The sequence below is a fragment of the Phyllobates terribilis genome, unplaced genomic scaffold (assembly GCF_046119375.1).
Source record: "Phyllobates terribilis strain yellow unplaced genomic scaffold, ASM4611937v1 Scaffold_15__1_contigs__length_34870131, whole genome shotgun sequence".
Taxonomy (NCBI): domain Eukaryota; kingdom Metazoa; phylum Chordata; class Amphibia; order Anura; family Dendrobatidae; genus Phyllobates; species Phyllobates terribilis.
Window position 1 is genome coordinate 25,012,894 of NW_027362775.1, and position 144,179 is coordinate 25,157,072.

Genomic DNA, 144,179 nt, shown 5'->3' on the forward strand with positions numbered 1-144,179 from the left:
CCACCACTCTTCCAAGGGGCATTGATATTGTCTGTTTAGTCCACTGCGCACTCCACCCCTCTCCAAGGGGCATTAAAACTGCCTTGGTAAGCTACTGTGACCTCCACATGTCTTCGAAGGGGCATTGATATTGTCTTTTTATTCCACTGTAACCTCCACCAATCTTTCAAGGGGCATTGATATTGTTTTTTAACTCCACTGCAACCTCCACCACTCTACCTGGGGGCATTAAAACCATCTTGATAAGTTACTGTGACCACCACGTCTCTTCCTAGAGGCGTTAAAAGCGTCTGGTTATTCCACTCTGAACTCCACAGCTCTTCTAAGGGGCATTATTATTGTCTTTATATTCCTCTGTAGCCTCCACCACTCTTCCAAGGGGCATTGATATTGTCTTTTTATTCCACTGCGACCTTCACCACTCTTCCATGGGGCATTAAATCCGTCTTGTTAAGCTACTGTGACCTCCACGTCTCTTCCAAGTGGCATTAAAACCGTCAATTTAAACCACTCTGAACTCCACAGCTCTTGCAATTTAAAGGGTCATTGATATTGTCTTTTTATTACACTGTAACCTCCACCACTCTTCCAAGGGGCATTGATATTGTCTTTTTTTTCCACTGCGACCTCCACCTCTCTTCTAAGGGGCATTAAAACCATCTTGTTAAGCTACTGTGACCTCCAAGTCTCTTCCACGAGGCATTGATATTGTCTTTTTATTCCACTGCGACCTTCACATCTCTTCCAAGTGGAATTGATATTGTCTTTTAATTCCACTGCGACCTCCACCACTCTTCTAAGGGGCATTGATATTGTCTTTATAATTCACTGCGACCTCCACCACTCTTCCAAGGGGCATTAAAACAGTTTTGATAAGTTACTGTGACCTCCAAGTCTCTTCAAAGGGGCATTAAAACCGCCTGGTTAAACCACTCTGAACTCCACAGCTCTTCCAAGAGGCATTGATATTGTATTTTTATTCGACTGTAACCTCCACCACTCTTCCAAGGGGCATTAAAACTGTCTTGTTAAGCTACTGTTACCTCCACGTCTCTTCCAAGAGGCATTAAAACCGTCAATTTAAACCACTCTGAACTCCACAGCTCTTGCAAGAGGCATTGATATTGTCTTTTTATTCCACTGTAACCTCCACCACTCTTCCAAGGGGCATTGATTTTGCCTTTTTAATCCACTGCGACCTCCATCACTCTTCCAAGGAGCATTAAAACCGTCTTGTTTAGCTCCTGTGACCTCCACTTCTATTCCACGGTGCCTTAAAACCTTCTGGTTAAACCACTGTGAACTCCACAGCTCTTCCAAGGGGCATTGATATTGTCTTTTTATTCCACTGTAACCTCCACCACTCTTCCAAGGGGCATTTGTATTGTCTTTTTATTTTACTGCGACCTCCACGTCTCTTCCAAGGGGCATTAATATTGTCTTTTTATTCCACTGCGACCTCCACCACTCTTCCAAGGGGCATTGATATTGTCATTTTATTCCACTGTAATCTCCACCAATCTTCCAAGGGGCATTGATATTGTTTTTTTATTCCACTGCGACCTCCACCACTCTTCCAAGGGGCATTAAAACTGTCTTGTTAATCTACTGTGACCTCCAAGTCCCTTCCACGGATCATTGATATTGTCTTTTTATTCCACTGCGACCTCCACCACTCTTCCAAGGGCCATTGATATTGTCTTTTTAATCCACTCCGAACTCCACCACTCTTCCAAGGGGCATTAAAACCGTTTTGTTATGCTACTGTGACGTCGACTTCTCTTCCAAGGGCATTAAAACCATCTGGTTAAACCACTCTGAACGCCACAGCTCTTCCAAGGGGCATTTGTGTTGTCTTTTTATTCCACTCTAACTTCCACCACACTTCCAAGGGGCATTGACAATGTCTTTTTATTCCACTGCGACTTCCACCTCTCTTCTAAGGGGCATGGATATTGTCTTTTTAATCCACTGCGACCTCCACCACTCATCCAAGGGGCATTAAAACAGTCTTGTTAAGCTACTGTGACGTTGACTTCTCTTCCAAGGGGCATTAAAACCATGTGGTTAAACCACTCTGAACTCCACAGCTCTTCCAAGGGGCATTTGTATTGTCTTTTTATTCCACTCTAACCTCCACCACTCTTCCAAGGGGCATTAAAACCATATTGTTAAGCTACAGTGACCTCCACATCTCTTCCACGGGGCACTGATATTGTCTTTTTATTCCACTGAAACCTTCATCAATCTTCCAAGGGGCATTGATATTGTATTTTTATTCCACTGCGATATCCACCACTCTTCCAAGGGGCATTAAAACAGTCTTCATAATCTACTGTGACCTCCATGTCTCTTCCAAGGGGCATTAAAACCGTCTATTTAAACCACTCTCAACTCCACAGCTCTTGCAAGGGGCTTTGATATTGTTTTTTATTCCACTGTAACCTCCAGCACTCTTCCAAGGGGCATTGATATTGTCTTTTTATTCCACTGCGTCTTCCACCACTCTCCCAAGGGGCATTAAAACTGTCTTGTTAAGCTGCTGTAACCTCCATGTCTATTCCATGGGGCATTGATATTGTCTTTTTATTCCAATGTAACCTCCACCACTCTTCTAAGGGGCATTGATATTGTCTTTTTATTCAACTGAGACTTCCACCACTACTTCAAGGAGCATTGACATTGTCTTTTTAATCCACTTCGACCTCCACCACTCTTCCAAGGGGCATGAAAACAGTCTTGTTAATCTACTGTGAACTCCACGTCTCTTGTAAGGGGCATTAAAACCGTCAATTTAAACCACTCTCATCTCCGCAGCTCTTGCAAAGTGCATTGATATTGTCTTTTTATTCCACTGTAACCTCCAGCACTCTTCCAAGGGGCATAGATATTGTCATTTTATTCCACTGCGACTTCCACCTCTCTTCCAAGGGGCATTAAAACCGTCTTGTTAAGCAACTGTGACTTCCACGTCTCTTTCACGGGGCATTGATATTGTCTTTTTATTCCACTGCGACCTCCACCACTCTTCCAAGGGGCATTGATATTGTCTTTTTTTTCCACTGCGACCTCCACCACTTTTCCAAGAGGCATTGATATTGTCTTTTTAATCCACTACGATCTCCAACACTTTTCCAAGGGGCATTAAAACCGTTTTGTTAAGCTACTGTGACCTCCACGTCACTTCCAAGGGGCATTAAAACCGTCTGGTTTAACTTCTCTGAACTCCACAGCTCTTCCAAGGGTCATTGATATTGTCTTTTTATTCCACTGTCACCTCCACGACTCTTCCAAGGGGCATTGATATTGTCTTTTTATTTTACTGCGACCTCCACCACTCTTCCAAGGGGCATTGATATTGTGTTTTTATTCCACTGCTATTTCAACCTCTCTTCTAACAGGCATTAATATTGTCTTTTTAATCCACTGCGACCTCCACCACTCTTCCAAGGGGCATTAAAACAGTCTTGTTAAGCTACTGTGACCTCCACGTCTCTTCAAAGGGGCATTAAAACCGTCTGGATAAACCAGTCTGAACTCCACAGCTCTTCCGAGGGGCATTGATATTGTCTTTTTATTCCACTGTAGCCTCCACCACTCTTCCAAGGGGCATTGATTTTGTCTTTTTATTCCACTGCGACCTCCATTACTCTTCCAAGGGGCATTGATATTGTCTTTTTAATCCACTGCGACCTCCACCACTCTTCCAAGGGGCATTGATATTGTCTTTTTATTCCACTGTAACCTACACCATTCTTCCAAGGGGTATTGATATTGTCTTTTTAATGCACTGCGACCTCCACCACTCTTCCAAGGGACATTAAAACCATCTGGTTAAACCACTCTGAACTCCATAACTCTTTCATGAGGCATAGATATTATCTTTTTATTTCACTGTAACCTCCACCACTCTTTCAAGGGGTATTGATATTGTCTTTTTATTCCACTGCGACCTCCACCACTCTTCCAAGGGACATTAAAACCGTCTTGTTAAGCTACTGTGACCTCCCCGTGTCTTCCAAGGGGCAATAAAACCATCTTGTTAAACCACTCTGAACTCCACAGCTCTTCCAAGGGGCATTGGTGTTGTCTTTTTATTCCACTCTAACCTCCACTACTCTTCCAAGGGGCATTGACATTGTCTTTCTATTCCACTGCGACCTCCATCATTCTTTCAAGGGGCATTGATATTGTCTTTTTATTCCACTGCAACCTCCACCACTCTTCCAAAGGGCATCGATATTGTCTTTTTAATCCACTGCGACCTCCACCACTTTTCCAAGGGACTTTAAAAATGTCTTTTTAAGCTACTGTGACCTCCACGTCACTTCCAATGGGCATTAAAACCATCTGATTAAACCATTCTGTACTCCACAGCTCTTCCAAGGGGCATTGGTATTGTCTTTTTATTCCACTCTAACCTCCACCACTCTTCCAAGGGGCATTGACATTGTCTTTTTATTCCACTGCGACCTCCACCACTCTTCCAATGGGCATTAAAACTGTCTTGTTAAGCTACTGTGACCTCCACTTCTCTTCCAAGGGGCATTGAAACCGTCAATTTCAGCCACTCTGAACTCCACAGCTCTTGCAAGAGGCATTGATATTGTCTTTTTATTCCATTGTAATCTCCAGCACTCTTCCACAGGGCATTGATATTGTCTTTTTATTCCACTGCGTCTTCCACCACTCTCCCAAGGGGCATTAAAACTGTCTTGTTAAGCTGCTGTAACCTCCATGTCTATTTCACGGGGCATTGATATTGTCTTTTTATTCAAATGTAACCTCCACCACTCTTCTAAGGGGCAGTGATATTGTCTTTTTAAACCACTGCGACCTCCACCACTCTTCCAAGGGGCAATAAAACATTCTTGATAAGCTACTGTGACCTCCACGTCTCTTCTAAGGGGCAATAAAACCGTCTGGTTAAACCATTCTGTACTCCACAGTTCTTCCAAGGAGCATTGATATTGTCTTTTTATTCAACTGTAACCTCCACCACTCTTCCAAGGGGCATTGATATTGACTTTTTATTCCACTGTAACCTCCACCACTCTTCCAAGGGGCATTGATATTGTCTTTTTAATCCACTGCGATCTCCACCACTCTTCCAAGTGGCATTAAAACCATCTTGTTTAGCTACTGTGACCTCCACGTCCCTTCCACGGGGCATTGATATTGTTTTTTAATTCCACTGCGACCTCCACAACTCTTCCAAGGGGCATTGATATTGTCTTTTTAATCCAATGAGACCTCCACCACTTTTCCAAGGGGCATTAAAACCGTCTTGTTAAGCTACTGTGACCCCCAATTCTCTTCCAAGGGGCAATAAAACCGTCTGGTTAAACCAATCTTAACTCCACAGCTCTTCCAAGGGGCATTGGTATTGTCTTTTTCTTCCACTCTAACCTCCACCACTCTTCCAAAGGGCATTGACATTGTTTTTTATTCCACTGCGACCTACACCACGCTTCCAAGAGGCATTAAACTGTCTTGTTAAGCTACAGTGACCTCCACATCTCTTCCACTGGGCATTGATATTGTCTTTTTATTCCACTGTAACCTCCACCACTCTTCCAAGGGGCATTGATATTGTCTTTTTATTCCACTGTGACCTCCACCACTCTTCCAAGGGGCATTAATATTGTCTTTTTAATCCAGTGCGACCGCCACCACTCTTCCTTGTGGCATAAAACCGTCATTTTAAGCTACTGTGACCTCCACGTCTCTTCCAAGGGGCATTAAAACCGTATTGTTAAACCACTCTGAACTCCACAGATCTTCAAAGGGGCATTGTCTTTTTATTTAATTGGATCCTCCACCACTCTTCCAATGGGCATTGATATTGTCTTTTTATTCCACTGTAACCTCCACCATTCTTCCAAGGAACATAGATATTGTCTTTTTATTCCACTGTAACCTCCACCACTCTTCCAAGGGGCATTGATATTGTCTTTAAATTCCACTGTAACCACCACCACTCTTCCAAGGGGCATTGATATTGTCTTTTTAATCCACTGTGACCTCTACCACTCCTAAAAGGGGCTTTAAAACTGTCTTGATAAGCTACTGTGACCTCCACGTCTCTTCCAAGGGGCATTAAAACCGTCTGGTTAAACCATTCTGTACACCACAGTACTTCCAAGGAGCATTGATATTGTCTTTTTATTCGACTGTAACCTCCACCACTCTTCCAAGGGGCATTGATATTAACTTTTTATTCCACTGCGACCTCCACCACTCTTCCAAGGGACATTGATATTGTCTTTTTAATCCACTGCTACCTCCACCACTCTTCCAAGGGGCATTAAAACGGTCTTGTTAAGCTACTGTGACGTCGAAGTCTCTTCCAAGGGGCATTAAAACCATCTGGTTAAACCACTCTGAACTCCACAGCTCTTCCAAGGGGCATTTGTATTGTCTTGTAATTTCACTCTAACCTCCACCACTCTTCCAAGGGGCATCGACATTGTGTTTTTATTCCACTGCGACCTCCACCACTCTTCCAAGGGGCATTGATATTGTCTTTTTAGTCCACTGCGCACTCAACCCCTCTCCAAGGGGCATTAAAACCGTCTTGTTAAGCTACTGTGACCTCCACGTGTCTTCGAAGGGGCATTGATATTGTCTTTTTATACCACTGTAACCTCCACCAATCTTCCAAGGGGCATTGATATTGTTTTTTAACTCCACTGCGACCTCCAGCACTCTACCAGGGGGCAATAAAACCGTCTTGATAAGTTACTGTGACCACCACGTCTCTTCCAAGAGGCGTTAAAACCATCTGGTTATTCCACTCTGAACTCCACAGCTCTTCTAAGGGGCATTATTATTGTCTTTTTATTCCACGGTAACCTCCACCACTCTTCCAAGGGGCATTGATATTGTCTTTTTATTCCACTGCGACCTTCACCAGTCCTCCAAGGGGCAATAAAACCATCTTGTTAAGCTACTGTGACCTCCACGTCTCTTCCACGGGGCATTGGAATTGTCTTTTAATTCCACTGTAACATCCACCACTCGTCCAAGGGGCATTGATATTGACTTTTTATTCCACTGCAACCTACACTACTATTCCAAGGGGCACTGATATTGTCTTTTTAATCCACTGTGACCTCCACCACTCTTCGAAGGAGCATTAAAACCGTCTTGCTAAACTACTGTGACCTCAACGTCTTTTCCACGGGCCATTGATATTGTCTTTTTATTCCACTGAAACCTCCACCACTCATCCAAGGGGCATTGATATTGTCTTTTTATTCCAATGTAGCCTCCACCACTCTTCCGAGGGGCATTGATATTGTCTTTTTATTCCAATGTAATGTCCAGCACTCTTCCAAGGGGCATTGATATTGTCTTTTTATTCCACAGCGACCTCCACCACTCTTCCATGGGACATTAAAACCATCTTGTTAAGCTACTATGACCTCCATGTCTCTTCCACAGGGCATTGATATTGTCTTTTAATTCCAATGTAACCTCCAACACTCTTCCAAGGGGCATTGATATTGTCTTTTTATTCAGCTGAGACTTCCACCACTACTTCAAGGAGCATTGACATTGTCTTTTTAATCCACTTCGACCTCCACCACTCTTCCAAGGGGCATTAAAACAGTCTTTTTAATCTACTGTGAACTCCACATCTCTTCCAAGGGGCATTAAAACCGTCAATTTAAACCACTCTCACCTCCGCAGCTCTTGCAAAGTGCATTGATATTGTCTTTTTATTCCACTGCGACTTCCACCTCTCTTCCAAGGGGCATTAAAACCGTCTTGTTAATCTACTGTGACCTCCACGTCTCTTCCAAGGGGCATTAAAACCGTCAATTTAAACCACTCTCAACTCCACAGCTCTTGCAACGGTCATTGATATTTTCTTTTTATTTCACTGTAACCTCCACCACTCTTCCAATGGGCATTGATATTGTCTTTTTATTTAACTGCGACCTCCACCACTCTTCCAAGGGGCATTGATATTGTCTTTTTATTCCACTGCGACCTCCACCACTCTTCAAATGGGCATTTAAACCGTCTTGTTAAGCTACTGTGACCTCCATGTCTCTTCCACGAGGCATTCATATTGTCTTTTTATTCCACTGCGACATCCACATCTCTTCCAAGTGGAATTTATATTGTCTTTTTATTCCACTGCGACCTCCACCACTCTTCTAAGGGGCATTGATATTGTCTTTTTAATTCACTGCGACCTCCACCACTCTTCCAAGGGGCATTAAAACAGTTTTGATAAGCTACTGTGACCTCCACGTCTCTTCCAAGGGGCATTAAAACCGTCTGGTTAAACAACTCTGAACTCAACAGCTCTTCCAAGAGGCATTGATATTGTCTTTTTATTCCACTCTAACCTCCACCAATCTTCCAAGGGGCATTGATATTGTCTGTTTAGTCCACTGCGCACTCCACCCCTCTTCCAAGGGGCATTGATTTTGTCTTTTTATTCCATTGCGACCTCCACCACTCTTCCAAGGGGCAATGATATAGTCTTTTTAATCCACTGCGACCTACACTACTCTTCCAAGGGGCATTAAAACGGTCTTGTTAAGCTACTCTGACGTCGAAGTCTCTTCCAAGGGGCATTAAAACCATCTGGTTAAACCACTCTGAACTCCACAGCTCTTCCAAGGGGCATTGACATTGTCTTGTAATTTCACTCTAACCTCCACCACTCTTCCAAGGGGCATTGATATTGTCTGTTTAGTCCACTGCGCACTCCACCCCTCTCCAAGGGGCATTAAAACCGTCTTGTTAAGCTACTGTGACCTCCACATATCTTCGAAGGGGCATTGATATTGTCTTTTTATTCCACTGTAACCTCCACCAATCTTCCAAGGAGCATTGATATTGTTTTTTAACTCCACTGCGACCTCCACCACTCTACCTGGGGGCAGTAAAACCATCTTGATAAGTTACTGTGACCACCACATCTCTTCCTAGAGGCGTTAAAACCATCTGGTTATTCCACTCTGAACTCCACAGCTCTTCTAAGGGGCATTATTATTGTCTTTATATTCCTCTGTAACCTCCACCACTCTTCCAAGGGGCATTGATATTGTCTTTTTATTCCACTGCGACCTTCACCACTCTTCCATGGGGCATTAAATCCGTCTTGTTAAGCTACTGTGACCTCCACGTCTCTTCCAAGTGGAATTAAAACCGTCAATTTAAACCACTCTGAACTCCACAGCTCTTGCAAGAGGCATTGATATTGTTTTTTTATTCCACTGTAACCTCCACCACTCTTCCAAGGGGCACTGATTTTGTCTTTTTAATCCACTGCGACATCCATCTCTCTTCCAAGAGGCATTAAAACCGTCTTGTTTAGCTACTGTGACCTCCACGTCTATTCCACGGTGCCATAAAACCTTCTGGTTAAACGACTATGAACTCCACAGCTCTTCCAAGGGCATTGATATTGTCTTTTTATTCCACTGTAACCTCCACCACTATTCCAAGGGGCATTGTTATTGTCTTTTTATTTTACTGCGACCTACACCACTCTTCCAAGGGGCATTAATATTGTCTTTTTATTCCACTGCGACCTCCACCACTCTTCAAATGGGCATTTAAACCGTCTTGTTAAGCTACTGTGACCTCCATGTCTCTTCCACAGGGCATTGATATTGTCATTTTACTCCACTGAGACCTCAACCACTACTTCAAGGAGCATTGACATTGTCTTTTTAATCCACTTCAACCTCCACCACTCTTCCAAGGGGCATTAAAACAGTCTTGTTTATCTACTGTGACCTCCACGTCTCTTCCAAGGGGCATTAAAACCATCTGGTTAAACCACTCTGAACTCCACAGCTCTTCCAAGGGGCATTTGTATTGTCTTGTAATTTCACTCTGACGTCCACCACTCTTCCAAGGGGCATTGACATTGTCTATTTATTCCACTGCGACCTCCACCACTCTTCCAAGGGGCATTGATATTGTCTGTTTAGTCCACTGCGCACTCCACCCCTCTCCAAGGGGCATTAAAACCATCTTGTTAAGCTACTGTGACCTCCACGTGTCTTCGAAGGGGCATTGATATTGTTTTTTTATTCCACTGTAACCTCCACCAATCTTGCAAGTGGCATTGATATTGTTTTTTAACTCCACTGCGACCTCCACCACTCTACCAGGGGGCAATAAAACCGTCTTGATAAGTTACTGTGACCACCACGTCTCTTCCAAGAGGCGATAAAACTGTCTGGTTATTCCACTCTGAACTCCACAGCTCTTCTAAGGGGCATTATTATTGTCTTTTTATTCCACTGTAAGCTCCACCACTCTTCCAAGGGACATTGATATTGTCTTTTTATTCCACTGCGACCTTCACCAGTCCTCCAAGGGGCAATAAAACCATCTTATTAAGCTACTGTGACCTCCACGTCTCTTCAACGGGGCATTGGAATTGTCTTTTAATTCCACTGTAGCATCCACCACTCGTCCAAGGGGCATTGATATTGTCTTTTTATTCCACAGCAACCTACACTACTATTCCAAGGGGCATTGATATTGTCTTTTTAATCCACTGTGACCTCCACCACTCTTCCAAGGGGCATTAAAACCTTCTGGTTAAACCACTGTGAACTCCACAGCTCTTCCAAGGGGCATTGATATTGTCTTTTTATTCCACTGTAACCTCCACCACTATTCCAAGGGGCATTGTTATTGTCTTTTTATTTTACTGCGACCTCCACCACTCTTCCAAGAGGCATTAATATTGTCTTTTTATTCCACTGCGACCTCCACCACTCTTCAAATGGGCATTTAAACCGTCTTGTTAAGCTACTGTGACCTCCATGTCTCTTCCACAGGGCATTGATATTGTCTTTTCATTCCACTGGAACCTCCAACACTCTTCCAAGGTGCATTGATATTGACTTTTTACTCCACTGAGACCTCAACCACTACTTCAAGGAGCATTGACATTGTCTTTTTAATCCACTTCGACCTCCACCACTCTTCCAAGGGGCATTAAAACAGTCTTGTTTATCTACTGTGACCTCCACGTCTCTTCCAAGGGGCATTAAAACCGTCAATTTAAAACACTCTCAACTCCACAGCTCTTGCAAGGGTCATTGATATTGTCTTTTTATTACACTGTAACCTCCACCACTCTTCCAAGGGGCATTGATATTGTCTTTTTTTTCCACTGCGACCTCCACCTCTCTTCCAAGGGGCATTAAAACCATCTTGTTAAGCTACTGTGACCTCCAAGTCTCTTCCACGAGGCATTGATATTGTCTTTTTATTCCTCTGTGACCTCCACATCTCATCCAAGTGGAATTGATATTGTCTTTTAATTCCACTGCGACCTCCTCCACTCTTCTAAGGGGCATTGATATTGTCTTTTTAATTCACTGCGACCTCCACCACTCTTCCAAGGGGCATTAAAACAGTTTTGATAAGATACTGTGACCTCCACGTCTCTTCCAAGGGGCATTAAAACCGTCTGGTTAAACCACTCTGAACTCCACAGCTCTTCCAAGAGGCATTGATATTGTATTTTTATTCGACTGTAACCTCCACCACTCTTCCAAGGGGCATTAAAACTGTCTTGTTAAGCTACTGTTACCTCCACGTCTCTTCCAAGAGGCATTAAAACCGTCAATTTAAACCACTCTGAACTCCACAGCTCTTGCAAGAGGCATTGATATTGTCTTTTTATTTCACTGTAACCTCCACCACTCTTCCAAGGGGCATTGATTTTGCCTTTTTAATCCACTGCGACCTCCATCACTCTTCCAAGGAGCATTAAAACCGTCTTGTTTAGCTCCTGTGACCTCCACGTCTATTCCACAGTGCCTTAAAACCTTCTGGTTAAACCACTGTGAACTCCACAGCTCTTCCAAGGGGCATTGATATTGTCTTTTTATTCCACTGTAACCTCCACCACTCTTCCAAGGAGCATTGATATTGTCTTTTTATTTTACTGCGACCTCCACCACTCTTCCAAGGGGCATTAATATTGTCTTTTTATTCCACTGCGACCTCCAGGACTCTTGCAAGGGGCATTGATATTGTCTTTTTATTCCACTGTAACCTCCACCACTCTTCCAAGGGGCATTGATACTGTCTTTTTATTCCACTTAGACTTCAACCACTCTTCCACAAGGCATTGATATTGTCTTTTTATTCCACTGTGACCTCCACGTCTCTTCCAAGGGGAATTAATACCGTCAATTTAATCCACTCTGAACTCTACAGCTCTTCCAAGGAGCATTGGTATTGTCTTTTTATTCCACTCTAACCTCCACCACTCTTCCAACGGGGCATTGACATTGTCTTTTTATTCCACTGCGACCTCCACCACTCTTTCAAGCGGCATTTAGACCATCCTGTTAAGCTACAGTGACCTCCACAACTCTTCCACAGGGCAATGATATTGTCTTTTATTCCACTGTAACCTCCACCACTCTTCCGAGGGGCATTGATATTGTATTTTTATTCCACTGCGACCTCCACCACTCTTCCAAATTACATTGATATTGCCTTTTTAATCCTCTGCGACCTCCACCACTCTTTCAAGGGCATTAAAACAGTCTTGTTAAGCTACTGTGACCTCCACGTCTCTTCCAAGGGGCATTAAAACCGTCTGGTTAAACCACTCTGAACTCCACAGCTCTTCCAAGGGGCATTGATATTGTCTTTTTTTTCCACTGTAACCTCCCAAACTCTTCCAAGGGGAATTGATTTTATCTTTTTATTCCACTGCGACCTTAACCACTCTTCCAGTGGGCATTGATATTGTCTTTTTAATCCACTGCGACCTCCACCACTCTTCCAAGGGGCATTAAAACTGTCTTTTTAAGCTACTGTCACGTCCATGTCTATTCCACGGGGCATTGATATTGTCTTTTTATTCCACTCTAACCTCCACCACTCTTCCAAGGGGCATTGATATTGTCTTTTTATTCCACTGCAACTTCAACCTCTCTTCTAATGGGCATTGATATTGTCTTTTTAATCCACTGTGACCTCCACCACTCTTCCAAGCAGCATTAAAACAGTCTTGTTAAGCTACTGTGACCTCCACGTCTCTTAAAAGGTGCATTAAAACCGTCTGGTTAAACCATTCTGAACTTCACAGCTGTTCCGAGGGGCATTGATAATGTATTTTTCTTCCACTGTAACCTCCACCACTCTTCCAAGGGGCATTGATTTTGTCTTTTTATTCCACTGCGACCTCCACCACTTTTCCAAGGGGCAATGATATTGTCTTTTTAATCCACTGCGACCTCCACCACTCTTCCAAGGGGCATTAAAACGGTCTTGGTAATCTACTGTGACGTCGAAGTCTCTTCCAAGGGGCATTAAAACCATCTGGTTAAACGACTCTGAAATCCACAGCTCTTCCAAGGGGCATTTGTATTGTCTTGTAATTTCACTCTAACCTCCACCACTCTTCCAAGGGGCATTGACATTGTCTTTTTATTCCACTGCGACCTCCACCACTCTTCCAAGGGCATTAAAACAGTCTTGATAAGCTACTGTGACCTCCACTTCTCTTCCAAGGGGCATTAATACCGTCTGGTTAATCCACTCTGAACTCCACAGCTCTTCCAAGGGGCATAGATATTGTCTTTTTTTTCTACTGTAACCTCCCAAACTCTTCCAAGGGGCAATGATTTTATCTTTGTATTCCACTGCGACCTTAACCACTCTTCCAATGGGCATTGATATTGTCTTTTTAATCCACTGCGACCTCCACCACTCTTCCAAAGGGCATTAAAACCGTCTTGTTAAGCTACTGTCACGTCCATGTCTATTCCACGGGGCATTGATATTGTCTTTTTATTCCACTCTAACCTCCACCACTCTTCCAAGGGGCATTGATATTGTCTTTTTATTCCACTGCAACTACAACCTCTCTTCTAATAGGCATTGATATTGTCTTTTTAATCCACTGCGACCTCCACCACTCTTCCAAGCAGCATTAAAACCGTCTGGTTAAACCATTCTGAACTCCACAGCTGTTCCGAGGGGCATTGATAATGTCTTTTTATTCCACTGTAACCTCCACCACTCTTCCAAGGGGCATTGATTTTGTCTTTTTATTCCACTGCGACCTCCACCACTTTTCCAAGGGGCAATGATATTGTCTTTTAAATGCACTGCGACCTCCACCACTCTTCCAAGGGGCATTAAAACGGTCTTGTTAAGCTACTGTGACGTCGAAGTCTCTTCCAAAGGGCATTAAAACCATCTGGTTAAACCACTCTGAACTCCACAGCTCTTCCAAGGGGCATTTGTATTGTCTTGTAATTTCACTCTAACCTCCACCACTCTTCCAAGGGGCATTGACATTGTCTTTTTATTCCACTGCGACCTCCACCACAATTCCAAGGGGCATTGATATTGTCTATTTAGTCCACTGCACACTCCACCCCTCTCCAAGGGGCATTAAAACCATCTTGTTAAGCTACTGTGACCTCCACGTGTCTTCGAAGGGGCATTGATATTGTTTTTTAATTCCACTGTAACCTCCACCAATCTTCCAAGGGGCATTGATATTGTTTTTTACTCCTCTGCGACCTCCATCACTCTACCAGGGGGCAATAAAGCCGTCTTGATAAGTTACTGAGACCACCACGTCTCTTCCAAGAGGTGTTAAAACCGTCTGGTTATTCCACTCTGAACTCCAAAGCTCTTCTAAGGGGCATTATTATTGTCTTTTTATTCCACTGTAACCTCCACCACTCTTCCAAGGGACATTGAAATTGTCTTTTTATTCCACTGCAACCGTCACCAGTCCTCCAAGGGGCAATAAAACCATCTTGTTAAGCTACTGTGACCTCCACGTCTCTTCCACGGGGCATTGGAATTGTCTTTTAATTCCACTGTAACATCCACCACTCGTACAAGGGGCATTGATATTGTCTTTTTATTCCACTGCAACCTACACTACTATTCCAAGGGGCATTGATATTGTCTTTTTAATCCACTGTGACCTCCACCACTCTTTCGAGGGGCATTAAAACCGTCTTGCTAAACTACTGTGACCTCAATGTCTCTTCCACGGGCCATTGATATTGTCTTTTTATTCCACTGAAACCTCCACCACTCTTCCAAAGGGCATTGATATTGTCTTTCTATTCCAATCTAGCCTCCACCACTCTTCCAAGGGGCATTGATATTGTCTTTTTATTACACTGTAATGTCCACAACTCTTCCAAGGGGCACTGATATTGTCGTTTTATTCCACTGCGACCTCCACCACTCTTCGAAGGGGCATTGATATTGTCTTTTTATTCCACTGCGACCTCCACCACTCTTCCATGGGACATTAAAACCATCTTGTTAAGCTACTGTGACCTCCATGTCTCTTCCACAGGGCATTGATATTGTCTTTTAATTCCACTGTAAACTCCACCTCTCTTCCAAGGGGCATTGATTTTGTCTTTTTTTTCCACTGCGACCTCCACCACTCTTCCAAGGGGCATTGATATTGTCTTTTTAATCCACTGCGACCTCCACCACTCTTCCAAAGGGCATTGATATTGTCTCTTTATTTCACTGTAACCTCCACCACTCTTTCAAGGGGCATTGATATTGTCTTTTTATTCCACAGCAACCTCCACCATTCTTCCAAGGGGCATTAAAACCGTCTTGTTAAGCTACTGTGACCTCCACGTCCCTTCCACGGGGCATTGATATTGTCTTTTTATTCCACTGCGACCTCCACCACTCTTCCAATGGCCATTGATATTGTCTTTTAAATACACTGCGACCACCACCACTCTTCCAAGGGGCATTGATATTATCTTTTTAATCCACTGTGACCTCCACGTCTCTTCCAAGGGGCATTAAAACCGTCAATTTAAACAACTCTGAACTCTACAGCTCTTCCAAGGAGCATTGGTATTGTCTTTTTATTCCACTCTAACTTCCACCACTTTTCCAAGGGGCGTTGACATTGTCTTTTTTTTCCACTGCGACCTCCACCACTCTTCCAAGCGGAATTAAGACCTTCTTGTTAAGCTACAGTGACCTCCACAACTCTTCCACGGGGCATTGATATTGTCTTTTATTCCACTGTAACCTCCACCACTCTTCCAAGGGGCATTGATATTGTCTTTTTAATCCACTGCGACCTCCACCACTCTTCCAAAGGGCATTGATATTGTCTTTTTATTCCACTGTAACCTCCACCATTCTTCCAAGGGGTATTGATATTGTCTTTTTAATGCACTGCGACCTCAACCACTCTTCCAAGGAGCATTAAAACCATCTGGTTAAACCACTCTGAAATCCATAGCTCTTTCAAGATGCATTGATATTGTCTTTTTATTTCACTGTAACCTCCACCACTCTTTCAAGGGGCATTGATATTGTCTTTTTATTCCACAGCAACCTCCACCACTCTTCCAAGGGGCATTAAAACCGTCTTGTTAAGCTACTGTGACCTCCACGTCCCTTCCACGGGGCATTGATATTGTCTTTTTATTCCACTGCGACCTCCACCACTCTTCCAAGGGGCATTGATATTGTCTTTTAAATACACTGCGACCACCACCACTCTTCCAAGGGGCATTGATATTGTCTTTTTAATCCACTGTGACCTCCACGTCTCTTCCAAGGGGCATTAAAACCGTCAATTTAAACAACTCTGAACTCTACAGCTCTTCCAAGGAGCATTGGTATTGTCTTTTTATTCCACTCTAATTTCCACCACTCTTCCAAGGGGCGTTGACATTGTCTTTTTTTTTCCACTGCGACCTCCACCACTCTTCCAAGCGGAATTAAGAACATCTTGTTAAGCTACAGTGACCTCCACAACTCTTCCACGGGGCATTGATATTGTCTTTTATTCCACTGTAACCTCCACCACTCTTCCAAGGGGCATTGATATTGTCTTTTTATTCCACTGCGACGTCCACCACTCTTCCAAAGGGCATTGATATTGTCTTTTTAATCCACTGCGACCTCCACCACTCTTCTAAGGGCATTAAAACAGTCTTGTTAAGCTACTGTGACCTCCACTTCTCTTCCAAGGGGCATTAAAACCGTCTGGTAAACCACTCTGAACTCCACATCTCCTCCAAGGGGCATTGATATTGTCTTATTTTTCCAATGTAACTTCCACCGCTCTTCCAAGGGGCATTGATTTTGTCTTTTTATTCCACTGCGACCTTAACCACACTTCCAATGGGCATTGATATTGTCTTTAAAATTCACTGCGACCTTAACCACTCTTCCAATGGGCATTGATATTGTCTTTTTTTTCCACTGTAACCTCCACCACTCTTCCAAGGGGCATTGATATTGTCTTTTTATTCCACTGCGAATTCAACCTCGCTTCTAACAGGCATTAATATTGTCTTTTTAATCCACTGCGACCTCCACCACTCTTCCAAGGGGCATTAAAACCGTCTTGTTAAGCTACTGTGACCTCCACGTCTCTTCCCATGGGCATTAAAACCGTCTGGATAAACCACTCTGAACTCCACAGCTCTTCCGAGGGGCATTGATATTGTCTTTTTATTCCACTGTAACCTCCACCACTCTTCCAAGGGGCATTGATTTTGTCTTTTTATTCCACTGCGACCTCAACCACTCTTCCAAGGGGCATTGATATTGTCTTTTTAATCCACTGTGACCTCCACGTCTCTTCCAAGGGGCATTAAAACCGTCAATTTAAACAACTCTGAACTCTACAGCTCTTCCAAGGAGCATTGGTATTGTCTTTTTATTCCACTCTAACTTCCACCACTCTTCCAAGGGGCATTGACATTGTCTTTTTTTTCCACTGCGACCTCCACCACTCTTCTAAGCGGAATTAAGACCATCTTGTTAAGCTACAGTGACCTCCACAACTCTTCCACGGGGCATTGATATTGTCTTTTATTCCACTGTAACCTCGACCACTCTTCCAAGGGGCATTGATATTGTCTTTTTATTCCACTGTAACTTCCACCACTCTTCCAAGGGGCATTGATTTTGTCTTTTTATTCCACTGCGACCTCCACCACTCTTCCAAGGGGCATTGATATTGTCTTTTTAATCCACTGCGACCTCCACCACTCTTCCAAGGGGCATTGATATTGTCTTTTTATTCCACTGTAACCTCCACCATTCTTCCAAATGGTATTTATAATGTCTTTTTAATGCACTGCGACCTCCACCACTATTCCAAAGAACATTAAAACCATCTGGTTAAACCACTCTGAATTCCATAGCTCTTTCATGAGGCATTGATATTATCTTTTTATTTCACTGTAACCTCCACCACTCTTTCAAGGGGCATTGATATTGTCTTTTTATTCCACTGCGATCTCCACCACTCTTCCAAGGGGCATTAAAACCGTCTTGTTAAGCTACTGTGACCTCCACGTGTCTTCCACGGGGCATTGATATTGTCTTTTTAATCGACTGTGACCTCCACCACTTTTCCAAGGGGCATTAAAACCGTTTTGTTAATCTACTTTGACCTCCACGTCTCTTCCAAGGGGCAATAAAACCATCTGGTTAAACCGCTTTGAACTCCACAGCTCTTCCAAGGGGCATTGGTATTGTCTTTTTATTCCACTCTAACCTCCACCACTCTTCCAAGGGGCATTGATATTGTGTTTTTATTCCACTGCGACCTCCATCATTCTTTCAAGGGGCATTGATATTGTCTTTTTAATGAACTGCGACCTCCACCACTTTTCCAAGGGACATTAAAAATGTCTTTTCAAGCTACTGTGACCTCCTCGTCACTTCCAATGGGCATTAAAACCGTCTGGTTAAACCACTCTGATCCCCACAGCTCTTCCAAGGGGCATTGGTATTGTCTTTTTATTCCACTCTAACCTCCACCACTCTTCCAAGGGGCATTGACATTGTCTTTTTATTCCACTGCGACCTCCACCACTCTTCCAAGAGGCATTAAAACTGTCTTGTTAAGCTACAGTGACCTCCACATCTCTTCCACTGGGCATTGATATTGACTTTAAATTCCATTCTAACCTCCACCACTCATCCAAGGGGCATTGACATTGTCTTTTTATTCCACTGCGACCTCCACCATTCTTCCAAGAGGCATTAAAACTGCCTTGTTAAGCTACTGTAACCTCCACTTCTCTTCCAAGGGGCATTGAAACCGTCAATTTCAACCACTCTGAACTCCACAGCTCTTGCAAGAGGCATTGATATTGTCTTTTTATTCCATTGTAATCTCCAGCACTCTTCCACAGGGCATTGATATTGTCTTTTTATTCCACTGCGTCTTCCACCACTCTCCCAAGGGGCATTAAAACTGTCTTGTTAAGCTGCTGTAACCTCCATGTCTATTTCACCGGGCATTGATATTGTCTTTTTATTCCAATGTAACCTCCACCACTCTTCTAAGGGGCAGTTTTATTGTGTTTTTAAACCACTGCGACCTCCACCACTCTTCCAAGGGACATTAAAACAGTCTTGATAAGCTACTGTGACCTCTACATCTCTTCTAAGGGGCAATAAAACCATCTGGTTAAACCATTCTGTACTCCACAGTTCTTTCAAGGAGCATTGATGTTGTCTTTTTATTCGACTGTAACCTCCACCACTCTTCCAAGGGGAATTGATATTGACTTTTTATTCCACTGCGACCTCCACCACTCTTCCAAGGGGCATTGATATTGTCATTTCAATCCACTGCTACCTCCACCACTCTTCCAAGTGGCATTAAAAACCGTCTTGTTTAGCTACTTTTACCTCCACATCTCTTTCACTGGGCATTGATATTGTCTTTTTATTCCACTGCAACCTCCACCACTCTTCCAAGGGGCATTGATATTGTCTTTTTATTCCACTGTGACATCCCCCACTCTTCCAAGGGGCATTAATATTGTCTTTTTAATCCAGTGCGAGCGCCACCACTCTTCCTTGTGGCATAAAACCATCATTTTAAGCTACTGCAACCTCCACCAATCTTCCAAGGGGCATTGATATTGTCTTTTTATTCCACTGTAACCTCCAACACTCTTCCAAGGGGCATTGATATTGTCTTTCTGTTCAACTGAGACTTCCACCACTCCTTCAAGGAGCATTGACATTGTCTTTTTAATCCACTTCGACCCCCACCACTCTTCCAAGGGGCATTAAAACAGTCTTGTTAATCTACTGTGAACTCCACGTCTCTTCAAAGGGGCATTAAAGCCGTCAATTTAAATCACTCTCAACTCCGCAGCTCTTGCAAGGGCCATTGATATTGTCTTTTTATTCCACTTTAACGTCCAACACTCTTCCAAGCGGCATTGATATTGTCTTTTTATTCCACTGCGACTTCAACCTCTCTTCTAAGGGGCATTGATATTGTCTTTTTAATCCACTGCGACCTCCACCACTCTTCCAAGGGGCATTAAAACAGTCTTGTTCAGCTTCTGTGACCTCCACGTCTCTTCCAAGGGGCATTAAAACTGTCTGGTTAAACCACTCTGAACTCCACAGCTCTTCCGAGGGGCATTGTTATTGTCTTTTTATTCCACTGTGACCTCCACCACTCTTCAAAGGGGCATTCATATTGTCTTTTTATTCCACTGTAACCTCCAGATCTCTTCCAAGGGGCATTGATATTGTCTTTTTATTCCACTGCGACTTCCACCTCTCTTCCAAGGGGCATTAAAACTATCTTGTTAAGCTACTGTGACATCCACGTCTCTTTCACGGGGCATTGATATTGTCTTTTTATTCCACTGTAACCTTCACCACTCTTAGAAGGGGCATTGAGATTGTCTTTTCATTCCACTATGACCTCCACCACTCTTCCAAAAGGCATTGATATTGTCTTTTTAATCCAATGTAACCTCCACCACTTTTCCAAGGGGCATTAAAACCGTTTTGTTAACCTACTGTGAACTCCACGTCACTTCCAAGGGGCTTTAAAACCATCTGGTTTAACTTCTCTGAACTCCACAGCTCTTCCAAGTGGCATTGATATTGTCTTTTTATTCCACTGTCACCTCCACCACTCTTCCAAGGGGCAGTGATATTATCTTTTTATTCCACTGCGACCTCCACTACTCTTCCAAGGGGCATTGATATTGCCTTTTTATTCCACTGTGATCTCCACCACTCTTCCAAGGGACATTTATATTGTCTTTTTAATCAACTGCGACCTCCACCACTCTTCCAAGGGGCATTAAAACCTTGGTGTTAAGCTACTTTGAACACCACGTCAATTCCATGGGGCATTGATATTGTCTTTTTATTCCACTGCGCCCTCCACCACTCTACCAAGGGGCATTGATATTGTCTTTTTAATCCACTGCGACCTCCACCACTCTTCCAAAGGGCATTAAAACCGTCTAGTTAAGCTATTGTGACCTCCACGTCTCTTCCAAGGGGCATTAAAACCATCAAGTTAAACCACTCTGAACTCCACAGCTCTTCCAAGGGGCATTGATATTGTCTTTTTATTCCACTGCGACCTCCACCACTCTTTCAAGTGGCATTGATATTGTCTTTTTAATCAACTGCGACCTCCACCTCTCTTCCAAGGGGCATTAAAACGTCTTGTTAAGCTACTGTGACCTCCACGTCCCTTCCACGGGGCATTGATATTGTCTTTTTATTCCACTGCGACCTCCACCACTCTTCCAAGGGGCATTGATATTGTCTTTTTAATCCACTCTAACCTCCACGTCTCTTCCAAGGGGCATTAAAACCGTCAATTTAAACCACTCTGAACTCTGCTGCTCTTCCAAGGAGCATTGGTGTTGTCTTTTTTTTCCACTCTAACTTCCACCACTCTTCCAAGGGTCATTGACATTGTCTTTTTATTCCACTGCGACCTCAACCACTCTTCCAAGCGGCATTAAGACCATCTTGTTAAGCTACAGTGACCTCCACAACTCTTCCACGGGGTATTGATATTGTCTTTTTATTCCAATGTAACCTCCATCACTCTTCCAAGGGGCATTGATATTGTCTTTTTATTCCACTGCGACCTCCACCACTCTTCCAAAGGGCATTGATATTGTCTTTTTAATCCACTGCGACCTCCACCACTCTTCCAAGGTCATTAAAACAGTCTTGTTAAGCTACTGTGACCTCCACGTCTCTTCGAAGGCGCATTAAAACCGTCTGGTTAAAACACTCTGAACTCCACAGCTCTTCCAAGGGGCATTGATTTTGTCTTTTTATTCCACTGCGACCTTAACCACTCTTCCAATGAGCATTGATATTGTCTTTTTATTCCACTGTAACCTCCACCACTCTTCCAAGGGGCATTGATATTGTCTTTTAATTCCACTGTAACATCCACCACTCGTCCAAGCGGCATTGATATTGTCTTTTTATACCACTGCGACCTACACCACTCTTCCAAGGGGCATTGATATTGTCTTTTTAATCCACTGTGACCTCCACCACTCTTCCAAGGGGCATTAAAACCGTCTTGCTAAACTACTGTGACCTCAAAGTCTCTTCCACGGGCCATTGATATTGTCTTTTTATTCCACTGAAACCTCCACCACTCATCCAAGGGGCATTGATATTGTCTTTTTATTCCAATGTAACCTCCACCACTCTTCCAAGGGGAATTGATATTGTCTTTGTATTCCACTGTAACCTCAACCAATCTTCCAAGGGGCATTGATAGTGTCTTCTTATTCCACTGCGACCTCCACCACTCTTCCAAGGGGCATTAAAACAGTCTGGTTAAACCACTCTGAACTCCACAGCTCTTCCAAGGGGCATTGATTTTGTCTTTTTATTCCACTGCGACCTTAATCACTCTTCCAATGGGCATTGATATTGTTTTTTTAATTCACTGCGACCTTAACCACTCTTCCTCTGGGCATTGATATTGTCTTTTTATTCCACTGTAACCTCCACCACTCTTCCAAGGCGCATTAATATTGTCTTTTAAATCCACTGTAACATCCACCACTCGTCCAAGGGGCATTGATATTGTCTTTTTTTTCCACTGCGACCTACACCACTCTTCCAAGGGGCATTGATATTGTCTTTTTAATCCACTGTGACCTCCACCACTCTTCCAAGGGGCATTAAAACCGTCTTGCTAAACTACTGTGACCTCAAAGTCTCTTCCACGGGCCATTGATATTGTCTTTTTATTCCACTGAAACCTCCACCACTCATCCAAGGGGCATTGATATTGTCTTTTTATTCCAATGTAACCTCCACCACTCTTCCAAGGGGAATTGATATTGTCTTTGTATTCCACTGTAACCTCAACCAATCTTCCAAGGGGCATTGATAGTGTCTTCTTATTCCACTGCGACCTCCACCACTCTTCCAAGGGGCATTAAAACAGTCTGGTTAAACCACTCTGAACTCCACAGCTCTTCCAAGGGGCATTGATTTTGTCTTTTTATTCCACTGCGACCTTAATCACTCTTCCAATGGGCATTGATATTGTTTTTTTAATTCACTGCGACCTTAACCACTCTTCCTCTGGGCATTGATATTGTCTTTTTATTCCACTGTAACCTCCACCACTCTTCCAAGGCGCATTAATATTGTCTTTTAATTCCACTGTAACATCCACCACTCGTCCAAGGGGCATTGATATTGTCTTTTTTTTCCACTGCGACCTACACCACTCTTCCAAGGGGCATTGATATTGTCTTTTTAATCCACTGTGACCTCCACCACTCTTCCAAGGGGCATTAAAACCGTCTTGCTAAACTACTGTGACCTCAAAGTCTCTTCCACGGGCCATTGATATTGTCTTTTTATTCCACTGAAACCTCCACCACTCATCCAAGGGGCATTGATATTTTCTTTTTATTCCAATGTAACCTCCACCACTCTTCCAAGGGGCATTGATATTGTATTTGTATTCCACTGTAACCTCCACCAATCTTCCAAGGGGCATTGATAGTGTCTTCTTATTCCACTGCAACCTCCACCACTCTTCCAATGGTCATTGATAATGTCTTTTTAATCCACTGCTACTTCCACCACTCTTCCAAGGGGCATTAAAACCGTGTTGTTAAGCTACTGTGATCTCCTCGTTAATACCACGGGGCACTGATATTGTCTTTTTATTCCACTGCTAACTCCATCACTCTTCCAAGTGGCATTGATATTGTCTTTTTAATCCACTGCGACCTCCACGTCTCTTCCAAGGGGCATTAAAACCGTCTGGTTAAACCACTCTAAACAACTCAGTTCTTCCAAGGGGCATTGATATTGTCTTTTTATACCACTGTATCCTCCACCTCTCATCAAAGGGGCATTGATATTGTCTTTTTATTCCAATGTAACCTCCACCACTCTTCCAAGGGGCAGTGATATTGTCAATTTATTCCACTGTAATGTCCACCACTCTTCCAAGGGGCACTGATATTGTCTTTTTATTCCACTGCGACCTCCAACACTCCTCCAAGGGGCATTGATATTCTCTTTTTAATCCACTGCCACCTCCACCACTCTTCCAAGGGGCATTAAAACAGTCTTGTTAAGCTACTGTGACCTCCACTCTCTTCCACGAGGCATTGATATTGTCTTTTTATTCCACTGCGACCTCCACCACTCTTCCAAGGGGCATTGATATATTCTTTTTAATCAACTGTGACCTTCACCACTCTTCCAAGGGGCCTTAAAACCGTCTTGTTAAGCTACTGTGATCTCCACGTCTCTTACATGGGGCATTGATATTGTCTTTTTTTTCCACTGTAACCTCCACAACTCTTCTACGGGGCATTGATATTGTCTTTTTAATCCACTGCGACCTCAACCACTCTTCCAAGTAACTTTAAAACCGTCTTTTTAAGCTACTGTGACCTCCAAGTCTCTTCCAAGGGGCATTAAAACCATATGGTTAAACCACTCTGAACTCAACAGATCTTCCAATGGGCATTGATATTGTCTTTTTTTTCCACTGTAACCTCCACCACTCTTCCAAGGGGAATTGATATTGTCTTTTTATTCCACTGCGACCTCCACCACTCTTCCAAGGTATATTGATATAGTGTTTTTAATCAACTGTGACCTTCACCACTCTTCCAAGGGGCATTAAAACAGTCTTGTTAAGCTACTGTGATCTCCATGTCTCTTCCACAGGGCATTGATATTGTCTTTTTATTCCACTGAAACCTCCAATACTCTTCCAAGGGGCATTGATATTGTCTTTTTAATCAACTGAGACTTCCACCACTCCTTCAAGGAGCATTGACATTGTCTTTTTAATCCACTTCGACCTCCACCACTCTTCCAAGGGGCATTAAAACAGTCTTGTTAATCTACTGTGAACTCCACGTCTCTTCCAGGGGGCATTAAAACCATCAATTTAAACCACTCACAACTCCGCAGCTCTTGCAAAGGGCATTGATATTGTCTTTTTATTTAACTGTAACCTCCAGATCTCTTCCAAGGGGCATTGATATTGTCTTTTTATTCCACTGCGACTTCCACCTCTCTTCCAAGGGGCATTAAAACTATCTTGTTAAGCTACTGTGACATCCACGTCTCTTTCACGGGGCATTGATATCGTCTTTTTATTCCACTGCAACCTCCACCACTCTTCCAAGGGGCATTGATATTGTCTTTTCAATCCACTGCGACCTCCACCACTTTTCCAAGGGGCATTAAAAATGTTTTGTTAAGCTACTGTGACCTCCACATCACTTCCAAGGGGCTTTAAAACCATCTGGTTTAACTTCTCTGAACTCCACAGCTCTTCCAAGGGGAATTGATATTGTCTTTTTATTCCACTGTCACCTCTACCATTCTTCCAAGGGGCAGTGATATTATCTTTTATTCCACTGCGACCTCCACTACTCTTCCAAGGGGCATTGATATTGTCCTTTTATTCCACTGTGACCTCCACCACTCTTCCAAGGGGCATTTATATTGTCTTTTTAATCAACTGCGACCTCCAGCACTCTTCCAAGGGGCATTAAAACCTTGGTGTTAAGCTACTTTGAACACCACATCAATTCCATGGGGCATTGATATTGTCTTTTTATTCCACTGCGACCCCCACCACTCTTCCAAGGGGCATTAAAACCGTCTAGTTAAGCTATTGTGACCTCCACGTCTCTTCCAAGGGGCATTAAAACCATCAAATTAAACCACTCTGAGCTCCACAGCTCTTCCAAGGGGCATTGATATTGTCTTTGTATTCCACTGCGACCTCCACCACTCTTTCAAGTGGCAATAAAACCGTCTTGTTAAGCTACTGTGACCTCCACTTCCCTTCCACGGGGCATTGATATTGTCTTTTTATTCCACTGCGACCTCCACCACTCTTCCAAGGGGCATTGATATTGTCTTTTTAATCCACTGTAACCTCCACGTCTCTTCCAAGGGGCATTAAAACCGTCAATTTAAACCACTCTGAACTCTACTGCTCTTCCAAGGAGCATTGGTGTTGTCTTTTTTTTCCACTCTAACTTCCACCACTCTTCCTAGGGTCATTGACATTGTCTTTTTATTCCACTGCGACCTCCACCACTCTTCCAAGCGTCATTAAGACCATCTTGTTAAGCTACAGTGACCTCCACAACTCTTCCATGGGGCATTGATATTGTCTTTTTATTCCAATGTAACCTCCACCACTCTTCCAAGGGGCATTGATATTGTCTTTTTATTCCACTGCGACCTCCACCACTCTTCCAAAGGGCATTGATATTGTCTTTTTAATCCACTGCGACCTCCACCACTCTTCCAAGGTAGTTAAAACAGTCTTGTTATGCTACTGTGACCTCCACGTCTCTTCCAAGGGGCATTAAAACCGTCTGGTTAAACCACTCTGAACTCCACAGCTCTTCCAAAGGGTATTGATTTTGTCTTTTTATTCCACTGCGACCTTAACCACTCTTCCAATGGGCATTGATATTGTTTTTTTAATTCACTGCGACCTTAACCACTCTTTCACTGGGCATTGATATTGTCTTTTTATTCCACTGTAACCTCCACCACACTTCCAAGGGGCATTGATATTGTCTTTTAATTCCACTGTAACATCCACCACTCGTCCAAGGGGCATTGATATTGTCTTTTTATACCACTGCGACCTACACCACTCTTCCAAGGGGCATTGATATTGTCTTTTTAATCCACTGTGACCTCCACCACTCATCCAAGGGGCATTAAAACCGTCTTGCTAAACTTCTGTGACCTCAAAGTCTCTTCCACGGGCCATTGATATTGTCTTTTTATTCCACTGAAACCTCCACCACTCATCCAACGGGCATTGATATTGTCTTTTTATTCCAATGAAACCTCCACCACTCATCCAAGGGGCATTGATATTGTCTTTTTATTCCAATGTAACCTCCACCACTCTTCCAAGGGGAATTGATATTGTCTTTGTATTCCACTGTAACCTCAACCAATCTTCCAAGGCGCATTGATAGTGTCTTCTTATTCCACTGCGACCTCCACCACTCTTCCAAGGGGCATTAAAACAGTCTGGTTAAACCACTCTGAACTCCACAGCTCTTCCAAGGGGCATTGATTTTGTCTTTTTATTCCACTGCGACCTTAATCACTCTTCCAATGGGCATTGATATTGTTTTTTTAATTCACTGCGACCTTAACCACTCTTCCACTGGGCATTGATATTGTCTTTTTATTCCACTGTAACCTCCACCACTCTTCCAAGGGGCATTGATATTGTCTTTTAATTCCACTGTAACATCCACCACTCGTCCAAGGGGCATTGATATTGTCTTTTTTTTCCACTGCGACCTACACCACTCTTCCAAGGGTCATTGAAATTGTCTTTTTAATCCACTGTGACCTCCACCACTCTTCCAAGGGGCATTAAAACCGTCTTGCTAAACTACTGTGACCTCAAAGTCTCTTCCACGGGCCATTGATATTGGCTTTTTATTCCACTGAAACCTCCACCACTCATCCAAGGGGCATTGATATTGTCTCTTTATTCCAAAATAACCTCCACCACTCTTCCAAGGGGCATTGATATTGTCTTTGTATTCCACTGTAAACTCCACCAAACTTCCAAGTGGCATTGATAGTGTCTTCTTATTCCACTGCGACCTCCACCACTCTTCCAATGGTCATTGATAATGTCTTTATAATCCACTGCGACTTCCATCACTCTTCCAAGGGGCATTAAAACCGTGTTGTTAAGCTACTGTGACCTCCTCGTTAATACCACGGGGCACTGATATTGTCTTTTTATTCCACTGCTAACTCCATCACTCTTCCAAGTGGCATTGGTATTGTCTTTTTATTCCACTGCGACCTACACCACTCTTTCAAGGGGCATTGATACTGTCTTTTTAATCTACTGCAGCCTCCAACACTCTTCAAAGGGGACTTAAAACCGTCTTGTTAAGCTACTATGACCTCCAAGTCTCTTCCAAGGGGCATTACAATCGTCTGGTTAAACTGCTCTGAACTCCACAGCTCTTCCAAGGGGCATTGATATTGTCTTTTTATTCCACTGTAACCTCCACAACTCATCCAAGGGTATTGATATTGTGTTTTTATTCCACTGCGACCTCCACCACTCTTCCAAGGGGCATTGATATAGTCTTTTTAATCCACTGCAACCTCCACCACTCTTCCAAAGGGCATTAAAACCATCTAGTTAAACCACTCTGAACTCCACAGCTCTTCCAAAGGGCATTGATATTGTCTTTTTATTCCACTGCGACCTCCACCACTCTTCCAAGGGGCATTAAAACCATCTTGTTAAGCTACTGTGACCTCCACATCTCTTCCACGGATCATTGATATTGTCTTTTTAATCCACTGTAACCTCCACCACTCTTTCAATGGGCATTGATATTGTCTTTTTATTCCACTTCGACCTCCACCATTGTTCCAAGGGGCATTGATACTGTCTTTTTAATCCACTGCGACCTCCACCACTCTTCAAAGGGGCGTTAAAACCAACTTATTAGGCCACTGTGACCTCCACGTCTCTTCCAAGGAGCATTAAAACTTTATGGTTAAACCACAGTGAACTCCACATCTCTTCCAATTGGCATTGATATTGTCTTTTTATTCCACTGTACCCTCCACCACTCTTCTAAGGGGCATTGATATGGTCTTTTTATTCCACTGCGACCTCCCCCACTCTTCCAAGGGGCATGGATATTGTCTTTTTATTCCACTGCGACCTCCACCACTCTTCCAAGGGGCATTAAAACCAACTTGTTAAGCTACTGTAACCTCCACATCTCTTACATGGGGCATTGATAATGTCTTTTTATTCCATTGTAACCTCCACCACTCTTTCAATGGGCATTGATATTGTCTTTTTAATCCACTGTGACCTCCACCGCTCTTCCAAGAGGCATTAAAACCGTCTTTTTAAGCTATTGTGACCTCCACATCTCTTCCACGGGGCATTGATTTTGTCTTTTTATTCCACTGTAACCTCCACCACTCTTCCATGGTGCATTGATATTGTCTTTTTATTCCACTGCGACCTCCACCACTCTTCCAAGGGGCATTGATATTGTGTTTTTAATCCTCTGCGACATCCACCACTCTTCCAAGGGGCATTAAAACCATTTTGTTAAGGTAGTGTGACCTCCAGGTCTCTTCCTAATTGCATTAAAACCGTCAATTTAAACCACTATGAACTCCACAGCTCTTGCAAGGTGCATTGATATTGCCTTTTTATTCCACTGTAACCTCCAGCACTTTTCCAAGGTGCATTGATATTGCCTTTTTATTACACTGCGACTTCCACCTCTCTTCCAAGGCGCATTAAAACCGTCTTGTTAAGCTACTGTGACCTCCACGTCTTTTCCACGGGGTATTGATATTGTCTTTTTATTCCACTGTAACCTCCAACACTCTACCAAGGGGCATTGATATTGTCTTTTTATTCCACTTGGACCTCCACAACTCTTCCAAGGGGCACTGATATTGTCTTTTTAATCCACTGCGACTTCCACCGCTTTTCCAAGGGGCATTAAAACCGTCTTGTTAAGCTACTGTGACCTCTACGTTTCTCTTCCTAGGGGCATTAAAACCGTCAATTTAAACCACTCTAAACTCCACAGCTCTTGCAAGGGGCATTGATATTGTATTTTTATTCCACTGTAACCTCCACCACTCTTCCAAGGGGCATTGATATTGTCTTTTTACTCCACTGCGACCTACATCTCTCTTCCAAGGGGCATTAAAACCTTCTTGTTAAGCTACTGTGACCTCCACTTCTCTTCCAAGGGGAATTAAAACCTTCTGGTTAATCCACTGTGAACTCCACATCTCTACAAATATGCATTGATATTGTCTTTTTCTTCCACTGTAACCTCCACCGCTCTTCCAAGGGGCATTGATATTGTATTTTTATTCCACTGCGACCTCCACCACTCCTCCAAGGGGAATTGAAATTGTCTTTTTATTACACTGCGACCTCCAACACTCTTCCAACGGTCATTGATATTGTCTTTTTATTCCACTGCGACCTCCACGTCTCTTCCAAGGGGCATTAAAACCGTCAATTTAAACCACTCTGAACTCCACAGCTCTTGCAATGGGCATTGATATTGTATTTTTATTCCACTGTAATCTCTAGCACTCTTCCAAGGGGCATTGTTGTTTTTCTTTTTATTCCACTGCGACTTCCACCTCTCTTCCAAGGGGCATTAAAACCGTCCACTTAAGCTACTGTAACCTCCACGTCTCTTTCCCGGGGCATTAAAGCCGTCTGGTTAAATCGCTCTGAACCCCACAGCTCTTCCAAGGGGCATTGATATTGTCTTTTTATTCCACTGTAACCTCCACCACTCTTCCAAGGGGCATTGATATTGTCTTTTTACTCCACTGCGACCTACATCTCTCTTCCAAGGGGCATTAAAACCTTCTTGTTAAGCTACCGTGACCTCCACGTCTCCACATCTCTACCAATATGCATTGATATTGTCTTTTTCTTCCACTGTAATCTCAACCACTCTTCCAAGGGGCATTGATATTGTATTTTTATTCCACTGCGAGCTCCACCACTCTTCCAAGGGGCATTGAAATTGTCTTTTTATTACACTGCGACCTCCAACACTCTTCCAACGGTCATTGATATTGTCTTTTTATTCCACTGTAGCCTCCACCACTCTTCCAAGGGGCATTGATATTGTCTTTTTAATCCACTGAGACCTCCACCACTGTTCCAAAGGGCATTAAAACCGTCTTGTTAAGAGATTGTGTTCTCCACATCTCTTCCAGGGGCATTGATATAGTCTTTTTATTTAATTGTATCCTTCACCACTATTCCAAGGGTCACTGATATTGTGTTTTTTATTCCACTACGACTTCCACCTCTCTTCCACGGGGCATTTAAACCATCTTGTTAAGCTACTGTGACCTCCACGTCTCTTTCACTGGGCATTGATATTGTCATTTTTTTCCACTGTAACCTCCACCACTCTTCCAAGGGGCATTGATATTGTCTTTATATTTCACTGGTACCTCCAATACTTTTCCAAGGGGCATAGATATTGTCTTTTTATTCCATTGTGACCTCCACCACTGTTCCAAGGGACATTTAAAACTGTCTTGTTAAGCAACAGTGCCCTCCAATTGTTTTCCACAGGGCATTGATATTGTCTTTTTATTCCACACCGACCTCCACCACTCTTCTACGGGGCATTGATATTGTCTTTTTATTCCACTGCGACCTCCACCACTCTTCCAAGGGGCATTGATATTGTCTTTTTAATCCACTGCGACCTCCAGCACTCTTCCAAGGGGCAATAAAACCGTCTTGTTACGCTATTGTGACCACCACATCTCTTCCACGGGGCATTGATATTGTCTTTTTATTCCACTGTAGCCTCCACCACTCTTCCACGGGGCATTGATATTGTCTTTTTATTCCACTGCGACCTCCACCACTCTTCCAAGGGGCATTGATATTGTCTTTTTAATCCACTGCGACCTCCAGCACTCTTCCAAGGGGCATTAAAACCATCTTGTTAAGCTATTGTGACCTCCACATCTCTTACACGGGGCATTGATATTGTCTTTTTATTCCACTGTAACCTCCACCACTCTTCTAAGGGTCATTGATATTGTCTTTTTATTCCACTGTGTCCTCCACCACTCTTCCAAGGGGCATTGCTATTGTCTTTTTAATACACTGTGACCTCCACCACTCTTCCAAGGGGCATTAAAACGTCTTGTTAAGCTATTGTGACCTCCACATCTCTTCCACGGGGCATTGATATTGTCTTTTTATTCCACTGTAACCTCCACCACTCTTCCACGGGGCACTGATTTTGTCTTTTTATTCCACTGCGACATCCACCACTCTTCCTCGGGGCATTGATATTGTCTTTTTATTCCACTGCAACCTCCAGCACTCTACCAATCGGCATTGATATTGTCTTTTTAATCCACTGTGACCTCCACCACTCTTCCAAGGGGCATTAAAACCATCTTGTAAAGCTACTGTGACCTCCACGTCTCTTCAATGGGCATTAAAACAATCTGGTTTAAACGCTCTGAACTCCACAGCTCTTCCAAGGGGCATTGATATTGTCTTTTTATTCCACTGCGACCACCACCACTCTTCCAAGGGGCATTAAAACTGTCTTGTTAAGTTACTGTGATCTCCACATCTCTTCCACGGGGCATTGATTTTCTCTTTTTATTCCACTGTAACCTACACCACTCTTCCAAGGGGCATTGATTTTGTCTTTTTATTTCACTGCGACCTCCACCACTCTTCCAAGGGGCATTGATTTTGTCTTTTTAATCCATTACGCCCTCCATTACTCTTCCAAGGGGCATTAAAACTGTCTTCTTAAGCTACTGTGACCTCCACATCTCTTCCAAGGGGCATTGAAACCGTCTGGTTAAACCACTCTGAACTCCACAGATCTTCCAAGGGGCATTGATATTATCTTTTTATTCCACTGAGACCTCCACCACTCTTCCAAGTGGCATTGATATTGTCTTTTTATTCCATTGCGTCTTCCACCACTCTCCCAAGGGGCATTAAAACCGTCTTGTTAAGCTGCTGTAACCTCCATGTATATTCCACGGGTCATTGATATTGTCTTTTTATTCCAATGTAACCTCCACCACTCTTCTAAGGGGCAGTGATATTGTCTTTTTTAAACCACTGCGACCTCCACCACTCTTCCAAGGGGCATTAAAACATCTTGTTAAGCTATTGTGACCTCCACATCTCTTCCACGGGGCATTGATATTGTCTTTTTTTTCCACTGTAACCTCCACCACTCTTCCACGGGGCACTGATTTTGTCTTTTTATTCCACTGCGACCTCCACCACTCTTCCAAGTGGCATTAATATTGTCTTTTTAATCCACTGCGACCTCCATCACTCTACCAAGGGGCATTAAAACCATCTTGTTAAGCTACTGTGACCTCCACGTCTCTTCCAAGGGGCAATAAAACCGTCTGGTTAAACCTCTTTGAAATCCACAGTTCTTCCAAGTGGCATTGACATTGTCTTTTTATTCCAATGTAACCTGCACCACTCTTCCAAGGGGCACTGATATTGTCTTTTTATTCCACTGAGACCTCCACCACTTTTCCAAGGGGCATTGATATTGTCTTTTTAATCCTCTGCGACCTCCACCACTCTACCAAAGGGCATCAAAACTGTCTTGTTAAGCTACTTTGACCTCCACGTCTTTTCCTAGGGGCCTTAAAACTGTCAATTTAAACCACTTCGAACTCCAGAGCTCTTGCAAGGGGCATTGATATTGTCGTTTTATTCCACTGTAACCTCCAGCATTAGTCCAAGGGGCATTGATATTTTCTTTTTATTCCACTATGACTTCCACCTCTCTTCCAAGGGGCATTTAAACCGTCTTGTTAAGCTACTGTGACCTCCACCACTCTTCCAAGGGGCATTAATATTGTCTTTTATTTCCACTGTAACCTTCACCACTCTTCCAAGGGGCATTGATATTGGCTTTTTATTCCACTGGGACCTCCACCACTTTTCCAAGGGGCATTGATATTGTCTTTTTAATCCACTGCAACCTCCACCACTCTTCCAAGGGGCATTAAAACCATGTTGTTAAGCTACTGTGACCTCCACATCAATTCAACAGGGCATTGATATTGTCTATTTATTCCTCTGTGACCTCCACCACTCTTCCAATGGGCATTGATATTGTCTTTTTATTCCACTGCGAACTCCACCACTGTTCCAAGGGACATTAAAACTGTCTTGTTAAGCTACAGTGACCTCCAATTCTCTTCCTCGGGGCATTGATATTGTCTTTTTATTCCACTGCAACCTCCAGCACTCTACCAATCGGCATTGATATTGTCTTTTTAATCCACTGTGACCTCCACCACTCTTCCAAGGGGCATTAAAACCATCTTGTAAAGCTACCGTGACCTCCACGTCTCTTCAATGGGCATTAAAACCATCTGGTTTAAACGGTCTGAACTCCACAGCTCTTCCAAGGGGCATTGATATTGTCTTTTTATTCCACTGCGACCACCACCACTCTTCCAAGGGGCATTAAAACTGTCTTGTTAAGTTACTGTGATCTCCACATCTCTTCCACGGGGCATTGATTTTGTCTTTTTATTCCACTGTAACCTACACCACTCTTCCAAGGGGCATTGATTTTGTCTTTTTATTTCACTGCGACCTCCACCACTCTTCCAAGGGGCATTGATTTTGTCTTTTTAATCCATTGCGCCTCCATTACTCTTCCAAGGGGCATTAAAACTTTCTTGTTAAGCTACAGTGACCTCCAATTCTCTTCCTCGGGGCATTGATATTGTCTTTTTATTCCACTGCAACCTCCAGCACTCTACCAATCGGCATTGATATTGTCTTTTTAATCCACTGTGACCTCCCCCACTCTTCCAAGGGGCATTAAAACCATCTTGTAAAGCTACTGTGACCTCCACGTCTCTTCAATGGGCATTAAAACAATCTGGTTTAAACGCTCTGAACTCCACAGCTCTTCCAAGGGGCATTGATATTGTCTTTTTATTCCACTGCGACCACCACCACTCTTCCAAGGGGCATTAAAACTGTCTTGTTAAGTTACTGTGATCTCCACATCTCTTCCACGGGGCATTGATTTTGTCTTTTTATTCCACTGTAACCTACACCACTCTTCCAAGGGGCATTGATTTTGTCTTTTTATTTCACTGCGACCTCCACCACTCTTCCAAGGGGCATTGATTTTGTCTTTTTAATCCATTACGCCCTCCATTACTCTTCCAAGGGGCATTAAAACTGTCTTCTTAAGCTACTGTGACCTCCACATCTCTTCCAAGGGGCATTGAAACTGTCTGGTTAAACCACTCTGAACTCCACAGATCTTCCAAGGGGCATTGATATTATCTTTTTATTCCACTGAGACCTCCACCACTCTTCCAAGTGGCATTGATATTGTCTTTTTATTCCATTGCGTCTTCCACCACTCTCCCAAGGGGCATTAAAACCGTCTTGTTAAGCTGCTGTAACCTCCATGTATATTCCACGGGGCATTGATATTGTCTTTTTATTCCAATGTAACCTCCACCACTCTTCTAAGGGGCAGTGATATTGTCTTTTTTAAACCACTGCGACCTCCACCACTCTTCCAAGGGGCATTAAAACAGTCTTGATAAGCTACTGTGACCTCTACGTCTCTTCCAAGGGGCAATAAAACCGTCTAGTTAAACCATTCTGTACTCCACAGTTCTTCCAAGGAGCATTGATATTGTCTTTTAATTCGACTGTATCCTCCAATACTCTTCCAAGGGGCATTGATATTGACTTTTTATTTAACTGCGACCTCCACCACTCTTCCAAGGGGCATTGATATTGTCTTTTTAATCCACTGCGACCTCCACCACTCTTCCAAGTGGCATTAAAACCATCTTGTTTAGCTACTGAGACTTCCATGTCCCTTCCTCGGGTCATTGATATTGTATTTTAATTCCTCTGCGACCTCCACAACTCTTCCAAGGGTCATTGATATTGTCTTTTTAATCCACTGCGACCTCCGCCACTTTTCCAAGGGGCATTAAAACCGTCTTGTTAAGCTACTGTGACCTCCACGTCTCTTCCAAGGGGCAATAAAACCGTCTGGTTAAAACACTCTGAACTCCACAGCTCTTCCAAGGGGCATTGGTATTGTCTTTTTATTCCACTGTAACCTCCACCACTCTTTCAAGGGGCAATGACATTGTCTTTTTATTCCACTGTGAACTCCACCATTCTTCCAAGGGGCATTAAAACTGTCTTATTAACCTACAGTGACCTCCACATCTCTTCCACTGGGCATTGATATTGTCTTTTTATTCCAGTGTAACCTCCACAACTCTACCAAGGGGCATTGATATTGTATTTTTATTCCACTACGACCTCCACTACTCTTCCAAGGGGCATTGATATTGTCTTTTTAATCCACTGCGACCTCCACCACTATTCCAAGGGGCATTAAAACCATCTTGTTAAGCTACTGTGACCTCCACGTCTCTTCCACGGGGCATTGATATTGTCTTTTCATTCCACAGTAACCTCCACCTCTCTTCCAAGGGACATTGATATTGTCTTTTCATTCCACAGTAACCTCCACCTCTCTTCCAAGGGGCATTGATATTCTCTTTTTAATCCACTGCGACCTCAACAACTCTTCCATGTAACTTTAAAACTGTCTTTTTAAGCTACTGTGACCTCCACGTCTCTTCCAAGGGGCATAAATACCATATGGTTAAACCACTCTGAACTCAACAAATCTTACAATGGGCATTGATATTGTCTTTTAATTCCACTGTAACCTCCACCACTCTTCCAAGGGGCATTGATATTGTCTTTTTATTCCACTGCGATCTCCACCACTCTTCCATGGTACATTAAAAAGATCTTGTTAAGCTACTGTGACCTCCATGTCTCTTCCACAGGGCATTGATATTCTCTTTTTATTCCACTGTAACCTCCAATACTCTTCCAAGGGGCATTGATATTGTTTTTTTGTTTAACTGAGACTTCCACCACTCCTTCAAGGAGCATTGACATTGTCTTTTTAATCCACTTCGACCTCCACCACTCTTCCAAGGGGAATTAAAACAGTCTTGTTAATCTACTATGAACTCCAAGTCTCTTCCAAGGGGCATTAAAACTGTCAATTTAAACCACTCTCAACTCCGTAGCTCTAGCAAGGGGCATTGATATTGTTTTTTTATTCCACTGTAACCTCCAGCACTCTTCCAAGGGGCATTGATATTGTCTTTTTATTCCACTGCGACTTCCACCTCTCTTCCAAGGAGCATTAAAACCGTCTTGTTTAGCTACTGTGAGATCCAGGTCTCTTCCACAGGGCATTGGTATTTTCTTTTTATTCCACTGTGACCTCCACTACTCTTCCAAGGGGCGTTGATATTGTCTTTTTAATCCAGTGCGACCTCCACCGCTCTTCCATGTGGCATTAAAACCATCTTGTTAAGCTTCTTTGACCTCCACTTCTCTTCCAAGGGGCATTAAAATCGTCAATTTAAACCACTCTGAACTCCACATCTCTTGCAAGGGGCATTGATATTGTCTTTTTATTCCACTGCGACTTCCACAACTCTCCCAAGGGGCATTAAAACCATCTTGTTAAGCTACTGTAACCTCCATGTCTATTCCACGTCGCATTGATATTGTCTTTTTATTCCACTGTAACCTCCACCACTCTTCCAAGGTGCATTGATGTTGTCTTTTTAATCCTCTCCGACCTCCACCACTCTTCCAAGGGGCATTAAAACAGTCTTGATATACTACTGTGTCCTACACGTCTCTTCAAAGGGGCATTAAAACCGTCTGGTTAAACCAATCTTTACTACACAACTCAAACAAGGGGCATTGATATTATCTTTTTATTCGACTATAACCTCCACCACTCTTCCAAGGGGTCATTGATATTGACTATTTACTCCACTGCGACCTCCACCTCTCTTCCAAAGGGCATTGATATTGTCTTTTTAATCCACTGCGACCTCCACCACTCTTCCAAGTGGCATTAAAACCGTCTTCTTTAGCTACTGTGACCTCCACGTCCCTTCCACGGGGCATTAATATTGTATTTATATTCCACTGCGACCTACACCACTCTTCCAAGTGGCATTGATATTGTCATTTTAATCCAATGCAACCTCCCCACTCTTCCAAGGGGCATTAAAACCGTCTTGTTAAGCTACTGTGACCTCCACGTCTCTTTCAAGTGGCAATAAAACCGTCTGGTTAAACCACTCTGAACTCCACAGCTCTTCTAAGGGGCATTGGTATTGTCTTTTTATTCCACTGTAACCGCCACCACTCTTCCAAGGGGCATTGACATTGTCTTTTTATTCCACTGTGACCTCCACCATTCTTCCAAGGGGCATTAAAACTGTCTTGTTAAGCTACAGTGACCTTCACATCTCTTCCAAGGGGCATTGATATTGTCTTTTTATTCCACTGCGACCTCCACCACTCATCCAAGAGGCATTGATGTTGTCTTTTTATTCCACTGCGTCCTCCAACACTCTTCCAAGGGGACTTAAAACCGTCTTGTTAAGTTACTGTGACCTCCAAGTCTCTTCCAAGGGGCATTAAAATCGTCTGGTTAAACCGCTCTGTACTCCACAGCTCTTCCAAGGGGCATTGATATTGTCTTTTTATTCCACTGTTACCTCCACCACTCATCCAAGGGTATTGATATTGTCTTTTTATTCCACTGCGACCTCCACCACTCTTCCAAGGGACATTAAAACCGTCTTGTTAAGCTACTGTGACCTCCACATCTCTTCCAGGGGGCATTGATGTCGTTTTTTTATTCCACTGTAACCTCCACCACTCTTCCAAGGGGCATTGAAATGGTGTTTTTGTTCCAATGCGACCTCCACCACTCTTCCAAGGAACATAGATATTGTCTTTTATTCCACTGCGAATTCCACTACTCGTCCAAGGGTCATTGATATTGTCTTTTTATTCCACTGTAGCCTCCACCATTCTTCCAAGGGGCATTGATATTGTCTTTTTAATCCACTGCGACCTCCATCACTCTTCCAAAGGGCATTAAAACCATCTGGTTAAAGCACTCTGAACTCCACAGCTCTTCCAAAGGGCATTGATATTGTCTTTTTATTCCACTGCGACCTCCACTACTCTTCCAAGGGTCATTAAAACTAACTTGTTAAGCTATTTTGACCTCCACATCTCTTCCACGGGGCATTGATATTGTCTTTTTATTCCACTGTAACCTCCACCATTAGTCCAAGGGGCACTGATATTGTCTTTTTATTCCACTTCGACTTCCACCTCTCTTCCAAGGGGCATTTAAACCGTCTTGTTAAGCTACTGTGACCTCCACGTCTCTTTCACTGGGCATTGATATTGTCATTTTTTTCCACTGTAACCTCCACCACTCTTCCAAGGGGCATTGATATTGTCTTTTTATTCCACTGGTACCTCCACCACTATTCCAGGGGCATAGATATTGTCTTTTTATTCCACTGAGACCTCCACTAATGTTCCAAGGGACATTAAAACTTTCTTGTTAAGCTACATTGACCTCCAATTCATTTCCACGGGGCATGGATATTGTCTTTTTATTCCACTGCGACCTCCTCCAGTGTTCCAAGGAACATTAAAACCATCTTGCTAAGCTATTGTGACCTCCACATCTCTTCCACGGGGCATTGATATTGTCTTTTTATTCCACTGTATCCTCCACCACTCTTCAACTGGGCATTGATATTGTCTTTTTATTCGACTGCGACCTCCACCACTCTTCCAAGGGGCATTGATATTGTCTTTTTAATCCACTGCGACCTCAAGCACTCTTCCAAGGGGCAATAAAACCGGCTTGTTGCGCTATTGTGACCTCCACATCTCTTCCACGGGGCATAGATATTGTCTTTTTATTCCACTGTAACCTCCACCACTCTTCCACGGGGCATTGATATTGTCTTTTTATTCAACTGCGACCTCCACCGCTATTCCAAGGGGCATTGATATTGTCTTTTTAATCCACTGCGACCTCCAGCACTCTTCCAAGGGGCCTTAAAACCGTCTTATTAAGCTATTGTGACCTCCACATCTCTACCACGGGGCATTGATATTGTCTTTTTATTCCACTGTAACCTCCACCACTCTTCTAAGGGTCATTGATATTGTCTTTTTATTCCACTGCGACCTCCACCACTCTTCCAAGGGGCATTGCTATTGTTTTTTTAATACACTGTGACCTCCACAACTCTTCCAAGGGGCATTAAAACCGTCTTGTAAAGCTATTGTCACCTCCACATCTCTTCCACGGGGCATTGATATTGTCATTTTATTCCCCTGTAACCTACACCACTCTTCCATGGGGCATTGATATTGTCGTTTTATTCCACTGCGACCTCCACCACTCTTCCAAGTGGCATTAATATTGGCTTTTTAATCCACTGCAACCTCCATCACTCTACAAAGGGGCATTAAAACCGTCTTGTTAAGCTACAGTGACCTCCACGTCTCTTCCAAGTGGCAATAAAACCGTCTGGTTAAACCTCTTTGAAATCCACAGTTCTTCCAAGTGGCATTGATATTGTCTTTTTATTCCAATGTAACCTGCACCACTCTTCCAAGGGGCACTGATATTGTCTTTTTATTCCACTGAGACCTCCAACAGTTTTCCAAGGGGCATTGATATTGTCTTTTTAATCCTCTGCGACATCCACCACTCTTCCAAAGTGATTCAAAACCATCTTGTTAAGCTACTTTGACCTCCACGTCTCTTCCTAGGGGCATTAAAACGTCAATTTAAACCACTCCGAACTCCACAGCTCTTGCAAGGGGCATTGATATTGTCATTTTATTCCACTGTAACCTCCAGCACTAGTCCAAGGGGCATTGATATTTTCTTTTTATTCCACTACGACTTCCACCTTTCTTCCAAGGGGCATTTAAACCGTCTTGTTAAGCTACTGCGACCTCTACGTCTCTTTCAAGGGCCATTAATATTGTCTTTTATTTCCACTGTAACCTCCACCACTCTTCCAAGGGGCATTGATATTGTCTTTTTATTCCACTGGGACCTCCACCACTTTTCCAAGGGGCGTTGATATTGTCTTTTTAATCCACTGCGACCTCCACCACTCTTCCAAAGGGCATTAAAACCATGTTGTTAAGCTACTGTGACCACCACGTCAATTCCACAGAGCATTGATATTGTCCTTTTATTCCACTGTGACCTCCACCACTCTTCCAACGGGCATTGATATTGTCTTTTTATTCTACTGCGAACTCCACCACTGTTCCAAGGGACATTAAAACTGTCTTGTTAAGCTACAGTGACCTCCAATTCTCTTCCACGGGGCATTGATATTGTCTTTTTATTCCACTGTAACCTCCATCACTCTTCCAAGGGGCATTGATATTGTCTTTTTAATCCTCTGCGACCTCCGCCACTCCTCCAAGGGGCATTGATTTTGTCTTTTTAATCCATTGCGACCTCCATTACTCTCCCTAGGGGCATTAAAACCGTCTTGTTAAGCTACTGTGACCCCCACATCTCTATCAAGTGGCATTAAAACCGTCTTGTAAAGCTACTGTGACCTCCATGTCTCTTCAATGGGCATTAAAACAGTCTGGTTTAACCTCTCTGAGCTCCACAGCTATTCCAAGGGGCATTGATATTGTCTTTTTATTCCACTGCGACCTCCACCACTCTTCCAAGGGTCATTAAAACTGTCTTGTTAAGTTACTGTGATCTCCACATCTCTTCCACGGGGCATTGATATTGTCTTTTTAGTCCACTTTAACCTCCACCACTCTTCCAAGGGGCATTGATTTTGTCTTTTTAATCCATTGCGACCTCCATTACTCTTCCTAGGGGCATTAAAACCGTCTTGTTAAGCTACTGTGACCCCCACATCTCTATCAATGGGGATTGAAACCGTCTGGTCAAAACAATCTGAACTCCACAGATCTTCCAAGGGGCATTGATATTATCTTTTTATTCCACTGAGACCTCCACCACTCTTCCAAGGGGCATTGATATTGTCTTTTTGATTCTCTGCAACCTCCCCCACTCTTCCAAGGGTTATTAAAACCGTCTTGCTAAGCTACTGTGACCTCCAAGTCTTTTCCAAGGGGCATTTATATTGTCTTTTTAATCCACTGTGACCTCCATCACTCTTACAAGGAGCATTAAAACAGTCTTGTTAAGCCACTGTAACCTCCACGTCTCTTCCAAGGGGCATTAAAATCGTATGGTTAAACCACTCTGAACTCCACAGCTCTTCCAAAGGGCATTGATATTGTCTTTTTAACACATTGTGTCCTACACCAATCATGCAAGGGGCATTAAAACCGTCTTGTTAAGCTATTGTGACCTCCACATTTCTTCCACTGTGTATTGATCTTGTCTTTTTATTCCACTGTAACCTCCACCACTAGTCCAAGGGGCATTTATTTTGTCTTTTTATTCCACTACGACTTCCACCTCTCTTGCAAGGGGCATTTAAACCGTCTTGTTAAGCTACTGTGAACTCCACGTCTCTTTCACTCGGCATTGATATTGTCATTTTTTCCCACTGTAACCTCCACCACTCTTCCAAGGGGCATTGATATAGTCTTTTTATTCCTCTGGGACCTCCACCACTTTTCCAAGGGGCATTGATATTGTCTTTTTATTCCACTGCGACCTTCACCACTGTTCCAAGGAACATTTAAACTGTCTTGTTAAGCTACAGTGACCTACAATTCTGTTCCACGGGGCATTGATATTGTCTTTTTATTCCACACCGACCTCCACCATTCTTCAAAGGGGCATTGATATTGTCTTTTTAATCCACTGTGACCTCCACCACTCCTCCAAGAGGCATTAAAACCGTCTTGTTAATCTATTGTGACCTTCACATCTCTTCCACAGGGGCATTGATAAATGTCTTTTTATTCCACTGCGACCTGCACCACTGTTCCAAGGGACATTAAAACTGTCTTGTTAAGCTACAGTGACCTCCAATTCTCTTCCATGGGGCATTGATATTGTCATTTTATTACACACCGACCTCCACCACTCTTCAAAGGGGCATTGATATTGTCTTTTTAATCCACTGTGACCTCCATCACTCTTCTAAGGGGCATTAAAACTGTCTTGATAAGCTATTGTGACCTCAACATCTCTTACACGGGGCATTGATATTGTCGTTTTATTCAACTGTAACCTCCACCACTCCTCCACGGGGCATTGATATTGTCTTTTTATTCCACTGCAACCTCCACCACTCTTCCAATGGGCACTGATATTGTCTTTTTAAGCCACTGCGACCTCCAGCACTGTTCCAAGGGGCATTAAAACCGTCTTATTAAGCTATTGTGATCTCCACATCTCTTCCACTGGGCATTGATATTGTCTTTTTATTCCACTGTAACCTCCACCACTCTTCTAAGGGTCATTGATATTGTCTTTTTATTCCACTGCGATCTCCACCACTCTTCCAAGGGGCATTGATATTGTCTTTTTTATCCACTGTGACCTCCACCACTCCTCCAAGGGGCATTAAAACCGTCTTGTTAAGCTATTGTGACCTCCACATCTGTTCCACGGGGCATTGATATTGTCTTTTTATTCCACTGCGACCTCCACCCCTGTTCCAAGGGACATTAAAACTGTCTTGTTAAGCTACAGTGACCTCCAATTCTCTTCCATGGGGCATTGATATTGTCTTTTTATTCCACACCGAACTCCACCACTCTTCAAAAGGGCATTGATTTTGTCTTTTTAATCCACTGTGACTTCCATCACTCTTCCAAGGGGCATTAAAACCGTCTTTTTATGCTATTGTGACCTTCACATCTCTTCCACGGGGCATTGATAATGTCTTTTTATTCCACTGCTACCTCCACCATTCTTCCAATGGGCACTGATATTGTCTTTTTAAGCCACTGCGACCTCCAGCACTGTTCCAAGGGGCATTAAAACCGTCTTATTAAGCTATTGTGACCTCCACATCTCTTCCACTGGGCGTTGATATTGTCTTTTTATTCCACTGTAACCTCCACCACTCTTCTAAGGGTCATTGATATTGTCTTTTTATTCCACTGCGACCTCCATCACTCTTCCAAGGGGCATTGATATTGTGTTCTTAATCCACTGTGACCTCCACCACTCCTCCAAGGGGCATTAAAACCGTCTTGTTAAGCTATTGTGACCTCCACATCTGTTCCATGGGGCATTGATATTGTCCTTTTATTCCACTGCAACCTCCACCACTGTTCCAAGGGACATTAAAACTGTCTTGTTAAGCTACAGTGACCTCCAATTCTCTTCCATGGGGCATTGATATTGTCTTTTTATTCCACTGTAACCTCCACCACTCTTCTAAAGGTCATTGATATTGTCTTTTTATTCCACTGCGACCTCCACCACTCTTCCAAGGGGCATTGATATTGTGTTCTTAATCCACTGTTACTTCCATCACTCTTCCAAGGGGCATTAAAACCATCTTGTTAAGCTATTGTGACCTTCAGATCTCTTCCACGGGGCATTGATATTGTCTTTTTATTCCACTGCGACCTCCACCACTGTTCCAAGGGACATTAAAACTGTCTTGTTAAGCTACAGTGACCTCCAATTCTCTTCCATGGGGCATTGATATTGTCTTTTTATTCCACTGTAACCTCCACCACTCTTCTAAAGGTCAATGATATTGTCTTTTTATTCCACTGCGACCTCCACCACTCTTCCAAGGGGCATTTCTATTGTTTTTTTAATACACTATGACCTCCACCACTCATGCAACGGTCATTAAAACCGTCTTGTTAAGCTATTGTGACCTGCACATCTCTTCCACGGGGCATTGATATTGTCTTTTTATTCCACTGTAACCTCCACCACTTTTCCATGGGGCATTGATATTGTCTTTTTATTCCACTGCGACCTCCACCACTCTTCCAAGTGGCATTAATATTGTCTTTTTAATCCACTGCGACCTCCATCACTCTACCAAGGGGCATTAAAACCATCTTTTAAGCTATTGTGACCTCCACGTCTCTTCCAAGGGGCAATAAAACCATCTGGTTAAACCTCTTTGAAATCCACAGTACTTCCAAGTGGCATTGATATTGTCTTTTTATTCCAATGTAACCTGCACCACTCTTCCAAGGGGCACTGATATTGTCTTTTTAATCCACTGTGACCTCCAGCACTCTTCCAAGGGGCATTAAAACCGTCTAGTTAAGCTACTGTGACCTCCACATCTCTTCCAAGGGGCATTGAAACCGTCTGGTTAAACCACTCTGAAATCCACAGATCTTCCAAGGGGCATTGATATTATCTTTTTCTTCCACTGAGACCTCCACCACTGTTCCAAGGGGCATTGACATTGTCTTTTTGATTCACTGCGACCTCCCCCACTATTCCAAGGGGCATTAAAACTGTCTTGTTAAGCTACTGTGACATCCACGTCTCTTCAATGGGCATTGAAACTGTCTGGTTTAACCACTCTGAACTCCTCGGCTCTTCCAAGACACATTGATATTGTCTTTTTATTCCACTGTAACCTCCAGCACTCTTCAAAGCGGCATTGATATTGCCTTTTTATTCCACTCCGACTACCACCTCTCTTCCAAGGGGAATTAAAACCGTCTTGCTAAGCTACTGTGACCTCCACTTCTCTTTCAAGGGGCATTGATATTGTCTTTTTATTCCATTGTAACCTCCACCACTCTTCCAAAGGGCATTAATATTGTCTTTTTATTCCACTGCGACCTCCACAACTCTTACAAGGGGCATTAAAACCATCTTATTAAGCTACTGTGACCTCCACCCCTCTTCCAAGGGGCATTGAAACCGTCTGGTTAAACCACTCTGAACTCTACAGATCTTCCAAGGGGCATTGATATTATGTTTTTATTCCACTGAGATTTCCACCACTCTTCCAAGGGGCATTGATATTGTGTTTTTAATCCACTGTAACCTCCACCACTAGTCCAAGGGGCATTGATATTTTTTTTTTATTTCAATACGACTACCACCGCTCTTCCAAGGGGCATTTAAAACGTCTTGTTAAGCTGCTGTGACCTCCACGTCTCTTTCACGGGGCATTGATATTGTCTTCTTTTTCCACTGTAACCTCCACCACTCTTCCAAGTGGCATTGATATAGTCTTTTTATTCCACTACGACTTCCACCTCTCTTCCAAGGGACATTTAAACCGTCTTGTTAAGCTACTGTGACCTCCACGTCTCTTTCACGGGGCATTGATATTGTCTTTTTTTTCCACGGTAACCTCCACCACTCTTCCATGGGGCATTGATATTGTCTTTTTATTCCACTGCGATCTCCATCACTCTTCTAAGGGGCATTGATATTGTCTTTTTAATACACTGTGACCTCCACCACTCTTCCAAGGTGCATTAAAACCATGTTGTTAAGGTACTGTGACCTCCACGTCAATTCCACGGGGCATTGATATTGTCTTTTTATTCCACTGCGACGTCCACCACTCTTCCAACGGGCATTGATATTGTCTTTTTATTCCACTGCGACCTCCACCACTCTTCCAGGGGGCATTGATATTGTCTTTTTAATCCACTGTGACCTCCACCACTCTTCCAAGGGCATTAAAACCGTCTTGTTAAGCTATTGTGACCTCCACATCTCTTCCACGCGGCATTGATATTGTCTTTTTATTCCACACCGTCCTCCACCACTCTTTCAAGGGGCATTGATATTGTCTTTTTAATCCACTGTGAACTTCACCACTCTTCCAAGGGCATTAAAACCGTCTTATCAAGCTATTGTGACCTCCTCATCTCTTCCAAGGGGCATTGATATTGTCTTTTTAATCCACTGCGACCTCCACCACTCTTCCAAAGGGCATTAAAACCGTCTTGTTAAGCTATTGTGACCTCCACATCTCTTCCACGGGGCATTGATGTTGTCTTTTTATTCCAGACTGTCCTCCACCACTCTTTCAAGGGGCATTGATATTGTCTTTTTAATCCACTGTGACCTCCACCACTCTTCCAAGGGCATTAAAAACGAGTTGTTAAGCTATTGTGACCTCCACATCTCTTCCACGGGGCATTGATATTGTCTTTTTATTCCACTGTATCCTCCACCACTCTTCCACGGGGCATTGATATTGTCATTTTATTCCACTGCGACCTCCACCACTCTTCCAAGGGGCATTGATATTGTCTTGTTAATCCACTGCAACCTCCACCACTCTACCAAGGGGCATTAAAACAGTCTTGTTAAGCTACTGTGACCTCCACGTCTCTTCCAAGGGGCAATAAAACCGTCTGGTTAAACCACTCTGAAATCCACAGATCTTCCAAGTGGCATTGATATTGTCTTTTTATTCCAATATAACCTGCAACACTCTTCCTAGGGGCACTGATATTGTGTTTTTATTCCACTGAGACCTCCACCACTCTTCCAAGGGGCATTGATATTGTCTTTTTAATTCTCTGCGACCTCCACCACTGTTCCAAGGGGCATTAAAACCATCTTGTTAAGCTGCTTTGACCTCCACGTCTCTTCCTAGGGGTCATTAAAACCGTCAATTTAAAACACTCTGAACTCCACAGCTCTTGCAAGGGGCATTGATATTGTCTTTTTAATCCACTGTGACCTCCACCACTCTTCCAAGGGGCATTAAAACCATCTTGTTAAGCTACTGTGACCTGCACGTCTCTTCAATGCACATTAACACTGCCTGGTTTAACCTCTGTGAACTCCACAGCTCTGCCAAGGGGCATTGATATTGTCTTTTTATTCCACTGCAACCTTCACCACTCTTCCATGGGGCATTAATACCTTCTTTTTAAGCTACTGTGACCTCCACATCTCTTCCACGGAGCATTGATTTTGGCATTTTATTCCACTGTAACCTCCACCACTCTTCCAAGGGGCATTGATGTTTTCTTTTTAATCCATTGCAACCTCCATTACTCTTCCAAGGGGCATTAAAACCGTCTTGTTATGTTACTGTGACCTCCACATCTCTTCCAATGGGCATTGAAACCGTCTGGTTAAACCGCTCTCAACTCCATAGATCTACCAAGGGGCATTGATATTGTCTTTTTATTCCACTGTAACCTCCACCACTCTTCCACGGGGCATTGATATTGTGTTTTCATTCCACTACGACTCCCACCTCTCTTCCAAGGGGCATTTAAACCGTTTTGTTAAGCTACTGTGACCTCCACGTCTCTTTCACGGGCATTGATATTGTCTTTTTTTTCCACTGTAACCTCCACCACTCTTCCAAGGGGCATTGATTTTGTCTTTTTATTCCACTTGGACGTCCACCACTTTTCCAAGGGGCATTGATATTGTCTTTTAAATCCACTGCGACCTACACCACTCTTCCAAGGGGCATTAAAACCATGTTGCTAAGCTACTGTGACCTCCACGTCAATTCCACGGTGCATTGATATTGTCGTTTTATTCCACTGCGACCTCCACCACTCTTCCAGCGGGCATTGATATTGTCTTTTTATTCCACTGCAAACTCCAACACTGTTCCAAGGGATATTAAAACTGTCTTGTTAAGGTACAGTGACCTCCAATTCTCTTCCACAGGGCATTGATATTGTCTTTTTATTCCACTGCAACCTCCACCACTCTTCCAAGGGGCATTGATATTGTCTTTTTAATCCACTGTGACCTCCACCACTCTTCCAAGGGGCATTAAAACCATCTTGTTAAGCTACTGTGACCTCCACGTCTCTTCTATGGGCATTAAAACTGCCTGGTTTAACCTCTGTGAACTCCACAGCTCTGCCAAGGGGCATTGATATTGTCTTTTTATTCCACTGCAACCTTCACCACTCTTCCATGGGGCATTAATACCTTCTTTTTAAGTTACTGTGACCTCCACATCTCTTCCACGGGGCATTGATATTGTCTTTTTATTCCACACCGTCCTCCACCACTCTTTCAAGGGGCATTGATATTGTCTTTTTAATCCACTGTGAACTCCACCACTCTTCCAAGGGCATTAAAACCGTCTTATCAAGCTATTGTGACCTCCTCATCTCTTCCAAGGGGCATTGATATTGTCTTTTTAATCCACTGCGGCCTCCACCACTCTTCCAAAGGGCATTAAAACCGTCTTGTTAAGCTATTGTGACCTCCACATCTCTTCCACGGGGCATTGATATTGTCTTTTTATTCCAGACCGTCCTCCACCACTCTTTCAAGGGGCATTGATATTGTCTTTTTAATCCACTGTGACCTCCAACACTCTTCCAAGGGCATTAAAACCGAGTTGTTAAGCTATTGTGACCTCCACATCTCTTCCACGGGGCATTGATATTGTCTTTTTATTCCACTGTATCCTCCACCACTCTTCCACGGGGCATTGATATTGTCATTTTATTCCACTGCGACCTCCACCACTCTTCCAAGGGGCATTGATATTGTCTTGTTAATCCACTGCAACCTCCACCACTCTACCAAGGGGCATTAAAACAGTCTTGTTAAGCTACTGTGACCTCCACGTCTCTTCCAAGGGGCAATAAAACCCTCTGGTTAAACCACTCTGAAATCCACAGATCTTCCAAGTGGCATTGATATTGTCTTTTTATTCCAATATAACCTGCAACACTCTTCCTAGGGGCACTGATATTGTGTTTTTATTCCACTGAGACCTCCACCACTCTTCCAAGGGGCATTGATATTGTCTTTTTAATTCTCTGCTACCTCCACCACTGTTCCAAGGGGCATTAAAACCATCTTGTTAAGCTGCTTTGACCTCCACGTCTCTTCCTAGGGGTCATTAAAACCGTCAATTTAAAACACTCTGAACTCCACAGCTCTTGCAAGGGGCATTGATATTGTCTTTTTAATCCACTGTGACCTCCACCACTCTTCCAAGGGGCATTAAAACCATCTTGTTAAGCTACTGTGACCTGCACGTCTCTTCAATGCACATTAACACTGCCTGGTTTAACCTCTGTGAACTCCACAGCTCTGCCAAGGGGCATTGATATTGTCTTTTTATTCCACTGCAACCTTCACCACTCTTCCATGGGGCATTAATACCTTCTTTTTAAGCTACTGTGACCTCCACATCTCTTCCACGGAGCATTGATTTTGGCATTTTATTCCACTGTAACCTCCACCACTCTTCCAAGGGGCATTGATGTTGTCTTTTTAATCCATTGCAACCTCCATTACTCTTCCAAGGGGCATTAAAACCGTCTTGTTATGTTACTGTGACCTCCACATCTCTTCCAATGGGCATTGAAACCATCTGGTTAAACCGCTCTCAACTCCATAGATCTACCAAGGGGCATTGATATTGTCTTTTTATTCCACTGTAACCTCCACCACTCTTCCACGGGGCATTGATATTGTCTTTTCATTCCACTACGACTCCCACCTCTCTTCCAAGGGGCATTTAAACCGTTTTGTTAAGCTACTGTGACCTCCACGTCTCTTTCACGGGCATTGATATTGTCTTTTTTTTCCACTGTAACCTCCACCACTCTTCCAAGGGGCATTGATTTTGTCTTTTTATTCCACTGGGACGTCCACCACTTTTCCAAGGGGCATTGATATTGTCTTTTAAATCCACTGCGACCTACACCACTCTTCCAAGGGGCATTAAAACCATGTTGCTAAGCTACTGTGACCTCCACGTCAATTCCACGGTGCATTGATATTGTCGTTTTATTCCACTGCGACCTCCACCACTCTTCCAGCGGGCATTGATATTGTCTTTTTATTCCACTGCAAACTCCACCACTGTTCCAAGGGACATTAAAACTGTCTTGTTAAGGTACAGTGACCTCCAATTCTCTTCCACAGGGCATTGATATTGTCTTTTTATTCCACTGCAACCTCCACCACTCTTCCAAGGGGCATTGATATTGTCTTTTTAATCCACTGTGACCTCCACCACTCTTCCAAGGGGCATTAAAACCATCTTGTTAAGCTACTGTGACCTCCACGTCTCTTCTATGGGCATTAAAACTGCCTGGTTTAACCTCTGTGAACTCCACAGCTCTGCCAAGGGGCATTGATATTGTCTTTTTATTCCACTGCAACCTTCACCACTCTTCCATGGGGCATTAATACCTTCTTTTTAAGTTACTGTGAACTCCACATCTCTTCCACGGAGCATTGATATTGTCTTTTTATTCCACTTTAACCTCCACCACTCTTCCAAGGGGCATTGATGTTGTCTTTTTATTTCACTGAGACCTCCACCACTCTTCCAAGGGGCATTGATTTTGTCTTTTTAATCCATTGCAACCTCCATTACTCTTCCAAGGGGCATTAAAACCGTCTTGTTAAGTTACTGTGACCTCCACATCTCTTCCAATGGGCATTGAAACCGTCTGGCTAAACCGCTCTCAACTCCATAGATCTTCCAAGCGGCATTGATATTATCTTTTTATTTCACTAAGATTTCCACCACTCTTCCAAGGGGCACTGACTTTGTCTTTTTAATCCACTGCGACCTCCACCACTCTTACAAGGGGCATTAAAATGATCTTCTTAAGCTACTGTGACCTCCACGTCTCTTCCAAGTGGCATTAAAACTGTCAATTTAAACCACTCTTAACTCCACAGCTCTTGCAAGGGGCATAGATATTGTCTTTTTATTCCATTGAGACTTCCACCACTCTTCCAAGGGGCATTGATATTGTCTTTTTATTCTACTTTGACTTCCACCTCTCTTCCAAGGGGAATTAAAACCGTCTTGCTAAGCTAATGTGACCACCACGTCTCTTTCATGGGGCATTGATATTGTCTTTTCATTCCACTGTAAGCTCCACCACTCTTCCAAGGGGCATTGATATTGTGTTTTTATTCCATTGCGACCTCCACCACTTTTCCAAGGGGCATTAAAACCGTCTTGTTAAGCTACTGTGACCTCCACGTCACTTCCAATGGACATTAAAACCGTCTGGTTAAGCCACTCTGAACTCCACAGCCCTTCCAAGGGGCATTGATATTGTCTTTTCATTCGACTGTAACTTTCACCACTCTTCCAAGGGGTATTGATATTGTCATTTTATTCCACTGCGACCTCTACCACTCTTCCATGGGGCATTAAAACCATCTTGTTACGCTACTGTGACCACCATGTCTTTTCCACAGGGCACTGATATTGTCTTTTTATTCCACTGCGACCTCCACCACTCTTCCAAGGGGCATTGATATTGTCTTTTTATTCCACTGCAACCTCCACCTCTTTTCCAAAGGGCATTGATATTGTCTTTTTAATCCACTGCGACCTCCACGTCTCTTCCAAGGGGCATTAAAACCGTCTGGTTGAACCACTCTAAACAACACAGCTCTTGCAAGGTGCATTGATTTTGTCTTTTTATACCACTGTAATCTTCACCACTCTTCCAAGGGGCATTGATATTGTCTTTTTATTCCACTGTGACCTCCACCATGCTTCCAAGGGGCATTAAAACAGTCTTGTTAAGCTACTGTGACCACCATGTCTTTTCCACAGTGCACTGATATTGTCTTTTTATTCCACTGCGACCTCCACCACTCTTCCATGGGGCATTGATATTGTGTTTTTAATCCACTGCGACCTCCACCACTCTTCCAAAGGGCATTAAAACCGTCTTGTTAAGCTATTGTGACCTAGACCTCTTTTCCAAGGGGCATTAAAACCATCTGGTTAAACCACTCTGACCTCCACGTCTCTTCCACCGGGCATTGATATTGTCTTTTTATTCCACTGTGACCTCCACCATGCTTCCAAGGGGCATTAAAACAGTCTTGTTAAGCTACTGTGACCACTATGTCTTTTCCACAGGGCACTGATATTGTCTTTTTATTCCACTGCGACCTCCACCACTCTTCCAAGGGACAATGATATTGTCTTTTTATTGCACTGTGACCTTTACCACTCTTCCAAGGGGCACTGATATTGTCTTTTTAATCCACTGCGACATCCACCACTCTTCCAAGGGGCATTAAAACCATCTTGTTAAGCTAATGTGACCTCCACGTCACTACCAAGGGGCATAAAACCATCTGGTTAAACCACTCTGAACTCCACAGCTCTTTAAAGGGGCATTGTTATTGTATTTTTTTTCCACTGGGACCTCCACAACTCTTCCAAGAGGCATTGATATTGTCATTTTATTCCACTGCAACCTCCACCACTCTTTCAAGGGGCATTGATATTGTCTTTTTAATCCACTGCGACCTCCACCACTCTTCCAGGGGGCATTAAACTGTGTTGTTAAGCTACTGTGACCTCAACGTCTATTCCATGGGGCATTGATATTGTCTTTTTATACCACTGCGACCTCCACCACTCTTCCAAGGGGCATTGATATTCTCTTTTTAATCCACTTCGACCTTCATCACTCTTCCAAGGGGCATTAAAACCGTCTTGTTAAGCTAAATTGACCTCAACTTCTCTTCCAAGGGACATTAAAACCGTCTGGTTAAACCACTCTGAACTCCACAGCTCTTCAAAGGGGCAGTGATATTGTCTTTTTATTCCACTGTAACCTTCACCACTCTTCCAAGGGGCATTGATATTGTCATTTTATCAACTGTAACCTCCACCACTCTTCCAAGGGACATTGATATTGTCTTTTTATTCCACTGCGACCACCACCACTCTACCAAGGGGCATTGATATTGTCTTTTTAATTCACTGCGACCTCCACCACTCTTCCAAGTGCATTACAACCATCTTGTTAAGCTACTGTGACCTCAACATCTCTTCCAAGGTGCATTAAAACCGTCTGATTAAACCACTCTGAACTCCACAGCTTTTCCAAGGGGCATTGATATTGTCTTTTCATTCCAATTAAACCTCCACCACTCTTCCAAGGGGCATTGATATTGTCTTTTTATTCCACTGCGACCTCCACCACTCTTCCAAGGGTCATTAAAGCCGACTTGTTAATCTACTTTGACCTCCACGTCTCTTCCACGGGGCATTGATATTGTCTTTTTATTCCCCTGCGATCTCCACCACTTTTCCAAAGAGCATTGATATTGTCTTTTTAATCCACTGCGACCTCCACCACTCTTCCAACGGGCGTTAAAACCATCTTGTTAAGCTACTGTGACCTCCACGTCTCTTCCACGGGGCAATGATATTGTCTTTTTATTCCACTGCGACCTCCACAAATCTTCCAAGGGGCATTGATATTGACTTTTTATTCCACTGCGACCTCAACCACTCTTCCAAGGGGCATTGATATTGTCTTTCTAATCCACTGAGACCTCCACCACTCTTCCAAGGGGCATTAAAACTGTGTTGATAAGCTACTGTGACCTCAACGTCAATTGCAAGGGGCATTGATATTGTCTTTTTATTCCACTGCGACGTCCACCACTCTTCCAAGGGGCATTGATATTGTCTTTTTAATGCACTTCGACCTCCATCACTCTTCCAAGGGGCATTAAAACCTTCTTGTTAAGCTAATGTTACCTCAATGTCCCTTCCAAGGGGCATTAAAACCGTCTGGTTAAACCACTCTGAGCTCCACAGCTCTTCCAAGGAGCATTGATATAGTCTTTTTATTCCTCTGTAACCTCCACCACTCTTCCAAGGGGCATTGATATTATCTTTTTATTCCACTGTAACCTTCACCGCTCTTCCAAAGGGAATTGATATTGTCTTATTATTCCACTGCGACCTCCACCACTCTTCCTAGGGGCATTGATATTGTCTTTTTAATCCACTGCGACCTCCACCACTCTTCCAAGGGCATTACAACCATCATTTTAAGCTATTGTGACCTCCACGTCTCTTCCAAGTGGCATTAAAACCGTCTGGTTAAACCACTCTGAGCTCCACAGCTCTTCCAAGGAGCATTGATATAGTCTTTTTATTCCTCTATAACCTCCACCACTCTTCCAAGGGGCATTGATATTGTCTTTTTATTCCAGTGCGACCTACACCACTTTTCCAAAGGGCATTGATATTGTCTTTTTAATCCACTGCGACCTCGACGTCTCTACCACGGGGCAATGATATTGTCTTTTTATTCCACTGCTACCTCCACCACTCTTCCAAGGGGCATTGATATTGTCTTTTTTTTCCACTTTAACCTCCCCCACTCTTCCAAGGGGCATTGATATTGTATTTTTAATCCACTGCGACTTTCGCCATTCTTCCAAGGGTCATTAAAACCGTTTTGTTAAGCTACTGTGACCTCCACGTCTCTTCCAAGGGCATTAAAACTGTCTGGTTAAACCATGCTGAACTCCCCAGCTCTTTCAAAGGGCATTGATATTGTCTTTTTATTTCACTGTATCGTCCACCACTCCTCAAACGGGCATTCATATTGTCTTTTTATTCCACTGCGACCTCCACCACTCTTCCAAGGAGCATTAAAACTGTCTTGTTAAGCTACTGTGACCTCCACGTCTCTTCCACGGTGCATTGATAATGTCTTTTTATTCTAATGCGACCTCCACCACTTTTCCAAAGGGCATTGATATTGTCTTTTTAATCCACTGCGACCTCCACCACTCTTCCAACGGGCATTAAAACCGTTTTGTTAAGCTACTGTGACCTCCGTGTATCTTCCACGGGGCAAAGATATAGTCTTTTTATTCCACTGCGACCTCCACCATTCTTCCAAGGAGCATTGATATTGTCTTTTAAATCCACTGTGACCTACACCACTTTTCCAAGTTGCATTAAACCCGTGTTGTTGAGCTACTGTGACCTCCACGTCTCTTCCACGGGGCATTGATATTGTCTTGTTATTCCACTGCGACCTCCACAACTCTTCCAAGGGGCATTGATATTGTCTTTTTAATCCACTGCGACCTCCACCACTCTTCCAAGGGGCATTAAAACCGTCTTGTTAAGCTGCTGTGACCTCCACGTCTTTTCCAAGGGGCATTAAAACCATCTGGTTAAACCACACTGAACTCCACATCTCTTCCATGGGGCATTGAAATAGTCTTTTTGTTCCACTGTAACCTCCACCACTCTTCCAGGGGGCATTGATATTGTCTTTTTATTCCACTGCGAACCCCACCACTTTTCCAAGGGGCATTAAAACCGTTTTGTTAAGCCACTGTGACCTTCACATCTCTTACACGGTGCATTGATATTGTCTTTTTATTCCACTGTAGCTTCCACCACTCTTCCAAGGGGCATAGATTTGTTTTTTTATTCCACTGCGACCTCCACAACTCTTCCAAGGGGCATTGATATTGTCTTTTTAATCCACTGCGACCTCCACCACTCTTCCAAGGGGCATTAAAACCGTCTTGTTAAGCTGCTGTGACCTCCACGTCTTTTCCAAGGGGCATTAAAACCATCTGGTTAAACCACACTGAACTCCACATCTCTTCCATGGGGCATTGAAATAGTCTTTTTGTTCCACTGTAACCTCCACCACTCTTCCAGGGGGCATTGATATTGTCTTTTTATTCCACTGCGAACTCCACCACTTTTCCAAGGGGCATTAAAACCGTTTTGTTAAGCCACTGTGACCTTCACATCTCTTACACGGTGCATTGATATTGTCTTTTTATTCCACTGTAGCTTCCACCACTCTTCCAAGGGGCATAGATTTGTTTTTTTATTCCACTGCGACCTCCACCACTCTTCCAAGGAGCATTGATATTGTATTCTTAATCTACTGCGACCACCACCACTCTTCCAAGGGCCATTAAAACCATCTTGTTAAGGAACGGTGACCTCCATGTCTCTTCCAAGAGACATTAAAACCATCTGGTTAAACCACGCTGAACTCCACAGCTCTACCAAGGAGCATTGATATTGTCTTTTTATTCCACTCTAACCTCCACCACTCTTCCAAGGGGAATGGATATTGTGTTTTTATTCCACTGCGACCTCCACCACTCCTCCAAGGGGCATTGATATTGTCTTTTTATTCCACTGCGACCTACACCACTCTTTCAAAGGGCATTGATATTGTCTTTTTATTCCACTGTAACCTCCACCACTCTTCCAAGAGGCATTGATATTGTCCTTTTAATCCATTGCGACCTTGACCATTCTTACAAGGGGCATAAAAACCATCTGGTTAAACGACTCTGAGCTCCACAGCTCTTCCAAAGGGCATTGATATTGTATTTTCATTCCATTGTAACCTCCACCTCTCTTCCAAGTAGCATTGATATTGTCATTTTATTCCACTGCGTCTTCCACCACTCTCCCAAGGGGCATTAAAACTGTCTTGTTAAGCTGCTGTAACCTCCATGTCTTTTCCAAGAGACATTAAAACCATCTGGTTAAACTACGCTGAACTCCACAGCTCTACCATGGAGCATTGATGTTGTCTTTTTATTCCACTCTAACCTCCACCACTCTTCCAAGGGGCATTGATATTGTCTTTTTATTCCACTGCGACCTCCACCACTCCTCCAAGGGGCATTGATATTGTCTTTTTATTCCACTGCGACCTACACCACTCTTTCAAAGGGCATTGATATTCTATTTTTATTCCACTGTAACCTCCACCACTCTTCCAAGGGGCATTGATATTGTCTTTTTAATCCACTGCGACCTTGGCCATTCTTACAAGGGGCATAAAAACCATCTGGTTAAACCACTCTGAACTCCACAGCTCTTCCAAAGGGCATTGATATTTCATTTTCATTCCATTGTAACCTCCAGCTCTCTTCCAAGTAACATTGATATTGTCATTTTATTCCACTGCATCTTCCACCTCTCTCCCAAGGGGCATTAAAACTGTCTTGTTAAGCTGCTGTAACCTCCATGTCTATTCCACGGGGCATTGATATTGTCTTTTTATTCCAATGTGTAACATACCTGGCGGCTTCCTTGCATAGTGGTCCATCTCCCACTGTGCAAGAGCACACACTTGATCTCCAGTCCAGTCTGCTAGCCTGGCTTCCCTCCATGCTGTCTGCTTGCCTCTGTGTCTGCTGCTTAAGGGCGGCGCCCGATCACTTCCTGTTTCTTGGACCTGCTGCGGGCACACCCCTTGTGCGTCCTCAGCCTATTGCTGTCTGTCTCGTGGTATTTAACCCAGCTGCTCCAATGAATCCCTGCCTGAGCATTGTGTTTCATTCAGTGTGCTCTTTCACTCTGAATGTGCCAGGTCCCTTTCTGTGTTTGCTTGCTTGCCTTTCTTGTAGGCTGTATTTCCAGTCCTGTCTGAACACGCTCCTAGCCTGTTCCTCCCGCCTTCTAGGGGCTGCATACCTAGACCCGCTCCTGTATCTTGCTACTGTGTCTTTTCTTTTCTGAATACTCTTCTGGCCTGTTTCCTGTTTTTCTCTATGTCCGTACCTTTTCTTTTTCTGCAGAGTCTGAACTTGTACCTAACTCCTGCTCGTTGTCACTGTACTTCCGTTTGTGAGTTTGTGGTCCACTCGCTACTTCACTGCAAGTACCCTGTGGGTATCTGGTTCTGCCTTTCCCTTCCTGCCTGTTCCGTGTGTGCAGAGCCCTGTGCCCCCTGCTCTGCCTTGCTCACCGCTCCGGCGGTTCTAGCCTGCTCTGCCTTGCTCACCGCTCCGGCGGTTCTAGCCTGCTCTGCCTTGCTCGCCACTCCGGCGGTTCTAGCCTGCTCTGCCTTGCTCACCGCTCTGGCAGTTCTGTCCTGCTCTGACCCTTTTCTCACTGCTCCGGCAGTCTTGCTCCGCTCTGACCCTTTGCTCACTGCTCCAGCAGTCTTGCTCCGTTCTGACCCTTTGCTCACTGCTCCGGCAGTCTTGCTCCGCTCTGACCCTTTGCTCACTGCTCCGGCAGTCTCGCTCCGCTCTGACCCTTTGCTCACTGCTCCAGCAGTCTCTCTCCACTCTGACCCTTTGCTCACTGCTCCGCTGCTCCGGCAATCTCGCTCCGCTCTGACCCTTTGCTCACTGCTCCGGCCGTCTTGCTCCGCTCTCACCCTTTGCTCACTGCTCCGGCAGTCTTGCTCCGCTCTGACCCTTTGCTCACTGCTCCAGGCAGTCTTGCTCCGCTCTGACCCTTTGCTCACTGCTCCGGCAGTCTCACTCCGCTCTGACCCTTTGCTCACTGCTCCGTCAGTCTCGCTCCGCTCTGACCCGTTGCTCACTTCTCTGGCAGTCTCGCTCCACTCTGACTCCTTTGCTCACTGCCCCGGCAGTCTCACTCTGCTCTGACTCCTTGCTCACTGCTCCGGCAGTCTCGCTCAGCTCTGACCCTTTCTCACTGCTCCAGGCGGCCTTGTCCTGCTCTACTCTTGGTCACCGCTCCAGGCGGCCTTGTCCTGCTCTGCTCTTGCTCACCGCTCCAGGAGGCCTTGTCCTGCTCTACTCTTGCTCACCGCTCCAGGCGGCCTCGTCATGCTCTACTCTCGCTCACCGCTCCAGGCGGCCTCGTCCTGCTCTACTGTCGCTCACCGCTCTAGGCGTTCTCGTCTTGCCCTGCTCTCGCTCACCTCTCTGGGCGGCCTCACTCTGCTGTGTTTGTCCGCCACATCTGTGTTTCTGTTCCTGAGTCCCAGTGTGTACTGGGTCCTATCCCGCCTGTGTTCCAACCTGCTAGTGCCTCCGTGTCTGCACTCTAGCCGTGCTTGCCTGTACCCCCCTGCCTGCATACCCGCCTGCCTGCATACCAGTTGTGCCTGCCTATACCCACCAGTCTGTGTGCCAGCCTAACCTGTCTGTTCCTGTATTCCCCTGTGTGGGTCAACAGCCGTGTCCGGGGTCTGTCCTGGAGTAGCACCAGGTCCCTCTGCTCGGTTGCTCCTTGGTGCACTGGCGTCGTATGAAGTCGTGCGACCCTGGTCGGATCGGGTGAATACCTAGTTACGCCCCTCCAGGCATTCATTCTCCGGCCCGGTCCAGTGGAATCACACGCACACGCCGCTCAGCCCGGGCGTGTGCATTACACAATGTAACCTCCACCACTCTTCTAAGGGGCAGTGATATTGTCTTTTTAAACACTTGCGACCTCCACCACTCTTCCAAGAGGCATTAAAAACATCTTATTAAGCTACTACTGTAACGGGTCTGGGAGTTGGAACCTCTGAGCAACTATACAAAGGGGCAGTCCTTGTAAGGAAGCCGGTGGCTCCCAGGGAAGGCGGGCAGGTAGTCACGGCAAGTGACAGGAACAGTCTCTGGGTAGAAGGGCAGGAAGTCACGGCAAGTGACTGGGACAGTCTCTTGACAGGCGGATGGTCACGGCAAGTGACAGCAGGGTATGAGTCTCTAGACGGGCAGGTGGCCACGGCAAGTGACAGCAGGGAAGAGTCTCTAGATAGGCTAGCAGGCAGGTAGCAGGTGAGCGCTCCCAGGTGAGTGGGCAAGAGTCTCTGGACAGGCAGGTAGTCACGGCAAGTGACGGCAGAGCCTCCAGGTAGGCTAGCAGGCAGGTAGCAGGTGAGCGCTCCCAGGTGAGCGGGCAAGAGTCTCTGGACAGGTAGGTGGTCACGGCAAGTGACGGCAGAGCCTCCAGGTAGGCTAGCAGGCAGGTAGCAGGTGAGCGCTCCCAGGTGAGCGGGCAAGAGTCTCTGCACAGGCAGGCAGGTATCAGGCAGGTATCTAGCAGGTACTTCCTGGTCCGCAAGGCGGACTGATCCCTAGACAGACAGGCAGGTGCTGGTAGGCAGACTGTCGGACCACAGGATAGCAAGCAGGTAAGCAGATATCAGGCAGGTATCAGGCAGGTATCAAGCAGGAATCTGGCAGGTGACTGGCAGGTAACAGGTAACGGGACCTGAGGGCTGAAGCAGAGTTGAAAGGCTTTGCAACAACATTGCTCGGGCACCTCCATTTTGGAGGATGTGCCTTATATATGGTGAGGTCCTCCGGCCATTGGCCGGGGACTCCTTAGGACTGCGCGCGCGGCCCCTTTAAGAGAGGGAGAGAGCGCGCCCGCGCGCCCTAAGCACAGTGGCCGGGAAGCAGCGCGCGCTGCCAGCAGAGCGGGAGGAAGACGCCGGGCACGGAGCGGAGAGGTGAGGGGAACGTCGTCCCTGCCTAGCAGGAGGCAGGGATGCCGGCGCTACAGTACCCCCCCCATAGGCCCCCCCTTTTTTAGGCCAGACAGAAATTTATCAAAGATGAGCGGGGCATGGATGTTCTCCCATGGCTCCCATGTTCTCTTCTCAGGACCAAACCCCTTCAAATCCACTAGAAAAAAGGTCCTTCCTCTTACCCTTTTGGTGGCCAGAATGTTCTCTACCTCAAACTCGTTTTCAGCGGAAACCGGAGCAGGAGGCGTACCTGTAGACTTGGAAAAAGAGTTAAGTATCACGGGTCTGAGTAGAGATACATGGAAGGAGTTAGGAATCCGCAAATTGGCAGGGAGTTTCAATTTATAGGCCACCGAGTTGATTTGTTTGATAACTTCCAGTGGGCCGATGAACCGAGGCTCTAACTTGTAGGAAGGAATCTTGAGCCGGACATATTTGGATGAGAGCCAGACCTTATCTCCAGGACGGAATTGTGGTGGATCCAGACGTCTCTTGTCAGCCTGTTTTTTCATCCGCTCGGTTGACTGAAGAAGTGCGGATCTGGTACTTTCCCAAATGGAGGAAAATTCGTTAACGAGAGATTCCGCAGCCGGATTGTCCACCGAGGCGGAGACGGGAAACGGGATCCGAGGATGCTGACCGAAGACTACAAAAAATGGGGATTTGGAGGAAGATTCGCTCTCGTGATTATTGTAAGAAAATTCGGTAAAAGATCCACCCAGTCGGAATGGTGAGCATTAACAAAGTGCCGGAGGTAACTGGTTAAAATTTGGTTGATCCGTTCTACTTGGCCATTGGACTGTGGGTGATAAGCGGAAGAAAAGTCCAAAGTGACCCCCAGCAGTTTACACATGGCTCGCCAAAACGAGAGGTGAACTGAACCCCTCGGTCGGATACGATGTGGAGAGGAAGACCATGAAGACGGAAGACATGATGGATAAAGTCTTTAGCTAACTCTGTTGCAGACGGGAGACCCGGCAGGGGAATAAAGTGAGCCATTTTGGAAAAGCGGTCAGCGACCACCCATATGACCGTACAACCGGCAGAGACAGGGAGGTCCGTAATAAAGTCCATAGCTATATGCTGCCACGGGGCAGCAGGTACAGGAAGTGGAAGGAGGCGGCCTGCTGGCAGATGTCTCGGAACCTTGTTGCGGGCGCAGGACTCACAGGCTGAAACAAAGTCTATTACGACCTTGTGCAGGGTAGGCCACCAGTAATGCCGGGTAATAAGCTGGAGGGTCTTTTTCTTACCAGCGTGGCCAGCTAGCTTGGACGAGTGTCCCCAGTGTAGAACCTTCTCACGATCAGGAACAGTTACGAACGTCTTACCGGGTGGAAGACGATTTAGATTCACGGGGGCCACTTGCATTACTTTGGCGGGATCGATGATGTGTTTAGGCTCCTCCTCAAGATCAGAGACCAAAAAGGATCGGGATAAGGCATCAGCTTTGATGTTTTTGTCAGCCGGGCGAAAATGAAGAATGAAATTAAAGCGGGCGAAGAACAAGGACCACCGGGCTTGGCGCGGGTTAAGTCTCTGGGCACTCTGGAGGTAAGCCAAGTTCTTGTGGTCCGTGTAAATTATTACCGGGTGAAGAGCCCCCTCTAGCAGGTAATGCCACTCCTCCAGTGCCAGCTTAATGGCCAACAATTCTCGGTCTCCTATAGAATAATTGCGCTCAGAAGAGGAGAAGAGTTTGGAGAAGAAGCCGCAAGTTACCATTCTTCCGGAAGACGACTTTTGGGTAAGTACTGCTCTGGCTCCGGAGGAGGAAGCGTCGACTTCTAGAAATAATTGTTTGTTGCCGTCCGGACGATGCAGCACAGGGGCGGAGGAAAAAGCTCGTTTTAAGGAAAGGAAGGCCTCCTCTGCTTCGGGCGGCCATTCTCTGGGATTAGCGCCCTTACGGGTGAGCGCCGAGATAGGGGCAGTCCGGGAAGAGAAGTGCGGAATGAAGAGGCGGTAGTAGTTGGCGAAGCCCAGGAACCACTGAATAGCCTTCAACCCCTCTGGTCGGGGCCACTTCTGGATGGCAGACAGTTTCTCAGGGTCCATGTGTAGGCCGGTCTGAGAGATTATGTAGCCCAGAAATGGAAGCGAGGTCTGCTCAAAGAGGCACTTCTCATATTTAGCGTAGAGGTGGTTCTGCCTGAGCCTGAGCAGGACCTGACGAACGTCCCTCCGGTGAGTGAGAAGATCTGGAGAGAAGACCAAGATGTCGTCCAGGTGCACCACCACGCAGGAGTAGAGAAGGTCACGGAAGATGTCATTGACCAACTCTTGAGAGACGGCGGGAGCGTTACAGAGACCGAAGGGCATTACAAGATATTCATAGTGGCCGTCCCGGGTGTTGAATGCCGTCTTCCATTCATCCCCCTGATGGATACGGACCAGATTATACGCCCCATGGAGGTCCAGCTTGGTGAAGATTCTAGCCCCCCTCAGACGGTCAAATAATTCAGGAATGAGCGTAAGGGGGTATTTATTCTTCACTGTGATCTGGTTAAGGCCTCTATAGTCTATACAGGGACAGAGTGAGCCGTCCTTCTTTTTGACGAAGAAGAAGCCTGCTCCCGCCGGCGAGGTAGATTTCCGGATAAATCCCCGCGCCAGATTCTCCTCAATATATTCAGACATGGACCGGGTCTCAGCAGCGGACAAAGGGTAAATACGCCCACGGGGAGGAGTAGCTCCGGGCACCAGGTCAATTGGGCAGTCGTATGGTCTATGAGGGGGTAATGTCTCTGCTTCTCTTTTATTAAAGACGTCCGCAAAAGACCAATAGGGAGCCGATAGGCCGGGTAGATTGGCTGGGGTAGGAGAAGGATGAGCAGGATGAACAGGAACTAAACAAGTCTTATGGCAGTCCTGTCCCCAGCAAAGAACTTCTCCGGTCTGCCAATCAAGCACGGGAGCGTGTCTCTGGAGCCAAGGTAGGCCTAGCAAGAGGGCGTGAGAGAGTCCAGGCAGAACATGGAAGCAGATGCTCTCAGAGTGCAGCATGCCCACCTGCAGAGTTATGGATTCGGTGATGAGTTGGATGGGATGTGATAAGAGGCCCCCATCCACGGCGGCGACAGATAAGGGTACAGCCAGAGGTTTGGTGGGAATGCTGTATTTCTCTACCGGGGACTGAGAAATGAGATTTCCGGCAGCTCCAGAGTCAAGTTGAGCCAGTTCAAAATAACGGTTCTCCCCGCAGATGATAGAGACCGACAGCAACAGAGATGGAGAGGGTTTATTTCTGTCTAGGGTGACCTCTCTGAGCGATCCTAGACACAGACGTTTCCCAACTTCTCCGGGCAGGAACGGATCCGGTGCTCCTTACTGCCACAGTAGAAGCAGCTCCCCTCGGCACGGCGTAATTCTTGACGGGTCTTGACCATCTTGGTCTGGTCGACCTGCATAGGCTCGGGTGAGGGCGCCGGAGGAGTAACGGAGGAAGTGACGGATCTCTGGAAGGTAGGGGCAAGGCGTGGAAACCTCCTCTCACGGGTGACCTCTTTGGTGTGCTCCTGGAACCGGATGTCAATCTGGGTGGCAAGTGTAATTAAGTCGTCGAGAGTGGTAGGAATGTCCCGACCGGCGAGTTCATCTTTAATACGGCCGGACAGACCCTCCCAGAAGACGAACATCAGGGCGTCGTTATCCCAGGCAAGCTCCGAAGCAAGGGTACGGAACCGTATGGCATATTGGCCCACGGTGAGACTTCCTTGGCGGAGGCGTAGCAGAGATGAGGCGGATGAGATCCTCCGTCCTGGTTCGTCGAAGACCTTCCGGAAAGCCGAGAGAAAGGCTGGCAGATTGGACACCAGGGGATCTCCTCTCTCCCATAGAGGATTTAGCCAAGCCAGCGCCTCCCCCGTGAGATGGGACATGATGAAGGCTACTTTAGCTCGGTCGGTGGAAAACTGGTGTGCCAACAGTTCGAAGTACAGAGTGCACAGGTTAATGAAGCCCCGTGCCAGACCAGGATCTCCGCCAAAACGAGGCGGGGCTGTGAGGCAGGGACCGGGAAGAGATGCCATGGAATTGACGGCCAGCGGCGCTGCCGGGGTAGGAGTCGTGCGACTGGAAGCCGGTCCCGAAGATGTAGTCAGTGTGTCCAGGCGGGAGTTAACACTACGCAGGTGGCTCAGGATGGACTCCTGTTGGGACCTCTGACGGGACAGTTCATGGCATAGGTCCGAGAGCGAGGGAGCTTGGGTGCCACCGGGTTCCATGGCCCGAGCAAACTGTAACGGGTCTGGGAGGTGGAACCTCTGAGCAACTATACAAAGGGGCAGTCCTTGTAAGGAAGCGGGTGGCTCCCAGGGAAGGTGGGCAGGTAGTCACAGCAAGTGACAGGGACAGTCTCTGGGTAGAAGGGCAGGAAGTCACGGCAAGTGACGGGGACAGCCTCTTGACAGGCGGATGGTCACGGCAAGTGACAGCAGGGTATGAGTCTCTAGACGGGTAGGTGGTCACGGCAAGTGACAGCAGGGAAGAGTCTCTAGATAGGCTAGCAGGCAGGTAGCAGGTGAGCGCTCCCAGGTGAGCAGGCAAGAGTCTCTGGACAAGCAAGTGGTCACGGCAAGTGACGGCAGAGGCTCCAGGTAGGCTAGCAGGCAGGTAGCAGGTGAGCACTCCCAGGTGAGCGGGCAAGAGTCTCTGGACAGGCAGGTGGTCACAGCAAGTGACAGCATAGCCTCCAGGTAGGCTAGCAGGTAGGTAGCAGGTGAGCGTTCCCAGGTGAGCAAGTAAGAATCTCTGGACAGGCAGGCAGGTATCAGGCAGGTATCTAGCAGGTACTTCCTGGTCCGCAGGCGGACTGATCCATAGACAGACTGGCAGGTGCTGGTAGGCAGACTGTCGGACCACAGGATAGCAAGCAGGTAAGCAGATATCAGGCAGGTATCAGGCAGGTATCAAGCAGGAATCTGGCAGGTGACTGGCAGGTAACTGGTAACGGGACCTGATGGCTGAAGCAGAGTTGAAAGGCTTTGCAACAACATTGCTCGGGCACCTCCATTTTGGAGGAGGTGCCTTATATATGGTGAGGTCCTCCGGCCATTGGCCGGGGACTCCTTAGGACGGCGCGCGTGGCCCCTTTAAGAGATGGGGAGCACGCGCGCGCCCTAGGCACAGAGGCCGGGAAGCAGCACGTGCTGCCAGCAGAGCGGGAGGAAGACGCCGGGCACGGAGCGGAGAGGTGAGGGGAACGGCGTCCCTGCCTAGCAGGAGGCAGGGACGCCGACGCAACAACTTTGACCTCCACGTCTCTTCCAAGGGGCATTAAAACCGTCTGGTTAAACCACTCTGAATTCCACAGCTCATCAAAGGGGCATTGATATTGTCTTTTATTCCACTGTAACCTCCACCACTTTTCCTATGGGAATTGATATTGTCTTTTTATTATTATTATTATTATTATTTATTATTATAGCGCCATTTATTCCATGGCGCTTTACATGTGATAGGGATATACATAACAAAAGCATTTACATAATCTTAACAAAACGAGTCAGCGACTGGTACAGGACGAGCGAGGACCCTGCCCGCGAGGGCTCACATTCTAGAAGGGATGGGTGAGGATACATTAGGTGAGGATAGAGCTGGTCGTGCAGCGGTGGTTACTGCAGGTTGTAGGCTTGTCGGAAGAGGTGGGTCTTCAGGTTTCTTTTGAAGGTTTCCACGGTCGGTGAGAGTCTGATGTGTTGGGGTAGAGAGTTCCAGAGTAGGGAGGATGCACGGGAGAAATCTTGTATACGATTGTGGGAGGAGGAGATAAGAGGGGAGTAGAGAAGGAGATCTTGTGAGGATCGGAGGTTGCGTGCAGGTAAGTACCAGGAGACTAGGTCACAGATGTATAGGGGAGACAGGTTGTGGATGGCTTTGTATGCCATGGTTAGAGTTTTGAACTGGATTCTCTGGGCAATGGAGAGCTAGTGAAGAGATTGACAGAGAGGAGAGGCTGGGGAATAGCGGGGGGGCAGGTGAATTAGTTGAGCAGCAGAGTTTAGGATAGATTGGACTGAGAGTGTTGTAAGGGAGGCCACAGAGCAGGAGGTTGCAGTAGTCGAGGTGGGATATGATGAGGGTATGCACTAGAGTCTTTGCTGAGGAATGCACAGATCCAGGAGATGTTTTTGAGTTGGAGTCGGCAGGAAGTGGAAAGGGCTTGGATATGTGGCTTGAAGGAGAGATCGAAGTCCAGGGTTACTCCAAGGCAGCGAGCTTGTGGGACTGGGGAGAGTGAACAGCCATTGACGTTGATGGCTAGGTCAGATGGGGGATGTGAATGAGAGGGTGGAAAGATGATGAACTCTGTTTTATCCATGTTGAGTTTTAGAAATCTGTCAGAGAAGAAGAATGACATGGAGGACAGATATTGTGGGATTTTGGTTAGTAGGGAGGAGATATCGGGTCCAGAGAGGTAGATCTGTGTGTCGTCAGCATAGAGGTGATACTGAAAACCGTGATACTCTATGAGCTGTCCCAGGCCAAAGGTGTAGATGGAGAAGAGCAGAGGTCCTAGAACTGAACCTTCTGAACCTTAGGGCACACAGACAGATAGGGGGCGAGATGAGGAGGTGGTGCGTGAGTGTGAGACGCTGAATGTCCTGTCTGTTAAGTATGAGGAGATCCAAGATAGAGCCAAGTCCGTGCTGCCAAAAGATGAGAGAATCTGGAGTAAGAGGGAATGGTCCACTGTGTCAAAGGCAGATGACAGGTCCAGAAGGAGGAGGATGGAGTAGTGTCGCTTGGATTTGGCATTTAGTAGGTCGTTGGTGACTTTGGTCAGGGCAGTTTCAGTCGAGTGATGCGGTCGCAAGCCAGATTGCAGGCGGTCGAAGAGGGAGCAGGAGGAGAGGTGGGAGGACAGTTCAAGGTGGACATGTTGTTCTAGTAGTTTTGAGGCAAAGGGGAGGAGTGATATGGGGCGGTAGCTAGTCAGAGAGAAAGGGTCAAGGGAGGGCTTTTTGAGGATGGGTGTGATTGTGGCATGTTTGAAACATGAGGGGAAGACACCGGTTGTTAGTGACAGCTTGAAGAGGTGGGTTAGGGTTGGGATGAAGACTGTGGTAAGGTTAGTGATGAGGTGGAATGGGATTGGGTCAAGTTCGCAGGTGGTGAGGTGTGATTTGGAGAGTAAAGAGGAGACTTGACCTTCTGTAATGATGGAGAAGTGGGCTTTGGAGGAGGTGGGTTGAATAGATATGAGGAGGGGTTGTGTGGACTTTAGGCAAAAGTTTTGTCTGATGGTGTCAATCTTCTGTTTGAAGAATGAGGCAAAGTCGTCGGCTGAGATGAGAGAAGAGGGAGGAGGTGCTGGGGGACGAAGGAGAGAGTTGAAAGTGTTAAATAGCTGTTTAGGGTTGTGAGATATGGAGGATATGAGAGATGAGAAGTAGGTTTGTTTTGCTGTAGTGAGTGCGGACTTGAAATTAGTGAGGGATTGCTTGAATGCAATGAAGTGCTCGATGGAGTGAGACCTTTTCCATCTCCGCTCCGCAGCCCTGCAGGCCCGGCGCAGTTCTTTAGTAAGTTTAGTGTGCCAGGGTTGCCTGTTGAATGTGCGAGATGTGGTGTGTGTGAGAGGGGTGATCGAGTCTAGAGCTGCAGCTATTGTGGTGTTATATGAAGCAGCAGCAATGTCTGCATCGTGTAAGGAATTTATGTCTGTAAGAGGGAGGAGGGATTCAGAGAGTCAGTGTAAGTCAAGGTGTTTGAGATTTCTGCGAGGGTATGCAAGTTTGTGGAGTGGGGATTGTTGCCCCGGGGAGGAGAGAGAAGAGAATGCAAGTAGGCTGTGATTAGAGAGAGGGATAGGTGAGTTAGAGAGGTTAGATAGGGAACAGAGGCGGGTGAAGATGAGGTCCAGTGTGTGGCCATCTTTGTGGGTGGGTGTGGAAGACCATTGAGTGAGTCCGAAGGAGGAAGTGAGAGATAGGAACTTAGAGACAGACGAGTGGGAAGTGTTAATGGGGATGTTGAAGTCACCCATTATGATAGTGGGGATGTCAGTGGAGAGGAAGTGAAGCAGCCAGGTGGTGAAGTGGTCTAAGAAGGTGGTGGCTTGCCCTGGGGGTCGGTAAACGACGGCCAGTTGGAGGTTGGAGGGGGAATAGATGCGCACACAGTGCACCTCAAAAGAGGGGAGTGTAACGGAGGGTGGCAGTGGGATTTGGGTGAAAGCGCAGTGTTCTGATAGGAGAAAACCTACGATTCCGCCATGTTTGCCGTTGGGGCGGGGTGTGTGGGAAAGGTGGAATCCGTCATATGAAAGTGCAGCTGGGGAGGCTGTGTCAGAGGGGGTGAGCCAGGTTTCAGTGATGGCGAGGAAGGAAAGTTTGTTTGTAATGAAAAGATCGTGGATGAAAGAAAGTTTGTTGCAGACAGAGCGAGCGTTCCATAGAGCTCCTGTTAGAGCAACTAAGGGAGTGGGGATTGGTTGGATAGGTATGAGGTTAGAAGGGTTGCGACAGTTTGTGGAAGGTCGTGGATAGGAGGAAGAAGTAACTGTGGGGATATGGCGAGGAGGACCCGGATTTTGAGAGATATCTCCAGCAGTGAGGAGGAGCAGAGAAAGTGTTAGCAGGTGGGAGCAAGAGAGAGCATGAGGTGGCTGTCTGTGTTTGGAGATCCAGGATTGAATGTTTAGGAATAATTTGGAGGAGGAGGTGAGATGAATGGGGAGGATGGAGGAAGAGATGAAGAGTTTCTTACTAGGTGTAGGGATTTGAGGGGTTACTAGAAAGTGGAGGACTATAGAGGAAAAAGTGAGAGCTAACAGTAACATAGTTAAAAGAGAGTAAGTGGTCAAAGTGTTGGTTAACTGACTCCTGCCCTGACTAACTGCCTCTGAAATAACTGCCACTTATCTCCGAAGCCACTTTGCACAAGAAGACGCGTGCACACCCCAGCACAAGTGCACCCCTTACAGAGCTTCTAATTATATAGGGCACATTAAACTATCAGGTGAAGGGCATTGTGGGAGCTGCATATGGCTAAATTAGCAGCGGGTCGTCTCACCAGGAGATGGCTGGGTAATCAAGCACAGAGCTAGGACTCTAGTCTCTGCAGTTTAGCACCTCTAAATATCAGATAAGATCTATAGTGGGGAAGGGACAGACATATGTGGGTATTGAATGGAGTGGGACAGATAAAGCAGAGAAGTTATGCAGAGCATGTACCAGTGAGGTGAATCAGCAAAGCAGAGCATTAGATTACAGCAGACACAGCAAGCAGAGAAGTTATGCAGAGCATGTACCAGTGAGGTTATTCCACTGCGACCTCCACCACTCTTCCAAGGGGCATTAAAACCGTCTTGTTAAGCTACTTTGACCTCCACGTCCCTTCCGCGGGGCATTGATATTGTCTTTTTATTCCACTGCGACCTCCACCACTCTTCTAAGGGGCATTGATATTGTCTTTTTAATCCACTGCGACCTCCACCACTCTTCCAAGGGACATTGATATTGTCTTTTTATCCCACTGCGACCTTCACCAGTCTTCCAAGGAACATTGATATTGTCTTTTATTTCCACTGTAATCTCCACCACTCTTCTAAGGAGCATTGATATTTTCTTTTTATTCCACTGCGACCTACACCACTCTTCCAAGGGGCATCGATAATGTCTTTTTAATCCACTGCGACCTCCACCACTCTTCCAACGGGCACTAAAAACGACTTGTTAAGCTACTGTGACCTCCACGTCTCTTCCAAGGGGCATTAAAACCGTCAATTTAAACCACTCTGAACTCCACAGCTCTTGCAAGAGGCATTGATATTGTCTTTTTATTCCACTGTAACCTCCATCACTCTGCCAAGGGGCATTGATTTTGTATTTTTAATCCACTGCGACCTCCATCTCTCTTCCAAGAAGCATTAAAACCGTCTTGTTTAGCTACTGTGACCTCCACGTCTATTCCACGGTGCCTTAAAACCTTCTGGTTAAACCACTGTGAACTCCACAGCTCTTCCAAGGGGCATTGATATTGTCTTTTTATTCAACTGTAACCTCCATTACTCTTCCAAAGTGCATTGATATTGTCTTTTTTATTTTGCTGCGACCTCCACCACACTTCCAAGGGGCATTAATATTGTCTTTTTATTCCACTGCGACCTCCACCACTCTTCCAAGGGTCATTGATATTGTCTTTTTATTCCACAATAACCTCCACCACTCTTCCAAGGGGCATTGATATTGTCTTTTTTTTCCACTGCGACCTCCACCTCTCTTCCAAGGGGCATTAAAACCATCTTGTTAAGCTACTGTGACCTCCAAGTCTCTTCCACGAGGCATTGATATTGTCTTTTTATTCCACTGCGACCTCCACATCTCTTCCAAGGGGAATTGATATTGTCTATTTATTCCACTGCGACCTCCACCCTCTTCTAAGGGGCATTGATATTGTTTTTTTAATCCACTGCGACCTTCACCACTCTACCAAGGGGCATTAAAACAGTCTTGATAAGCTACTGTGACCTCCACGTCTCTTCCAAGGGGCATTAAACCGTCTGGTTAAACCACTCTGTACTCCACAGCTCTTCCAAGAGGCATTGATAATGTCTTTTTTATTCGACTGTAACCTCCACCACTCTACCAAGGGGCATTGATATTTTCTCTATTTTCCACTGTGACCTTCACCACTCTTCCAAGGGGCTTTGATATTGTCTTTTTTTTCCACTGCGACCTCCACCACTCTTCCCATGGGCATTAAAACTGTCTTGTTATGCTACTGTGACCTCCACGTCCCTTCCACGGGGCATAGATATTGTCTTTTTATTCCATTGCTACCTCCATCACTCTTCCAAGGGGCATTAAAACCGTCTTGTTAAGCTACTGTGACCTCCAAATCTCTTCCAAGGGGCACTAATACAGTCTGGTTATACCGCTCTGAGCTCCACAGCTCTTCCAAGGGGCATTGATATTGTCTTTTTATTCCTCTGCGATGTCCACGACTCTTCCAAGGGGCATTAAAACCGTCTTGTTAAGCTACTGTGACCTCCAAGTTTCTTTCACAGGGCATTGATATTGTCTTTTTATTCCACTGTAACCTCCACCACTTTTCCAAGGGGCATTGATATTGTGTTTTTATTCCACTCTAACCTCCACCAATCTTCCATGGGGCATTGATATTGTGTTTTTATTCCACTGCGACCTCCACCACTCTTCTAAGGGGCATTGATATTGTCTTTTAAATCCACAACTATCTCCACCACTCTTCCAAGGGGCATTAAAACAGTCTTGTTAAGCTACTGTGACCTCCTCGTTTCTTCCAAGGGGCATTAAAACCGTCTGGTTAAACACTCTGAATTCCACAGCTCTTACAAGGGGCATTGATATTGTCTTTTTATTCGACTGTAACATCCCCCACTCTTTCAAGCGGCATTGATATTGTCTTTTTATTCCACTGCGACCTCCACCACTCTTCCAAGGGGCATTGATTTTGTCTTTTTAATTAACTGCGACCTCCACCTCTCTTCCAATGGGCATTAAAACCCTCTTGTGAAGCTACTGTGACCTCCACGTCCCTTCCACGGGGCATTGATATTGTCTTTTTATTCCACTGCGACATCCACCACTCTTCCAAGGGGCATTGATATTGTCTTTTTAATCCACTGTGACCTCCACCACTCTTCCAAGGGGCATTGATATTGTCTTTTTAATCCACTGTGACCTCCACGTCTCTTCCAAGGGGCATTAAAACCGTCAATTTAAACTACTCTGAACTCCACAGCTCTTCCAAGGGGCATTGGTATTGTCTTTTTATTCCACTCTAACCTCCACCACTTTACCAAGGGGCAGTGACATTGTCTTTTTATTCCCCTGCAACCTCCATCATTCTTCCAAGGGGCATTGATATTGTCTTTTTATTCCACTGCCACCTCCACCACTCTTCCAAGGGGCATCGATATTGTCTTTTTAATCCACTGCGACCTCCAGCACTCTTCCAAGAGGCATTAAAACAGTCTTGTTTATCTACTGTGACCTCCACCTCTCTTCCAAGGGGCATTAAAACCGTCTGGTTAAACCACTCTGAACTCTACAGCTCTTCCAAGGGCATTGATATTATCTTTTTATTCCACTGTAACCTCCACCATTCTTCCAAGGGGTATTGATGTTGTCTTTTTAATGCACTGCGATCTTCACCACTCTTCCAAGGGGCATTAAAACCATCTGGTTAAACCACTCTGAACTCCATAGCTCTTTCAAGAGGCATTGATATTGTCTTTTTATTTCAAGGTAACCTCCACTACTCTTTCAAGGGGCATTGATATTGTCTTTTTATTCCACTGCGACCTCCACCACTCTTCCAAGGGGCATTAAACCTGTCTTGTTAAGCTACTGTGAACTCCACTTGTCTTCCCCTGGGCATTGATATTGTCTTTTTAATCCACTGTGACCTCCACCACTTTTACAAGGGGCATTAAAACCGTCTTGTTAATCTACTGTGACCTCCACGTCTCTTTGAAGGGGCAATAAAACCATCTGCTTCAACCACTCTGAACTCCACAGCTCTTCCAAGGGGCATTGGTATTGTCTTTTTATTCCACTCTAACCTCCACCACTCTTCCAAGGGGCAGTGACATTGTCTTTTTATTTCACTGCACCCTCCATCATTCTTCCAAGGGGCATTGATATTGTCTTTTTATTCCACTGCCACCTCCACCACTCTTCCAAGGGGCATTGATATTGTCTTTTTAATCCTCTGCGACCTCCACGTCTCTTCCAAGGTGCATTAAAACCGTCAATTTAAACATCTCTGAACTCCACAGCTCTTCCAAATAACACTGGTCTTGTCTTTTTATTCCACTGCCACCTCCACCATTCTTCCAAGGGGTATTGATATTGTCTTTTTAATGCACTGCGATCTCCACCACTCTTCCAAGGGGCATTAAAACCATCTGGTTAAACCACTCTGAACTCCATAGCTCTTTCAAGAGGCATTGATATTGTCTTTTTATTTCGCTGTAACCTCCACCACTCTTTCAAGAGGCATTGATGTTGTCTTTTTATTCCACTGCGACCTCCAACACTCTTCCAAGGGGCATTAAACCTGTCTTGTTAAGCTACTGTGACCTCCACTTGTCTTCCAAGGGGCATTGATATTGTCTTTTTAATCCAATGTGACCTCCACCACTTTTCCAAGGGGCATTAAAATCATGTGGTTAAACCACTCTGAACTCCACAGCTCTTCCAAGGGGCATTGGTATTGTCTTTTTATTCCACTCTAACCTCCACCACTTTACCAAGGGGCAGTGACATTGTCTTTTTATTCCACTGCAACCTCCATCATTCTTCCAAGGGGCATTGATATTGTCTTTTTATTCCACTGCCACTTCCACCACTCTTCCAAGGGGCATCGATATTGTCTTTTTAATCCACTGCGACCTCCAACACTCTTCCAAGAGGCATTAAAACAGTCTTGTTTATCTACTGTGACCTCCACCTCTCTTCCAAGGGGCATTAAAACCGTCTGGTTAAACCTCTCTGAACTCTACAGCTCTTCCAAGGGCATTGATATTATCTTTTTATTCCACTGTAACCTCCACCATTCTTCCAAGGGGTATTGATGTTGTCTTTTTAATGCACTGCGATCTTCACCACTCTTCCAAGGGGCATTAAAACCATCTGGTTAAACCACTCTGAACTCCATAGCTTTTTCAAGAGGCATTGATATTGTCTTTTTATTTCAAGGTAACCTCCACCACTCTTTCAAGGGGCATTGATATTGTCTTTTTATTCCACTGCGACCTCCACCACTCTTCCAAGGGGCATTAAACCTGTCTTGTTAAGCTACTGTGACCTCCACTTGTCTTCCCCTGGGCATTGATATTGTCTTTTTAATCCACTGTGACCTCCACCACTTTTCCAAGGGGCATTAAAACCGTCTTGTTAATCTACTGTGACCTCCACGTCTCTTCCAAGGGGCAACAAAACCATGTGGTTAAACCACTCTGAACTCCACAGCTCTTCCAAGGGGCATTGGTATTGTCTTTTTATTCTACTCTAACCTCCACCACTTTACCAAGGGGCAGTGACATTGTCTTTTTATTCCCCTGCAACCTCCATCATTCTTCCAAGGGGCATTGATATTGTCTTTTTATTCCACTGCCACCTCCACCACTCTTCAAAGGGGCATCGATATTGTCTTTTTAATCCACTGCGACCTCCAGCACTCTTCCAAGAGGCATTAAAACAGTCTTGTTTATCTACTGTGACCTCCACCTCTCTTCCAAGGGGCATTAAAACCGTCTGGTTAAACCACTCTGAACTCTACAGCTCTTCCAAGGGCATTGATATTATCTTTTTATTCCACTGTAACCTCCACCATTCTTCCAAGGGGTATTGATGTTGTCTTTTTAATGCACTGCGATCTTCACCACTCTTCCAAGGGGCATTAAAACCATCTGGTTAAACCACTCTGAACTCCATAGCTCTTTCAAGAGGTATTGATATTGTCTTTTTATTTCAAGGTAACCTCCACCACTCTTTCAAGGGGCATTGATATTGTCTTTTTATTCCACTGCAACCTGCACCACACTTCCAAGGGGCATTAAACCTGTCTTGTTAAGCAACTGTGAACTCCACTTGTCTTCCCCTGGGCATTGATATTGTCTTTTTAATCCACTGTGACCTCCACCACTTTTCCAAGGGGCATTAAAACCGTCTTGTTAATCTACTGTGACCTCCACGTCTCTTTGAAGGGGCAATAAAACCATCTGCTTAAACCACTCTGAAATCCACAGCTCTTCCAAGGGGCATTGGTATTGTCTTTTTATTCCACTCTAACCTCCACCACTCTTCCAAGGGGCAGTGACATTGTCTTTTTATTTCACTGCACCCTCCATCATTCTTCCAAGGGGCATTGATATTGTCTTTTTATTCCACTGTCACCTCCACCACTCTTCCAAGGGTCATTGATATTGTTTTTTAATCCACTGCGACCTCTACCACTTTTCCAAGGGGCATTAAAAATGTCTTTCTAAGCTACTGTGACCTCCACGTCACTTCCAATGGGCATTAAAACCGTCTGGCTAAACCACTCTGAACTCCACATCTCTTCTAAGGTGCATTGGTATTGTTTTTTTGTTCCACTCTAACCTCCACCACTCTTCCAAGGGGCATTAAAACTGTCTTGTTATGCTGCTGTAACCTCCATGTCTATTCCACGGCGCATTGATATTGTCTCTTTATTCCAATGTAACCTCCTCCACTCTTCTAAAGGGCAGTGATATTGTCTTTTTAAACCACTGAGACCTCCACCACTCTTCCAAGAGGAATTAAAAACATCTTATTAAGCTACTATGACCTCCACGTCTCTTCCAATGGTCATTAAAACCATTTGGTTAAACCACTCTGAATTCCACAGCTCATCAAAGGGGCATTGATATTGTCTTTTTATTCCACTGTAACCTTCACCACTTTTTCTATGGGAATTGATATTGTATTTTTATTATTATTATTATTTATTATTATAGCGCCATTTATTCCATGGCGCTTTACATGTGATAGGGATATACATAACATAAGAATTTACATAATCTTAACAAAACGAGTCAGCGACTGGTACAGGAGGAGGGAATACCCTGCCCGCGAGGGCTCACATTCTAGAAGGGATGGGTGAGGATACGTTAGGTGAGGGTAGAGCTGGTCGTGCAGCGGTGGTTACTGCAGGTTGTAGGCTTGTCGGAAGAGGTGGGTCTTCAGGTTTCTTTTGAAGGTTTCCACGGTCGGCGAGAGTCTGATGTGTTGGGGTAGAGAGTTCCAGAGTAGGGGGGATGCACGGGAGAAATCTTGTACACGATTGTGGGAGGAGGAGATAAGAGGGGAGTAGAGAAGGAGATCTTGTGAGGATCGGAGGTTGCGTGCAGGTAAGTACCGGGAGACTAGGTCACAGATGTATGGGGGAGACAGGTTGTGGATGGCTTTGTATGCCATGGTAAGAGTTTTGAACTGGATTCTCTGGGCAATGGGGAGCCAGTGAAGAGATTGACAGAGAGGAGAGGCTGGGGAATAGTGGGGGTACAGGTGAATTAGTCGAGCAGCAGAGTTTAGGATAGATTGGAGAGGCGCAAGAGTGTTGTAAGGGAGGCCACGGAGAAGGAGGTTGCAGTAGTCGAGGCGGGATATGATGAGGGCATGCACTAGTGTTTTTGCAGAGTCTTTGCTGAGGAATGCACGGATCCGGGAGATGTTTTTGAGTTGGAGTCGGCAGGAAGTGGAAAGGGCTTGGATATGTGGCTTGAAGGAGAGATCGGAGTCCAGGGTTACTCCAAGGCAGCGAGATTGTGGGACTGGGGAGAGTGAACAGCCATTGACGTTGATGGCTAGGTCAGATGGGGAATGTGAATGAGAGGGTGGAAAGATGATGAACTCTGTTTTATCCATGTTGAGTTTTCGAAATCTGTCAGAGAAGAAGGATGACATGGCGGACAGACATTGTGGGATTTTGGTTAGTAGGGAGGAGACATCGGGTCCAGAGAGGTAGATCTGTGTGTCGTCAGGATAGAGGTGATACTGAAAACCGTGAGGCTCTATGAGCTGTCCCAGGCCAAAGGTGTAGATGGAGAAGAGCAGAGGTCCTAGAACTGAACCTTGGGGGACACCGACAGATAGGGGGAGAGATGAGGAGGTGGTGGGTGAGTGGAAGACGCTGAATGTCCTGTCTGTTAAGTATGAGGAGATCCAAGATAGAGCCCAGTCCGTGATGCCAAGAGATGAGAGAATCTGGAGTAAGAGGGAATGGTCCACTGTGTCAAAGGCAGATGACAGGTCCAGAAGGAGGAGGATGGAGTAGTGTCGCTTGGATTTGACATTCAGTAGGTCGTTGGTGACTTTGGTCAGGGCAGTTTCAGTCGAGTGATGCGGTCGGAATCCAGATTGCAGGCGGTCGAAGAGGGAGTAGGAGGAGATGTGGGAGGACAGTTCAAGGTGGACATGTTGTTCTAGTAGTTTTGAGGCAAAGGGGAGGAGTGATATGGGGCGGTAGCTAGTCAGAGAGGAAGGGTCAAGGGAGGGCTTTTTGAGGATGGGTGTGATTGCGGCATGTATGAAACATGAGGGGAAGACACCGGTTGTTAGTGACAGATTGAAAAGGTGGGTTAGGGTTGGGATGAAGACTGTGGTAAGGTTAGTGATGAGGTGGGATGGGATTGGGTCAAGTTCGCTGGTGGTGAGATTTGGAGAGTAAAGAGGAGACTTGACCTTCTGTAATGGTGGAGAAGTGGGGTTTGGAGGAGGAGGGTTGAATAGATATGAGGAGGGGTTGTGTGGATTTTAGGCAAAAGTTTTGTCTGATGGTGTCAATCTTTTGTTTGAAGAATGAGGCAAAGTCGTCGGCTGAGATGAGAGAAGAGGGAGGAGGTGCTGGGGGACGAAGGAGAGAGTTGAAAGTGTTAAATATCTGTTTAGGGTTGTGAGCTAGGGAGGATATGAGAGATGAGAAGCAGGTTTGTTTTGCTGTAGTGAGTGCGGACTTGAAATTAGTGAGGGATTGCTTGAATGCGATGAAGTGCTCGATGGAGTGAGACCTTTTCCATCTCCGCTCCGCAACCCTGGAGGCCCAGCGCAGTTCTTTAGTAAGTTTAGTGTGCCAGGGTTGCCTGTTGAATGTGCGAGATGTGGTGTGTGTGAGAGGGGCGATCGAGTCTAGAGCTGCAGCTATTGTGGTGTTATATGAAGCAGCAGCAACGTCTGCATCATGTAAGGAATTTATGTCTGTAAGAGGGAGGAGGGATTCAGAGAGTGAGTGTAAGTCAAGGTGTTTGAGATTTCTGCAAGGGTATGCAAGTTTGTGGAGTGGGGATTGTTGCCCCGGGGAGGAGAGAGAAGAGAATATAAGTAGGCTGTGATCAGAGAGAGGTAGAGGTGAGTTAGAGAGGTTAGATAGGGAACAGAGGTGGGTGAAGATGAGGTCCAGTGTGTGGCCATCTTTGTGGGTGGGTGTAGAAGACCATTGAGTGAGTCCGAAGGAGGAAGTGTGAGATAGCAACTTAGAGACAGACGAGTGGGAAGTGTTAATGGGGATGTTGAAGTCACCCATTATGATAGTGGGGATGTCAGTGGAGAGGAAGTGAAGCAGCCAGGTGGTGAAGTGGTCTAAGAAGGTGGTGGCTTGCCCTGGGCGTCGGTAAACGACGGCCAGTTGGAGGTTGGAGGGGGAATAGATGCGCACACAGTGCACCTCAAAAGAGGGGAGTGTAACGGAGGGTGGCAGTGGGATTTGGGTGAAAGCGCAGTGTTCTGATAGGAGAAAACCTACGCCTCCGCCATGTTTGCTGTTGGGGCGGGGGGTGTGGGAAAGGTGGAATCCGCCATATGAAAGTGCAGCTGGGGAGGCTGTGTCAGAGCGGGTGAGCCAGGATTCAGTCATGGCGAGGAAGGAAAGTTTGTTTGTAATGAAAAGATCGTGGATGAAGGAAAGTTTGTTGCAGACAGAGCGAGCGTTCCATAGAGCTCCTGTTAGAGCAACTAAGGGAGTGGGGATTGGTTGGATGGGTATGAGGTTAGAAGGGTTGCGACAGTTTGTGGAAGGTCGTGGATAGGAGGAAGAAGTAACTGTAGGAATATGGTGAGGAGGACCAGGATTTGGAGAGATATCTCCAGCAGTGAGGAGGAGCAGAGAAAGTGTTAGCAGGTGGGAGCAAGAGAGAGCATGAGGTGGCTGTCTGTGTTTGGAGATCCAGGATTGAATGTTTAGGAATAATTTGGAGGAGGAGGTGAGATGAATGGGGAGGATGGAGGGAGAGATGAAGAGTTTCTTACTAGGTGTAGGGATTTGAGGGGTTACTAGAAAGTGGAGGACTATAGAGGAAAAAGTGAGAGCTAACAGAAACATAGTTAAAAGAGAGTAAGTGGTCAAAGTGTTGGTTACTTGACTCCTGCCCTGACTAACTGCCTCTGAAATAACTGCCACTTATCTCTGAAGCCACTTTGCACAAGAAGACGCGTGCACCCCTTACAGAGCTTCTAAATATATAGGGCACATTAAACTATCAGGTGAAGGGCATTGTGGGAGCTGAACATGGCTAAATTAGCAGCGGGTCGTCTCACCAGGAGATGGCTGGGTGATCAAACACAGAGCTAGGACTCTAGTCTCTGCAGTTCAGAACCTCTAAAAATCAGATAAGATCTATAGTGGGGAAGGGACAGACATATGTGGGTATTGAATGGAGTGGGACAGATAAAGCAGAGAAGTTATGCAGAGCATGTACCAGTGAGGTGAATCAGCAAAGCAGAGCATTAGATTACAGCAGACACAGCAAGCAGAGAAGTTATGCAGAGCATGTACCAGTGAGGTGAATCAGCAAAGCAGAGCATTAGATTACAGCAGACACAGAAAGCAGAGAAGTTATGCAGAGCATGTACCAGTGAGGTGAATCAGCAAAGCAGAGCATTAGATTACAGCAGACACAGCAAGCAGAGAAGTTATGCAGAGCATGTACCAGTGAAGTTATTCGACTGCGACCTCCACCACTCTTCCAAGGGGCATTGATATTGTCTTTTTAATGCACTGCGACCTCCGCAACTCTTCCAAAGGGCATTGATATTGTCTTTTATTCCACTGTAACCTCCACCACTGTTCTAAGGGGCATTAAAACCATCTTGTTAAGCTACTGTGACCTCCACGTCTCTTCCACAGGGCATTGTTGTTGTCTTTTATTCCACTGCGACCTCCACCACTCTGCCAAGGGGCATTAAAACCGTCTTGTTAAGCTACTGTGATGTCCACGTCTCTTCCACGAGGCATTGATATTGTCTTTTTTTTCCACTGCGACCTCCACCACTCTTCCAAGGGGATTTGCTAGTCTTTTTAATCCACTGCGACCTCCACCACTCTTGCAAGGGGCATTAAAACCGTCTTGTTAAGCTACTGTGACCTCCACGTCCCTTCCACGGGGCATTGATATTGTCTTTTTATTCCACTGCGACCTCCACCACTCTTCCAAGTGGCAGTGATATTGTCTTTTTAATCCACTGCGACCTCCACTACTCTTCCAAGGGACATTGATATTGTCTTTTTATTCCACTGCGACCTTTACCCTTCTTCCAAGGAACATTGATATTGTCTTTGTTTTCCACTGTAACCTCCACCACTCTTCTAAGGGGCATTGATATTTTTTTTTTATTCCCCTGCGACCTCCACCACTCTTCCAAGGGGCATCGATAATGTCTTTTTAATCCATTGCGACCTCCACCACTCTTCCAAGGGGCATTAAAACCATCTTGTTAAGCTACTGTGACCTCCACGTCTCTTCCAAGGGGCATTAAAACCGTCAATTTAAACCACTCTGAACTCCACAGCACTTGCAAGAGGCATTGATATTGTCTTTTTATTCCACTGTAACCTCCACCATTCTTCCAAGGGGTATGGATATTGTCTTTTTAATGCACTGCGACCTCTACCACTCTTCCAAGGGGCATTAAAACCATCTGGTTAAACCACTCTGAACTCCATAGCTCTGTCAAGAGGCATTGATATTGTCTTTTTATTTCACTGTAACCTACACCACTCTTTCAAGGGGCATTTATATTGTCTTTTTATTCCACTTCGACCTCAACCACTCTTTCAAGGGGCATTAAAACTGTCTTGTTAAGCTACTGTGACCTCCACGTGTCTTCCAAGGAGCATTGATATTGTCTTTTTAATCCACTGTGACCTCCACCACTTTTCCAGGGGGCGTTAAAACCATCTTGTTAATCTACTGTGACCTCCACGTCTCTTCCAAGGGGCAATAAAACCATCTGGTTTAACCACTCTGAACTCCACAGCTCTTCCAAGGGGCATTGGTATTGTCTTTTTATTCCACTCTAACCTCCACCACTCTTCCAAGGGGCATTGACTTTGTCTTTTTATTCCACTGCGACCTCCATCATTCTTCCAAGGGACATTGATATTGTCTTTTTAATCCACTGTGACCTCCAACCCTTTTCCAAGGAGCATTAAAAATGTCTTTTTAAGCTACTGTGACCTCCACGTCACTTCCAATGGGCATTAAAACTGTCTGTTTAAATCACTCTGAACTCCACAGCTCTTCCAAGGGGCATTGGTATTGTCTTTTTATTCCACTCTAACCTCCACCACTCTTCCATGGGGCATTGCCATTGTCTTTTTATTCCACTGCGACCTCCACCATTCTTCCAAGGGGCATTAAAACTATTTTGTTAAGCTACAGTGACCTCCACATCTCTTCCACGGGGCATTGATATTGTCTTTAAATTCCACAGTAACCTCCACCACTCTACCAAGGGGCATTGATAATGTATTTTTATTCCACTGCGACCTCCACCACTCTTCCAAAGGGCATTGATATTGTCTTTTTAATCCACTGCACCCTCCACCACTCTTCCAAAGGGCATTAAAACCATCTTGTTAAGCTACTGTGACCTCCATGTCTCTTCCATTTAGCATTGATATTGTCTTTTTATTCCACTGCAACCTCCACCACTCTTCCATGTGGCATTAAAACCGTCTTGTTAAGCTACTGTGACTCCACATCTCTTCCAAGGGGCATTAAAACCGTATGGTTAAACCAATCTGAACTCCACAGATCTTCCAAGGGGCATTGATATTGTCTTTTTATTCCACTGTATCCTCCACCACTCTTCCAAGGGGCATTGATATTGTCTTTTTATTCCACAGCGACCTCCACCACTCTTCCAAGGGGCATTAAAACCATCTTGTTAAGCTACTGTGACCTATTCGTCTCTTCCACGAGGCATTGAAATTGTCTTTTTATTCCACTGTAACCTCCACCACTCTTCCACGGGGCTTTGATATTTTCTTTTTAATCCACTGCGACCTCCTCCAATCTTTCAAGGGGCATTAAAACCGTCTTGTTGAGCTATTGTGACCTCCACGTCTCTTCTACGGGGTATTGATATTGTCTTTTTATTCCACTGTAACCTCCACAACTCTTCCAAGGGGCATTGATATTGTCTTTTTCTTCCACTGTAACTTCCACCACTCTTCCAAGTGGCATTGATATTGCCTTTTTATTAAAATGTTACCTCCACCACTCTTCCAAGGGGCAATAAAACCGTCTTGTTAAGCTACTGTGACCTCCACGTCTCTTCCAAGCGGCATTAAAACCGTCTAGCAAAACCACTCTGAACTCCACAGCTCTTCCAAGGGGCATTGATATTGTCTTTTTATTCCACTGTTACCTCCACCACTATTCCAAGGGGCATTGATATTGTGTTTTTATTCCACTGTGACCTCCACCACTCTTCCAAGGGGCATAGATATTGTCATTTTATTCCACTGTAACCTCCACCACTCTTCCAAGGGGCATTGATATTGTCTTTTTACACCACTGTAACCTCCACTACTAGTGTTGAGCGATACCTTCCGATATCAGGAAATATCGGATCGGATTGGATCGGGCCGATACCCAAAAAGTATCGGATGTCGCCGATTCCGATACCGGAAACCAATGCAAGTCAATGGGACACAAATATCGGTATGAAAATAAACCCTTTCTTTCCCTCTAGGTTAATTCTACATGAAGGAAAACAACTAACAATAATGTAGAATGTATTGGTGGAGGTGGTTGCCCAAATCGATGGGAACAGTGCTCACAGTGAAACATGAAAAGCCGGCAATTCAGCAGCGGCATACACCGGTACCCGACAATTTAGAACAGAAAGAATAGAGCTTCACACATAGATTAGATAGATAGAAACATGTCAGTCACATATATATGAAGTACAGTGACAGTGTTGCTTACTGTACTTATTATTTAGTGTAAAGGATTTATTTAAAAAAATAACAGTGTTTTCATGCACCGTCTCTTTAAAAAAGCCGGCTGGCAATTCAGCAGCGGTACCCGATAATTTATAACAGAAAGAATAGAGCATCAAACATAGATTAGATAGATAGAAACATGTCAGTAACATATATATGAAGTACAGTGACAGTGTTGCTTACTGTACTTGTCATTTAGTGTTAAAATAAAGGATTTATTAGAAAAAAAATTGGCGTGGGGTTCCCCATAATTTTAGGCTCTAGCAGCGGTTAAGCAGACGGCTGGGGCAGATGTTTGAAGCTTTTGAAGGGGGTAATACCCACGGAGCTCCCCAGGCTACTAATATCAGCCCCCAGCTGAATACCTAGCCTTTACTAGCTATTAAAATGGGGGACCCCCCCAAAAAAATGACTTGGGGTCCCCCCTATTTTAATAGCTAGCAAAGGCTAGGCAAACAGCTGGGGGCTGATATTAATAGCCCAGGAAGGGTGCCATGAATATTGGCCCCCTCCCAGGCTAGAAACACCAGCCATCAGCCGCCCCAGAAATGGCGCATCCATAGGATGCGCCAATTCTGGCACTTAGCCTCGCTCTTCCCACTGCCCTGTAGCGGTGGCAGTGGGGTAATAGGGCTGGGGTTGATGTCAGCTTATAATGCCAGCTGACATCAAGCCCAGGTTAGTAATGGAGAGGCGTCTATAAGACACCCCCATTACTAACCCCATAGTCAAAGTTAAAAAAAAAACACAAACACCCAGAATAAAGTCCTTTAATTGAAATAAAGACACAATTCTTTATTGTTCTAAATTAAACCATACTTACCATCACGCCCATTCCAGCTGAAGCCAACGATCTCCTGCAATAAAAATAAAATAATAAAGCAACATCATCCTTACCTTTCCATTGTTCCCAGGACAGCTTCAGCTCTGCTACATCGAGATGACAGGCTGGACCGCAGCAGAAAGCTGCCATCCAGCCTGTCATCCCGCAGACACTGAGAAGCGCAGGTGTGTCACCCTACCTGGATGCCACAAGTGTAATTAAAGCTGTGTCTGAGAGCAAGGGGGAGGTTCTCTGGTTAGGGGAACATTAGCATGCAATGCCTCCTGTCTCAGGCCAGTAGGGGGAGCTGGCTGCCCCTATAAAAGCTGGTACTGGGGACAGGGTTAGGGAGAACTGGATTGCCTGTCTCAGCTTTGAGACGTGTCCCAGAGTGGAGCAGGGACAGAAAGTTGCATTGTAACCTAAGAGGAAGTGTGGCAGTAGGAGAGAGCCACAAGCCAGAGACAAGAGGCGAAGAGAGCCTGTCTTGGCAGAGAAAAGACTTAACTTTACCAGACTTTGGTGTCTGAGGCTGGAAGGATTCCACATCCCCCAGCAGAGAACCAGTTCGCAAGGGACTGTACTTTCCTTGGCCTAAGAAGCCTGGAGGCCCTGCCACAACCGAAGGGACCAGTAAAGCCGTACAAGGCTGGGAGCAGAAAGGAACCCACGTCGCAGGCCCTACAGGCGAGAAAGCACGAAAGCTCGGAAACGTGGGCTGTTATCCTATCAGGAGGAGATAGCCAGAAGGAGCACAGAAAGCACGGTAGGCCTACACCCTCACCCTGATCAGGGCCAATTTCCCCGTTGCTCTCAGACATCCAGGTCCCCTCCTAGCTGGGACTGTTTATGGGTCAGTTTGCCTGTTTCAGTAAAGACCCTGGACTGCAACTTGTTGTCTGTGTGCTCCTTGCTCCTCCAGCACTATCAGCACCGGGACTCCCACTACCATCACTCCCAACATCCATTATACTGCCCTGGGGCCGCACTCTTCCCGTGATGAGTCACACTACCATAGCTGCACACCTCATCAGCCCCAGCGGTCTGCATGCAGCGGCGGTTCCTAATAACCACAAATCCACGGTTGGCGTAGTCGGACATAATCAACAACACATAACGGACTACCAATGGCCTGACCACCCTGAGCCACGGAATCGGGTTGCCACTACTACTCCCATCGTTTCCCTAATTGCCCGGATCCAAGTGCCCCACGGCCCAGGGGGCGAGTCAGCTTTGGCGTAGTCGGCAGGATTTCGTGCCCGCAACCACCGGGTACTGCGTGCCTGAAAAAGACTTTTGTAACTTACCTGTGGAGTCGTTTCCCGCCATCCGGAGCCGATTCCCGCCATCAAACGCCATCTTGGACCTTTTCCCGCCGTCTTCTGCCGTCTTCCCGCCATCTGCAGCTGTTTCCCGCCATCGGACGCCATCTCCAGGACGCTGCGCGGGAAGAAGAGGGGCGTGGACGTCAAAACCGCCCCACGCACCTACGCTGCGCAAGGTCCTGGAAGGGAGAGAAAGCGACGCTGACGTCATCGGAGTGCGACGCCAGGTCCTCGTCCAGAGCAGCAGCGGAGCCGCGGCCTACAGAAGAGGATCGTCGGAAGGTAGGCCACACTTCACTAGGGGCGGGGGAAGATGTCGGACACAGAGGCGCCCACTACCACCAACGCAGCTGCAGCAGCAGTTATGTCCTTTTCCTTACCCTACATCCCTGGAGCGGCCTGGCTGCCCAAATACTCAGGTGAGCCCCATGCCCTAACTGACTTCAAGGAAAGGCTATACAGTTTGTTCCACGTTTACCCCCTGACAGAGGAACAGAAGGTCAGCATATTAACAGGGCAGTTAACTGGCGCAGCCCAGAGGGAGGTAAAATCATGGCCCATTGAGGAGAAAGGGACTGTGAAGGGTATTCTGGCCCGGCTGCGGGGTACCTTTGATACACGTACCTCCGCTGAGATTAAAATGAGGTTCTATGGGTGTAAGCAGCGGGCACAGGACAGCATCAGAGACTATGCCCTAAATCTGCAGGAAGCCTTGAGGGCTATTCAACAAACTGACCCTGGCAGTGTGCAGGAAACCGATAAGCTGCTAACAGAACAATTCATAGAAGGTCTGCTGTCTAGCGCCCACAGGGCCCAGCTGCGCCTCATGTTCTTCCTGAACCCCGACCTGACCTTTGCCCAATTTAAGGACAGGGCCATAAGGGTTCTCCGTGAATCTGCAACCAGTGGCGCTATAAACCCCCGGCGCCCTGCTATCACCTACCACCGGAAGGCGGCGCCCTCCTCTATGGACTCCGTGGAGGCTGATGCACAGGCCCTGAACCAAGCCCCGTCGAAAGGCCTGCACCACCAAGTCCAGGAGCTGACCAGGAGCGTCGCGGCGTTGACCAGGACCGTCCAGGCGTTGCAAGTGGACCCGTCAAGACCCATCGAGCTGGCTTCAAGTCCGGAGGATGTCCCGTGGCGTCGACAGAGGAGGATCCCGTCGTTCCGAGGGAGGCCCACAGACCGCTACGCAGAGGATGGACAGCCCATTTGCCGTCGATGCAACCAGCCTGGACACATTTCCAAGTACTGTAATTTAAACGGGTCCAACCTGGGGCAGAGGGCCGACCCCCAGGCATAAGATCACCAGGCCCTTATAATTGGCGCGATAAGTACGTTGGGGGGCGCCCGGTTTTACCCGTGGTGCTGGGCGGTATCCCCATGAGCGCCTTGCTGGATACTGGGTCACAAGTAACCACTATCCCTTATGTACTTTTTAAGCAGTATTGGACTGATGCTGATATCACACGGTATCCAGACAGTAACTTGAGCATCATCGCCAGTAATGGCTTACCCGTGCTGCAGATGGGGTTCAAGGAGATGACCATTAAAATTGGTAAAGTTGAACTGCCGGCACAGGGAGTGATTATTGTGGACATTGACCGTCATGAAAGTCACCCTAAAATAACTGTGGGTACTAACATAATTGAAAATTGTCTTTCAGAAGTAATTGTAATTCTACAACAGGTGGCGGTGAATGCTAGTTCCAGCCAACAGAGAGTCCTCAACAAGGAGATAAAAGCCCTGATGAGACGGCAGCAGGTAGAACTGTCTGGTGGTGAGATCGGTAGCGTAAGACTCAGTGATCCATTCCCCATTTCCATGCCTCCCAAAAGTGAAATGATGATCTGGTGTCGGACTGCAATCGGGTTGAGAGGTAGAGACTACCAAGCCATGGTAGAACCCGTGTACTCAGACAGCAGGCCCACCATTTTGACAGCCCGGGGGGTGGTTGATGTCCGTCATGGGAGGGTGCCCGTCCGCATCCTCAACATTGGGGAGAGGGAAGTACACTTACCCAGGTACACTACACTCGCCAAACTGTTTGCCGTCGAACACAAAGCTATCAGGGCCGTGGAACCCTTGCCTCCATCTCCTCAGGCGGAGGGTAATGGCTCCCAGAAACAAAAGGAGGACTGGTGCCAGAAACTCCACGTGGGTGCTGACTCCACTCCCCTGCACCAAAAACAAGGAGTCTACCGGGTGGTACAGGAGTACGAGAGAGTCTTTAGTAAGCACCCGCTAGACTTCGGCAGAGTAAAAGGGATAGAACACCACATCCCCACAGGGAGCCACCCACCAATAAAAGAGAGGCACAGACCTGTACCCCCTGCACATTATCAGAACGCAAAGGGCATGCTAAGAGAGATGAAAGAAGCTGGGGTTATTAGAGACAGCTGTAGCCCCTGGGCAGCCCCTTTGGTTCTGGTCAAAAAGAAAGACAGCACCATGAGAATGTGCGTGGACTATAGACAAATCAACCGTATCACCCACAAAGACGCATATCCGCTGCCTATAATAGAAGAGTCTTTAGCCGCACTAAAATCTGCTAACTTCTTTTCTACTTTGGACCTTACTAGCGGGTACTGGCAGGTTCCTGTGGCAGAGGCTGACAAGGAGAAGACCGCCTTCACCACCCCGATGGGACTGAGCGAATTCAACTGTATGCCTTTCGGGCTCTGCAACGCACCAGGGACCTTCCAGCGGCTGATGGAATGCTGTCTAGGGCACCGAAACTTCGAGACGGTCCTCCTTTACCTGGACGACGTGATCATCTATTCGAAGACCTACGAGGACTATCTCAAGCACCTGGCTGAGGTGTTCGAAGCCCTGGCAGGCTATGGCCTGAAGGTGAAACCATCGAAGTGCCACCTGCTGAAACCAAAGGTCCAGTACCTAGGGCACGTGGTAAGCGCGGAAGGAGTGGCCCCCGACCCTGACAAGGTCACGGCAATCAAGAGCTGGCCAAGCCCCTCGAACATCAAAGAGGTGAGACAGTTTCTCGGGTTGGTAGGCTACTACCGAAGGTTCATCCCCGGGTTCACTAAGATGGCAGCTCCTATGCAGGACCTCCTGATCGGACAGTCCAAGTCCAGAAGTCAAAAGCCACCCTTCAAGTGGGATAAACCGGAAGAGGAGTCCTTCCGCCAGCTAAAGTTGGCCCTCACTGGGGATGAGATCCTGGCCTACCCTGATTATGCCCAGCCTTTCATTCTCCACACAGATGCCAGTAATGTGGGACTGGGAGCCGTACTGTCCCAAAACCAACAGGGCAGAGAACGGGTGATTGCATACGCCAGCCGGAAGCTGAGGCCCACCGAAAGGAACCCGGAGAATTACAGCTCCTTCAAGCTAGAATTCTTGGCGGTGGTGTGAGCCGTGACGGAACGCTTCAAGCATTACCTGGCCTCCGCAAAGTTCACCGTGTACACGGACAACAACCCGTTGACACACCTGGACAATGCAAGACTGGGTGCCCTGGAACAGCGGTGGATGGCCCGTCTCTCCAACTATGACTTCGTGATCAAGTACCGGGCAGGCAAAACCAACGCCAACGCGGACGCCCTATCAAGAATGCCTCACTTACCTGAAGGTGACGAAGACCCAGAAGAGCTGGAAGAGGTAGAACTCCCCGCGTTTCACCGGTATGGAGCCGCTCAACACTCTCACCGCGTGAAGGAGGAGGATCTAACAACTGTGATGATGAATCCCCTACCTCACCACAGCTGGGCCGAAACCCAAGATAGTGACCCTGCTGTCCGTCTGGTGAAAGATCTGCTGACCCGGGAAGACGCCTGCCTAGATCCAGATGCCCCAGAGGAAGCCAAGCAGCTATGGAAGGAGAAGAGCAAGCTGTTCCTCTGCGAAGGCAAGTTGTGCAGAAGGATTGTCAACCACCGGACGCACGAGCTGACCTGGCAAGTCGTGGTCCCAAGGCGAGATGCAGCTATGGTCCTGGGAGCTTACCATGACAGAGCGGGACACTTCGGTTGGAAGAAACTGGAGTTCCTACTAAGAGGAAGGTTCTTTTGGGTCGTTATGAGAGGAGCTGTGGAAAAATGGTGCAGAGACTGTGGCCCTTGTCACCTAAGGAGGAAGGACCGCACCAGCCAGAAGACACCCTTGAGGCCCATCGTCACCACGCAGCCTCTTGAGCTGGTAGCTCTGGACCACGTCAAATTGGCTCCAAGCCGGTCCGGATACATCTATGCCCTGACAATCGTGGACCACTATTCCCGTTTTCTCGTGGTGGTCCCGGTAAAGGACTTGACAGCCCAAACAGCGGCCCGAGCCTTCCAGCAATACTTCTGCCGTCCACACGGGTATCCGGAACAGGTCCTGACAGACCAGGGTCCAGCGTTTGAAGCTGAAATCTTCCAGGAGTTCTGCAACCTCTATGGCTGTAAGAAGATTCGGACAACGCCTTACCACCCCCAAACCAACGGGATGTGTGAGAAGATGAACAATATAGTCATTGATCTCCTGAAAATGTTGCCCCTGGAGGAACGCAGCCTGTGGCCAGAAAAGTTGCCGGACCTGGTAGACATGTACAACAATATCCCGGTGAATGCTACAAACTGCACCCCGGCTTACCTGATGCGAGCTAGACCGGGTAAGCTGCCCGTAGACCTGGAGATGGGAGTCCTAATACCTGAGGACACCTCCCCGGATGCGGACTGGGATATGGAAAGGCAACTGCAGTACAAGAAGGTACAGGAGAGTGTGGAGAAGAGCCTGGCCCAGGTGAGAGAGAAGCAAGAAAGACTCTTCAATCAACACGCCCCTGCTAGTCCCCTAGAACCTGGTGAGCAAGTCCTAAAGCGAAAAAGAAGGCTACATAAGTTGGACGACCAGTGGGAAAGGGAACCCTACACCGTACTGCAGTCTGACCACGACAACCCAAAGGTGTGCGTGATCACCAAGGATGGAGGAGAAACCACTAGTGTCGTCTCCAGAGACCACCTCAAAAGGTGCCCCGAGCAACTCCGCAGTGCAGAAGAGGATCAGAGTGACCTTGAGCCCGCAGAGGACAAGGAAGAAATGATCAGCACCGTTCTCGGAGAGTTCCCTCAGTCCTGGACTCGCATAAATGATGCCATAGTGGTACCTGTCTTGCATTTCCTGCAACCGGCACAGCAACAACCAACACCAGAGCCGGAAGGTGAAGAGGAGCAAGCGGTTCCAGAGGCAGAAGAGCCTGTTCCAGCAGCCCAGGAGAGTCAACCCTCTGCTGACAGTGAGCCTGCCATGCCTGCGGTAAGCCAAAGAACCCGCAGACAGCTGCCTGCCCTACCTGTACATTCAGCTGGTAGCTGTACCCCTAACGCTAGTGGGGAAAGCCAGGTTGGTCCACCACCAGACAGTGGGTTAAGGAGGTCAACCAGGAGCACAAAGGGGCAGATACCCGCTCGCTGGAGAATATAGAGTGTACTAAATTGTAAATAACCTTGTTGCCAAATGTTGAATTGTTTGCCAAGTTACATGCATGTTCGGTAATTCTGTGTTTCAGTCTCTTGCAGCAACCTTAAGGACTCACAGGTTATGGACTTTTTATAACCGGGACCTTGTATGGACTGCATTCTGAGCCTAACCCAGGAATGAACTAAGACTGTGAAGGACTTGGGGTTGGACAGACCCCCACCTGGTTAAGGCTCCCGTTGTTTTGGTGATATGGACACCCGGTCACAGACCACACTGTGACCTAAAGAACTCAATTTGTGCGTCGTTTGTCCATTAATGTTTTATTGTCATGTATATTATCCTTGTTTATTGTTTAGTCCCGGAGTACTAAATTTCACTAGGGGGGAATGTGTCACCCTACCTGGATGCCACAAGTGTAATTAAAGCTGTGTCTGAGAGCAAGGGGGAGGTTCTCTGGTTAGGGGAACATTAGCATGCAATGCCTCCTGTCTCAGGCCAGTAGGGGGAGCTGGCTGCCCCTATAAAAGCTGGTACTGGGGACAGGGTTAGGGAGAACTGGATTGCCTATCTCAGCTTTGAGACGTGTCCCAGAGTGGAGCAGGGACAGAAAGTTGCATTGTAACCTAAGAGGAAGTGTGGCAGTAGGAGAGAGCCACAAGCCAGAGACAAGAGGCGAAGAGAGCCTGTCTTGGCAGAGAAAATACTTAACTTTACCAGACTTTGGTGTCTGAGGCTGGAAGGATTCCACATCCCCCAGCAGAGAACCAGTTCGCAAGGGACTGTACTTTCCTTGGCCTAAGAAGCCTGGAGGCCCTGCCACAACCGAAGGGACCAGTAAAGCCGTACAAGGCTGGGAGCAGAAAGGAACCCACGTCGCAGGCCATACAGGCGAGAAAGCACGAAAGCTCGGAAACGTGGGCTGTTATCCTATCAGGAGGAGATAGCCAGAAGGAGCACAGAAAGCACGGTAGGCCTACACCCTCACCCTGACCAGGGCCAATTTCCCCGTTGCTCTCAGACATCCAGGTCCCCTCCTAGCTGGGACTGTTTATGGGTCAGTTTGCCTGTTTCAGTAAAGACCCTGGACTGCAACTTGTTGTCTGTGTGCTCCTTGCTCCTCCAGCACTATCAGCACCGGGACTCCCACTACCATCACTCCCAACATCCATTATACTGCCCTGGGGCCGCACTCTTCCCATGGGGAGTCACACTACCATAGCTGCACACCTCATCAGCCCCAGCGGTCTGCATGCAGCGGCGGTTCCTAATAACCGCAAATCCACGGGTGGCGTAGTCGGACATAATCAACAACACATAACGGACTACCAATGGCCTGACCACCCTGAGCCACGGAACCGGGTTGCCACTACTACTCCCATCGTTTCCCTAATTGCCCGGATCCGAGTGCCCCACGGCCCAGGGGGCGAGTCACAGGCATGCTTGCGCTCCTCAGTGTCTGGCTGTGACGGCATCTAGATGAGCCGACAATGAACTCAGCTCACCTCATGCACATCACTGACAGCGTGGTAGAATTCTCCTGCGCATGCAGTGAGCGTGAGAGACTCGGCTCATCTGGATGCCGTCACAGCCTGACAATGAGGAGCGCAAGCATGCCTGCGCTTCTCAGTGTCTGCGGGATGACAGGCTGGATGGCAGCTTTCTGCTGCGATCCAGCCTGTCATCTCGATATAGCAGAGCTGGAGCTGTCCTGGAAACCATCGAAAGATAAGGATGATATTGCTTTATTATTTTTCTTTTATTGCAGGAGATCGTTGGCTTCAGCTGGAATGGGCGTGATGGTACGTATGGTTTAATTTATAACAATAAAGAATTGTGTGTTTATTTCAATTAAAGGACTTTATTCTGGGTGTTGTGTTTTTTTTAAAATACTTTACTATAAATTCATGGCGGTCATGTCTAATATTGGCGTGACCCCATGAATTTCGGGCTTAGGGCCAGCTGCTAATGCCAAGCTGGCCCTAACCCCTTTGTTACCCAGTGAGCCACCGCACCAGGGCCCTGGATGAGTTGGGTACAGCGCCAGAAGATGGCGCTTCTATGAATGCGCCATTTTCTGGGGTGGCTGCGGACTGCAATTTGCAGCGGGTAGAGCCCAGAAAGCTTGGGCCTCCCTGCGCTGCAGATTCCAGCCCCCAGCTGCCTAGTTGTACCTGGCTGGACACAAAAATAGGGCGAAGCCCCACGTATTTTTATTTTTTAAATATTTCATGAAATAATTAAGAAAAAAAGGGCTTCCCTATATTGTTGTGTCCAACCAGGTACAAATAGGCAGCTGGTGGTTGGGGGCAGTCCGTTCCTGCCTGCTGTACCTGGCTGGACACAAATATAGTGCGAAGCCCCACGTCAATTTTTTTTTAATTATTTCATGAAATTCATGAAATAATAAAGAAAAAAAGGGCTTCCCTATATTGTTGTGTCCAGCCAGTTACAAATAGGCAGCTGGTGGTTGGGGGCAGCCCGTTCCTGCCTGCTGTACCTGGCTGGACACAAATATAGTGCGAAGCCCCACGTCAATTTTTTTTAAATTATTTCATGAAATAATTTTAAAAAAAGGGCTTCCCTATATTGTTGTGTCCGGCCAGGTACAAATAGGCAGCTGGTGGTTGGGGGCAGCCCGTTCCTGCCTGCTGTACCTGGCTGGACACAAATATAGGGCGAAGCCCCACATCAATTTTTTTTTAATTATTTCATGAATTTCCTGAAATAATTTAAAAAAAATTGACGTGTGGCTTCGCACTATATTTGTGTCCAGCCAGGTACAGCAGGCAGGAATGGGCTGCCCCCAACCACCAGCTGCCTATTTGTAACTGGCTGGACACAACAATATAGTGAAGCCCTTTTTTCTTTATTATTTCATGAATTTCATGAAATAATTTAAAAAAAAAATACGTGGGGCTTCGCCCTTTTTTTGTGTCCAGCCAGGTACAAGTAGGCAGCTGGGGGCTGGAATCTGCAGCGCAGGGAGGCCCAAGCTTTCTGGGACCCCCCCGCTGCAAATTGCAGTCCGCAGCCACCCCGGAAAATGGCGCGTTCATAGAAGCGCCATCTTCTGGCGCTGTACTCAACTCATCCAGGGCCCTGGTGCGGTGGCTCACTGGGTAATAAAGGGGATAGGGCCAGCTTGGTATTATCAGCTGGCCCTAAGCCCGAAATTCATGGGGTCACGCCAATATTAAACATGACCGCCATGAATTTCTAGTAAAGTATTTAAAAAAAACACAACACCCAGAATAAAGTACTTTAATTGAAATAAACACACAATTCTTTATTGTTCTAAATTAAACCATACTTACCATCACGCCCATTCCAGCTGAAGCCAACGATCTCCTGGAATAAAAGAAAAATAATAAACCAACATCATCCTTACCTTTCCATGGTTCCCAGGACAGCTCCAGCTCTGCTACATCGAGATGACAGGCTGGATCGCAGCAGAAAGCTGCCATCTAGCCTGTCATCCCGCAGACACTGAGAAGCGCAAGCATGCTTGCGCTCCTCAGTGTCAGGCTGTGACGGCATCCAGATGAGCCGAGTCTCTCACGCTCACCGCATGCGCAGGAGAATTCTCCCACGCTGTCAGTGACGTGCATGAGGTGAGCTGAGTTCATTGTCAGCTCATCTGGATGCCGTCACAGCCAGACACTGAGGAGCATAAGCATGCCTGCGCTTCTCAGTGTCTGTGGGATGACAGGCTGGATGGCAGCTTTCTGCTGCGATCCAGCCTGTCATCTCGATGTAGCAGAGCTGAAGCTGTCCTAGGAACCATGGAAAGGTAAGGATGATGTTGCTTTATTATTTTACTTTTATTGCATTTCATCGTTCCTGGATGCTGCACCTGTCTGGCATACAAAAATATGGCAAAGCCCACGTCAAAATTTTTGGGAAAAATTTATTAAAAAATAAATAATAATTTAGGGACTGCATCTTTATTAACCCCTCAAGTGTCATTTAGTGTTAAAATAAAGGATTTATTAAAAAAAAAATTGGCGTGGGATCCCCCATAATTTTAGTCTCTAGCGGAGGTTAAGCAGACGGCTGGGGCAGATGTTTGAAGCCTGGGAAGGGGGTAATACCCACGGAGCTTCCCAGGCTACTAATATCAGCCCCCAGCTGAATACCTAGCCTTTACTAGCTATTAAAATGGGGAGACGGCCCAAAAAAATTGATGTGGGGTCCCCCCTATTTTAATAGCTAGCAAAGGCTAGGCAGACAGCTGGGGGCTGATATTAATAGCCCAGGAAGGGTGCCATGAATATTGGCCCCCTCCCAGGCTAGAAACACCAGCCCTCAGCCGCCCCAGAATTGGCGCATCCATAGGATGCGCCAATTCTGGCACTTAGCCTCGCTCTTCCACGCTGCCCTGGTGCGGTGGCAGGGGGTAATAGTGGTGGGGTTCATGTCAGCGCCAGTTGCCATGAAGCCCAGGTTAGTAATGATGGGCGTCTATAAGACACCCCCATTACTAACCTACAAAGTGTTAAAAAGAAAAAACACACACTACACCCAGAAAAAAATAATTTATTTGAAATAAAACACACCATTTTATTTAATTCTTAGTTTACTAAAAAAATAGTTACCTGTCCACGTTCCTGCACTGATCTCCCATGCACAGCTGTCACATCTGGAGATGGTGACAGCTGTGCATGGCTGCTGTAAGCTCACACTGCCGGGAACACGTCCGCTCCCGGCAGCGGGAGCCACTGACTGAGGTCACCGGAGTGCATTCAGTCAGCGCAGCTCCGGAGACCTCCTTTACGGCACTGCTGTACCGTGGGAATTTCTCACGGTACAGCAGGGCCGTAAAGGAGCTGACCGGAGCAGCGCTGCCTGAACTCCGGCGAACTCGCTTATGCAATGACCGGGCTGCTTTACGGCCCCGTTATTGTAGCGGCGGCAGCGGTTCAGAGCGGTCACATTTTATGTGGCAGCTCTAAACTGGAGATCTTCGTGGGACACTCGTGGACTACTACGGAGGGGTAAGGATAAGGTTGTGGTTTATTATTTTATATTTTATTACAGGAGTTCGATGGCTTCGGGGAATTAGGTGTCTAGGTGAGTATAGGTGTAGTTTTTTATTTTTTACTTTATTTTAGGTGGCGAACGGCAGAGACAGGTAATGTATAAACTAATTTATTTTAGGTAACCACTGGCCACCAATGAAATGTATTTAAAATTTATTGGGGACCAACAACCCCCCCAAAAAAATATGGGGGCCTAAATAAAACATGTATAGGGGCAAAAATAGAAAACTATGGGGGACAAAATAACATATGGGCCAGTTTAAAGGGCAATTTAAATAGCAGGATCAGGCTGATGGGAACTACTGCTCCCATCAAGCTGATCCTGCTGGCACGAGTGGACGGGGGACAGACATAGGCCGATGGGAGTAGTAGTGTCACATCGGCCTATGTCTGCCTGCGCAGACACATCGCGCACACATCGCGCACACATCGCGCACACATCGCACACACATCGTGCAGACACCGCGCAGACACCAATCATGACCAGTCTGATGGTCTGGGAGGTGAGGCTGACCTGTGTGGCCGTGGGAAAGTTCATGTGAGTTCATGCAATGCAGTCAAGCATGAACTCACATGAACACTCGGAGGGCACCGCGGCTACTTCAAATGAACAGCTGATCAGCATCACCTGATACCTCAGCTGTTCATTTGAAATAACCGGCGGGAGAGCGCAGCACAGAACGGGAAAGCCGGCGGTGAAGTCTTTTCACTGCCGGCTTCCCCGCCCGGATCCTTTGCTCCCCGCTCCCTGGTGCTGCGCTCCCCGCTCGGTCCTAACTTACGATCGGGATGGGAGGTGGCGAGGGGAGCGGAGGATCGGGGTGGTAGGCTGCGGGGAAGCAGTATGGGGCTGTGTGATTGTTTAAAAGCCGGCGGCTATTTACCGTCCGCCGGCTTTTAAACAATCAGGAGAATTCTGGGATGGCATTCTGATGACAGGCTGGATCGCAGCTGAGCGCTGCCATCCAGCTTGTCATCCTTCAGAGACACTGCAGAGCGCAGGCATTATGGGAACTTCCGATTCTGGTATTCGATATTGTAAAAATATCGGAACTCAGTATCGGAACTCCGATACCGCGAATATCGGCCGATACCCGATATTACAGTATCGGAATGCTCAACACTATCCACAACTCTTCCAAGGGGCATTGATATTGTCTTTTTATTCCACTGTACGCTTCACCACTTTTCCAACAGGCATTAAAACCGTCTTGTTAAGCTACTGTGACCTCCACGTCTCTTCCACGGGGCATTGATATTGACTTTTTATTCCACTGTGACCTCCACCATTCTTCCAAGGGGCATTAAAACTGTCTTGTTAAGCTACAGTGACCTCCACATCTCTTCCACGGAGCATTGATATTGTCTTTAAATTCCACAGTAACCTCCACCACTCTACCAAGGGGCATTGATAATGTATTTTTATTCCACTGCGACCTCCACCACTCTTCCAAAGGGCATTGATATTGTCTTTTTAATCCACTGCAACCTCCACCACTCTTCCAAAGGGCATTAAAACCATCTTGTTAAGCTACTGTGACATCCACGTCTATTCCACGGGGCATTGATATTGTCTTTTTATTCCAATGTAACCTCCACCACTCTTCTAAGGGGCAGTCTTGTTGTCTTTTTAAACCACTGTGACCTCCACCACTCTTCCAAGAGGCTTTAAAAACATCTTATTAAGCTACTATGACCTCCACGTCTCTTCCAAGGGGCATTAAAACCGTCTGGTTAAACCACTCTGATTTCCACAGCTCATCAAAGGGGCATTGATATTGTCTTTTTATTCCACTGTAACCTCCACCACTTTTCCTATGGGAATTGATATTGTATTTTTATTATTATTATTATTTATTATTATAGCGCCATTTATTCCATGGTGCTTTACATGTGATAGGGATATACATAACAAAAGCATTTACATAATCTTAACAAAACGAGTCAGCGACTAGTACAGGAGGAGCGAGGACCCTGCCCGTGAGGGCTCACATTCTAGAAGGGATGGGTGAGGATACATTAGGTGATGGTAGAGCTGGTCATGCAGTTGTGGTTACTGCAGGTTGTAGGCTTTTCGGAAGAGGTGGGTCTTCAGGTTTCTTTTGAAGGTTTCCACGGTCGGCGAGAGTCTAATGTATTGGGGTAGAGAGTTCCAGAGTAGGGGGGATGCACGGGAGAAATCTTGTATACGATTGTGTTAGGAGGAGATAAGAGGGGAGTAGAGAAGTAGATCTTGTGAGGATCGTAGGTTGCATGCAGGTAAGTACCGGGAGACTAGGTCACAGAAGTATGGGGAGGCAGGTTGTGGATGGCTTTATATGCCATGGTTAGAGTTTTGAACTGGATTCTCTGGGCAATGGAGAGCCAGTGAAGAGATTGACAGAGAGGAGAGGCAGGGGAATAGCGGGGGGACAGGTGAATTAGTCGAGCAGCAGAGTTTAGGATAGATTGGAGAGGCGCAAGAGTGTTGTAAGGGAGGCCACGGAGCAGGAGGTTGCAGTAGTCGAGGCGGGATATGATGAGGGCATGCACTTGTGTTTTTGCAGAGTCTTTGCTGAGGAATGCACGGATCTGGGAGATGTTTTTGAGTTGGAGTCGGCAGGAAGTGGAAAGGGTTTGGATATGTGGCTTGAAGGAGAGATCAGAGTCCAGGGTTACTCCAAGGCAGCGAGATTGTGGGACTGGGGAGAGTGAACAGATATTGACGTTGATGGCTAGGTCAGATGGGGGATGTGAATGAGAGGGTGGAAAGATGATGAACTCTGTTTTATCCATGTTGAGTTTTAGAAATCTGTTAGAGAAGAAGGATGACATGGCGGACAGACATTGTGGGATTTTGGTTAGTAGGGAGGAGATATCGGGTCCAGAGAGGTAGATCCGTGTGTCGTCAGCATAGAGGTGATACTGAAAACCGTGATACTCTATGAGCTGTCCCAGGCCAAAGGTGTAGATGGAGAAGAGCAGAGGTCCTAGAACTGAACCCATGGGGACACCGACAGATAGGGGGTGAGATGAGGAGGTGGTGCGTGAGTGGGAGACGCTGAATGTCCTGTCTGTTAAGTAGGAGGAGATCCAAGATAGAGCCAAGTCCGTGATGCCAAGAGATGAGAGAATCTGGAGTAAGAGCGAATGGTCCACTGTGTCAAAGGCAGATGACAGGTCCAGAAGGAGGAGGATGGAGTAGTGTCGCTTGGATTTGGCATTTAGTAGGTCATTGGTGACTTTGGTCAGGGCAGTTTCAGTCGAGTGATGCGGTCGGAAGCCAGATTGCAGCCGGTCGAAGAGGGAGCAGGAGGAGAGGTGGGAGGACAGTTCAAGGTGGACATGTTGTTCTAGTAGTTTTGAGGCAAAGGGGAGGAGTGATATGGGGCGGTAGCTAGTCAGAGAGAAAGGGTCAAGGGAGGGCTTTTTGAGGATGGGTGTGATTGCGGCATGTTTGAAACATGAGGGGAAGACACCGGTTGTTAGTGACAGATTGAAGAGGTGGGTTAGGGTTGGGATGAAGACTGTGGTAAGGTTAGTGATGAGGTGGGATGGGATTGGGTCAAGTTCGCAGGTGGTGAGGTGTGATTTGGAGAGTAAAGAGGAGACTTGACCTTCTGTAATGGTGGAGAAGTGGGGTTTGGAGGAAGAGGGTTGAATAGATATGAGGATGGGTTGTGTGGACTTTAGGCAAAAGTTTTGTCTGATGGTGTCAATCTTCTGTTTGAAGAATGAGGCAAAGTCGTCGGCTGAGATGAGAGAAGAGGGAGGAGGTGCTGGGGGGCGAAGGAGAGAGTTGAAAGTGTTAAATAGCTGTTTAGGGTTGTGAGATAGGGAGGATATGAGAGATGAGAAGTAGGTTTGTTTTGCTGTAGTGAGTGCGGACTTGAAATTAGTGAGGGATTGCTTGAATGCGATGAATTGCTCGATGGAGTGAGACCTTTTCCATCTCCGCTCCGCAACCCTGGAGGCCCGGCGCAGTTCTTTAGTAAGTTTAGTGTGCCAGGGTTGCCTGTTGAATGTGCGACATGTGGTGTGTGTGAGAGGGGCGATCGAGTCTAGAGCTGCAGCTATTGTGGTGTTATATGAAGCAGCAGCAGCGTCTGCATCGTGTAAGGAGTTTATGTCTGTAAGAGGGAGGAGGGATTCAGAGAGTGAGTGTAAGTCAAGGTGTTTGAAATTTCTGCGAGGGTATGCAAGTTTGTGGAGTGGGGATTGTTGTCCCGGGGAGGAGAGAGAAGAGAATGTAAGTAGGCTGTGATCAGAGAGAGAGAGAGGTGAGTTAGAGAGGTTAGATAGGGAATAGAGTCGGGTGAAGATGAGGTCCAGTATGTGGCCATCTTTGTGGGTGGGTGTGGAAGACCATTGAGTGAGTCCGAAGGAGGACGTGAGAGATAGGAACTTAGAGACAGACGAGTGGGAAGTGTTAATGGGGATGTTGAAGTCACCCATTATGATAGTGGGGATGTCAGTGGAGAGGAAGTGAAGCAGCCAGGTGGTGAAGTGGTCTAAGAAGGTGGTGGCTTGCCCTGGGGGTCGGTAAACGACGGCCAGTTGGAGGTTGGAGGGGGAATAGATGCGCACACAGTGCACCTCAAAAGAGGGGAGTGTAACGGAGGGTGGCAGTGGGATTTGGGTGAAAGCGCAGTGTTCTGATAGGAGAAAACCTACCCCTCCGCCATGTTTGCCGTTGGGGCGGGGTGTGTGGGAAAGGTGGAATCCGCCATATGAAAGTGCAGCTGGGGAGGCTGTGTCAGAGGGGGTGAGCCAGGTTTTAGTGATGGCGAGGAAGGAAAGTTTGTTTGTAATGAAAAGATCGTGGATGAAGGAAAGTTTGTTGCAGACAGAGCGAGCGTTCCATAGAGCTCCTGTTAGAGCAACTAAGGGAGTGGGGATTGGTTGGATGGGTATGAGCTTAGAAGGGTTGCGACAGTTTGTGGAAGGTCGTGGATAGGAGGAAGAAGTAACTGTGGCGATATGGCGAGGAGGACCAGGATTTGGAGAGATATCTCCAGCAGTGAGGAGGAGCAGAGAAAGTGTTAGCAGGTGGGAGCAAGAGAGAGCATGAGGTGGCTGTCTGTGTTTGGAGATCCAGGATTGAATGTTTAGGAATAATTTGGAGGAGGAGGTGAGATGAATGGGGAGGATGGAGGGAGAGATGAAGAGTTTCTTACTAGGTGTAGGCATTTAAGCGGTTACTAGAAAGTGGAGGACTATAGAGGAAAAAGTGAGAGCTAACAGAAACATAGTTAAAAGAGAGTAAGTGGTCAAAGTGTTGGTTACCTGACTCCTGTCCTGACTAACTGCCTCTGAAATAACTGCCACTTATCTCCGAAGCCACTTTGCACATGAAGACGCGTGTACACCCCAGCACAAGTGCACCCCTTACAGAGCTTCTAAATATATAGGGCACATTAAACTATCAGGTGAAGGGCATTGTGGGAGCTGCATATGGCTAAATTAGCAGCTGGTCGTCTCACCAGGAGATGGCTGGGTGATCAAACACAGAGCTAGGACTCTAGTCTCTGCAGTTTAGCACCTCTAAAAATCAGATAAGATCTATAGTGGTGAAGGGACAGACATATGTGGGTATTGAATGGAGTGGGACAGATAAAGCAGAGAAGTTATGCAGAGCATGTACCAGTGAGGTGAATCAGCAAAGCAGAGCATTAGATTACATCAGACACAGCAAGCAGAGAAGTTATGCAGAGCATGTACCAGTGAGGTGAATCAGCAAAGCAGAGCATTAGATTACAGCAGACACAGCAAGCAGAGAAGTTATGCAGAGCATGTACCAGTGAGGTTATTCCACTGCGACCTCCACCACTCTTCCAAGGGGCATTGATATTGTCTTTTTATTCCACTGCGACCTCCGCCACTCTTCCAAAGGGCATTGATATTTTCTTTTATTCCACTGTAACCTCCAACAATGTTCTAAGAGGCATTAAAACCGTCTTGTTAAGCTACTGTGATGTCCACGTCTCTTCCACGGGGCATTGATATTGTCTTTTTATTCCACTGTAACCTCCACCACTCTTCCAAGAGGCAATGATATTGTCTTTTTATTCGACTGTAACCTCCACAACTCATAAAAGGGGCATTAAAACCGTTTTGTTAAGCTACTGTGATGTCCACGTCTCTTCCACGGGGCATTGATATTGTCTTTTTATTCCACAGTAACCTCCACCACTCTTCCAAGAGGCAATGATGTTGTCTTTTTATTCCACTGTAACCTCCACCACTCTTACAAGGGGCATTAAAACCGTCTTGCTAAGCTACTGTGACCTCCAAGTCTATTCCACGGTGCATTAAAACTTTCTGGTTAAACCACTGTGAACTCCACAGCTCTTCCAAGGGGCATTGATATTGTCTTTTTATTCCACTCTAATCTCCACCACTCTTCCAAGGGGCATTGATATTGTCTTTTTATTTTACTACGACCTCCACCACTCTTCCAAGGGGCATTAATATTGTCTTTTTATTCCACTGTGACCTCCACGTCTCTTCCAAGGGGCATTGATATTGTCTTTTTATTTAATTGGAACCTCCAGCACTCTTCCAAGGGGCATTGATATTGTCTTTTTATTCCACTGTAACCTCCACCATTCTTCCAAGGGACATTGATATTGTCTTTTTATTCCACTGTAACCTCCACCACTCTTCCAAGGGGCATTGATATTGTCTTTTTATTCCACTGTAACCTCCACCACTCTTCCAAGGGGCATTGATATTGTCTTTTTAATCCACTGCGACCTCTACCACTCCTCCAAGGGGCTTTAAAACAGTCTTGAAAACCGCATGGTGAAACCACTCTGACCTCCACAGCTTTTCCAAGAGGCATTGATATTGTCTTTTTATTCAACTGTAACCTCCACTACTCTTCCACGGGCATTGATATTGCCTTTTTTTCCACTGCGACCTCCACCACTCTTCCAAGGGGATTTGATAGTCTTTTTAATCCACTGCGACCTCCACCACTTTTCTAAGGGGCTTTTAAACAGTCTTGTTAAGCTACTGTGACCTCCAAGTCTCTTCCACGCGGCATTGATATTGTCTTTTTATTCCACTGCGACCTCCACATCTCTTCTAAGTGGAATTGATATTGTCTTTTTATTCCACTGTGACCTCCACCACTCTTCTAAGTGGCATTGATATTGTCTTTTTAATCCACTGTGACCTCCACCACTCTTCCAAGGGGCATTAAAACAGTTTTGATAAGCTACTGTGACCTCCACGTCTCTTCCAAGCGGCATTAAAACTGTCTCGTTAAACCACTCTGAACTCCACACCAGTTTTCCAAGAGGCATTGATATTGTCTTTTTATTCGACTGTAACCTCCACCAGTCTTCCAATGGTCATTAAAACCGTCAATTTAAACCTCTCTGAACTCCACAGCTCTTGCAAGAGGCACTGATATTGTCTTTTTATTCCACTGTAACCTCCATCACTCTTCCAAGGGGCATTGATTTTGTCTTTTTAATCCTCTGCGACCTCCATCACTCTTCCCAGAATCATTAAAACCGTCTTGTTTAGCTACTGTGACCTCCACGTCTATTCCACGGTGCCTTAAAACCTTCTGGTTATACCACTGTGAACTCCACAGATCATCCAAGGGGCATTGATATTGTCTTTTTATTCCACTGTAACTGCCACCACTCTTCCAAGGTGCATTGATATTGTCTTTTTATTTTACTGCGACCTTCACCACTCTTCCAAGGGGCATTAATATTGTCTTTTTATTCCACTGCGACCTACACCACTCTTCCAAGGGTCATTGATATTGTCTTTTTATTCCACTGCGACCTCCACCTCTCTTCCAAGGGGCATTAAAACCATCTTGTTAAGCTGCTGTGACCTCCAAGTCTGTTCCACGAGGCATTGATATTGTCTTTTTATTCCACTGTGACCTCCACATCTCTTCCAAGGGGAATTGATATTGTCTTTCTATTCCAATGCGACCTCCACCACTATTCTAAGGGGCATTGATATTGTCTTTTTAATCCACTGCGACCTCCACAACTCTTCCAAGAGGCATTAAAACAGTCTTGATAAGCTACTGTGACCTCCATGTCTCTACCAAGGGGCATTAAACTGTCTGCTTCAACCACTCTGTACTCCACAGCTCTTCCAAGAGACATTCATATTGTCTTTTTATTCGACTGTAACCTCCACCACTCTTCCATGTGCATTGTTATTGTCTCTGTTTTCCACTGCGACCTCCACCACTCTTCCAAGGGGCTTTGATATTGTCTTTTTTATCCACTGCGACCTCCACCACTCTTTCAACGGGTATTAAAACCGTCTTGTTAAGCCACTGTGACCTCCAAGTCTCTTCCAAGGGGCATTAAAACCGTCTGGTTAAACCGCTCTGAACTCCACAGCTCTTCCAAGGGGCATTGACAATGTCTTTTCATTCCATTGTAACCTTCTGCACTCTTCCAACTGCATTGATATTGTCTTTTTATTCCTCTGCGACGTCCACGACTCTTCCAAGGTGCATTAAAACAGTCTTGTTAAGCTACTGTGACCTCCAAGTTTCTTACACAGGGCATTGATATTGTCTTTTTATTCCACTGTAACCTCCACCCCTCTTACAAGGGACATTGATATTGTCTTTTTATTCAACTGTAACCTCCACCAATCTTCCAAGGGGCATTGATATTGTCTTTTTATTCCACTGCGACGTCCACCACTTTTCTAAGGGGCATTGATATTGTCTTTGAAATCCACAACTATCTCTACCACTCTTCCAAGGGGCATTAAAACAGTCTTGTTAAGCTATTGTGACCTCCTCGTCTCTTCCAAGGGGCATTAAAAACGTCTGGTTAAACACTCTGAACTCCACAGCTCTTACAAGAGGCATTGATATTGTCTTTTTATTTGACTGTAACATCCACCACTCTTGCAAGCAGCATTGATATTGTCTTTTTATTCCACTGCAACCTCCACCACTCTTCCAAGGGGCATTGATATTGTCTTTTTAATCAACTGCAACCTCCACCACTCTTCCAAGGGTCATTGATATTGTCTTTTTATTCCACTGTAACCTCCACCACTCTTCGAAGGGGCATTGATATTGTCTTTTTATTCCACTGCGACCTCCACCTCTCTTCCAAGTGGCATTAAAACCATCTTGTTAAGCTACTGTGACCTCCAAGTCTGTTCCACGAGGCATTGATATTGTCTTTTTATTCCACTGCGACCTCCACATCTCTTCCAAGGGGAATTGATATTGTCTTTTTATTCCACTGCGACCCCCACCGCTCTTCTAAGGGGCATTGATATTGTCTTTTTAACCCACTGCGACCTCCACAACTCTTCCAAGGGGCATTAAAACAGTCTTGATAAGCTACTGTGACCTCCACGTCTCTACCAAGGGGCATTAAACCGTCTGGTTAAACCACTCTGTACTCCACAGCTCTTCCAAGAGACATTGATATTGTCTTTTTATTCGACTGTAACCTTTACCACTCTTCCATGTGCATTGATATTGTCTCTGTTTTCCACTGCGACCTCCACAACTCTTCCAAGGGGCTTTGATATTGTCTTTTTTATCCACTGCGACCTCCACCACTCTTCCAAGGGGCATTAAAACCGTCTTGTTAAGCCACTGTGACCTCCATGTCTCTTCCAAGGGGCATTAAAACTGTCTGATTAAATCGTTGTGAGCTCCACAGCTCTTCCAAGGGGCATTGACAATGTCTTTTTATTCCATTGTAACCTTCTGCACTCTTCCAAGTGCATTGATATTGTCTTTTTATTCCTCTGCGACGTCCACGACTCTTCCAAGGTGCATCAAAACCGTCTTGTTAAGCTACTGTGACCTCCAAGTTTCTTACACAGGGCATTGATATTGTCTTTTTATTCCACTGTAACCTCCACCCCTCTTACAAGGGACATTGATATTGTCTATTTATTCCACTGTAACCTCCACCAATCTTCCAAGGGGCATTGATATTGTTTTTTTATTCCACTGCGACGTCCAACACTTTTCTAAGGGGCATTGATATTGTCTTTTAAATCCACAACTATCTCCACCACTCTTCCAAGGGGCATTAAAACAGTCTTGTTAAGCTACTGTGACCTCCTCGTCTCTTCCAAGGGGCATTAAAACCGTCTGGTTAAACACTCTGAACTTCACAGCTCTTACAAGAGGCATTGATATTGTCTTTTTATTCGACTGTAACATCCACCACTCTTCCAAGCAGCATTGATATTGTCTTATTATTCCACTGCGACCTCCACCACTCTTCTAAGGGGCATTGATATTGTCTTTTTAATCAACTGCAACCTCCACCTCTCTTCCAAGGGGCATTAAAACCGTCTTGTGAAGCTACTGTGACCTACAAGTCCCTTCCACGGGGCATTGATATTGTCTATTTATTCCACTGCGACCTCCACCACTCTTCCAAGGGGCATTGATATTGTCTTTATAGTCCACTGCGACCTCCACCACTCTTCCAAGGGGCATTGATATTGTCTTTTTAATCCACTGTGACCTCCACGTCTCTTCCAAGGGGCATTAAAACCATCAATTTAATCCACTCTAAACTCCGCAGCTCTTGCAAGAGGCATTGATATTGTTTTTTATTCCACTGTAACCTCCACCACTCCTACAAGGGGCATTTATTTTGTCTTTTTAATCCACTGCGACCTCCATCACTCTTCCAAGAAGCATTAAAACCGTCTTGTTTAGCTACTATGACCTCCACGTCTATTCCACGGTGCCTTAAAACCTTCTGGTTAAACCACTATGAACTCCACAGCTCTTCCAAGGGGCATTGATATTGTCTTTTTATTCCACTGAAACCTCCACCACTCTTCCAAGGGGCATTGATATTGTCTTTTTATTTTACTGCGACCTCCACCACTCTTCCAAGGGGCATTAATATTGTCTTTTTATTCCACTGCGACCTCCACCACTCTTCCAAGGGTCATTGATATTGTCATTTTATTCCACTGTAGCCTCCACCACTCTTCCAAGGGGCATTGATATTGTCTTTTTATTCCACTACGACTTCCACCTCTCTTCCAAGGGGCATTAAAACCATCTTGTTAAGCTACTGTGACCTCCAAGTCTCTTCCACGAGGCATTGATATTGTCTTTTTATTCCACTGCGACCTCCACATCTCTTCCAAGTGGAATTGATATTGTCTTTTTATTCCACTGCGACCTCCACCACTCTTCTAAGGGGCATTGATATTGTCTTTTTAATCCACTGCGACCTCCACCACTCTTCCAAGGGGCATTAAAACCGTCTTGTCAAGCTACTGTGACCTCCACGTTTCTTCCAAGGAGCATTAACACCGTCAATTTAAACCACTCTGAACTCCACAGCTCTTGCAAGAGGCATTGATATTGTCTTTTTATTCCACTGTAACCTCCACCACTCTTCCAAGGGGCATTGATTTTGTCTTTTTAATCCACTGTGACCTCCATCTCTCTTCCAAGAAGCATTAAAACCGTCTTGTTTAGCTACTGTGACCTCCAATTCCACGGTGCCTTAAAACCTTCTTGTTAAACCACTGTGAACACCACAGCTCTTCCAAGGGGCATTGATATTGTCTTTTTATTCCACTGTAACCTCCACCACTCTTCCAAGGGGCATTAATAATGTCTTTTTATTCCACTGCGACCTCCACCACTCTTCCAAGGGTCATTGATATTGTCTTTTTATTCCACTGTAACCTCCACCACTCTTCCAAGGGGCATTGATATTGTCTTTTTATTCCACTGCGACCTCCACCACTCTTCCAAGGGGCATTAAAACCGTCTTGTTAAGCTACTGTGACCTCCAAGTCTCTTGCACGAGACATTGATATTGTCTTTTTATTCCACTGTGACCTCCACATCTCTTCGAAGGGGAATTGATATTGTCCTTTTATTCCACTGCGACCTCCACCACTCTTCTAAGGGGCATTGATATTGTCTTTTTAATCCACTGAGACCTCCACCACTCTTCCAAGGGGCATTAAAACAGTCTTGTTAAGCTACTGGGACCTCCACGTTTCTTCCAAGGGGCATTAAAACCGTCTGGATAAACCACTCTGAACTCCACAGCTCTTCCAAGGGGCATTGATATTATCTTTTTATTCCACTTTAACCTCCACCACTCTTCCAAGGGGCATTAAAACCGTCTTGTTAAGCTACTGTGACCTCCACGTCCTTTCCACGGGGCTTTGATATTGTCTTTTTATTCCACTGCGACCTCCACCACTCTTCCAAGGGGCATTGATATTGTCTTTTTAATCCACTGCGAACTCCACCACTCTTCCAAGGGGCATTAAAACCGTATTGTTATGCTACTGTGACGTCGACTTCTCTTCCAAGGGGCATTAAAACCATGTGGTTAAACCACTCTGAACTCCACAGCTCTTCCAAGGGGCATTTGTCTTGTCTTTTTATTCCACTCTAACCTCCACCACTCTTCCAAGGGGCATTGACATTGTCTTTTTATTCCACTGCGACCTCCACCACTCTTCTAAGGGGCATTGATATTGTCTTTTTAATCCACTGCGACCTCCACCACTCTTCCAAGGGGCAATAAAACAGTCTTGATAAGCTACTGTGACCTCCACGTCTCTTCCAAGGGGCATTAAACCGTCTGTTTAAACCACTGTGTACTCCACAGCTCTTCCAAGAGGCATTGATATTGTCTTTTTAATCAACTGTAACCTCCACCACTCTTCCAAGGGGCATTGATTTTGTCTCTGTTTTCCACTGCGACCTCCACCACTCTTCCAAGGGTCATTGATATTGTCTTTTTATTCCACTGCGACCTCCACCACTCTTCCAAGGGGCATTAAAACCGTCTTGTTAAGCTACTGTGACCTCCAAGTCTCTTCCACGAGACATTGATATTGTCTTTTTAGTCCACTGTGACCTCCACATCTCTTCCAAGTGGAATTGATATTGTCCTTTTATTCCACTGCGACCTCCACCACTCTTCTAAGGGGCATTGATATTGTCTCTTTAATCCACTGCGACCTCCACCACTCTTCTAAGGGGCATTAAAACAGTTTTGATAAGCTACTGTGACCTCCACGTCTCTTCCAAGGGGCATTAAAACTGTCTGGTTAAACCACTCTGAACTCCACAGCTCTTCCAAGATTCATTAATATTGTCTTTTTATTCGACTGTAACCTCCACCACTCTTCCAAGGGGCATTAAAACCGTCTTGTTAAGCTACTGTGACCTCCACGTCTCTTCCAAGGGGCATTAAAACCGTCAATTTAAACCACTCTGAACTCCACAGCTCTTGCAAGAGGCATCGATATTTTCTTTTTATTCCACTGTAACCTCCACCACTCTTCCAAGGGGCATTGATTTTGTCTTTTTAATACACTGCAACCTCCATTGCTCTTCCAAGAAGCATTAAAACAGTCTTGGCTAGCTACTGTGACCTCCACGTCTATTCCACGGTGCCTCAAAACCTTCTGGTTAAACCACTGTGAACTCCACAGCTCTTCCAAGGGGCATTGATATTGTATTTTTATTCCACTGTAACTTCCACCAATCTTCCAAGGGGCATTGATATTGTCTTTTTATTTTTCTGCGAACTCCACCACTCTTCCAAGGGGCATTAATATTGTCTTTTTATCCCACTGCGAACTCCACCACTCTTCCAAGAGTCATTGATATTGTCTTTTTATTCCACTGTAACCTCCACCACTCTTCCAAGGGGGATTGATATTGTCTTTTTATTCCACTGCGACCTCCACCTCTCTTCCAAGGGGCTTTATAACCATCTTGTTCAGCTACTGTGACCTCCAAGTCTCTTCCACGAGGCATTAATATGGTCTTTTTATTCCACTGCGACCTCCACATCTCTTCGAAGGGGAATTGATATTGTCTTTTTATTCCACTGCGACCTCCACCACTCTTCTAAGGGGCATTGATATTGTCTTTTTAATCCACTGAGACCTCCACCACTCTTCCAAGGGGCATTAAAACAGTCTTGTTAAGCTGCTGGGACCTCCACGTTTCTTCCAAGGGGCATTAAAACCGTCTGGATAAACCACTCTGAACTCCACAGCTCTTCCAAGGGGCATTGATATTATCTTTTTATTCCACTGTAACCTCCACCACTCTTCCAAGGGGCATTAAAACCGTCTTGTTAAGCTACTGTGACCTCCACGTCCTTTCCACGGGGCTTTGATATTGTCTTTTTATTCCACTGCGACCTCCACCACTCTTCGAAGGGGCATTGATATTGTCTTTTTAATCCACTGCGAACTCCACCACTCTTCCAAGGGGCATTAAAACCGTCTTGTTATGCTACTGTGACGTCGACTTCTCTTCCAAGGGGCATTAAAACCATCTGGTTAAACCACTCTGAACTCCACAGCTCTTCCAATGGGCATTTGTCTTGTCTTTTTATTCCACTCTAACCTCCACCACTCTTCCAAGGGGCATTGACATTGTCTTTTTATTCCACTGCGACCTCCACCACTCTTCTAAGGGGCATTGATATTGTCTTTTTAATCCACTGCGACCTCCACCACTCTTCCAAGGGGCAATAAAACAGTCTTGATAGGCTACTGTGACCTCCACGTCTCTTCCAAGGGGCATTAAACCGTCTGGTTAAACCACTCTGTACTCCACTGCTCTTCCAAGAGACATTGATATTGTCTATTTATTCCACTGTAACCTCCACCAATCTTCCAAGGGGCATTGATATTGTTTTTTTATTCCACTGCGACGTCCAACACTTTTCTAAGGGGCATTGATATTGTCTTTTAAATCCACAAATATCTCCACCACTCTTCCAAGGGGCATTAAAACAGTCTTGTTAAGCTACTGTGACCTCCTCGTCTCTTCCAAGGGGCATTAAAACCGTCTGGTTAAACACTCTGAACTTCACAGCTCTTACAAGAGGCATTGATATTGTCTTTTTATTCGACTGTAACATCCACCACTCTTCCAAGCAGCATTGATATTGTCTTTTTATTCCACTGCGACCTCCACCACTCTTCCAAGGGGCATTGATATTGTCTTTTTAATCAACTGCAACCTCCACCTCTCTTCCAAGGGGCATTAAAACCGTCTTGTGAAGCTACTGTGACCTACAAGTCCCTTCCACGGGGCATTGATATTGTCTATTTATTCCACTGCGACCTCCACCACTCTTCCAAGGGGCATTGATATTGTCTTTATAGTCCACTGCGACCTCCACCACTCTTCCAAGGGGCATTGATATTGTCTTTTTAATCCACTGTGACCTCCACGTCTCTTCCAAGGGGCATTAAAACCATCAATTTAATCCACTCTAAACTCCGCAGCTCTTGCAAGAGGCATTGATATTGTTTTTTATTCCACTGTAACCTCCACCACTCCTACAAGGGGCATTTATTTTGTCTTTTTAATCCACTGCGACCTCCATCACTCTTCCAAGAAGCATTAAAACCGTCTTGTTTAGATACTATGACCTCCACGTCTATTCCACGGTGCCTTAAAACCTTCTGGTTAAACCACTATGAACTCCACAGCTCTTCCAAGGGGCATTGATATTGTCTTTTTATTCCACTGAAACCTCCACCACTCTTCCAAGGGGCATTGATATTGTCTTTTTATTTTACTGCGACCTCCACCACTCTTCCAAGGGGCATTAATATTGTCTTTTTATTCCACTGCCACCTCCACCACTCTTCCAAGGGTCATTGATATTGTCATTTTATTCCACTGTAGCCTCCACCACTCTTCCAAGGGGCATTGATATTGTCTTTTTATTCCACTACGACCTCCACATCTCTTCCAAGTGGAATTGATATTGTCTTTTTATTCCACTGCGACCTCCACCACTCTTCTAAGGGGCATTGATATTGTCTTTTTAATCCACTGCGACCTCCACCACTCTTCCAAGGGGCATTAAAACCGTCTTGTCAAGCTACTGTGACCTCCACGTTTCTTCCAAGGAGCATTAACACCGTCAATTTAAACCACTCTGAACTCCACAGCTCTTGCAAGATGCATTGATATTGTCTTTTTATTCCACTGTAACCTCCACCACTCTTCCAAGGGGCATTGATTTTGTCTTTTTAATCCACTGTGACCTCCATCTCTCTTCCAAGAAGCATTAAAACCGTCTTGTTTAGCTACTGTGACCTCCAATTCCACGGTGCCTTAAAACCTTCTTGTTAAACCACTGTGAACACCACAGCTCTTCCAAGGGGCATTGATATTGTCTTTTTATTCCACTGTAACCTCCACCACTCTTCCAAGGGGCATTAATAATGTCTTTTTATTCCACTGCGACCTCCACCACTCTTCCAAGGGTCATTGATATTGTCTTTTTATTCCACTGTAACCTCCACCACTCTTCCAAGGGGCATTGATATTGTCTTTTTATTCCACTGCGACCTCCACCACTCTTCCAAGGGGCATTAAAACCGTCTTGTTAAGCTACTGTGACCTCCAAGTCTCTTGCACGAGACATTGATATTGTCTTTTTATTCCACTGTGACCTCCACATCTCTTCGAAGGGGAATTGATATTGTCCTTTTATTCCACTGCAACCTCCACCACTCTTCTAAGGGGCATTGATATTGTCTTTTTAATCCACTGAGACCTCCACCACTCTTCCAAGGGGCATTAAAACAGTCTTGTTAAGCTACTGGGACCTCCACGTTTCTTCCAAGGGGCATTAAAACCGTCTGGATAAACCACTCTGAACTCCACAGCTCTTCCAAGGGGCATTGATATTATCTTTTTATTCCACTTTAACCTCCACCACTCTTCCAAGGGGCATTAAAACCGTCTTGTTAAGCTACTGTGACCTCCACGTCCTTTCCACGGGGCTTTGATATTGTCTTTTTATTCCACTGCGACCTCCACCACTCTTCCAAGGGGCATTGATATTGTCTTTTTAATCCACTGCGAACTCCACCACTCTTCCAAGGGGCATTAAAACCGTATTGTTATGCTACTGTGACGTCGACTTCTCTTCCAAGGGGCATTAAAACCATGTGGTTAAACCACTCTGAACTCCACAGCTCTTCCAAGGGGCATTTGTCTTGTCTTTTTATTCCACTCTAACCTCCACCACTCTTCCAAGGGGCATTGACATTGTCTTTTTATTCCACTGCGACCTCCACCACTCTTCTAAGGGGCATTGATATTGTCTTTTTAATCCACTGCGACCTCCACCACTTTTCCAAGGGGCAATAAAACAGTCTTGATAAGCTACTGTGACCTCCACGTCTCTTTCAAGGGGCATTAAACCGTCTGTTTAAACCACTGTGTACTCCACAGCTCTTCCAAGAGGCATTGAAATTGTCTTTTTAATCAACTGTAACCTCCACCACTCTTCCAAGGGGCATTGATTTTGTCTCTGTTTTCCACTGCGACCTCCACCACTCTTCCAAGGGTCATTGATATTGTCTTTTTATTCCACTGTAACCTTCACCACTCTTCCAAGGGGCATTGATATTGTCTTTTTATTCCACTGCGACCTCCACCACTCTTCCAAGGGGCATTAAAACCGTCTTGTTAAGCTACTGTGACCTCCAAGTCTCTTCCACGAGACATTGATATTGTCTTTTTAGTCCACTGTGACCTCCACATCTCTTCCAAGTGGAATTGATATTGTCCTTTTATTCCACTGCGACCTCCACCACTCTTCTAAGGGGCATTGATATTGTCTCTTTAATCCACTGCGACCTCCACCACTCTTCTAAGGGGCATTAAAACAGTTTTGATAAGCTACTGTGACCTCCACGTCTCTTCCAAGGGGCATTAAAACTGTCTGGTTAAACCACTCTGAACTCCACAGCTCTTCCAAGATTCATTAATATTGTCTTTTTATTCGACTGTAACCTCCACCACTCTTCCAAGGGGCATTAAAACCGTCTTGTTAAGCTACTGTGACCTCCACGTCTCTTCCAAGGGGCATTAAAACCGTCAATTTAAACCACTCTGAACTCCACAGCTCTTGCAAGAGGCATCGATATTTTCTTTTTATTCCACTGTAACCTCCACCACTCTTCCAAGGGGCATTGATTTTGTCTTTTTAATACACTGCAACCTCCATTGCTCTTCCAAGAAGCATTAAAACAGTCTTGGCTAGCTACTGTGACCTCCACGTCTATTCCACGGTGCCTCAAAACCTTCTGGTTAAACCACTGTGAACTCCACAGCTCTTCCAAGGGGCATTGATATTGTATTTTTATTCCTCTGTAACCTCCACCAATCTTCCAAGGGGCATTGATATTGTCTTTTTATTTTTCTGCGAACTCCACCACTCTTCCAAGGGGCATTAATATTGTCTTTTTATCCCACTGCGAACTCCACCACTCTTCCAAGAGTCATTGATATTGTCTTTTTATTCCACTGTAACCTCCACCACTCTTCCAAGGGGGATTGATATTGTCTTTTTATTCCACTGCGACCTCCACCTCTCTTCCAAGGGGCTTTATAACCATCTTGTTCAGCTACTGTGACCTCCAAGTCTCTTCCACGAGGCATTAATATGGTCTTTTTATTCCACTGCGACCTCCACATCTCTTCGAAGGGGAATTGATATTGTCTTTTTATTCCACTGCGACCTCCACCACTCTTCTAAGGGGCATTGATATTGTCTTTTTAATCCACTGAGACCTCCACCACTCTTCCAAGGGGCATTAAAACAGTCTTGTTAAGCTGCTGGGACCTCCACGTTTCTTCCAAGGGGCATTAAAACCGTCTGGATAAACCACTCTGAACTCCACAGCTCTTCCAAGGGGCATTGATATTATCTTTTTATTCCACTGTAACCTCCACCACTCTTCCAAGGGGCATTAAAACCGTCTTGTTAAGCTACTGTGACCTCCACGTCCTTTCCACGGGGCTTTGATATTGTCTTTTTATTCCACTGCGACCTCCACCACTCTTCCAAGGGGCATTGATATTGTCTTTTTAATCCACTGCGAACTCCACCACTCTTCCAAGGGGCATTAAAACTGTCTTGTTATGCTACTGTGACGTCGACTTCTCTTCCAAGGGGCATTAAAACCATCTGGTTAAACCACTCTGAACTCCACAGCTCTTCCAATGGGCATTTGTCTTGTCTTTTTATTCCACTCTAACCTCCACCACTCTTCCAAGGGGCATTGACATTGTCTTTTTATTCCACTGCGACCTCCACCACTCTTCTAAGGGGCATTGATATTGTCTTTTTAATCCACTGCGACCTCCACCACTCTTCCAAGGGGCAATAAAACAGTCTTGATAGGCTACTGTGACCTCCACGTCTCTTCCAAGGGGCATTAAACCGTCTGGTTAAACCACTCTGTACTCCACAGCTCTTCCAAGAGGCATTGATATTGTCTTTTTAATCAACTGTAACCTGCACCACTCTTCCAAGGGGCATTGATTTTGTCTCTGTTTTCCACTGCGACCTCCATCACTCTTCCAAGGGCCATTAAAACCGTGTTGTTAAGATACTTTGACCTTCACGTCAATTCCGCGGGGCATTGATATTGCCTTTTTATTCCACTGCAATCTCCACCACTCTTCCAAAGGGCATTGATATTGTCTTTTTAATCAACTGTGACCTTCACCACACTTCCAAGGGGCATTAAAACCGTCTAGTTAAACTACTGTGACCTCCACGTCTCTTCCAAGGGGCATTGATATTGTCTTTTTATTCCACTGCGACCTCCACCACTCTTCCTCATGGCATTGATATTGTCTTTTTAATCCACTGCGACCTCCACCACTTTTCCATGTGGCATTAAAACCGTCTTCTTAAGCTACTGCGACCTCCACTTCTCTTCCAAGGGGTATTAAAGCCGTCAATTTAAACTACTCTGAACTCCACAGCTCTTGCAAGAGGCATTGATTTTGTCTTTTTATTCCATTGTAATCTCCAGCACTCCTCCAAGGGGCATTGATATTGTCTTTTCATTACACTGCGACTTCCACCACTTTCCCAAGAGGCATTAAAACCATCTTGTTAAGCTGCTGTAACCTCCAAGTCTATTCCACGGGGCATTGATATTGTCTTTTTCTTCCAATGTAACCGTCACCACTCTTCTAAGGGGCAGTGATATTGTCTTTTTAAACCACTGCGACCTTCTCCACTCTTCCAAGGGGCATTAAAACAGTCTTGATAAGCTACTGTGACCTCTACGTCTCTTACAAGGGGCAATAAAACTGTCTGGTTAAACCATTCTGTACTCCACAGTTCTTTCAAGGAGCATTGATAGTCTTTTTATTCGACTGTAACCTCCAGCACTCTTCGAAGGGGCATTGATATTGACATTTTATTTCACTGCGACCTCCACCACTCTTCCAAGTGGCATTGATATTGTCTTTTTAATCAACTGCGACCTCCACCTATCTTCCAAGGGGCATTAAAACTGTCTTGTTAAGCTACTGTGACCTCCACGTCCCTTCCACGGGGCATTGATATTGTCTTTTTATTCCACTGCGACCTCCACCACTCTTCCAAGGGGCATTGATATTGTCTTTTTAATCCACTGCGACCACAACCACTCTTCCAAGGGGCATTGATATTGTCTTTTTAATTCACTGTGACCTCCACTTCTCTTCCAAGGTGCATTAAAACCGTCAATTTAAACCACTCTGAACTCTACAGCTCTTCCAAGGAGCATTAGTATTGTCTTTTTATTCCACTCTAACCTCCACCACTCTTCCAAGGGGCATTGACATTGTCTTTTTATTCCACTGCGACCTCCACCACTCTTCCAAGGGGCATTAAAACTGTCTTGTTAAGCTACTGTGACCTCCACGTGTCTTCCACGGGGCGTTGATATTGTCTTTTTAATCCGCTGTGACCTCCACCACTTTTCCAAGGGGCATTAAAACCGTCTTGTTAATCTACTGTGACCTCCACGTCTCTTCCAAGGGGCAATAAAACCATCTGGTTAAACCCCTCTGAACTCCACAGCTCTTCCAATGGGCATTGGTATTGCCTTTTTTTTCCACTCTAAACTCCACCACTCTTCCAAGGGGCATTGACATTGTCTTATTATTCCACTGCGACCTCCATCATTCTTCCAAGGGGCATTGATATTGTCTTTTTATTCCATTGCCACCTCCACCACTCTTCCAAGTGGCATTGACATTGTCTTTTTATTCTACTGCGACTTCCACCTCTCTTCTAAGGGGCATTTATATTGTCATTTTAATCCACTGTAACCTCCACCACTTTTCCTATGGGAATTGATATTGTCTTTTTATTATTATTATTATTATTATTTATTATTATAGCGCCATTTATTCCTTGGTGCTTTACATGTGATAGGGATATACATAACAAAAGCATTTACATAATCTTAACAAAACGAGTCAGCGACTGGTACAGGAGGAGCGAGGACCCTGCCCGAGACGGCTCACATTCTAGAAGGGACGGGTGAGGATACATTAGTTGAGGGTAGAGCTGGTCGTGCAGCGGTGGTTACAGCAGGTTGTAGGCTTGTCGGAAGAGGTGAGTCTTCAGGTTTATTTTGAAGGTTTCTACGGTCGGCGAGAGTCTGATGTGTTGGGGTAGAGAGTTCCAGAGTAAGGGGGATGCACGGAAGAAATCTTGTATACGATTGTGGGAGGAGGAGATAAGAGGGGAGTAGAGAAGGAGATCTTGTGAGGATCGGAGGTTGCGTGCAGGTAAGTACCGGGAGACTAGGTCACAGATGTATGGGGGAGACAGGTTGTGGATGGCTTTGTATGCCATGGTTAGAGTTTTGAACTGGATTCTCTGGGCAATGGGAAGCCAGTGAAGAGATTGACAGAGAGGAGAGGCCGGGGAATAGCGGGGGGACAGGTGAATTAGTCGAGCAGCAGAGTTTAGGATAGATTGGAGAGGCGCAAGAGTGTTGTAAGGGAGGCCACGGAGCAGGAGGTTGCAGTAGTCGAGGCGGGATATGATGAGGGCATGCACTAGTGTTTTTGCAGAGTCTTTGCTGAGGAATGCACGGATCCGGGAGATGTTTTTGAGTTGGAGTCGGCAGGAAGTGGAAAGGGCTTGGATATGTGGCTTGAAGGAGAGCTCAGAGTCTGTAACATACCTGGCGGCGTCCTTGCATAGTGGTCCATCTCCCACTGTGCAAGTGCGCGCACTTGATCTCCAGTCCAGGGTGTCTCTCTGGCTTCCCTCCATGCTGTCTGTTTGCCTCTGTGTCAGCTGCTTAAGGGCGGCGCCCGATCACTTCCTGCTTTTTGTACCTGCTGCAGGCACACCCCTTGTGCGTCCTCAGCCTATTGCTGTCACCTGGTATTTAAAACAGCTGCTCCAATTAACCCATGCCTGAGCATCTTGCCCTGTCAGTTGGCTTTTGTCTCTGACATGCCAGGTCCTGTCTATGTTACCTGTCTTGCAGTATCTGTTCCCATGTCTGTACTGTGTCCTATCTGTGTAGCTTAACCTGCAGTCTGTACTCGTTCCTTGCCTGTTTGTTCCGCCTTCCTGGAGGCTGTATTTCCAGGCCAGTCTGAACACGCTCCTTGCCTGATCGTCCCGCCTCTCTGGGGGCCGTATTCCCAGACCCGCTCCTGTATCCTGCTGCAGTGTCGGTCTCTTCCGTACACTCAGTTCCAGTCTGAACTCTCTCCTATCCTTTACCTGTTTTTCCTCTATGTCCGTTCCTTTCCTTTTTCTGCAGAGTCTGAACTCGTACCTAACTCCTGCTCGTTGTCACTGTACTTCCGTTTGTGAGTTTGTGGTCCACTCGCTACTTCTCTGCAAATACGTTGTGGGTATCTGGTTCTGCCTTTCCCGTCTAGTCTGTTCCGTGTGAACAGACTCCTGTTCCCTCTGCGTCTGCGGTTTTCGCTTTGCTCAGCTCTGTCCGCCGCGTCTGCGGTTTTCGCTTTGCTCAGCTCCGTCCGCCGTGTCTGCGGTTTTCGCTTTGCTCAGCTCTGTCCGCCGCGTCTGCGGTTTTCGCTTTGCTCAGCTCTGTCCGCCGCGTCTGCGGTTTTCGCTTTGCTCAGCTCTGTCCGCCGCGTCTGCGGTTTTCGCTTTGCTCAGCTCTGTCCGCCGCGTCTGCGGTTTTCGCTTTGCTCAGCTCTGTCCGCCGCGTCTGCGGTTTTCGCTTTGCTCAGCTCTGTCCGCCGCGTCTGCGATTTTCGCTTTGCTCAGCTCTGTCCGCCGCATCTGCGGTTTCGCTTTGCTCGGCCCTGTCCACCGCGTCTGCGGTTTCGAATTTGTCTCCCAGTCTGTACTGGACCCTACCCAGCCTGCGCTCTAGTCTGCCTGTTCCTGTATTCTCCGGTGTGGGTCAACAGCCGCGTCCGGAGTCTGACCTGGAGTAGACCCTGGTTCCTCTGCTCGGTTCCTCCCTGGTGCACTGGCGTCGTATGCCGTCGTGCGACCTTGGTCGGATCGGGCAGATACTTAGTTATGCCCCTCCAGGCACTCTCCGGTTCATGGCACAGTGGAATCACTACATAAACATGCACACGCCAGTCAGTTCGGGCATGTGCATTACAGCATGCTCAGGCCATTGTTCCCGTTGAGCCCCACGGCCTTCACTCTCTGAGATGTTTTCCAGCGAATACGTGCATTAAAAATAAATAAATACATTTTTTTTCTTTAGCTGAGTTCCAGGCGAATTACGCACCCGTCCAGATGGATCTAGCAGCTCTCGTTCCTGCGGATCCGCCACGTTACTATGGGGATCCAAGACAGAGTCGTGCATTTGTGGAGCAATGCATGCTACACTTCAAGTTCTACCCTCTATGTTTTCCCACAGATCGGGTTAAGGTGGGATTCATGATGTCTTACCTAGCGGGTGATGCCTTGAATTGGATCATTCCCCTGTGGGACGCACAGGATCCTATCGTCCTAGACATAATGGCCTTCCTGGTGGCCTTTCTAATGGTCTTCGATCATCCTAACCCGGAGGCTCCTGCTGAAGCTTCACTTCCCAGTATCCCGGAGCAGCCCCGATGGGTAATGTGTGTGGGTAGCGCAATAGTCCTCCAGCCCAATGAGACTACTGCCCACCCAGAATCCTCACAGGGTGACTACACTCTCCGGAATACTTCTCCCAACCTCAAGAGGCAGTCCAGACGTGCTAGACGTAGAGGCAAGCCGTCACGCCAGGGTCTGTCCTCCCTGAGACCTCCTGACCCCAACCTTGAAGTCCCTACTGAAGCTTCATCTCCCTGTATCCTGGAGAAGCCCCAACGGGTAATATGCGTGGGTAGTGCACCAGTTCTCCTGTCCGAAGAGACTGCTGCCCACCCAGAATTCACACCGGAGGACCCCCTGTTGCCTCCTGAATCCCCCGGGATACCACTTGAGGACAATTGGAGAGAGACTTCCCTATACCCTGCACCTGATACCTCGCCCGCTTCGTCCAGTGAGTCCGACCTAGTGTTCTCCGAAGCAGAGGTTACCCCTGAGTCTCTACACCCCTCCGATCAGGCGGAGGATCTCCAGTTGTCTCCTGAATACTTTGGGGTGCTACCTGATAGCGAATGGACAGAGACTTTCCTATACTCGGTACCTGATACCTCGGCTGCTTCATCCAGTGAGTCCGACCTAGTGTACTCTGAAGCAGAGGTTACCCATGAGTCTCTTCACCCCTCCGACCTGGCGGAGGACCTCCAGTTGTCTCCTGAGCCCTTCGGGGTGCTACCTGGTAGCGAAAGGACAGAGACTTTCCTATACTCAGTACCTGATACCTTGCTCGCTTCGTCCAGTGAGTCCCACCTAGTGTACTCCGAAGCAGAGGTTACTCCCGAGTCTCTACACCCCTCCGACCAGGCGGAGGACCTCCAGTTGTCTCCAAAACCCTTCGGGGTGCCACCTGGTGGTAAATGGACAGAGACTTTCCTATATCCTGGATCTGATACCTCGCTTGCTTCGTCCAGTGAGTCCGACCTAGTGTACTCTGAAGCAGAGGTTACCTATGAGTCTCTACACCCCTCTGACCAGGCGGAGGACCTCCAGTTGTCTCCAGAACCCTTTGGGGTGCCACCTGGTGGTGAATGGACAGAGACTTTCCAATACTCGGTACCCGATACCTTGTCTGCTTCGTCCAGTGAGTCCGACCTAGTGTACTCTGAAGCAAATGTTTTCCCCGAGCCTCTGCACTCTTCTGACCCGGCAGAGGACCTCCAGTTGTTTCCTGACTCCTCCGGGGTACCACCAGATAACAAAGAGACAGTGACTTTTTCTCACCCTGTACCTGATAACCCGTCTATTTCTTCCTGTGAATTTGACAAGATGTACCTCGAAGCAGAGGTTATTCCCGAGTCTCTACACCCCTCCGACCAGGCGGAGGACCTCCAGTTGTCTCCTGAACCCTTCGGGGTGCTACCTGATAGCGAATGGACAGAGACTTTCCTATACTCGGTACCTGTTACCTCGGCCGCTTCTTCCAGTGAGTCCGACCTAGTGTACTCCGAAGCAGAGGTTATCCCCGAGTCTCTACACCCCTCCGACCAGGCGGAGGACCTCCAGTTGTCTCCTGAACCCTTCGGAGTGCTACCTGATAGTGAATGGACTGAGACTCTCCTATACTCGGTACCTGTTACCTCGGCCGCTTCTTCCAGTGAGTCCGACTTAGTGTACTCCGAAGCGGAGGTTATCCCTGAGTCTCTACACCCCTCCAACCAGGTGGAGGAGCTCCAGTTGTCTCCTGAACCATTCGGGGTGCTACCTGATAACGAATGGATAGGTACTTTTCTATACTCGGTACCTGATGCCTCGCCCGCTTCATCTAGCGAGTCTGACCTAGTGTACTCCGAAGCAGAGGTTACCCCCGAGTCTCTGCACTATTCTGACCCGGCGGAGGATCCCCAGTTGTTTCCTGAATCCTCCTGGGTACCACCAGATAACAAGGTAACAGGGACTTTTCTACACCTTGTACCTGATACCTCGCACATTTCATCCTGTGAGCTTGACAAGATGTACCCCGAAGCAGAGGTTACCCCCGAGTCTCTGCACCCCTCCAACCCGGCGGAGGACTTCCAGTTGTCTCCTGAACCCTCTGGGGTGCTACCTGATAATAAGTGGAGAGAGACTTCCCTGTGTGCTGTTCCTGGTACTCCACCCGTTTTGTCTGTTGCTGAGGATGGCTGGATAGGAGGTAGCATCCTAGCTAACCAGATGAGACCAGTTTCTCCAGTGGACAGTGGAAGTGATCTCCTTGAAGTGAAGGATTGGCCCTCGAATTCCCTGCGGAACATTCTGGCAGGCCTGAAGAAGAGGGGGCGTAAAGGGGGGGGGTACTGTAACATACCTGGCGGTGTCCTTGCATAGTGGTCCATCTCCCACTGTGCAAGAGCGCGCACTTGATCTCCAGTCCAGGGTGTCTCTCTGGCTTCCCTCCATGCTGTCTGTTTGCCTCTGTGTCAGCTGCTTAAGGGCGGCGCCCGATCACTTCCTGCTTTTTGTACCTGCTGCAGGCACACCCCTTGTGCGTCCTCAGCCTATTGCTGTCTGTCACCTGGTATTTAAAACAGCTTCTCCAATTAACCCATGCCTGAGCATCTTGCCCTGTCAGTTGGCTTTTGTCTCTGACATGCCTGTCTTGCAGTATCTGTTCCCATGTCTGTACTGTGTCCTATCTGTGTAGCTTAACCTGCAGTCTGTACTCGTTCCTTGCCTGTTTGTTCCGCCTTCCTGGAGGCTGTATTTCCAGGCCAGTCTGAACACGCTCCTTGCCTGTTCGTCCCGCCTCTCTGGGGGCCGTATTCCCAGACCCGCTCCTGTATCCCGCTGCAGTGTCAGTCTCTTCCGTACACTCAGTTCCAGTCTGAACTCTCTCCTATCCTTTACCTGTTTTTCCTCTATGTCCGTTCCTTTCCTTTTCTGCAGAGTTTGAACTCGTACCTAACTCCTGCTCGTTGTCACTGTACTTCCGTTTGTGAGTTTGTGGTCCACTCGCTAGTTCTCTGCAAATACCCTGTGGGTATATGGTTCTGCCTTTCCCTTCTAGTCTGTTCCATGTGAACAGAGTCCTGTTCCCTCTGCGTCTGCGGTTTTCGCTTTGCTCAGCTCTGTCCGCCGCGTCTGCGGTTTTCGCTTTGCTCAGCTCTGTCCGCCGCGTCTGCGGTTTTCGTTTTGCTCAGCTCTGTCCGCCGCGTCTGCGGTTTTCGCTTTGCTCAGCTCTGTCCGCCGCGTCTGCGGTTTTCGCTTTGCTCAGCTCTGTCCGCCGCGTCTGCGGTTTTCGCTTTGCTCAGCTCTGTCCGCTGCGTCTGCGGTTTTCGCTTTGCTCAGCTCTGTCCGCCGCGTCTGCGGTTTTCGCTTTGCTCAGCTCTGTCCGCCGTGTCTGCGGTTTTCGCTTTGCTCAGCTCTGTCCGCCGCGTCTGCGGTTTTCGCTTTGCTCAGCTCTGTCCGCCGCGTCTGCAGTTTTCGCTTTGCTCAGCTCTGTCCGCCGCATCTGCAGTTTCGCTTTGCTCGGCCCTGTCCACCGCGTCTGCGGTTTCGAATTTGTCTCCCAGTCTGTACTGGACCCTACCCAGCCTGCGCTCTAGTCTGCCTGTTCCTGTATTCTCCGGTGTGGGTCAACAGCCGTGTCCGGAGTCTGACCTGGAGTAGACCCTGGTTCCTCTGCTCGGTTCCTCCCTGGTGCACTGGCGTCGTATGCCGTCGTGCGACCTTGGTCGGATCGGGCAGATACTTAGTTATGCCCCTCCAGGCACTCTCCGGTTCATGGCACAGTGGAATCACTACATAAACATGCACACGCCAGTCAGTTCGGGCATGTGCATTACAGAGTCCAGGGTTACTCCAAGGCAGCGAGCTTGTGGGACTGGGGAGAGTGAACAGCCATTGACATTGACGGCTAGGTCAGATGGGGGATGTGAATGAGAGGGTGGAAAGATGATGAACTCTGTTTTATCCCTGTTGAGTTTTAGAAATCTGTCAGAGAAGAAGGATGACATGGCGGACAGACATTGTGGGATTTTGGTTAGTAGGGAGGAGATATCGGGTCCAGAGAGGTAGATCTGTGTGTCGTCAGCATAGAGGTGATACTGAAAACCGTGATACTCTATGAGCTGTCCCAGGCCAAAGGTGTAGATGGAGAAGAGCAGAGGTCCTAGAACTGAACCTTGGGGGACACCGACAGATAGGGGGCGAGATGAGGAGATGGTGCGTGAGTGGGAGACTCTGAATGTCCTGTCTGTTAAGAATGAGGAGATCCAAGATAGAGCCAAGTCAGTGATGCCAAGAGATGAGAGAATCTGGAGTAAGAGGGAATGGTCCACTGTGTCAAAGGCAGATGACAGGTCCAGAAGGAGGAGGATGGAGTAGTGTCGCTTGGATTTGGCATTTAGTAGGTCGTTGGTGACTTTGGTCAGGGCAGTTTCAGTCGAGTGATGCGGTCGGAAGCCAGATTGCAGGCGTTCGAAGAGGGAGCAGGAGGAGAGGTGGGAGGACAGTTCAAGGTGGACATGTTGTTCTAGTAGTTTTGAGGCAAAGGGGAGGAGTGATATGGAGTGGTAGCTAGTCAGAGAGGAAGGGTCAAGGGAGGGCTTTTTGAGGATGGGTGTGATTGCGGCATGTTTGAAACATGAGGTGAAGACACCGGTTGTTAGTGACAGATTGAAGAGGTGGGTTAGGGTTGGGATGAAGACTGTGGTAAGGTTAGTGATGAGGTGGGATGGGATTGGGTCAAGTTCGCAGGTGGTGAGGTGTGATTTGGAGAGTAAAGAGGAGACTTGACCTTCTGTAATGGTGGAGAAGTGGGGTTTGGAGGAGGAGGGTTGAATAGATATGAGGATGGGTTGTGTGGACTTTAGGCAAAAGTTTTGTCTGATGGTGTCAATCTTCTGTTTGAAGAATGAGGCAAAGTCGTCGGCTGAGATGAGAGAAGAGTGAGGAGGTGCTGGGGGACGAAGGAGAGAGTTGAAAGAGTTAAATACCTGTTTAGGGTTGTGAGATAGGGAGGATATGAGAAGTAGGTTTGTTTTGCTGTAGTGAGTGCGGACTTGAAATTAGTGAGGGATTGCTTGAATGCGATGAAGTGCTCGATGGAGTGAGACCTTTTCCATCTCCGCTCCTCAACCCTGGAGGCCCGGCGCAGTTCTTTAGTAAGTTTAGTGTGCCAGGGTTGCCTGTTGAATGTGCGAGATGTGGTGTGTGTGAGAAGGGCGATCGAGTCTAGAGCTGCAGCTATTGTGGTGTTATATGAAGCAGCAGCAACGTCTGCATCGTGTAAGGAATTTATGTCTGTAAGAGGGAGGAGGGATTCAGAGAGTGAGTGTAAGTCAAGGTGTTTGAGATTTCTGCGAGGGTATGCAAGTTTGTGGAGTGGGGAATGGTTGCCCCGGGGAGGAGAGAGAAGAGAATGTAAGTAGGCTGTGATCAGAGAGAGGTAGAGGTGAGTTAGAGAGGTTAGATAGGAACAGAGGCGGGTGAAGATGAGGTCCAGTGTGTTGCCATCATTGTGGGTGGGTGTGGAAGACCATTGAGTGAGTCCGAAGGAGGAAGTGAGAGATAGGAACTTAGAGACAGATGAGTATAAAGTGTTAATGAGGATGTTGAAGTCACCCATTATGATAGTGGGGATGTCAGTGGAGAGGAAGTGAAGCAGCCAGGTGGTGAAGTGGTCTAAGAAGGTGGTGGCTTGCCCTGGGGGTCAGTAAACGACGGCCAGTTGGAGGTTGGAGGGGGAATAGATGCGCACACAGTGCACATCAAAAGAGGGGAGTGTAACGGAGGGTGGCAGTGGGATTTGGGTGAAAGCGCAGTGTTCTGATAAGAGAAAACCTACGCCTCTGCCATGTTTGCCGTTGGGGCAGGGGGTGTGGGAAAGGTGGAATCCGCCATATGAAAGTGCAGCTGGGGAGGCTGTGTCAGAGGGGGTGAGCCAGGTTTCAGTGATGGCGAGTAAGGAAAGTTTGTTTGAAATGAAAAGGAAAAGTTTGTTGCAGACAGAGCGAGCGTTCCATAGAGCTCCTGTTAGAGCAACTAAGGGAGTGGGGATTGGTTGGATGGGTATGAGGTTAGAAGGGTTGCGACAGTTTGTGGAAGGTCGTGGATAGGAGGAAGAAGTAACTGTGGGGATATGGCGAGGAGGACCGGGATTTGGAGAGATATCTCCAGCAGTGAGGAGGAGCAGAGAAAGTGTTAGCAGGTGGGAGCAAGAGAGAGCATGAGGTGGCTGTCTGTGTTTGGAGATCCAGGATTGAATGTTTAGGAATAATTTGGAGGAGGAGGTGAGATGAATGGGGAGGATGGAGGGAGAGATGAAGAGTTTCTTACTAGGTGTAGGGATTTGAGGGGTTACTAGAAAGTGGAGGACTATAGAGGAAAAAGTGAGAGCTAACAGAAACATAGTTAAAAGAGAGTAAGTGGTCAAAGTGTTGGTTACCTGACTCTTACCCTGACTAACTGCCTCTGAAATAACTGCCACTTATCTCCGAAGCCACTTTGCACAAGAAGATGCGTGCACACCCCAGCACGCGTGCATCCCTTACAGAGCTTCTAAATATATAGGGCACATTAAACTATCAGGTGAAGGGCATTGTGGGAGCTGCATATGGCTAAATTAGCAGCTGGTCGTCTCACCAGGAGATGGCTGGGTGATCAAACACAGAGCTAGGACTCTAGTCTCTGCAGTTTAGCACCTCTAAAAATCAGATAAGATAGTGGGGAAGGGACAGACATATGTGGGTATTGAATGGAGTGGGACAGATAAAGCAGAGAAGTTATGCAGAGCATATACCAGTGAGGTGAATCAGCAAAGCAGAGCATTAGATTACAGCAGACACAGCAAGCAGAGAAGTTATGCAGAGCATGTACCAGTGAGGTGAATCAGCAAAGCAGAGCATTAGATTACAGCAGACACAGCAAGCAGAGAAGTTATGCAGAGCATGTACCAGTGAGGTGAATCAGTAAAGCAGAGCATTAGATTACAGCAGACACAGCAAGCAGAGAAGTTATGCAGAGGATGGACCAGTGAGGTTATTACATTGCGACCTCCACCACTCTTCCAAGGGGTATTGATATTGTCTTTTTAATTCCACTGCGACCTCTGGCACTCTTCCAAAGGGCATTGATATTGTCTTTTATTCCACTGTAACCTCCACCACTGTTCTAAGGGGCATTAAAACCATCTTGTTAAGCTACTGTGACCTCCACGTCTCTACCACAGGGCATTGTTATTGTCTTTTTATTCCACTGCGGCCTCCACCACTCTTCCAAGGGGCATTGATATTGTCTTTTTAATCCACTGCGACCTCCACCACTCTTCCAAGGGACATTCATATTGTCTTTTTATTCCACTGCGACCTTCACCCCTCTTCCAAGGAACATTGATATTGTCTTTTTTTTCCACTGTAACCTCCACCACTCTTCTAAGGGGCATTGATATTTTCTTTTTATTCCACTGCGACCTCCACCACTCTTCCAAGGGGCATCGATAATGTCTTTTTAATCCAATGCGACCTCCACCACTCTTCCAAGGGGCATTAAAACCGTCTTGTTAAGCTACTGTGACCTCCACGTCTCTTCCAAGGGGCATTAAAACCGTCAATTTAAACAACTCTGAATTTCATAGCTCTTGCAAGAGGCATTGATATTGTCTTTTTATTCCACTGTAACCTCCACCACTCTTCCAAGGGGCATTGATTTTGTCTTTTTAATCCACTGCGACCTCCATCTCTCTTCCAAGAAGCATTAATACCATCTTGTTTAGCTACTGTGACCTCCACGTCTATTCCACGGTGTCTTAAAACCTTCTGGTTAAACCACTGTGAACTCCACAGCTCTTCCAAGGGGCATTGATATTGTTTTTTTATTCCACTGTAACCTCCACCACTCTTCCAAGGGGCATTGATATTGTCTTTTTATTTTACTGCGACCTCCACCACTCTTCCAAGGGGCATTAATATTGTCTTTTTATTCCACTGCAACCTCCACCACTTTTCCAAGGGTCATTGATATTGTCTTTTTATTCCACTGTAACCTCCACCACTCTTCCAAGGGGCATAGATATTGTCTTTTTAATCTACTGCGACCTCCACCACTTTTCCAAGGTTCCAAGGGGCATTAAAACAGTCTTGATAAGCTACTGTGACCTCCACGTTTCTTACAAGGGGCATTAAACCGTCTGGTTAAACCACTCTGTACTCCACAGCTTTTCCAAGAGGCATTGATATTGTCTTTTTTTTCGACTGTAACCTCCACCACTCTTCCAAGGGGCATTGATATTGTCTCTGTTTTTCACTGCGACCTCAACCACTCTTCCAAAAGGCTTTGATATTGTCTTTTTTATCCACTGCGACCTCCACCTCTCTTCCAAGTGGCATTAAAACCGTCTTGTGAAGCTACTGTGACCTCCACGTCCCTTCCACGGGGCACTGATATTGTCTTTTTATTCCACTGCGACCTCCACCACTCTTTCACGGGGCATTGATATTGTCTTTTTATTCCACTGCGACCTCCACCACTCTTCCAAGGGGCATTGATATTGTCTTTTCTAATCCACTGCGAACTCGACCACTCTTCCAAGGGGCATTAAAACCGTCTTATTAAGCTACTGTGACCTCCAAGTTTCTTACACAGGGCATTGATTTTGTCTTTCTATTCCACTGTAACCTCCACCACTGACGTCGACTTCTCTTCCAAGGGGCATTAAAGCCATCTAGTTAAACCACTCTGAACTCCACAGCTCTTCCAAGGGGCATTTGTATTGTCCTTTTATTCCACTCTAACCTCCACCACTCTTCCAAGGGGCATTGACATTGTCTTTTTATTCCACTGTGACCTCCACCACTCTTCCAAGGGGCATTAAAACAATATTGTTAAGCTACAGTGACCTCCACTTCTCTTACACGGGGCATTGATATTGTCTTTTTATTCCACTGTAACCTCCACCAATCTTCCAAGGGGCATTGATATTGTTTTTTTATTCCACTGCGACCTCCACCACTCTTCCAAGTGCATTAACACCGTCTTGTTAAGTTACTGTGACCTCCACGTCTCTTCCAAGAAGCATTAAAACCGTCTGGTTATTCCACTCTGAGCTCCACAGCTCTTCCAAGGGGAATTACTATTGTCTTTTTATTCCATTGTAACCTCCAAAACTCTTCCAAGGGGCATTGATATTGTCTTTTTATTCCACTGCGACCTCCACCACTCTTCCAAGGGGCATTAAACCATATTGTTAAGCTACTGTGTACTGCACGTCTCTTCCAAGGTGCATTAAAACCGTCAATTTAAACCACTCTGAACTCCACAGCTCTTGCAAGAGGCATTGATATTGTCTTTTTATTCCACTGTAACCTACAGCACTCTTTCTAATGGCATTGATATTGTCTTTTTATTCCACTACGACTTCCACCACTCTCCCAAGGTGCATTAAAAACATCTTGTTTAGCTACTATGACCTCCACGTCTATTCCACGGTGCCTTAAAACCTTCTGGTTAAACCACTGTGAACTCCACAGCTCTTCCACGGGGCATTGATATTGTCTTTTTAATCCACTGTAACCTCCACCACTCTTCCAAGGGGCATTGATATTGTCTTTTTAATCCACTGCGACCTCCACCACTCTTCCAAGAAGCATTGAAACCGTCTAATTTATCTACTGTGACCTCCACGTCTATTCCACGGTGCATTAAAACTTTCTGGTTAAACCACTGTGAACTCCACAGCTCTTCCAAGGGGCATTGATATTGTCTTTTTATTCCACTGTAACCTCCACCACTCTTCCAAGGGGCATTGATATTGTGTTTTTATTTTACTGCGACCTCCACCACTCTTCCAAGGGGCATTAATATTGTCTTTTTATTCCACTGTGACCTTCCCGTCTCTTCGAAGGGGCATTGATATTGTCTTTTTATTTATTGGAACCTCCACCACTCTTCCAAGGGGCATTGATATTGTCTTTTTATTCCACTGTAACCTCCACCATTCTTCCAAGGGACATTGATATTGTCTTTTTTATTCCACTGTAACCTCCACCACTTTTCCAAGGGGCATTGATATTGTCTTTTTATTCCACTGTAACCTCCACCACTCTTCCAAGGGGCATTGATATTGTCTTTTTAATTCACTGCGACCTCTGCTACTCCTCCAAGGGGCTTTAAAACAGTCTTGATAAGCTTCTGTGACCTCCAAGTCTCTTCCAAGGAGTATTAAAACCGCATGGTTAATGCACTCTGAACTCCACAGCTCTTCCAAGAGGCATTGATATTGTCTTTTTATTCAACTGTAACTTCCACCACTCTTCCAAGGGGCATTGATATTGTCTTTTTTTTCCACTGCGACCTCCACAACTCTTCCAAGGGGATTTGATAGTCTTTTTAATCCACTGCGACCTCCAAGACTCTTCCAAGGGGCATTAAAACCGTCTTGTTAAGCTACTGTGACCTCCACGTCCCTTCCACGGGGCATTGATATTGTCTTTTTATTCCACTATGAACTCCACCACTCTTCCAAGGGGCATTGATATTGTCTTTATAATCCACTGCGACCTCCACCACTCTTCCAAGGGACATTGATATTGTCTTTTTATTCCACTGCGACCTTCACCCCTCTTCCTAGGAACATTGATATTGTCTTTTTTTTTCCAATGTAACCTCCACAACTCCTCTAAGGGTCATTGTTATTTTCTTTTTATTCCACTGTGACCTCCACCACTCTTCCAAGGGGCATCCATAAAGTCTTTTTAATCCACTGCGACCTCCACCACTCTTCCAAGGGGCATTAAAACCGTCTTGTTAAGCTACTGTGACCTCCACGTCTCTTCCAAGGGGCATTAAAACCATCAATTTAAACCTCTCTGAACTCCACAGCTCTTGCTAGAGGCATTGATATTGTCTTTTTATTCCACTGTAACCTCCACCACTCTTCCAAGGGGCATTGATTTTGTCTTTTTAATCCAATGCAAACTCCATCTCTCTTCCAAGAAGCATTATAACCGTCTTGTTTAGCTACTGTGACCTCCACGTCAATTCCACGGTGTCTTAAAACCTTCTGGTTAAACCACTGTGAACTCCACAGCTCTTCCAAGGGGCATTGAAATTGTCTTTTTATTCCACTGTAACCTCCACAACTCTTCCAAGGGGCATTGATATTGTCTTTTTATTAAACTGCGACCTCCACCACTCTTCCAAGGGGCATTAATATTGTCTTTTTATTCCACTGCAACCTCCACCACTCTTCCAAGGGTCATTGATATTGTCTTTTTATTCCACTGTAACCTCCACCACTCTTCCAGGGGGCATAGATATTGTCTTTTTTTTCCACTGCGACCTCTACCTCTCTTCCAAGGGGCATTAAAACCATCTTGTTAAGCTACTGTGACCTCAAAGTCTCTTTCACGAGGCATTGATATTGTCTTTTTATTCCACTGCGACCTCCACATCTCTTTCAAGTGGAATTGATATTGTCTTTTTATTCCACTGCGACCTCCACCACTCTACTAAGGGGCATTAAAACAGTTTTGATAAGATACTGTAACCTCCACGTCTCTTCCAAGGGGCATTAAAACCGTCTCGTTAAACCACTCTGAACTCCACAGCTCTTGCAAGAGGCATTGATATTGTCTTTTTATACCACTGCGACCTCCACCACTCTTTTAAGGGGCATTGATATTGTCTTTTCTAATCCACTGCGAACTCCACCACTCTTCCAAGGGGCATTAAAACCGTCTTGTTAAGCTACTGTGACGTCGACTTCTCTTCCAAGGGGCATTAAAACCATCTGGTTAAACCACTCTGAACTCCACAGCTCTTCCAAGCGGCATTTGTATTGTCTTTTTATTCCACTGTAACCTCCACCACTCTTCCAAGGGTCATTGACATTGTCTTTTTATTCCACTGCGACCTCCACCACTCTTCCAAGGGGCATTAAAACAATATTGTTCAGCTACAGTGAACTCCACATCTCTTCCACCGGGCATTGATTTTTTTCTTTTTATTCCACTGTAACCTCCACCAATCTTCCAAGGGGCATTGATATTGTTTTTTTATTCCACTGCGACCTCCATCACTCCTCCATGTGGCATTAAACCCGTCTTGTTAAGTTAATGAGACCTCCACGTCTCAACCAAGGAGAGTTAAAACCGTCTGGTTATACCACTCTGAACTCCACAGCTCTTCCAAGGGGCATTATTATTGTCTTTTTATTCCACTGTAACCTCCACCACTCTTCGAAGGGGCATTGATATTGTCTTTTTATTCCACTGCGACCTCCACCACTCTTCCAAGGGGCATTAAAACCGTATTGTTAAGCTACTGTGAACTCCACGTCCCTTCCACGGGGAATTGATATTGTCTTTTTATTCCACTGCGACCTCCACCACTCTTCCACTGGGCATTGATATTGTCTTTTTATTCTACTGCGACTCCAACATTCTTCCAAGGGGCATTGATATTGTCTTTTTTAATCCACTGCGAACTTCACCACTCTTCCAAGGGGCATTAAAACCATTTTGTTATTCTACTGTGACGTCGACATCTCTTCCAAGGGGCATTAGAACCATCTGGTTAAACCACTCTGAACTCCACAGCTCTTCCAAGGGGCATTTGTATTGTCCTTTTATTCCACTCTAACCTCCACCACTCTTCCAAGGGTCATTGACATAGTCTTTTTATTCCACTGCGACCTCCACCACTCTTCCAAGGGGCATTAAAACCATATTGTTAAGCTACTATGACCTCCACGTCTATTCCACGGTGCCTTAAAACCTTCTGGTTAAACCACTGTGAACTCCACAGCTCTTCCACGGGGCATTGATATTGTCTTTTTAATCCACTGTAACCTCCACCACTCTTCCAAGGGGCATTGATATTGTCTTTTTAATCCACTGCGACCTCCACCACTCTTCCAAGAAGCATTGAAACCGTCTAATTTATCTACTGTGACCTCCACGTCTATTCCACGGTGCATTAAAACTTTCTGGTTAAACCACTGTGAACTCCACAGCTCTTCCAAGGGGCATTGATATTGTCTTTTTATTCCACTGTAACCTCCACCACTCTTCCAAGGGGCATTGATATTGTGTTTTTATTTTACTGCGACCTCCACCACTCTTCCAAGGGGCATTAATATTGTCTTTTTATTCCACTGTGACCTTCCCGTCTCTTCGAAGGGGCATTGATATTGTCTTTTTATTTATTGGAACCTCCACCACTCTTCCAAGGGGCATTGATATTGTCTTTTTATTCCACTGTAACCTCCACCATTCTTCCAAGGGACATTGATATTGTCTTTTTTATTCCACTGTAACCTCCACCACTTTTCCAAGGGGCATTGATATTGTCTTTTTATTCCACTGTAACCTCCACCACTCTTCCAAGGGGCATTGATATTGTCTTTTTAATTCACTGCGACCTCTGCTACTCCTCCAAGGGGCTTTAAAACAGTCTTGATAAGCTTCTGTGACCTCCAAGTCTCTTCCAAGGAGTATTAAAACCGCATGGTTAATGCACTCTGAACTCCACAGCTCTTCCAAGAGGCATTGATATTGTCTTTTTATTCAACTGTAACTTCCACCACTCTTCCAAGGGGCATTGATATTGTCTTTTTTTTCCACTGCGACCTCCACAACTCTTCCAAGGGGATTTGATAGTCTTTTTAATCCACTGCGACCTCCAAGACTCTTCCAAGGGGCATTAAAACCGTCTTGTTAAGCTACTGTGACCTCCACGTCCCTTCCACGGGGCATTGATATTGTCTTTTTATTCCACTATGAACTCCACCACTCTTCCAAGGGGCATTGATATTGTCTTTATAATCCACTGCGACCTCCACCACTCTTCCAAGGGACATTGATATTGTCTTTTTATTCCACTGCGACCTTCACCCCTCTTCCTAGGAACATTGATATTGTCTTTTTTTTTCCAATGTAACCTCCACAACTCCTCTAAGGGTCATTGTTATTTTCTTTTTATTCCACTGTGACCTCCACCACTCTTCCAAGGGGCATCCATAAAGTCTTTTTAATCCACTGCGACCTCCACCACTCTTCCAAGGGGCATTAAAACCGTCTTGTTAAGCTACTGTGACCTCCACGTCTCTTCCAAGGGGCATTAAAACCATCAATTTAAACCTCTCTGAACTCCACAGCTCTTGCTAGAGGCATTGATATTGTCTTTTTATTCCACTGTAACCTCCACCACTCTTCCAAGGGGCATTGATTTTGTCTTTTTAATCCAATGCAAACTCCATCTCTCTTCCAAGAAGCATTATAACCGTCTTGTTTAGCTACTGTGACCTCCACGTCAATTCCACGGTGTCTTAAAACCTTCTGGTTAAACCACTGTGAACTCCACAGCTCTTCCAAGGGGCATTGAAATTGTCTTTTTATTCCACTGTAACCTCCACAACTCTTCCAAGGGGCATTGATATTGTCTTTTTATTAAACTGCGACCTCCACCACTCTTCCAAGGGGCATTAATATTGTCTTTTTATTCCACTGCAACCTCCACCACTCTTCCAAGGGTCATTGATATTGTCTTTTTATTCCACTGTAACCTCCACCACTCTTCCAGGGGGCATAGATATTGTCTTTTTTTTCCACTGCGACCTCTACCTCTCTTCCAAGGGGCATTAAAACCATCTTGTTAAGCTACTGTGACCTCAAAGTCTCTTTCACGAGGCATTGATATTGTCTTTTTATTCCACTGCGACCTCCACATCTCTTTCAAGTGGAATTGATATTGTCTTTTTATTCCACTGCGACCTCCACCACTCTACTAAGGGGCATTAAAACAGTTTTGATAAGATACTGTAACCTCCACGTCTCTTCCAAGGGGCATTAAAACCGTCTCGTTAAACCACTCTGAACTCCACAGCTCTTGCAAGAGGCATTGATATTGTCTTTTTATACCACTGCGACCTCCACCACTCTTTTAAGGGGCATTGATATTGTCTTTTCTAATCCACTGCGAACTCCACCACTCTTCCAAGGGGCATTAAAACCGTCTTGTTAAGCTACTGTGACGTCGACTTCTCTTCCAAGGGGCATTAAAACCATCTGGTTAAACCACTCTGAACTCCACAGCTCTTCCAAGCGGCATTTGTATTGTCTTTTTATTCCACTGTAACCTCCACCACTCTTCCAAGGGTCATTGACATTGTCTTTTTATTCCACTGCGACCTCCACCACTCTTCCAAGGGGCATTAAAACAATATTGTTCAGCTACAGTGAACTCCACATCTCTTCCACCGGGCATTGATTTTTTTCTTTTTATTCCACTGTAACCTCCACCAATCTTCCAAGGGGCATTGATATTGTTTTTTTATTCCACTGCGACCTCCATCACTCCTCCATGTGGCATTAAACCCGTCTTGTTAAGTTAATGAGACCTCCACGTCTCAACCAAGGAGAGTTAAAACCGTCTGGTTATACCACTCTGAACTCCACAGCTCTTCCAAGGGGCATTATTATTGTCTTTTTATTCCACTGTAACCTCCACCACTCTTCGAAGGGGCATTGATATTGTCTTTTTATTCCACTGCGACCTCCACCACTCTTCCAAGGGGCATTAAAACCGTATTGTTAAGCTACTGTGAACTCCACGTCCCTTCCACGGGGAATTGATATTGTCTTTTTATTCCACTGCGACCTCCACCACTCTTCCACTGGGCATTGATATTGTCTTTTTATTCTACTGCGACTCCAACATTCTTCCAAGGGGCATTGATATTGTCTTTTTTAATCCACTGCGAACTTCACCACTCTTCCAAGGGGCATTAAAACCATTTTGTTATTCTACTGTGACGTCGACATCTCTTCCAAGGGGCATTAGAACCATCTGGTTAAACCACTCTGAACTCCACAGCTCTTCCAAGGGGCATTTGTATTGTCCTTTTATTCCACTCTAACCTCCACCACTCTTCCAAGGGTCATTGACATAGTCTTTTTATTCCACTGCGACCTCCACCACTCTTCCAAGGGGCATTAAAACCATATTGTTAAGCTACGGTGACCTCCACATCTCTTCCACGGGGCATTGATTTTGTCTTTCTATTCCACTGCGACCTCTACCACTCTTCCAATGAGCATTGATATTGTCTTTTTATTCCACTCCAACCTCCACCACTCTTCCAAGGGGCATTAAAGCCGTCTTGTTAAGCTACTGTCACGTCCATGTCTATTCCACGGGGCATTGATATTGTATTTTTATTGCACTGTAACCTCCAACACTTCCAAGTGGCATTGACATTGTCTTTTTATTCCACTGCGACTTCCACCTCTCTTCTAAGGGGCATTGATATTGTCTTTTTAATCCACTGCGACCTCCACCACTCTTCCAAGGGGCATTAAAACAGTCTTGTTAAGCTACTGTGACCTCCACGTCTCTTCCAAGGTGCATTAAAACCGTCTGGTTAAACCACTCTGAACTCCACAGCTCTTCCAAGGGGCATTGATATTGTCTTTTTAATCCCCTGCAACCTCCACCACTCTACCAAGGGGCATTAAAACCAACTTGTTAAGCTACTGGGACCTCCACGTACCTTCCACGGGACATTGATATTGTCTTTTTATTCCACTGCGACCTCCACCACTGTTCCAAGGGGCATTGATATTGTCTTTTTAATCCACTGCGTACTCCACCACTCTTCCAAGGGGCATTAAAACCGTCTTTTTTATGCTACTGTGACATCAACTTCTCTTCCAAGGGGCATTAAAACCATTTGGTAAACCACTCTGAATTCCACAGCTCTTCCAAGGGGCATTGATATTGTCTTTTTATTCCACTGTAACCTCCACCAATCTTCCAAGGGGCATTGATATTGTTTTTTTATTCCACTGCGACCTCCACCACTATTCCAAGGGGCATTAAAACCGTCTTGTTAAGTTCCTGTGACCTCCACGTCTCTTCCAAGAAGCGTTAAAACCGTCTGGTTAAACCACTCTGAACTCCACAGCTCTTCCAAGGGGCATTATTATTGTCATTTTATTCCACTGTAACCTCCACCACTCTTCCAAGGGGCATTGATATTGTCTTTTTATTCCACTGCGACCTCCACCAGTCCTCCAAGAGGCATTAAAACCGTCTTGTTAAGCTACGGTGACCTCCACGTCTCTTCCACGGGGCATTGAAATTGTCTTTTTATTCCACTGTAACCTCCACCACTCGTCCAAGGGGCATTGATATTGTCTTTTTATACCACTGCGACCTCCACCACTCTTCCAAGTGGCATTGATAATGTCTTTTTATTCCACTGCGACCTCCACAACTCTTCCAAGGCTCATTGATATTGTCTTTTTAATCCACTGCGACCTCCACCACTCTTCCAAGGGGCATTAAACCCGTCTTGTTAAGCTATTGTGACTTCCACATCTCTTCCATGGGGCATTGATATTAGTCTTTTTATTTAACTGTAACCTCCACCACTGTTCCAAGGGGCATTGATATTGTCTTTTTATTCCACTGTAACCTCCATCACTCTTCCAAGGGGCATTGATATTGTCTTTTTATTCAACTGTAACCTCCAACACTCTTCCAAAGGGAATTGATATTGTCTTTTTATTCCACTGCGGCCTCCACCTCTCTTCCAAGCGGCATTCATATTGTCTTTTTAATCCAATGCGACCTCCACCCCTCTTCCAAGGGGAATTAAAACTGTCTTGATAAGCTACTGTCACCTCCACGTCCCTTCCAAGGGGTATTAAAACCGTCAATTTAAACCACTCTGAATTCCACAGCTCTTGAAAGAGGCATTGCTATTGTCTTTTTTTTCCACTGTAACCTACAGCACTCTTTCAAGGGTCATTGATATTATCTTTTTATTCCACTACTACTTCCACCACTCTTCCAAGGTGCATTAAAAACATCTTGTTTAGCTACAGTAACGTCCATGTCTATTCCACGGGGCATTGATATTGTCTTTTTATTCCACTGTGTCCTCCACCACTCTTCCACGGGGTATTGATATTGTCTTTTTATTCCACTGCGACTTCCACCTCTCTTCTAAGGGGCATTGATATTGTCTTTTTAATCCACTGCGACCTCCACCACTCTACCAAGAGTCATCAAAACAGTCTTGTTAAGCTACTATGACCTCCACATCTCTTCCAAGGGGCATTAAAACCGTCTGGTTAAACCACTTTGAACTCCACAGCTCTTCCAAGGGGCATTGATATTGTCTTTTTATTCCACTGTAACCTCCACCATTCTTCCAAGGGGTATTGATATTGTCTTTTTAATGCACTGCGACCTCCACCACTCTTCCAAGGGGCATAAAAACCATCTGGTTAAACCACTCTGAACTCCATAGCTCTTTCAAGAGGCATTGATATTGTCTTTTTATTTCACTGTAACCTCCACCACTCTTTCAAGTGGCATTGAAATTGTCATTTTATTCCACTGCGACCTCCACCACTCTTCCAAGGGGCATTAAAACTGTCTTGTTAAGCTACTTTGACCTCCACGTGTCTTCCACGGGGCATTGATATTGCCTTTTTAATCCACTGTGACCTCCACCACTTTTCCAAGGGGCATTAAAACCGTCTTGTTAATCTACTGTGACCTCCATGTCTCTTCCAAGGGGCAATAAAACCATCTCGTTAAACCACTCTGAACTCCACAGCTCTTCCAAGGGGCATTGGTATTGTCTTTTTATTCCACTCTAACCTCCACCACTCTTCCAAGGGGCATTGACATTGTCTTTTTATTCCACTGCGACCTCCATCATTCTTCCTAGGGGCATTGATATTGCCTTTTTATTCCACTGCCACCTCCACCACTCTTCGAAGGGGCATTGATATTGTCTTTTTAATCCACTGCGACCTCCACCACTTTTCCAAGGGGTATTAAAAACGTCTTTTTAATCTACTGTGACCTCCACGTCACTTCCAATGGGCATTAAAACCTTCTGGTTAAACCACTCTGAACTCCACAGCTCTTTCAAGGGGCATTGGTATTGTCTTTTTATTCCACTCTAACCTCCACCACTCTTCCAAGGGGCATTAAAACTCTCTTGTTAAGCTGCTGTTACCTCCATGTCTATTCCACGGGGCATTAAAACCATCAATTTAAACCACTCTGAACTCCATAGGTCTTGCAAGAGGCATTGATATTGTCTTTTTATTCCACTGTTACCTCCACCACTCATCCAAGGGCCATTGATTTTGACTTTTTAATCCACTGCGACCTCCATCACTCTTCCAAGAAGCATAAAAACCGTCTTGTTTAGCTACTGTGACCTCCACGTCTATTCCACGGTGCCTTAAAACCTTGTCGTTAAACCACTGTGAACTCCACAGCTCTTCCAAGGGGCATTGATATTGTCTTTTTATTCCACTGCGACATCCACATCTCTTGCAAAGGGAATTGATATTGTCTTTTTATTCCACTGCGACCTCCACAACTTTACAAAGGGGCATTGATATTGTCTTTTTAATCCACTACGACCTCCACCACTCTTCCAAGGGGCATTAAAAGAGTCTTGATAAGCTACTGTGACCTCCACGTCTCTTCCAAGGGGCATTAATCCTTCTGGTTAAACCACTCTGTACTCCACAGCTCTTCCAGGAGGCATTGATATTGTCTTTTTATTCGATTGTAACCTCCACCACTCTTCCAAATGGCATTGATATTGTCTCTGTTTTCCACTGCGACCTCCAACTCTCTTGCAAGGGGCTTTGATATTGTCTTTTTTATCCACTGCGACCTCCACCAATCTTCCAATGGGCATTAAAACCGTCTTGTTATGCTACTGTGACCTCTACATCCCTTCCACGGGGCATTGATATTGTCTTTTTATTCCATTGCGACCTCCACCACTCTTCCAAGGGGCATTAAAACCGTCTTGTTAAGCTACTGTGACCTTCAAGTCTCTTCTTAGGGTCATTAAAACCGTCTGGTTAAACCGCTCTGAGCTCCACAGCTCTTCCAAGGGGTATTGACAATGTCTTTTTATTCCATTGTAACCTTATGCACTCTTCCAAGTGCATTGATATTGTCTTTTTATTCCTCTGCGAAGTCCACGACTCTTCGAAGGGGTATTAAAAACGTCTTGTTAAGCTACTGTGACCTCCAAGTTTCTTACACAGGGAATTATTATTGTCTTTTTATTCCACTGTAACCTCCACCACTCTTCCAAGGGGCACTGATATTGTCTTTTTATTCCACTGTAACCTCCACCACTCTTCCAAGGGGCACTGATATTGTCTTTTTAATCAACTGCGACCTCCACCTCTCTTCCAAGGGGCATTAAAACCGTTTTGTGAAGCTACTGTGACCTCCACATCCCTTCCACGGGGCATTGATATTGTCTTTTTATTCCACTGCGACCTCCACCACTCTTCCAAGGGGCATTGATATTGTGTTTTAATCCACTGCGACCTCCACCACTCTTCCATGGGGCATTGATATTGTCTTTTTAATCCACTGTGACCTCCACGTCTCTTCCAAGGGGCATTAAAACCGTCAATTTAAACCACTCTGAAATCCACTGCTCTGCCAAGGAGCACTGGTATTGTCTTTTATTTCCACTCTAACCTCCAACACTCTTCCAAGGGGCATTAAGATGATCTTGTTAAGCTACCGTGACCTCCACCACTCTTCCATTGGGCATTGATATTGTCTTTTTATTCCACTGTAACCTCCACCACTCTTCCAAGGGGCATTGATTTTTTATTTTTATTCCACTGCGACCTCTACCACTCTTCCAATGGGCATTGATATTGTCTTTTTAATCCACTGCAACCTCCACCACTCTTCCAAGGCGCATTAAAGCCGTCTTGTTAAGCTACTGTCACGTCCTTGTCTATTCCACGGGGCATTGATATTGTTTTTTTATTCCACTGTAACCTCCACCACTCTTCCAAGTGGCATTGACATTGTCTTTTAATTCCACTGCGAATTTCACCTCTCTTCTAAGGGGCATTGATATTGTCATTTTAATCCACTGCGACCTCCACCACTCTTCCAAGGGGCATTAAAACAGTCTTGTTAAGCTACTGTGACCTCCACGTCTCTTCCAAGGGGCATTAAAACCGTCTGGTTAAACTACTCTGAACTCCACCGCTCTTCCAAGGGGCATTGATATTGTCTTTTTATTCCACTGCCACCTCTCCACTCTTCCAAGAGGCATTGATATTGTCTTTTTAATCCACTGCGACCTCCACCACTTTTCCATGGGGCATTGAAAACATCTTTTTAAGCTACTGTGACCTCCACGTCACTTCCAATTGGCATTAAAACCGTCTGGTTCAACTACTCTAAACTCCACTGCTCTTCCAAGGGGCATTGATATTGTCTATTTAATCCACTGTTACCTCCACCACTCTTCCAAGGGGAATTGAAATTGTCTTTTTATTCCACTTCGACCTCCACTACTCTTCTAAGGGGCATTTATATTGTTTTTTTAATCAACTGCGACCTCCACCACTCTTCCAGGGGCCATTAAAACCGAGTTGTTAAGCTACTTTGACCTCCACGTCAATTCCACGGGGCATTGATATTGCCTTTTTATTCCACTGCAACCTCCAGCACTCTTCCAAGGGGCATTGATATTGTCTTTTTAATCAACTGTGACCTTCACCACTCTTCCAAGGGGCATTAAAACCGTCTTGTTAAGCTACTGTGACCTCCACGTCTCTTCCACGGGGCATTGATATTATCTTTTTTTTCCACTGTAACCTCCACCACTCTTCCAAGGGGCATTGATATTGTATTTTTATTCCACTGCGACCTCCACCACTCTTTCTCGGGGCATTGGTATTATCTTTTTAATCCACTGCGACCTCCACCACTTTTCCATGTGGCATTAAAACCGTCTTATTAAGCTACTGTGACCTCCACTTCTCTTCCAAGGGGCATTAAAGCCGTCAATTTAAACCACTCTGAACTCCACATCTCTTCCACGGGGCATTGATATTGTCTTTTTTTTCCACTGTAACCTCCACCACTCTTCCAAGGGGCATTGATATTGGCTTTTTATTCCACTGCGACCTCCACCACTCTTCCTCGGGGCATTGATATTATCTTTTTAATCCACTGCGACCTCCACCACTTTTCCATGTGGCATTAAAACCGTCTTATTAAGCTACTGTGACCTCCACTTCTCTTCCAAGGGGCATTAAAGCCGTCAATTTAAACCACTCTGAACTCCACAGCTCTTGCAAGAGGCAGTGATATTGTCTTTTTATTCCATTGTAATCTCCAGCACTCTTCCAAGGGGCATTGATATTGTATTTTTATTCCACTGCGACCTCCACCACTCTTCCAAAAGGCATTAAAAACATATTATTAAGCTACTATGACCTCCACGTCTCATCCAAGGGGCATTAAAGCCGTCAATTTAAACCACTCTGAACTCCACAGCTCTTGCAAGAGGCATTGAAATTGTCTTTTTATTCCACTGCGACCTCAACTACTCTTCTAAGGGGCATTTATATTGTTTTTTTAATCAACTGCGACCTCCACCACTCTTCCAAGGGCCATTAAAACCGTGTTGTTAAGCTACTTTGACCTCCACGTCAATTCCACGGGGCATTGATATTGCCTTTTTATTCCACTGCAACCTCCAGCACTCTTCCAAGGGGCATTGATATTGTCTTTTTAATCAACTGTGACCTTCACCACTCTACCAAGGGGCATTAAAACCGTCTTGTTAAGCTACTGTGACCTCCACGTCTCTTCCACGGGGCATTGATATTTTCTTTTTTTTCCACTGTAACCTCCACCACTCTTCCAAGGGGCATTGATATTGTATTTTTATTCCACTGCGACCTCCACCACTCTTTCTCGGGGCATTGGTATTATCTTTTTAATCCACTGCGACCTCCACCACTTTTCCATGTGGCATTAAAACCGTCTTATTAAGCTACTGTGACCTCCACTTCTCTTCCAAGGGGCATTAAAGCCGTCAATTTAAACCACTCTGAACTCCACAGCTCTTGCAAGAGGCAGTGATATTGTCGTTTTATTCCATTGTAATATCCAGCACTCTTCCAAGGGGCATTGATATTGTATTTTTATTCCACTGCGACCTCCACCACTCTTCCAAAAGGCATTAAAAACATCTTATTAAGCTACTATGACCTCCACGTCTCTTCCAAGGGGCATTAAGCCATCAATTTAAACCACTCTGAACTCCACAGCTCTTGCAAGAGGCAGTGATATTGTCTTTTTATTCAACTGTAACCTCCACCACTTTTCCTATGGAAATAAATATTGTCTTTTTATGCCACTGGGACCTTCACCACTCTTCCAAGTGGCATTGATATTGTCTTTTTAATCCACTGCGACCTCCACCACTCTTCCAAAGGGCATTAAAACCGTATTGTTAAGCTACTGTGACCTCCATGTCTCTTCCAAGGTGCAGTATAACAGTCAATTTAAAACACTCTAAACTCCACAGCTCTTGCAAGAGGCATTGATATTGTCTCTTTACTCCACTGTAACCTACAGAACTCTTTCAAGGGGCATTGATATTGTCTTTTTATTCCACTGCGACTTCCATCACTCTCCCAAGGTGCATTAAAAATATCTTGTTTAGCTACTGTAACGTCCATGTCTATTCCACAGGGCATTAATATTGTCTTTTTATTCCAATGTATCCTCCACCACTCTTCCAAGGGGTATTGATATTGTCTTTTTATTCCACTGCTACTTCCACCTCTCTTCTAAGGGGCATTGATATTGTCTTTTTAATCCACTGCGACCTCCACCACTCCTCCAAGAGGCATTAAAACAGTCTTGTTAATCTACTGTGACCTCCACATCTCTTCCAAGGGGCATTAAAATGGTCTGGTTAAACCACTCTGAACTCCACAGCTCTTCCAAGGGGCATTGATATTGTCTTTCTATTCCACTGTAACCTCCACCATTCTTCCAAGGGTTATTGATATTGTAATTTTAATACACTGCGACCTCCACCACTCTTCCAATGGGCATTAAAACTGTCTTGTTAAGCTACTGTGACCTCCACGTGTCTTCCATGGGGCATTGATATTGTCTTTTTAATCCACTGTGACCTCCACCTCTTTTCCAAGGGGCATTGAAACCGTCTTGTTTATCTACTGTGACCTCCACATCTCTTCCAAGGGGCAATAAATCCATCTGGTTAAACCACTCTGAACTCCACAGCTCTTCCAAGGGGCATTGGTATTGTCTTTTTATTCCACTCTAAGCTCCACCACTCTTCCACGGGGCATTAAAACTGTCTTGTTAAGCTGCTGTTACCTCCATGTCTATTCCACGGGGCATTGAAACCGTCAATTTAAATCACTCTGAACTCCACAGCTCTTG